We start from the raw sequence: 143,527 nt of genomic DNA on the forward strand, positions 1-143,527 counted from the left end.
GGGAAGGTTTGGCCTCATGGAGGGTGGGGTGGGTTTGCGCCTCCCAATTTATTTATTATATTTACATTTAAATATAATAAATAAATTTGCCTGGCCAAACAGCCAATCAGCAGTCTGGGCTCGCACTCCCCAGCCCATGGGAACGCTGTTAACCTCCCCCCCTGGGAAAAAGCACTCCCTGGCCCCTGGAAACACTTTTTCCTGGGGTGGGGTGGGTTGAAAGGCCTCACGCCTCCCGATTGGACCCTCTGCTTGTCAGTGCCAATGGGCACCCTTCCTCATCCCAGACAGGGCCTGCCTTCAGGGCCCTTACTCTTTTATTTAATCTGCTCTGCAGAAGCGGTTAAAGAAAAGATTATATCAGCATACCTGTAGCATGCAGAGGGCAAATCCTGGATTATTTTTATGTTTAGATGAAGAGTTGGGAAACTTATTCATCATCCAGAAAAGGAAACAAGAAGACAAGGTTATGTTCAGACACGAGAGATCATATATATTTTGGGCCATGACCTTATATTGAGTCTAGTTGAATATGATACTGCCGATGACTGGCATCTCAGTTTATTCTGTTTCCTACCTATCTTTTCAGAGATCATCCCATCTGAACATGGAACACAGTCATAGCAGCAAAATTTCATTCCCTCCTTCTTTTGTTGATTGTAGCCCGGAAAGCAGTGACCATTGCACTCAGAAAGTGGTAGAATCTGTCCATAAACAGGAAGTGAGACTGGCACCCACTTGTCCAATGAGGAACTCAGATGAACACAGTCTGAGGATAAGAGCTATTATTTTGTCCCCCTTTTAAGTTGGCCAAAGCCTCTAAAAGCAGCTACTTCTCCACACAACAGGCACCCAGTGAGGTAGGTGAGACTGAGAGACATCTAAGAACTGTGACTGGCCCAAGATCTCCCAGCTGGCTTTGTGGCAGAGTATGGAATCAAACAGCGTACTCCAGTTTAGAGGCCACCACTCTTAGCCACTATACCCAGCTGGCTCTCTAAGGAAAATAATGTATGAAACCATGGTTTAAATCATAGAGCTATGAAAACTCACAGGTTTTACTTTGGAATAGTCTTTCCCTAATCTTCCTTACATAGTTGTTATTTATGTTCTTGGGAGAATTAAATGGAGGAGATGATACATATATTTAAAGCTACTTTATCTAAATAAGGGGGGATACAATGCAGTCCCATTCTCCCATTCATTAGGTGGCTAGGCATGCTAACAACCAATGTACAACTTGCTCCCATGTAATTAGTATAACTCACCCAGATGAGCAATGGCTACCTGATAACCACACAAATCACCTAAACCCAGAAGCCACCCCTGCCCAATTTGTACAAATTACCATAATTCTTGGTGACCACCACACAGCTTCCCTTAATGATTTGCTACCTCACCAGTTTTGAAACTTAACCAGACTTTTCTCAGGGAGAATCAACTAGGGAGAAAGAAGGGAAACCTGAGACCGATTGGTAGATGCAGCTGAATGGGGTGACTTTGAATAAAAATCCCATGGATCCATCCCTTGGAGATAAAACTTGACTTTGACCTAATTCCATGGTTTAATTACAGACAAAATACAAACAAGGATTTATTTTCTCTACATGAAGATATCCCACCTGGTTAAATGTTCTGTGCCAAACAATTTGATCATTATGAAGGGTCAATTCTTCACCTGGAGAAGCCCAAGGATCAAGTCTTCCAACTTTCAGTCTAATGAAGGAGCCATTTGGGAAAGTGACCCAGTTGGTAACATCAAAACCACTTTTCAGTTCCCCATTTTCATTAAAATGTATTGTTTCACCAGCACTGTTGTTGAATGTGATGCTTCTTAAAAAAAGATTTATCTGATTGAAAAAAAAAAAACAATTGTAAGCAATTTATTGAATTACCATGGGCCATATTGTGTCTTAAACTTTAAGACTTAAAGGTACTGGGACAAATGGTATCCTGTGCTACCCTGAGATGATAGTGATGCTGTTGATTCATTGATAATAAAGCAAAGTTGGGTTTAATTAATTAAGGCCTTTTGGCTTGGGTTTGAATTCCCCTAAAGTATTAGAGTCACTATTTGGTATCTTGCCAGACTGAGACCCAGAACTCTCTAGTTCGTAGGTCCTTTAGCAAGTCTTGACTGGTGAATCACATATGAACTTTCCTTAAGAGGTTTCCTTTGGCTATGATGGTTGATCCCTGTATTGCATTTGAGTGGATATAATGCATTCCATGTGGATCTGCCTCTGAAGGGTGCTCAGATATTCATCTTGGTTTCCGAAAAACTTTTAGTACACTAACTGCAGTGGTTAGCATCCTACTATGATGGAATGAGCAGAATTAAATGGGCTGTTGTTTGTTATCATACAGTTCCTAGTGATTGAAAATCATGCCTAGAGGATTTTGCTGCAACATCTCATAAGTGCTGTATGAACATGTGAATGTCTATAGGTGTTAACACCACACAGAGCCAGAGAGCTTTGACTGACAGGCTGCTCAAAGGCATTTTAGGTTAGTATCAGTTGAACATAAAGACTTTGGAATTGATGCCTGAAGAGAACACAATTTAGTTCAGACATAGAACATGTACTGCTGAACTCTGTCTGCAGAGAGTTTAGCACTGACTAAGAGCATTTTATCAAAGACAGAGGACTGGGAAGGCTGGCAAGGAGGAGTGGGAAAATTGGGCTAGGTAAAGGGATTTAGAGAAGTAATAACCTGAGTAGTTGATATAAGAGAAATGAAAGGGAAAGCCAATTTTTGAGGGTGTGAAGGAGATGAGATCAACAAACTGTGTTACCTAAAGAAGTGCATGAACCCAGCTCTCAAGTAAACATGATCTCCAGCAAACCAGATCTGTGTGCTCTCACAAACAGACTGAAGATTATCTACAAACAATTGCTTGCTATGATTTTTTTTCTTCACTGATTCACTCTGCTTATTGGTGCTGCAACAATTTCAGTGTTCTTCATGATTAGGTGATCTGTCCTTGTATTGGGTATATGTCTGGAAAACTGTTTCAAAATCTGGACATGGATTTATGCGGTACAAATATTTAAAATGTCATAAAAATGTGAAAAAGTAGGATGTCTTTATGATGTTCAGTTTGAGAAGCAATTACCTGCCAGGGTAGCACATTAGAGAAGTCTAAATTTCTTCCTTTCTCTCTTGTTCTGCATTGTGATCTGAGTATGAAAAAGGCATGCAAAGTTTGTGCCACTGCATAAACAGCATTGTACACATCATAACTGTGGCCAGTCATGTTCATTTCAATATAAACAAGTGGAAGGGAATCCAGCTTCTCTTCTCCCGTGCACATTCTCTTGCTGTCCCCATGAACATCTGGATTCCTCAGTGAACAACTGAATGCCTGCTCCCAGAAGTTCTCATTAAAACCATCTCCTTTTTCCCAGAAGGGGCTTATGGACTGCAGAAATGTTTTGAATCCGGGTGGCTGATTGGAGTGAACTGCAAGAGATAAGGCACCATGGAAGGTTTCTACATCCCGAACTCTTTGAGCAGACACTGATTCAAAATCCCAGTGGCATGTGATGATCCACACCTTATGCAAGGGAGGAAATGAACAAAATGTTCCTAAAACCTACTGGATCATATTGAACAATTTTTAATGTAAGTATGAACTGCTATGAGGCACATGTCTTCATGCTGTTCATTTGGTGTAGGGGTCCCTTAATTAGTAATAAATTCTGTTATTTAAAGAGTTCCTGTAGGAGGAGATAGTGGCATCAACAATAGGATGTTGTGTATATGTGTCGGGGCAGTAAAAAGGCTATGCTACATGATATGACTCATCATGTGTTCCTTCCAAGCTAAACGCTTTGATCAGACACTCGTAGAGTTGCCTGCTCTGTGTTCAAAAAACCTGGAGACTTTAGGGGTGAAGCCTGCAGACTGCAGAGTTCTGCCAAGGGAGGGACCTAAGTGTTATATAATGCCATACTGCCCACCATCTAAGAAGCCATCTTCTCCAGGGGACCTGATTGATGTAGTCTGGACATGAGCTGTAATTCTGGGGCATTCCCAGGTCCTACTTGGATTCTGGCATCCGTAGTCAAACATCAGTCTCAATAATGTTATTTAAAGGCCATAGAAGGTTATTTTCCATAGGAGAGATGGCACATGGGAAGAAAAAGACTCTTGTTCTTCCCTGGCCCCCTTCCCTGTCCCAAGTAGGAAGTACTTTCACACATTTTGAGCTGTGTGTGGACTATTCTAAGCACTCAAGGCTCAGCATAGACTATTCCAGTAAAATTCTTTCTCTGGGGCCTTTTCCAGCAGTGATTGCATCTCCTGTTCTGAAAGGATCAGATTTGGGGAGATAAATTCCATTACCGGAGAAATCTAGATAATCAAGGAAAAACTAAATGGCTTTTGCAGTGGTGATACTAAGGATTAAAATGTGGGGAAATGCACGGTTTGGTGTGGAGACATGTTTGGTAATGCCTAAGAATTGTGGCTATGTGCTACCATTAAGGAAAAACATGGTAATGAACCAAAATACCAGTTTTTGTGTGTATCCTTGAGGATTTAATCATGCATAATTGTCCCGGGAACTTGTCCCAGTGAATACTTTATCAATATTTCTCCCTTACAAGAAACTTTCTGTTGTTGAGTTCAGGCCTCAGGACAATGATATAACATTTGGGAAGAAAAATGCAACCAAGTAAGCCAGCACTAGAGATTAAGATGGAGAAGATCTCCACAGCCACCATGGATTTCCCTTTGGTGCACAGGTAGCTTGGAATAAAAGACAGCCAAACACTGCAAAAGAGCAACATGCTGAAAGTAATCAACTTTGCCTCATTGAAACTGTCAGGTAACTTCCTTGCTAGAAAAGCCACCATGAAGCTGAATGCAGCTAGAAAGCCCATGTAGCCCAGGACACAGAAAAACATGGCTGCTGAGCCCTCGTTACATTCCAGTATGATTGTCTCCTTCAAAGAATGCAGGTCCCTATCTGGGAATGGAGAAGAAGTACTGATCCAAAGAACACAAATGCCTACTTGGACAAGGGAGCAAGCAAAAACCAGATAATATGCCTGTCTTTTCCCCACCAATGGCCTTAGCCTAGATCCTGGTTTGGTAGCCACAAAGGCTAGAACCACACTGAATGTTTTGGCCAGAACACTAGAAATAGCTATTGAGAATATGATGCCAAAACTTGTTTGTCGGAGAAGGCAGGTCATCTTTCCAGGCTGCCCAATGAAGAGTAAAGCAGAGAGGAAGCAATGAGCAAGGGAAATGAGAAGTAGATAAGTCAGGCTGCGGTTGTTGGCCTTGACTATGGGAGTATCCTGGTACTTCAAAAATATTCCAAGCACCACAGCTGTGACCAGGGAGAAAGAAATAGCTAACATTGCTAAGATGAAACCTATTGGTTCTTCATAAGACAGGAAGCTTACATCCTTGGGGACACATTGATTTTTGTTGTAATTCGAATAGTGATCTTGCGGACAAATGATACAGCTATCCATGTCTGAAGAGAGAGAGAAAGAGAGAGAGAGAATTTATCATTATCATTAATTCAATTTTTGCCCCCCACTTCTGAATGGCTCATGGTGGGTTACAAGGTCTTTATAAAATCTCCAATAACACTCAAAACCACAGACAAATATACAATCAAAATTGAGAAGATAAAATAGGATATGGCGTAAAAAACAATTTCTGTTTTGATTCAACACATCCCCCCTGATATAATCTCCTAGAGGGAGGAAGGAAGAGGGGCAGATGGACTCCATAGGCACCATATACATAGTTGTATTACGTTATACTATTTCCGGATTTGTCTGCTTTTACACCGCATTTTGTCCTGAACCAGCGTACAAGCAACTTTCCCATCATTTCCCTAGAACAGACACCTTGTGAGGTAGGTGGTGCTGCGAGAATTCTAAGAGAACAGCTCTGTAGGATTAACTCTAAGAGAACTGTTATCAGGCTAAGGTCATCCAGCTGGCTGGAACTGGAGAACTGTAGAATATCTCTTTTAAACATGCTGTAATGAATATTTTTTTTCTAGATTGCATTGAACTAGTATATACTCTTGAGCAATATTCAGTTCTGATGGCACTGTCACAGTTCCACAGGCCTGTAGAACAGAACGTTCTCCTATGTCTTTCCTTGAGGCCAGCGCGGATAAGATCAGGGGCCCCTCCAAAGCCTAAGTCGGGATATCAGGCTACTCCTCGTAACCCCTGAGGCGGGATGCTGTCTGGTTTTGATTGGAGTAAGATGGATCATTATTTTGTCCAGAAATACAAGACTATGTGTGCTGTATTTTTATATGTTGGATCCTATGGGGGGGGTTATGGGGAAATGTTGTTACCTGTCTTAAGCCACATGCGGGAGTGGCAGGCTGGAAAATAAATAATAAATAAATAAAAATAAATAAATAATAAGAGAACTGGGTTGTGTAGATTAGGAGGAAATCTCAGCAATGATTTTAGAAAGATTCACACTCCTCATTACATTATATAGATATAATGTTTGCCACAGCATAATGACTGAGCTGCAGAAAAAGTTTGTTTAAAATACTAATATTTTTGATAATCAGGTGCACATACTGAAAATGAAAACTACCGATATAATCTCTACTCTATCCTGTATATTACAATCAACAATTACAAATGGAATATATGAGGGAGTAAAAAACCCTAAGGGTCTTCCTCAATGGTCAAATAATTTTAAATGCACTTAAACAATAAAATGGCATAATATTGGGCTTGATAGATGGTAAAATAATTCTACAAAGTGAATAATATTTATGAGTTTGTGCTCCATATTAGACAACTTTTATCTATATACTAGACCTAAAGCCCATTACCTGGTTAGATGCAAAGGGTACTAGTGGGGTACGTGGGAGGGAGGGAGGGAGGGAGGGCAGGAACTCCTGGAGCCCTCTCCCCCTATGGTTAGGGAGAGGCCTGATGTGGTACAGCCATGTCTCCAGGAGCCCCGCTACTGCACCAAGCAGGCCTGACACCCCCCATGAGCTACTTGAGTGGTTCTGAGAGGCTTGGCCAAGCAGGGCCAGACAGCCCTGCCTGCCCCCCATCAGATAAAGGCCTGGTGCTGAACAGCTGCACAGCCAAGCTTCCCAGAGCTGCTGAGGCTTGGCTGCGCAGTGCCAGGCAGCCCTGTTCCCCCCACCCCCATTAGCAAAAAGCCACTTGAGCAGCTCCTGGAGGCTTGACCAGGTGGTGTAAGGCCTACCTCCACCCCCCGTGACATCCAGTAGCCAAATGGTAGCCACCAGCTTTGCCGGGTTTGTGGGGTGTTGGGCCTGAGGTGTGCCAGCCAATCAGGAGCTGTGCAGCTTCTGATTGGGATGGATTCAGAATCTGGACACTCTGGAGGCACAGACATTGTCTACCCAGGAGGCTATTTTAGAAATATTAAGAGGAGTAAAAAGTGTTAAAGATAAGTTGTCACCTTATAGATTTTTTTTACCAACCAAGCAAGCCCCAGTGATATGTTATGTTATAGTATAAGATCATTTGGCATTATTTGGTCTCTGAGAAAGACCCTTAGTGTCCAAACACTTTTGGTCTTACTTCCTTATTAATCAACCAAAGAAGCAAGCAACATGAAAAGTGTATGCCCAGACTCTAAAGATCAAGTATTTCATGGGCCATGAAATTATAAGTTGAATATAATACTGTGTATAATTGACATCTCTGTTTTAATAACAATTTTTTAATTTTCATTTTACACAAGATAGAAAAATACAAGTACACTAATAAGGCCCATCATATTGCATAAAATAGAAATATAAAGTACAGTAAGCCCTAATTGTGAATACTGATAATTATACAACTAACAATACCCCCCTGCAATATAATGTCCCTTTATGATTCATTGTGGACCCCATTGTTCTCGAAAAGCATCTTCTGTTTTGCCATTAACAATCAATGTCAATTTTGCCATTTTGGCAAGATCTACCGGTTTATCTAACCAGTTATCTATTGAAGGTAAATCTTTCGACTTCCATTTCCTGGCCAGTATCAATCTTGCTACCATAGCCATGCAGAAAAAGAAAGTTCTGGTTTGAGGTTGAACTGCGGTGTAATACTTAATAATGTACATTAAGGTTTTAAAGGAAATTTTTGAATCAAGATTTTCTCTAGAAAAGTGTGGACCTTGATTCAGAATTCATAAATTTTCTTACATTTCCATCACATATGAAAAAAGAGCCTACTTTGTCTATACATTTTCAACACTTGTTATCACAACTTTTCACAATCCTTGCAATCACTTTATCAGTCACATAACACCTATAAAATATTTTATAGCAATTTTCTTTAAGGATTTGACTATTTGTAAGCTTAGGAATTCTAAACCGGACATAGTTCCATTGTTCTAACATCACATTTGTCTCAATATTTTGCATCCATTTAATCAAGCCAGGCTTTACCCGTTCCATCTCAGTTTCATATTTTAATAAAGGTATCCCCTGTGCAAGCACCGAGTCATGTCTGACCCTTGGGGTGACGCCCTCTAGTGTTTTCTTGGCAGACTCAATACGGGGTGGTTTGCCAGTGCCTTCCCCAGTCATTACCGTTTACCCCCCAGCAAGCTGGGTACTCATTTTACCGACCTCGGAAGGATGGAAGGCTGAGTCAACCTTGAGCCGGCTGCTGGGATTGAACTCCCAGCCTCATGGGCAGAGCTTACAGACTGCATGTCTGCTGCCTTACCACTCTGCGCCACAAGAGGCTCTTCATATTTTAATAGCAACTTGTATATTTGACTCTATAAATGAGGTTTCTCTTGGATCAGCAAGTTCTCAAACTCTGGTATAGCAGCAGCTAGATTTAATGGTTCATGAAACTCAGCTTTAAATCTGGATAAAAGTTGATTGTATTCTAACCATTGAATTTTGACTTCTTTTTCTAGTATTTGCAATTCCTTAAGCTTGCCAGATTTGGATAAAAGCTCCTTATATTGAAGGCAGGTCAATCTCTTCTCTTGGGCTTTGTTAAAATATACTTCAATCCATGATTTCATTGCTGATGGTGCTGGTGAAAACCTTTCTTTATACTTTATCCAAACATTTAGTAATCCTATATGCCAAGAACTTGGGGTTGTCTTAGACTTTTGTTTTGACAATAGTCACAAAATTTAATGTAAACTATTAGCTAATATTTCTTTTTCAAGAATTAATTCCCTTGTCTGCGCGTCCAGTATCCAATCTGCTATAAACTTGAGTGCTGCCACCTGCAAGTTAAGGTTTAAGTTTGGGGCTAGGCTTGTGCGATTCGGCCACTTTGGCGGCCGTTCCCTCCGGGCGCAGCCAGCGCCGCGCCGCCCTGCACCGTGCCGCAGGGGGGGAGGGCGGTGCCGGTGGTGGCGTGACAGCGGGCGCAACCATGCAGGCGTGGAATTCCATGCCTACGTGGTTGCGCCCGCTGTCCGGGCACCGCCCTCCCCCCCCGCGGCGCGGTGCAGGGCAGCGCGGCGCTGGCTGTGCCCGGAGGGAATGGACACCAAAGCAGCCGAATCATACAACCCTATTTGGGACGCCTTGCCCTCCTCTCTTCTTGTCGTCTTGGAGTATGTTAAAATCTAACATTGGCCATTTGTCACTCCAAATAAATTTATTAATGACTGATTGCCATTTCTTCAGTGTCTTCTTGGTGATCGCAATTGGTAACATTTGGAATAAAAAGTTAAATTTGGGCAATATGTTCATTTTGACCACAGCCATTCATGCTGACCAAGACAGTTTTAATGCATCCCAACTTCTCTGTTAATTCTGTTTCCTACCTATCTGCTCAGAGATCATCCCATCTGGACATGGAACACAGTCATAGCAGCAAAATTTCTTTCCCTCCTTCTTTTGTCGGCTGTAGCCAGGAAGGCAGTGCTCATTGCACACAGAGACTGGTAGAACCTGTTCACAAACAGGAAGGGAGATTGGCACCCACAACATGTTCACTGAACACAATCTATTTTTTTTGTATCCCCCTTTTTATTTTCTGAAGCGGCTTACAATAGCCTACCCTTCATTTCCCCAGAACAGGTACCCTGTGAGGTAGGTGAGGTTGAGAGGGATCTGAGAGAACTGTGACTGGCCCAAGATCTTCCAGCTGGCTGCTAGTCAAGGAGAAAGGAATCAAACTGTGTTCTCCAGATAAGAGGCCCCTTTTCTTAGACTCTCAACCAGACTGGTGTTTTTAGGAAAATAACTTAGAAAACCTGGTTTAAATCACAGAGCTGGCTTTATCGTTTTAAAGCTTGCTGGCTTTATCCTAGCCTCGTTTTTTTCTCAATCATCCTTACGATTTGTTGATATTGTGAGAATTAAATGGTGGAGAAAAAAATCATGTTCTAATTTTGGGAGAAAAGTGAAGTATTAACTTCTACAGAAAAAACGATACAATATACCCCTGGTCTCTTACTCAGAATGAAGTCAGTCATACTAACAACCAATGGGCAACATGTTACCATGTGATTAGTATGAGTCACCAATGCCAAACAAAATGCCTGAGCCCAAGGCCATCTCTGTCCAGTTTCTTCACATTGCCAGAGCCCTGAGTGGCCATTCTAAAACTTCCCTGAACAATTTGCTACTGCACCAGTTTTTAATCTGGATCAGTCTTTTTTCAGGGAGAGACTAAGACCGTTTATGCACTGGGAACTTCACTGCCCCACCCCCCTGTCAGGAGCACAGATCGGGGGCTGATGAGGTCCAAATGCTCCCCCATGTGGGTGCAGGAAGAGGTGGGGCAACCTGCCATGACTAAAACTCCAGCCTGCAGCCCAGCATGAAACCTCCAGTGCATAAACGGTCTAAGAGAAGAAAGTAGGCAAAGCTTTAGGCAAGTGATAGACGAAGAATGAAATCTCAATTTTTCCATTGATGCCTCCTGGGGAACCTTGTACAAGTCAATTTCTCCCAGCCTATTCCACACACATTGGATAATGATCTTTCAATGCATCTTAGAAGTCAATTTTGAAATCTGGAAGAGGAAAATCCAGCTGCGAAAGCACATTGAAAGTGCATTATCCAACACACGTAGAATATTGTGGCTATAAAAGAGGAAAGGAGGAGGATGAAAGGTGCTTTGGGCCACACATTTGGAGAGAAAATGGAGGAATAAAGAAGCCAATAAATTGGTGATTTGGAAAGGCAGACAAAATAAAGGTTAACTGGTGAATGGAAGGGAAAGTCAGTGAACAGGGAGAGGACTTAGGAGATTTCAGGAGCAAAGAAAGAAGACATCTTGTGGGAAAGGGGATACAGGTAGAAATGAGGTAACCACCACAAGTCTTCAATGGTTTCCTTCTTATAGAGCACACCAATTGTAGATCTAGGTTAGAAAGCTAATAAGGGCAACACTATTACAACAAGAAGAATAAACATGTGGGTATTGATACAGCAGCTGAAACCTTAATCTTGTGAACATTGAGTAACATTCTGGCCCATGGTATTAAGAGGGGATTTCTTGATCAAACTGAGAAAAGACAACATTTACTCAAATATTTCATTTCTTGTAGTTCAATAGATTTTCTTAATATCATGAGTGAGCATTGTCATACATCCCACAAATGAAAACAGTGGGAGGATTTTTCAAGATTAATTATTTATTTAAAAAATTATCTATAACCACAATGGACAATTATTATTGTTGTTGTTGTGTTGTTGGATTTCTAACCAGCCGTGAGCCTCAGGCTCGTGGCGGGTAACAACATGTTCAAACCCCATAAACTCCCAAATACATAAAACACCCCAACCCCTCCAGCCCACCCCATCTGATGGTGGCGGAAAACCAAGGGTCACTGTTGATGTAGAGGGGGGGCAATTTAAAATGGGAGACGCCGGCCTCAACCATAAGCCTGGTGGAAGAGCACCATTTTGCAGGCCCTGTGGAAGGATGGCAAATCCCGTTGGGCCCGCAGCTCCTCCGGGAGCTCATTCCAGCAGGCGGGGGCCAGGACCGAAAAGGCCCTGGCCCTGGTCGAGGCCAGACATGCTTCCCGGGGGCCAGGAACCACCAATAAATTAGTCCCCTCCGAGCGTAACGCCCTGCGGGGGGCATAAGGCGCCAGGCGGTCCCTCAATACTGGGGTTTACAGGATGTTCCTGTAAATAAGGAAGGTGGTGAAAAATGCTAGGAGGGTCCATCTCCTGGACGACATTGATCTCATTCCATGGTTTAATTACACAGCAAATGAAAAAGATTTTTTTTTCTATGAATGCGGATATCCCACCTGATTAAATGTTCTGTGCCACACAATTTGATCATCATGAATGATCAATTGTTCGCCAGGAGGAGCCCAAGGATCAAGTCTTCCAACTTTCACTCTAATGAAGGAGCCATTTGGGAAAGTGACCCAGTTTGTAACATCAAAACCACTTTTTAGTTCCCCATTTTCATTAAAATGTATTGTGTCACCAGCGCTGTTGTTGAACGTGATGCTCCTTAAAAAAAGATGCAGCTGAGTGAGAAAGAAATGAAATAAAATGTAATCAATTTTTGCAATGATCAAGATTCAGACTATGTCCTAAAGATACTGGAACAAATGGTATCCTGTCCTACCCTGAGAAGACAGTGGTGTTATTTATATCCAGTAATAATAAAGCAAAACTGAGTTGAATGAATTAACCTCTTTTGGCCTGGTAAAGTATAAGGGTCATCATTTGGTATCAAGCCCAATTGAGACTCAGAGCTCTCCAGTTTACAGGTCTTTATCCAGTCGTGACTGGTGAACCATATATGAACCTTCCTTAAGAGGTTTCCTTTGGCCATGATGGTTGATGCCCGAGTTCCTTGCAGTTGGCTAGATGTAATGAACTCAATATGGATCTGCCTCAGAAAAACTGTTAGCCACTAACAGTAGTAGTTAACATCCTATTATGATGATTTGAGTGCAATTAAATGTGCTGCAGTTTGTTACCATAAAGCTCCCAATGATCTAAGATAATATTTAGGGGATATGTGCTGTATGATCATACAAGGGACTATGAGGGTTTAATGCCTAATGGAGCCAGAAGGCCTTGAAAGACAAGCTGCTCAACGGGATTCTGTAGGTTAGTATCAGTAAAGCCTCTTGTGGCGCAGAGTGGTAAGGCAGCCATCTGAAAGCTTTGCCCATGAAGCTGGGAGTTCAATCCCAGCAGCTGGCTCAAGGTTGACTCAGCCTTCCATCCTTCCGAGGTCAGTAAAATGAGTACCCAGCTTGCTGGGGGGTAAACGGTAATGACTGGGGAAGGCACTGGCAAACCACCCCGTATTGAGTCTGCCAAGGGTCAGACATGACTCGGTGCTTGCACAGGGGATACCTTTACCTTATCAGTAAAGCAGAAATACTTGGGAACTGATGGTTGAAGAGAACATAGTTTAGCTCAGACATAGAACAAGTACAGTTGAACTCTGTCTGTGGAGAGCGTTCTAACGCAGACAGAGGACTGGGAAGGCTGGCAAGGAGGATAGGAAGGAATGGGGAAGATCCACATTGGGACAGGAAAAGGGATAGATCCTAATGTTAGAGAAGGTTTATCCTGCATAGTTGATGACAAAAAAAATAAGGGAAACCCCAATTTTCTAAGTGGGTAGTAGGTGAGATGAACATACTGTGTTTCCTAAAGAATGAGCTTCCCAAGTTCATGAAGGCTGCTCTCCAGTGAATGTGATCTATATGCCCTCACTAAATGAGTGAAAATGATCTGCAAATCTTTGCTTGCTATGAATGACTTTTTCTTCACTGATATTTAAAATTTAATAAAATCTGAATAAAAAATGGTTTGCAACATAGCTCTGCACTGCAAATACTGAACTATTCAGAAATGCTGAGTGGAAATATTTGCGGCATTGCTTTCTTAACACACCAATTGAAGCGAGTGAAAACAGCAGGATGTCTTTGGGATGTACAGTAAGAGAAGCCATTACCTGCCAGGGTTCCACATTACAGAAGATTTGAATCTTCTCTTTTTCTCTTGTTCTGCATTTAGATCCAAGTCTGTAGAGGGCATGCAAAGCATGTGCCACTGCATAGACAGCATTGTAGACATTATAGCTGTGGCCTGTCATGCTCATTTCAAACAAAACAACAGGAACAGAATCCAGCTTCTCCTCTCCAGTACACATCCTCTTACTGTCACCATGAACATCTGGATTCCTCAGTGAACAACTGAATGCCTGCTCCCAAAAGTTCTCAATAAAACCATCCCCTTTTGCCCAGAAGGGGCTTATGGACTGCAAAAATGTTTTGAATCCGGGTGGCTGATTGGAGTGAACTGCAAGGGATAGGGCACCATGGAAGGTTTCTACATCCCAAGCCCTTTGGGCAGATGTTGATTCAAAATCCCAGTGGCACGTGACTATCCAGACCTTATGCAAGGGAGGAAATGAAATAAAGTTTCCTAAAAACAACATTATTCGCAAAACTAACATGGCTGAGTTTTCTCCATATACAAAATGCACATTAGCTTTGGTTTGAGAGTAAACAGTTAAATATTCAGCCTGTTTCATCAGCACATCCATCCCCTCTTGGAAATAAGTCTGCTTTGGTAATCTTATAATGTAGTCAAAACAGATGCCATTCTCAGAAAACATTGGCACCATGATCTGCATGAATCTGTCCCCACTGTCATCGTCTGCAGCAAGGAGTACAATCCATGTCCATCTGAAGTGGTGAAATAACCTGATAATTCCCATATACTGAGTGGCTTCATTTGGGACCATCTGATACATCGAAGAAATGAGCAATTGGTTATCCTTTCCTGGTGAAAATGATCCATAAGTGAGCTGGAAAAATAGTATACATGTGTGTGTGTCTGATTTTTTTTTACAAAATGGAATGAATTAAACCATTCAGTCTGTGTCGTTGTTGTGGTCATCGTCATCATCATCCTTACATTTATTACCCATTGCTGCCTGGCTAGCTGGCTTGTCACAGATTAAAAAATAAAAGTACCACATAAAATCATAAAACGCCATTCATCCCCGCCCAACCCACCCTGGTAGCAAATAACTTCACTCCTACCCCAACCCACCCATCTAGCCTGACAGATGTCTTACTGTGCCTTTGGGCGATGGTTCAGGGCATGCCCGATGTCTTGGCCATTGTTAGGAGGGGCCCCTGATCTTACTTGTCCCAGCCTCAACCAAATGCCTTGCGGAAAAGCTCCATCTTACAGGCCCTGCTGCCATGTGTTAAAAACATGAAATTTCCACAGACTCCTTTTGCTTGCCCCCCTTTATAGATGACCTACCTGTGGTAGCTTGTAAATGGTGACTATGGTGGCTATATTGGCAGAAATTTCTGAATTCACTCCTCCAATAACTGCAATCTGATTGCTCTGCTTATCACACTTGAAATTTGGAAGAAACTTCTGCTGTGAAGAAAGGAAGCTCAGGGTAGCTTTACAGGTCATCTTGGCTACATAGTAGCTGTTGAGAATGTGGAAGCCCAACGTGATGTTTGGCAAGATGTTGGGATTCCCATTGATCTCCTTGACAGCAAAAGCCAAGGCCAGGTTGTGCTGGTAATTCTTTAGAAATGATCTATAATGAGAGATATATAGATATATAGGTGAGCTTGAAAACTAAAGAGGAAAGATAGATCTTCCATTAGTTCTCCAGATTTATATCCCTCCTTTCTACAAGGAGCTATTTCATCACAGTAGGCCTCTGATCCTTTACAATTGTGCTTTTAGCAGAGGTTTGTTATTTGCAAATGCTAATGTTTATCTCGCTGAAAAGAAAACAAAATATACCATGATGGTTTGTGCATGTACAATTGAATTGTGGATATGGAGAAGAGGTTTGCAACCTAGCTCTGGACTGCAAATGCTAAACTATTCAGAAATCCTGAGTGACAATATTTGTGTCATTGTTTCTTAACACACAAGTGAAATAACACACAAGTGAAATACACAAGTGAAATAACACACAAGCAAGTGAAATAAGAAAGATGTCTTCACATGTTATATGCCAGTGCAACATGCTAATTTTCAAAATGCTTTGGGATGGTTACAAATGAACATAATCCGAACTTGATTTTCCCTACTTTTCCATTTTATATTGTATTTAATCCGAATGAATTAACTTTCGGGAGATTCCTCTCTTCCTCTTTGATACAATGAAATAATGACATTTATCATTTGGGAGATTTTTGATGAAAGCCTTTTATATTTTGGTGGCAATTGACTTTCCATGCAAAGCCCTGCATTGCTTGCTTAGTAGGCAGCTACTAAGGTTCAGTTCTACTTTCCCAATATCAGATTGAGATATTGACTTGGAGATGAAGTATTCCCTCTCCATGGCAGCACTGGTCAATTATCTCATTTCTAACTCTCATTTCCTTTTCCACAATCTTAGAAAATGTTGTTTCCCCTTTTTCCTGACTAAAAAATAAAAGTCTTTTTCATTAATCTTCCATTGTTGCACCTTGATCCCTCTCTCCTGGCAGTACTCTGCTGCAAAAACTACTCAATAAATCTTTTTTTGTGATGACATATATGAGCCATGTGTAGACAAGCTCATTCTTTCCCTTCCTCCTTCAGCCCACTGCACCTCTCTCTGCTCCTTTTGCTCTCTTCCATGCATCAAATGACAGATTTTGTCAAAACGATAAAAAGAGTACGAATGAACAGCTTACACAGGTTCCCCGATGAACAACCGGGTAGGCTGGTCTTTGAATGAGGGAATGTCGTATAGGTAGAAGACTTGAGAAACAATGGCACCCACAACCAGGTCACCAGGCTGATAAAACACATGAGGAGCAGGAAGAAGGTCAACAGGTGAGGTGCATTGAACGGGATACTTCTTGCATATGGCATCACACAGCAATAATAGCAGCAGCAGTAGTACCAGCATCTTCGTCATGAACCACTTTCTATCCATTCCCAGATGTCTGCTTGCACGTGCTGGGTTCTCAGCATTTGTTCTGTTCTGACTTTTCACAGGTCACCAACTAAATCTGCTGGTGTCCTTGAGGTAGTTGAACCTATAAGGAAATCTCAGCAGAAGGTTCAGTTAATGGACACTCCCCCCCCCCCCGTCTCATTTATCTCTCAGTACAATACAATTTCTTTGCCTTCTTACACTCTCCTCTCTTGGTTAATTGGGTGTATCTTTGCTTGGACTTGCTCTAAATGAGCTTGTCTACATCCCTATTCAACTGGGGTGCCCAAAACTGAACACAGATGAACAGACCCTTAAGACATGGCCACATAGTCTTGTTCCTCCAAAGGGGATGAACCTACTAAGAGTCAGTCATCAAGCAAGGGCAAAACTATCACCACATTGGAACAAAGGAAGACAATTGTAGATGACAATGGACACTTAGTAAAAACCATAGTCATAATTGCTAAACCAAATGAAAGAACTTTATAATGGAACACGTTAGAACTCTTTTGGAACCGAAGGAACATTCTAAGATCTGAATGGATGGCAACATGGAAGTATGTATCATTTAAGTGGTTTGGGGTTGCCAGCTTTCAGGGGATAATGTAATATGAGCAATATGCAGGTAATGTGCGAACATTTTATCACATGATATTGCAAACAACAGAGCTTTTCATGGGGTAAAATCTCAATTGTCCCCAATTTATCTATGCAACCATAAACTCTCAAGTGCAGTATACAGAGATTATGGTTGCATAGATGAACTGGAGCCATTTGTGCTTTTACACCATGAAGACCTCTGTTTTTGTATTTGGAAATAACCATTGCCGAAAAAGAGTATCACAAAATATAGCATTGATGGGTGTTATACTGACACTACTGTTGTTTGTAACATTGTGTGAGAAAATGTTTGCAGAATAACTGCATTTTGTGTGTATTCTATTCTGTTTTACTTCTCTGGCTTTATTGTTTTGATTGAACCTCCAGGGAGTGACTGAAGATCTCCTACTTTTCAAATTGATCACTAGTTCACCTGGCGGAAGTTAAAGGTAAAGGTAAAGTTATCCCCTGTGCAAGCACCGGGTCATGTCTGACCCTTGGGGTGACGCCCTCTAGCGTTTTCATGGCAGACTCAATACGGGTTGGTTTGCCAGTGCCTTCCCCAGTCATTACCATTTACTGGCAGAAGTTAAACAGATCCAATACCAATTCAAATGCCACAATTGTGAATACAGAACTTTTGAGAAAAGAGTATCACAAGCATTTTAAGGGCATGCAGACAATAACATATCTTAACAATAAAATATGAGTCCAACCTCACATTTAATACCAACATTTATTCAAAGTATGAACTTTTGAGTGCACGCACTCTTCCTCAGTACTAGAAAACTTCATTGGTCTTAAAAATGCTTTTGGACTTGTATTTTGTGCTGCTTCAGACAACCCCAGTTACCCACTTGACTATCCTTATCCATGGTTCCTCTATTTGCGAAACATCCTGGGGGGTGGAATGTGTCTGGCTGTCCAAGCTGGAATAGGCCCCTCCCCAGCCTAGCAGGCCAACAGGCCCTCATTAGCAGGCCCTCCAGCACAACCCTTAGCCCAGGGCCCTCTCCTTTTACCTGCTGGTGCTGAGGCGCATCTGAGAGCAAATAGGCTAGAGTCATGGGATGGAGGGTGGGACCTGCAGTGGCAGGACCAATCAGGGTGCAGCCAGCTTTTTAAAATTTATTAGGCATATAAAAACAGGTTGAGTTCACTGTTTTGGGTTTTTTTTTTACTTATTCTGGTTATCCATCCAGTTTTCCTATCTTATGCTGACCTTTCCATTATAAAGCTGATGCTTAGCGGAAAGCTAAAAGTCAAAGTAATTGACTACTACACATGTAGTAGGAAAATGTCCTAAGCTCAATTATTGGGATACAAATTGTCTACTACTTTCACTGTCTAGCTTTCTCAGGGTTCTCATTCCATTCTAGGTTCTTGCCCTGGTTTTCTCAATGGGTGCCTCTAGCCAGTACATGCTTTGTACAGGGTCAATCTGAATTCGGAAATCTTACATTCCCTTGTATATAAACTGTATTTTTCCTAGAAAGATACACGATCTCCCAAATCATAAGGAAACTCTGGTCTATTCATACTCACTAACCTCCTATACCTTGACAGCCAAATGTCTTTCTGCTCTCACATCTTCATAATCTGGACTGTTTTTCCACACAGAAAGACTAATGATCTTGGCCTAGACTTGAGAAGGCTTATATTCCTGAGGAATTCTCTGCTGATAGGTTGGTTTTCACTTGTCAAGGGCAGACAGACTAACAACTTGCTTCTGGATTAATAGGAAGCTTTATTGATAGCAGATCAGCATACCTCAACGATCATAGTCAATACAAGTCAAACAAGCACTTTTACACTCTCCCGTTCCTGCCCAAAGTTGCACAGTTCCCAGGGAGTGAAATCCCCCCTCCTACAGGTGCCAGTCTGGGTACCTCTCCAAGTGATAGCCAGGCCACTTTGCCTTGGGTGTTAAAAGCAGTTCCTCTCCTACAGATAACATGGTTACAGAAATATGCACACTACAGAGTCTAAATCATGGCAAGCAATGCAGGCAGTTCAGGGTTACACAAAAGTTCTCAAAACAGCACACAATAGAACAGGATGGAGTCACATAGGTAAAATACAAATCATGGCAGGAGTCAGGGCAACAGATCCTGACATCACTATGTAGAAGGGTAATATTGGCAATCATTTCCCATGCCTGAAATTTTGTTCATTCTTATCTCTACTCTTGGTAGATTAAGAGAAGGGATTACAGTGTTAGATTAAGTCCTGATAGACCAACTTTGAAATACCCACTCTGGTATATAAACTTCCTGGGTGGGGGGAACCATGGGTAAATACAGCTAAATATTCTGGCTGCTTCATAAGTGCATCCATCCCCTCTTGGAAATAAGTCTGTTTTGTTAATCCTATTGTGAAGTCAAAACAGATGCCATTCTCAGAAAACATTGGCTGTACAATCTGCAAGAACCTGTCCCCATTGTCATCATTTGGAGCAAAGAGCACAATCCATGTCCATCTGAAGTGGAGCAATAACCGGTAACCCTTATATACTGAGTGGATTAATTTGGTACCATCTGATACATAGAAGAAACAAGCAATTGGTTACCCATATACATTTTAAAGGGAATGAAACGTAACAGTGAATTTTGACAAAAGCATGTAATTTCCACCCATCCCTGTGCACCCCTGTATGGATTGCCTACCTGTGGTATCTTGTAAATGCCAACTATGGTGGCCATATTGGCAGATGTTTCTGAATTCGGTCCTCCAACAACTGCAATTTGGTTTCTCTGGGAATCACACTTGAAATTGGGGAGGAACTTGTGCTGTGAAGAAAGCAAGCTCAGGGTGGCTTTATAGGTCATCCTTGCCCCATAGTAGCTGTTGAGAATGTGGAAGCCCCAAGTGATGTTTGGTAAGATGTTGAGATTCCCATTGATCTCTTTGATGGCAAAAACCAAGGCCAGGTTATGCTGGTAGTTTTTTGGCAACGATCTATAATGAGAATCACAGGTGACCTTAAAACCAAAGAGGCCAAATATATCTTCCATTAATTCTCCATATTTATATTCCTCCTTCCTACGAGGAGCTATTTCATCACACTATGCCTCTGATCCTTTATAATAGTGCTTTTAACCAAGGCTTTATACATCCTAATGTTTATTTCACTGCCACGGGAAAACATATCATGGTTTGTGCATGTACAACTGAATTGTGAATATGAAGAAGAGGCTATTATTGACTTACCTCATAGCTCTACACTTTAAATACTAGACTATACAGAAATGCTAATACTGAGTGACATTATTTCAGGAATTGCTTCCTTAACAGATATATTGAAGCAACCGAAATAATAAAATTGCCTTCATATGGGTATGTGTCAGTGCAACATGCTAATTTTCAAAATGGTTTGGGATGGTTACAGATTAACCTAATCCAACCTTTCCGTATTTCTGCACCTTAAGTTGTAATTGATCTCAATGAATTATCTTTCAAGGGATGTCTTTCTTTCATTTTGGTATGATGAAATAATTAGTAAGTATTCCGTGTCAGCTGCAAGACTGGAAGATTATCTCCTTTTTAACTTTCATTTCCTTTCCCAATCTTGGTCCATGTTCTGGTCTTCCTTTTTCCTGGCTGCAAAAAAAAGCTATCTTCCATGCATCAAATTTTGTGTCCACAAGACAAAAGCCAGCCTTCCCTTCCATTTGACAAATATCATACACATTGACGATTTGGCTAAATGAATAAGCAATGCAAAGAGTAGAAATGAATGATTTACATTGGTTCAAAAATGAACAACTGTTTCAGTGGATCTTTGAATGAGGGAGTTTCATATATGTAGAAGACTTGAGAAACAATCTCACCCACAACCAGGTCACCAGGCTGATTAAACACATGAGGAATAGGAAGAAGGTCAACAGCTGTGGTGCATTTCATGGGATGCTTCTTGCATATGGCTGGACACAGCAATAAAATCAGCAGCAGAGAACCAGCATCTTCCTCATGAGCCACTTTCCTAGATGTTTGCTGCCATGCACTGTATTCTCAGCATTTGTTCTCTTATGACTTTTTATAGCTCACCAAATGAATCTGCCAGTGTCCTTGAGGTAGCTGAACCTATAAGGAAATCTCAGTAAAAGATTCAGTTAATGGATAGCACCCCCCCATCTCCCATTCATCACTTAACAGAATACATTTTCTGTCCTCTATGGGTGAACAGGCTGAGACTCCTTTGCCAAGACTCACTCTGAAATAGCTGCATCCATGCCTCAAACTGATTTTCTCTTTAAAACATCAATTGTAAAACAAGCATCTGATGGTCCAAGAAGCAGATCCATGACTTAGATCGAAACAAAGGAATAAGTTCTCACCACTACCCATCTCCAAAGTACCACAGTACTGTGTAAAATGTTATCCCCCCCCAAAAAAAGAGAACGAAGTGGGAAATATGAGGGATAAGAGAAGAGATTAATTGTGGGACTGAGGTTGTATTCATCTAGTCTTACCCAGTTCCTTCTATGCTACAGCCTCCATCTCACAGGGCTTTTGTTCATGCAGGACACACCATTCTCAACATAGCCTGATGATGCAGTGAAATATGATCAGTCTTTTACTCAGTTCATGTACTTTGTTATTTTTGGAGTAAATGGTGGTGTTAGGAAAGGCCTTCAAAGCATAGCCAATTTATGGAGACCACATAGTGGTTTCAAAAGAAAAGACAAACAGAAGATTGCCTGCTTCTGCAGAGAAAGCATTTCATTTCTTGGCAATCTGCAATCCAAGCCCACTAAGCTTCTCAGGTTTGATGAGATGGGGAGGGGGAGAATCTGAGCCATCCTACTCAAGATGAGTGGGAAACTCCATTACATGTGAATATACATTAGGAATGATAATAAAGAAGACTTACACAGCTCCTTATATGTATTCATCAAAACCCAACTAATTTCGGCAGACTTTATATGCAGTGGGGTTTTCTTAGTGACTTCTGGACATTTCTTGCCCAGCAAGAAAACAGCTGTAATGACAGGGCAGGCTTTCCTAATTATAGTGCTGCTGATGATTTTGGACTTGGTCTCAAATGGCAATTGAAACTGGCACAATTTAACTCAATATGTATATGTGCGGAAACATCCAAAAACACGCAACCCTGTCACTGTACTAGTGCAATGAACTTCCTGATTTTCCTGATTTTCCCAATTGACCTGAAAATAGAATTGGTCTGCAACGGATTCATTTAAACTTGCCATGGTATGGCTCTAAGCATCATTATCTGCTGATTCTAAACTGAATTTTAACATTGAATTTGATATTGATCTATTCCAGTGGCTAAATAATCAGTGATGGTGCCAAAGGAAAACCTATGAGGTTCCCAACCACCATCTGGAGGGCTGGTGTTCTCCCAGAATTACAATTAATCTTCAGTCTAAAGACATAATTTTCCTTTCTTGACCTCTGTCCCCAGATCTCCAAGATTTTTCTAATCCCTAAGGTCACCTGATTCCAATCAGGTATTCATAGAATCAAAGAATCATAGAATCATAGAGTTGGAAGTGGTCTTATAGGCCATCTAGTCCAACCCCCTGCTCAATGCAGGATCATCCCAAAGCATCCTAAAGCAAGGTATTCCAATAAGTTACTCCAGAAAAACTTAACACCTAAAGCCAGTTTGCTTCCGGATGAGGTTCAAGATACTGTTTTTGACCTTTAAGGCTTTACACAGCATGGCCCTGCTTACCTACGGGACTGCCTGCCTCCTTATTGTGCCCGCAGGTCACTTTGCTCTGTGGGTATGAATTTGCTGGAAGTCCTGAGCCCCCAGGAGGCATGCCTGGCCTTGACCAGGGCCAGGGCCTTTTCGGTCCTGGCCCCTAACTGGTAGAATGAGCTCCTGAGTGAGCTGCAGATCCTGTCAGGACTCCTAGAGTTTTGCAAGGCCTGCAATACAGAGCTCTTCTGGCTGGCATTCAGTTAGGGCTGGGTGGTAATCCTGGTCGTCCCCCCCCCCCCCTTCGGTCCCTGTGTGCAGTATTATGCGGCATTAGGGATCTTATGCCATCTATTATGTATTGCCAGTCAATATTACCATTAGCACCAGCCCAATGGTCCAATATATAAGTAGAGATTTTATTAGTATATAGAGTATACCAACTTTTTATGATGTTGAATATTGTTTTTAAGATTATTGGGGACTGTTTTAGATTATGTTTTAGATGTGACTTGTTGTACATTGTTTCTTTTTTGTGAACTTTGGCATACAAGTCCAATTAATTAATTAATTAAACCTTGGGATTAAATTTGTACTCTAAGACAAAATTACATTGTATTGTGTTAGAAAAGACCCCTTTTGATTGGTTGCGGCCAATCAAAACCATCAACATCCACTGGACTCCCAGAATTACTCTTCCCATACAGGTATTAATTACATCAAGGGGCAATCCTGCAGTGACCAATCTACAGGGTTACGGTTACAGTTGATATGTTAATGAATAAATTGTTGCTTTTCTGAGGCTGTTTTTTGGCTGCCTTACTTCCTTTAAGTTTGATATTTATTTATTCATTCATTCATTCATTCATTCATTCATTCATTCATTCATTCATTCATTCATTCATTCATTCATTCATTCATACTTCTATACCGCCCCTCATGACAGGTCATCTCGGCATGGTTTACACATAAAGTCAGTAAAAATACAGTATAACAGCCCATACAAACACTTAATTATACAAAAACTAAGAATAACACCAAGAGAAAGGTGGTGACATAATTTCTTCAGCCCAGTAACTGTTCGAGCCAGATCAGCATAGATGTTCCTAAAATCCTGTTCATCTGGAATGGGACCTGAATATGGGGAGGGATCCACCTATGTCATTTCCGGTTAGCATCCTGTTCTCAACCAAAGGCCTGGTGAAAGATCTCTGTCTTGCAGGTTCTGCAGAACTCAGCAAGCTCCGTCAAGTTTCTTAGCTCTTCCAGGAGCTAATTACACCAGGTTGTGACCACAACCAAAAAGGCCCTGGCCCTAGTTGAGGCCAGGCAAATGTCCCGGGGGGCCAGGACTACCAGCAAATTCATGCCCACAGAATGAAGAGCTCTCTGGGGGGCAGGGCATAAGCATATAAGTGGTCCCTCAGATAAGTAGGACCCAGGCCATGTATAGCCTTAAACGTCAAAACCAAAACCTTTAACTTGATCTGAAAGCAGACAGGTAACCAATGCAGCTGCCCAGATGATCCCCCCCCCCCAAAAAAAAAACCCTTGGCTTCTATGTTGCCACTTCTGAAAGGCTCATGACTGCTTACAATTAAAATATAATCCCATAAAACAATGATAAAAGTTTCCCAATTATAACGTCACTAATGGCAACAAACTCCCTCCCCCTCCTGGTGCAACAGACCATCTGAAAAACAAGCCTCAGGGAGATCTTCCTAGGGGAAGCCTTTACATTTCCCTTACTGATACAGAATTGGATCCAAAAGATTTCATTACCCAAACATTATACCCTTCCTCTTCTGGAATATATTCTGATAATGGATAGTTGCTCAGTCCAGAGGAGTATTCCTTACAGATGAAGAAGTCTCCATCCTCAGACAAACTGAACCTATGGATCTTAAAGGTAAAGGTATCCCCTGTGCTAGCACTGAGTCATGGCTGACCCTTGGAGTGACACCCCCCAACATTTTCATGGCAGGCTCAATACAGGGTGGCCTTGCCAGTGCCTTCCCCAGTCATTACTGTTTTACCCCCCAGCAAGCTGGGTACTCATTTTACCGACCTCGGGTGGATGGAAGGCTGAGTCAACCTCATGAACAGACAGCTTCAGACAGCATTTCTGCTGCTTACCACTCTGTGCCACAAGAGGCTCATAGCTATCTTAGGTTTAGAAAAAATGAACCTCCACTGAGTTGGATCCAGAGATAGAAAAAAATATTGTGATACTAAATTATTTCCTTTCTCTGACTTTCAGAAGCTGGCTTACAATTTGGAGTATGTTTTTTCTGAAGTGTATGACAATGCAAAGTCAGACTGAGAAATCTGGGGCTGCATTCCTGGTTTGTTGGATTCACCATTAGGAACTGAGATTCATGAAGTTCATAATGTAACTCATGACGTCCCTACGGCATGGTAGGCCAATGGTGAATACAAAAGTCTTGAACTAATTCCCTTCATAAATCAATGTGCAATGCCCATGAGGATTGACCCTCTGGTGACACTATTTTCTTTGTAGAAAATAAAACACCTGACATCAAGACATTACAAAATATATCTGCTTTCTTGAGGATTCAACCTGTCATGTTACTGAGACACATATTTGATTATCATCTCAATGAATGCAGTAAGTACATGGACAATAATACAATCACATTGTAGCCATTAAGACTCTATCACGCAAAATTTGTTGATAACCATGTTAACTGATTTCCTTAGCTAGTTAGATTTGCAGAATAGTTTAAATTGATAATCTGGATATGCTACATATTGTCCAGTGATTCTTCTTTAGCTTAAAAAGTAAAAGAAATGCATGTGTTTTTTTAAAGTTATGATCAGTATGATAGAGATGACAATGGTAGGACTGGACAATGAGACCAGGCTCAAATCCCTTTTCATGTATAAAGCTAAATAAATCAGTTGAGTTTGAAGGCTGTTACTGGACCATCCATTAAAATGTCATGTTATAATATATATATGTACCTACAGCCAGGTCAGCCCAGGTGATACTGTGCACTATAACCAGATAAAGCTTTCTTGCCTTGTGATAGCATTAAATACAGATTTATAGCAGGCTGGGTACAAACAATGAAAGTTCAACACCTTCCCAAGACAAATTGGTAGCCTAGAATTTCTTGAATTTTGACTTTATTTGTTGATTTTTGGTAAAACAATCTTCTTTGAATGACTATGTTTTGATAAATATTGCAAAAGGACATAGTGGCAGGGTGACATTTGGAAGCTTGACATTTTACTCTAGGTAACTGGCCATCAATCTTTGCCTAGGCATGATTGGAGCAAAAATAACCCCCTATTTGAGTGTAATATATTTAAAAACAAAGTTATGATGCTGCTGGAATTTTTGTAATGAACAAAATGGAAGGCATCCTATCTGGCAAATTTAGACTCAGTGGCTTTCATCCAACCGGCACTTCTGCTAGAAAAAAAAATGCTAAACTCCGGGTCAAGTCACTTGCATGGACAATAAACACGTGACACAGCTGTTTCAGAAAGGAAGAGAACATGGCAAGATACTGATTAAAAACGGGCATATTCCAACCCAGAGTAATTGTCTCGTAAAGTCATCAAGACTTTAATTTTTTTTAAAATTCAGATTTCAAAAGTGAAGCAAAAGTGAAACAATCATAGGATGCCATTGACCAGGGGAAATGTTCGAGGGGCTGGTGAGCAGAATGTTCTTTGAGGGGAACGTGGATCAGTGGTATAACATCTGCTTGGCATGCAGAAGGTTCCAGGGAAAATCCCAGAATCACTAGGGGAAGGAGCTGACAATAGGTCATGTAAAACAGGGGTAGTCAACCTGTGGTCCTCCAGATGTTCATGGGCTACAATTCCCATGAGCCCCTGCCAGCAAACACTGGCAGGGGCTCATGGGAATTGCAGTCCATGAACATTTGGAGGACCACAGGTTGATTACCCCTGATGTAAAAGACCGCTGTCTGGGACATGGAAGAGTTGCTGCAAGTACGAGCAGAGAGTATTGACTGATTGGCTATGGATCTGATTCAATATAAGACAGCTTTATGTTATCAAGACCTTTTCAAGGTCAAAATGGAGACAGGATTGCCTGAAACTATGCCCTCCCACCTAGCCACACTTTGATCTGCAGCTGCCACCATTCATGTAGTTCTGGTGGCAGTAACTATTGTATTCACCCCTGCAACAGGGAGTTATTTTGCTAAAGTGTGCTATAGGGCTTTTGTGTGTGTGTGTGTGTGTGTGTGCCATCAAGCCACATCTGACTTATGATGGCCCTGGAATGTTTTCAAGGCAAGAAAAAATCCAAGATGGTTTGCCATCACTTACCCCTGCATAGTTGACCCTGTAGGGAGCACAAATAATACCAGAAAGTAAAGAAGAGACAATGTAGGGACATTGACAGTCACTCAAACAATACCAATAGCAACAAAGTCGTTCCCAATAAAACTATTGTATTACTCACTGATATCACACTGCCCATGCACAGAAGGCATCAATTGAAGCACAGCCAACATACCTGCTGCCCTTCAAAAGGTGTGATCCTTCCACAACATTACCATTTGTCTACACCAAAAGGCATGCACCAAAGGCTTTGGGTAGCCACAGTCCCTTGCTTTCCTACCAATGGGCATTTTCATATCCAATCAACCCACATAGTAACAATTTGCCCTTTCACCGTGCAAATGGGTCAGAGCCAGAGAGTGAAGGAAGAAACGGCATTTATTTCAGTACCTTGTTTGACTCAAAACTGCTTATGTTCCTGGGAACATCCCAGTTAGATCCTCAAAAGTGCATTTCTTGCACAGCGGATCGGTCTTTGACTGCCAATTATAATTATGCTTTCATTGCTGTTTTTCCTCCAGGTAAACCCATTGATAAACCAAACGGTCATCACAGAATTCATCCTCCTGGGATTCGGGGATCATCCTGAACTGCAGATACTTTTCTTCCTGCTGTTTCTAATAATCTACATCATGACTGTCCTGGGGAATTTTCTTATTGTTGTGCTGGTTGTGACTGACAGGCATCTTCACATTCCCATGTACTTCTTCCTGGGAAACTTATCCTGTTTGGAGATTTGTTACACTTCAACTATCCTGCCCAGAATGCTCGTGAGTTTCCTGACAGGGAACAGAGCCATTTCCTTACCGGGTTGTTTTATACAATTGTATTTGTTTGGCTTTCTGGTGACTACAGAAACGTGTCTCTTATCTGTCATGTCTTATGATCGGTATTTAGCTATCTGCAAGCCATTCCAATACCAATTCCGCATGAATAACAAGGTATGTATCACTTTAGCAGCTGGCTCTTGGATAAGTGGTTGTTTTTCAGTCTCGGTAGTAGTTGTGTGGCTGTCACAGTTAACGTACTGTGGTGTCAATGGAATTGATCATTTCTTCTGCGATTTTGTGCCTCTGAGCAGACTGGCTTGCAGCGACATATCTCTGGTGATGGAGGTCGCCTTTATGTTGTGTTCTGTATTCACTTTGCCCCCATTTCTATTGACTATAACTTCCTACTTTTGCATCATAGCGGTCATTCTGAGAATCCCTTCAACCACTGGGAGACAAAAGACATTTTCTACCTGCTCCTCCCACCTTCTTGTAGTTAGTATTTTCTATGGCACCTTAATGATTGTGTATCTCTTTCCAGAAGGTCCCTTACTGAAGGGTTCATCCAAAGTGTTCTCCTTTTTCTATACTGTCATGACGCCAATGATCAATCCCCTAATATACAGTTTGAGGAATAAGGAGGTGAAGGAAGCCATGAAGAAGTGGACTCAGAAATTCTGGTCACCTCTAGGATTTTAGAAAATTTTTTATAGTGGCTCCAGATGTTTCATAAACTGACACATCTCTGTGTATTTTTGTTTCATGGAATGGAGACATTAAGTAGAAATAAAATGATACTTATTGTAATACTATTTAAGAAAATAACACTTCTCTTCATTTGTTGTTCTTTTTATCTTACCTCCCTGCCAAACCACTATGCCTAATCTACCTCCTATATTTTGGTTGTCCATACAAGGCACAGTGTCCCAGTAGGTGTCAGATACTCTCCGCCTGTTATAGTTTAGCAAATCTTAGATGCAAAATGAGATGGAAAGCTCAAAATGTTACATATTTTTATGCCGTCAGATTTGGCTTCATGGCTGAAATGTTTAGCCCTGAACCAGATAATCTTGACATCTGCTTCTGCAGGATATGACAATTCATATCATAGAATCATAGAGTTGGAAGGGGCCATACAGACCATCTTGTCCAACCCCCTGCTCAATTCAGGATCAGCCCAAATATTACATCTAGAAGATGTACAATTAATCCATGAATGCAGAAGAAGCTACAAAAACTTTCAGAAAAGCTTAGGTTAGTAAGCCTAGGTTAGTTTTTCCTTCCCTTGCTACTTCTCTGACCCAGAGGAAATGATATTTTGCAGAGCCTGCAAAACGGAGCTCTTCCGCCAGGAGTTTGGTTGAGGCTGGGGAAAGGGTGCCTGGAATGACAGACTAGTATAGACTATGGTATGGGAGATCTCACCACATAAGAACTTTGATAGGCAACGGGGGCTGGAGCAGCGGAGCTCTGGGGTTTCTTTTTGTTTTGTTCTGACATCGTGATGCTGTTGAATATTAGATTATTTTAATTGTGGTTGGAGATGTTTTATTGTTGATATATTGGATTGTGTTTTTATTGTTTTACTGTGAGCCGCCTCAGGCTTGCAGTTGCCGGGAGAGGCGGTATACAAATATAAAAATAAATAAATAAACAAATAAAGAAAATATCACTTTTGCCAAGTAGATAGACATGTCCATAATAAATTTCCCTCAGTCCAACCATGCTCTGTCCAACCCATGAAGTATGATCCCCTTCTTTGTGATGCTAGATATTATTAAAATGAATCAAAGCTGAATAAGACAATTTCTTTAAACCCTTGCTCAGTCTAAAAATGACATATCCTAGTTTACGTCTATGGAACTGTCCAACATTTGTCTTGAGTTTTGACCCATAACTACCAACAGTAATAGAAATATAATAAGCAAGAAGGGAAAGAAAGAGGACATGGTCAGTGGGGACTAGATTGAGCTGGGATTGGTGGTATAATTCTTTAAAAATATGAGAAAATAAGTGATGGGCATCAACTGGCTCATGAACTAAATTTCATGATGAATTTTGGTGGGATCATGGTAGGGCAACCAGCATCAACTTTCTCTGAACTTCCAAGTGATTCATGGAAGTTCATGATTCAATACAATTCCAGACAGTCTCCACTCAAAACATGTTTATCTAATTTCAGTTTGGTGTAGTGGTTAGGAATGTGAACTTCTAATCTGGCATGCCAGGTTTGATTCTGCGCTCTTCCACATGCAACCAGCTGGGTGACCTTGGGCTCACCACAGCTCTGATAAAACTGTTCTGATTGGGCAGTGATATCAGCGCTCTTTCAGCCTCACCCACCCCACAGGGTGTCTGTTGTGGGGAGAGGAATGGGAAGGCGACTATAAGTCGCTTTGAGCCTCCTTCGGTAGGGAAAGCGGCATATAAGAACCAACTCTTCTTCTTCTTCTTCTTCTTCTTCTTCTTCTTCTTCTTCTTCTTCTTCTTCTTCTTCTTCTTCTTCTTCTTCTTCTTCTTCTTCTTCTTCTTCTTCTTCTTCTTCAAAATAACAAGTTCCAAAAGCAACATCAAAACAAAGCCTGTATTTTTGCAAGTTCACCTATTTTCCTCAAAAGCACTTTCCTAGGGGCTTCTCCTTTGGTGGGTCATAATTAGGACCCCCAAGTTTAATATGTGTATAACTTGGAGGACATGAATAGGAGCATCAGGAGGAGATCCCCTACAAGTTTGGTGTCTATAGTTTGGATAAGGTTCTATATACTTAGGAACCTGCAAGTATCATTTCCCCAGAAACCACTTCCCTGGGACCACCTTCTTTGAGTGGCTGTAACTTGGACCCCATAAATTCAATCCACGCCAAACTTGAAGGACAGGTAAGGGAGAGTCAGCCAGAAAACTCTGGTGAGGTTGGTGATTTTAGCACCCCAAGGGGCCATTCTACCATATCACTAACCTCAGAATCTGAGCCAGTTCATTTAGCACCTAAAAGTTGGTGATGGTTCATGGTTCATGAACCAGGCATACCACAACCCATGGACCGAACCACATTTCCTTGGTTTGTGCCCGTCCATAGCAGAAATGAAGCGAGGGCAATTTGGTGCATTTAAGTTAATCCCTGCCTGTAAAATGTGGGGAAAAGAAAAGCTTCACAAATATTTTCACAATTTTTAATTAAATATTTTTTTCTGTTTAATAAAACGTATCTGTCAGAAAAGAATTTCACATTACAAATCTTTCTTGTAATTAAAAAAAAATTGGATTATTCAGTGGGACCTAAATGTAAATGTTACAGTTTTGTTAAAGGTAAAGGTAAAGGTGTCCCCTGTGCAAGCACCGAGTCATGTCTGACCCTTGGGGTGACGCCCTCCAGCGTTTTCATGGCAGACTCAATACGGGGTGGCTTGCCAGTGCCTTCCCCAGTTATTACCATAACAGTTTTGTTATAGAATGTCATATATCCATCACTAGAATGCATGCCTTTTCTTTACAGCCTCTCTTCCCTCAATCTTCATTCCTCCTGCTATTTTTGCTACTTTATATGAGCAACCTTCATGCCCGAGTGTTTGAAGTATAGTTTCACTTTGTAGTTGGATAAATTTACATAGCCCTGAGAACAGGGCTCTGGCAGTCAAACCTCTGGAAGGTGGGGGGGGGGACATGGGTATCTCTGTTCCTGGAAAATTCCATGAGGCGTCTTCAACAATGTATGCTCTGTGACAGCAACTTCCTGTAGATGCTCAAATAAGGTTTCCAATAAAACTACTTTTATTCTGTCTACAATAAGCTCTGAGTCTGCTTTTGTGTCCTCTGAGGTGTGTGTCCTCAGGGTCATGACACAAAAGTACAGAGTATTTTTTCAAAGGCAAAAATGGCACTTATGTTCTAACCCACATTCTCTCAGTGCCTCAAAGCCGCAACTCCCTGCTTTTTCTTCTCTTCATAATTATGCTGACTTTTTTTTCCCTTCCTCAATATGCTGACTTTTTTGTTTTACTTCTTCAAAGCTGCAGCCATAAAAGAGCCGCTAAATTCAGATTATTATATCATATTTTTATATAATATAATTTGTATTTAGAATGAAGCTTCCAGTGAAGTGGGGGGGGGGGTAGCATTTAAAGGGAGTGGATGATTGCCTAACAGCTGATAATGACATCTGCAGCACCAGCTCCCTTTAAATCCCTCCCCAGTTTGGGGAGCAGGTGGCATACCTGTCATTATCAGTGGTTCAGCATGCCATTCTCTCCTCCATCTCAGATACTGCCTGAGAAAGTGGGGGGAAGATCCATTAAAATGGCTGAATCATGGCCAAATCATGGGGCACAATTCAGCCACTCTGATTCAGACCTTTTGAATGCAGGGAATAAATGGTTCAGCTTTGATGGGCCAATAACATATCTGAACCAGCATTGCTGACTCTAAACTGCCACTGAGTCTAATGTGGAAACTGAATTTCAGTTAAAAGGCAAAGAGTAGAAACAAGGATGTAGGTGGGTGTTGAAATTCAATAAATGCCAATACTTTGTGAGAGACAATAGCATTGCCAGTAGCATAATGCCTCCCCCCCTACCAGCAAACCATGATTACAGTTCCAATATTTTTCACAAACACCTGCTTCCTGCTCATCATCTTCTTCAGAGCTTCCTTCACCTCATTGTTCCTTAGACTGTAAATTATTGGATTCAGGAGTGGGGTGACTACTGCATAAAAGACTGATGCCACTTTGTCCAACTCAGAAGCAGTAGGGGAGATGGGCCGTACATATATAAAAATGACTGTGGCATAGTAAATGACCACCACGGTGAGGTGTGATCCACAAGTCGAAAATGCCTTCTGCCTCCCACTGGTTGAAGGGATACGGAGAATGGTGGAGATTATGAATGTGTAGGATATCATGGTGAGCAAACAGGTGCTGAGGATGACCATGGAGGCCAACACTGTCACAAGCGTTGAGCTGAGAAAAACAGCACCACATGATCGCCTGAGCAAGGGCCCAGCATCACAGAAGAAATGGTGGATTTCCTTGGGCCCACAGAATGAAAGCTGAGAAATGAGGACAATAGGAATCAAGGGGGCAAGGAATCCAGCCACCCAGGCTGCTGTAACAATCCAGGTACTTATCTGCAGAGTCATATGGCTTGGATAATGCAGAGGGTGGCAGATAGCCAAGTAGCGGTCGTAGGCCATAGCAGCTAACAAGAAACATTCAGTGGAGCCCAAGGCAAAGAAAAGATAGAGCTGGGAGATGCAGCCTGCCACGGAGATAGTACTCCCACCAACTAGGAAACTTTCTAGCATCTTGGGCACAGTGGACGTTGTATACCAAATCTCCATGAAGGAGAAATTACCCAGGAAGTAATACATGGGGCGCTGCAGTTTATGATTTGTCTTAATGACTGAGATGATGATTACGTTGGCAGTTACTGTGAGAACGTAGGTGGCCAAGACTAACATGAAGGCCAGCATGCGGATCTGTGGAGAAGCAGAAAAGCCCATGATGATAAAACCCTTCACCACAGTCCTGTTGGCTAATTCCATATTAACATCTTCTCTGGCTGGTGAAATTATGGACAAGAAGGAAAAAATGGAAAGAAATGGAAAGGAAAACCAATTAATATTGTAAAGCAAGTGGTTGATTTACATGCTGTATGTCTTATATTTGTTATAAGACTACCTGACATTTGATGGTCAAGTGTTATTTTTGTCTGATAGTTCCAGATAATCATTGTAAATATTCCCATCTCCCTTCTGTGTTATCGTCATTATATCACACATAAAATATGTGCACCCATTGTCAGAGTGCTAAATTTGACTGAGTCCAAGTGGCAGACCCAAGGTTGTCCGTTCAGCTTCATGGCTGAATGGAAATTTGAATCCAGTTGACACAAGCCTTAGGTCAATACCCTAACACATGTACCATGCTGTTTAGTATTTGTCAGACATCCACTGGTATACAAAATTGGACATAATGATTGCCAATATTTACTAGAGTGACACTGGTCTTTTGCAAACATGAGTCTTGCAGCAACTTAAAGACAATAAAGGTACTGAACTGTGTGTGACAAACTTTTAAAAATGTTATCATACTTCATCAGAGGCAATTAATTCTACAAATTTCACGTGAATGACAGAAAGAAAAAGAATGAGAGAGAGAGAGAGGGAATGTGGAAAACATTTGAAAATGTGGAACTTAAAAAAATAGGAAAACACAACTTTACAAAACAGCAAAATAAGACGGGAAAGACAAGAAATATATCAGAAAGTTTAGAAACAGGGACTGGAGTCATGAAAGTAGACAACAAAGAACAAATGTATGCTTTATCTAAAAGTTAAATCATGCTTCATGCAGCAGTTGTGCCTGCATAGATATTAAATGTCACTCAAGGGTTCCCCATATAAAATAGTTAATGTGAACGGGAAGGATCCTCAAGACACTTGTGGATCCACCCCAAGGAACCAACTTATTTGATCATGACAAATCTAAAAGGATTTTCTCATACTTCAGCCTTTGTAGAACTCAAATCAGAAATAAAGCATCAGCTTGAAATAAAATATTTAAAATGGTTTCTAGATATAAATTAAATCTAGAACAGATTCCTGTCTGTCCTAAATAGTGCAGGGTATTAAGATTCTTTGTACCTTCATTCCACCTGTATTTCTTAATAGGGCGATGTGTTTTCACAGCCATTTTATAGGACAGTTTGGAGTAAAGGAAAAGTCCATTATGATAGCTTATGAAAACTATATCATGTGCACAACCCAAATAGTTGGCTTGCTTTGGGAAAAACGGCTTGAAACCATACAGTAAGCCCATGTAGAGCAACAAATTGACTCTATGCTTTTATGCCTTTTCATTATAACATTGGAGGAGAAGGCAAGCAGGCAGGCAGGCAGGCAGGAAGGAAGGAAGGAAGGAAGGAAGGAAGGAAGGAAGGAAGGAAGGAAGGAAGGAAGGAAGGAAGGAAGGAAAGAGAATAGGACTCAGGGGGAAGGAAGGAAGGAAGGAAGGAAGGAAGGAAAGAGAATAAGACTCAGGGGGAAGGAAGGAAGGAAGGAAGGAAGGAAGGAAGGAAGGAAGGAAGGAAGGAAGGAAGGAAGGAAGGAAGGAAGGAAGGAAGGAAGGAAGCTTGACTTTTTAAAATTTTACTTTGAATAATGTGTTATCACACACACAAACACATATACATATAGTTACCTCCAACAGAGAATTAACATCCAGGGGATACAAAAATGATGCTATCCAAACACATCACTAGAGTAGTATTAAGATTAACAAGAGTAAAATCTCTAAAGAAATGGTCCAATGTAGCTTGATGTCAAAGTTCTAATGTCCAAATACTTCATAAAATCAATACATTTTTGGTAAACAAGGCTAAAGTTGGTCTACCTGTCTGCCCCCTTAATCTCATATCTCTTTATGGCCTTCTTTTTTTAGGCCTAACAATTTCCCATCTGGATGCTGCTTTCTTACAATCGAAGCCATAGAAAATGTGGAGCATTGCATGCAGCTGCTATTTCAACCAAATCTTTCTGCTCACAAGAGACCTAATCTGTATTTCTGAGCAAAAACCTGTGGGATATGTTTAAAACAATCAATTATTTAAACACTCTTATGTGCATCTGTGGGAGTTTTTTACCCTCAAGTCATGTCTTCTTTATCTAGCTTAAGGAGATTAGACTCAAAAACTCCAAATAGCAGACAAGAACAATGCTGAAGTCATTCATTTCTTTTGGGACCTGTCCTCTTCCAGAGTCTATAGGGCCAGGAACTGATTTTCAGTATTCATTTTTTTTAAAGTTAATCTCTGTTGCTTTTATTTCTGAAATTCTAAGAAAAAGCATATGGACACTCTTCTATTCAATTGTTCACTAAGATCAGTCCAACATAATGTTGAAGACTTGATTTCCTGTTCTACAGATATGGAGATCTGTCTTTTATTTTGGTATTAGGGTTTAAACCCTCCAAGACAATGTCCCTTTTATTTAAGAAAATGGTGTGGAAGAAAAAAACCCTCCATGATGCAATTGTTGATGTGGGAACATCTGTAGCTGCAGACTAAGGGGGAAATGCAACAGAAGTCGATGAACGTGATGTCACATCCCCCCCCCCCAGCTGCTGTAACCAAGCAGCAGAGTGGAAGCCCATCATTTCACTTGTCAAGGTAACAGACAGACATGGCCACCATGATAGTAAAGGGCTGAAGCAGGCTATGCATGCCTGCCGCAGGGCCACCGTTGTAGCTGGTTTACCAGTTTTAGAAATGGCAGGAATTTCCTCCTGTTCCAATAAATGATTAACATCTCATCTCTTAAAGCTTTCTTTCTCAAAGCTTTTGAACACATAGAAATGCAACTGTTCCCATTTTTGAGGTGTGCACCGCAGCTTGGCCCTTATTTGCGCTGCTGCATTGCATTCCGCAGGGAGGAGGACAATTGGCAAGCTGCCAGTCCCACAACCCTGGCCAAGAGTGAAGAGGGAGGGTGCGAGACTATCATGGCCGCTCATTCCACCCAAGGCCAAAAATCCTCACCCACGGCCAAGCGCATGGACAGGAAGCCAGTGTGTCACTGGGTGGGAAGATCACCCCCAACCCCATAAGTGTGCAGCAGAGGGGGAGATTGGCCCCATGGACTACCCCAGACACCAGCCTGGCATGCTGCTCCTTGCTGGACTTCCTCCATGGCTCTTCATGGTGGCCTGAAAGCCACCATAGGTAGCAGAAAGGGGCAGGCCTCACTGGTCCCAGCCACCACAGAGACAAGCTCCTCCATGGCCTGCTGGGCAAAGAGGTTGGGACCCATGTGCATGGTACCTTTACAGGTGCCATGTGTTCCACCTGCATCCTTTCACACTGTGCACACTGCACTTTTGCAGTGCTGATCTCACATGGGCCACAGGGGTGGTCGCGTCCACCTCCAGCCCACCTTCCGCCGCACCAACCAGTGGCTCTGTTAATTCCTTGCCACACATTAGCTGCAATAAGGAGAACAAAAAACACCAACAAACTGATACAATGATAACAAAATGCCAGAGATTGGAGGAGACAAGCTTGAAATTCCCCACCTGTACCATTTTCCCAATGTGAAAAGGACCCACAGAGCCACACAAAATTGCTGCGGCCAAACATCTAGTATATTTGTGTGTTTGACCCACAAGGCAAATATAAATTATAGAGGGCCAATTCACATAATCAAAACAGTCCATGGAAAAGGCTGAGCTCCATTCTCCCTGTGTTCTGCCAATGATCCGAATTAAATAAACAAAAAATTTGATAAATACTTCGTATTTTAGAATTTATTATTATTATTGTGTTTGCACAACTGATTTGAAAAAAAAATGTGCATTTCAGACATAGAACTCCCAGGGTCACATGCAGTTAGGCTCTCACTGCTTTTCAAAGGCTTTACTTATCTAATACTTTCCACGTTCTATTGCCATGATACAAGTCTATGTGGTGAGATCACAAAATGGTCCTTTACATTAGGATATTAAGATTTTCAAATTTAATAACAAAATTGTAGGCTATTTACAGTGATTTCCAGAAACCTGAATATCGATGAAAGGGAGGGGAATATAATTTATGAAAGTAACATATCTATGGCTCAGTCCAAAATAACACCCGTTTAACTCTTTAAATACACGTAAGCTATATTGTACACAGAAAGGAATAGTATATCATGCAGAGGGCAAGTCAGCAACAGTTTTCAGAGAAATTTGGATATCCATAATACTGCTACACAAATTTTCTTTTTTAACATTTCACTACCAATTTGCAGTTGACCTATGATGAAACCAAAGAGTTTTCAAAGCAAGATATATTCAAGCATCATTTCCCATTGTGTGTTACTGCAAATTTTCACCAAATCCTGAAAACATAGCACCTTTTCTCCATTGCTGCTGAGATCCAATAAAACACTTACAGCAGGGGTAGTCAACCTGTGGTCCTCCAGATGTTCATGAACTACAATTCCCATGAGCCCCTGGCAGTGTTTTCTGGCAGGGGCTCGTGGGAATTGTAGTCCATGAACATCTGGAGGACCACAGGTTGACCACCCCTGACTTACAGAATTAGTTTACTTGTCGTGAAAAAGCCCCATTAAGTGTCTTTCTGAAGGCATCCTTGAACTCCTGATTCCTCATGCAATATATGACTGGGTTAAGAAGAGGTGTTAGAACTGTATAGACAACAGACACGAGCTTGTTGGCATTGACATTGGTGAGAGCCCTTGGTCGGACATAGATGAAAATGGTGGCAGCAAAGTAAATGGTGACTACCAAAAGATGTGAGGCACAGGTGGAAAATGCCTTTTGTTTCCCTTTGGCTGAAGGAATGCGTAAGACAGTTGAGATGATGCAGGTATAAGAAGTGATTGTCACAATGAGCGGGCCAACAATAATGAACAAGGCCAACAGGAAGTCAATAAGTTCAGCCAAGGACAGGTCAGTGCAAGCTAGGTTGAGTAATGGGGAGACATCACAGAAGAAATGGTTGACGATGTTGGGTCCACAGTAGCTCAATCGTGAGATGAAGAAAGTCTTCCCTGTTGCTACGAAAAACCCACTTAGCCATGAACTGGCTGCTAAACGGATACAGAAATCTGGACTCATTATGGTGGGATAACGCAATGGGCTACAGATGGCAACATAGCGGTCATAGGCCATAACTGTGAGGAGGGCACACTCTGTGCAGGCCAGGCCCAGAAAGAAGTAGAGCTGGGCCATGCAGCCTGTGAAGGAAATATCCATCTTCTGTGTAACGAAGCCTGAAAGCATCTTGGGGACAGTGATTGAGACATACCAGATCTCCAGGAAAGAAAGATTTCCCAGGAATATATACATAGGTTTATGAAGCTTGGTGTTTACCTTGATTAGTACAATGATGATCAAATTCTCCATTACTGTTAGGGTGTAGGCAACCAGGAAAACTGTGAATAGAGAGTGCTGCAGTTTTAGACTTCCTGGGAAACCCACCAACATGAATTTTGTCACATGTGTCCAGTTTGTTAGTTGCATCTTGGGTAAATTTCTGATGTTGCAGAACTGAAAAGAATATTCAAAATGAAGTTACTATGAATTCTATTCCTATTGAAAACCAAGCAACATTCAAAGTCAAATGCTATTAGAATTATGGCCGATTGTATTTTCATGAAGAAACCCATGAGATGTCATGTTCATAACATCTCATCTTTTTTTAAGGAGAAGAATCATGTGGGCCTACACTAAAAGGTGATTGAAGATCTCTTCAAGTATATGAGCTAGCACAAAATAAATAGGTTTCAGAATTGTCTTCAGATTTTGGGGCTCCAAATTGCTCAACATGTTTTTTTAGTGGAATGATTTAGGAATCCCAATTGTTCTGCTTTTGTACAGAAACTTTTGCAGTTCACTAAAGCTTCCATGTTTCACATATTTTCCCCATCCATCCATCCATCCATCCATCCATCCATCCATCCATCCATCCATCCATCCATCTCATTGTCTGACTTTCTACAATAGAATAATTGGTATTTCTGTGAAATTTAATAAATGCACATATACACATGGGTGATCTAATAAAATGATGCCAAAGCCATGTTCATGCTGTTGTATCAACAATTATTAATAATATACCATCTTTGCACGAGAGTCCATTGCAAAATTACCCTCCATCATCATATGCCTTCTTCACATCCTTTACAAGAATAATCTATGAATAGAGGGGGGGGGCTGCAAAAGTCATAGTGGGGTAGCCCATATACCTCCAATTGATTAGCTTGATGAAGCTTCAGCCACCACCAGCTATCACTAAACCTCACTGCCAGCATCCTTCTCTGCCATATGTGGGTTCACAGGGCTCCCAGTGTCCTCCTCTGCTGTTCCCAGGCTTAGAGTACCTGGACCCAGAATGATGGCTGTGATTGGACTCATCCCTTTCTGGCATCTCCCTTGGCTGCTGAACTGAAGCAGATTCCTAAGTGTGTTGTTTGTTCAGGTAGCAGAAACAGATAATACATTTAGGGGGGTATTTAGGGGGGTATTTAACCCCCCTATGTATTTTATTTTTTTATTTAAGATAAGATTTTCTGCAAATTGAAGGGAAGTTCAATATATTATATTATAAAATATTATGATTCAAAATTATTGATACTTCAACCTCTTTCCCCATGTCCCTTAGGTATTATTATTTTGGAAATAGCAAGAGGCAGTAGGTCCTCTTAGTCTGAAATGTTTCCAAACATATAATTCTCTCATATTGCATGTTCTTTTTGGATGTTCTGTGGAAAGTGAATTTGGCAAGGTGGCAGACTCTTTGACCATCTTGTCACCCTTGCCCACACCCATCTTTGTGAAGATCTTCTAGACAGAGTTACAGTCTGATCTGAAGTCCAAGAACTGAGACCGAGAGGAAAATATAACCACAACCAAATATAAAATAGCTACAGGTAAATGTGGAAGAATAAGAAAAGAGGGGGGAAAGAACAAGAGCCAAACAGTGAAAAGGATTACAGAGGAGGATATTATGCATCGAGAGAAAACAAGAACAGGAATAACTCAAGGAACAACTAGAAACCACATGGAAGATGTCCAAGATTGGAAAAAAAGCAATTGTTTAAGGTTAAAAAAAAACAAGTTACAAGAACTAAAGGAGAATGAATGATACCAACTCAATCTGGTGTCATGGTTAGTGGAAATCTCACTTCAGCCATGAAGTTCATTGGAAGATCTTGGACCAGTCATTATCTCTCAAATTAATTACCCTCCATGGTTTGCTGTAGGAATAAAACAGAGGAGAGAAATTTGATTTTTTAGAGAGGGGGGGGGGAGATGGATAGATGGATGGATGTAAGTGTAGAAATAGAATATTGGTGTGTTTGCTAACAATCATGAACATGAAATAAAATAACAATGATTATATAAAATGAAGCATATTCACATACTGCCCTCAAAAGGTAACAACTTATAATGCCACCCCACTGACTGAAACACAAACAAAACAACCCAGCATTCACTTCAAATTCAGTGAGATGGCATTACTATTGAATCAATCAAGACCTGACCTGAAAGCAAAAATAAACTTGAGGGTGGGAGTGGGAGAGCTTACTGACCTTTGTGAAACTGCTTAATAAGGTAGAAAATCTATGATGATTTAAGATACAGAGAAGAAGCACAATATGTTGAAAATGTGAAACAGAAGACAACATGCTGTTTTCAAAACAGGTTGATGGGAAAACGAGACAGCAGTTCCTAAAAAAAGCAGAGAAAGGTAGCTAACATTATTTGAGATAGTTAATTGTAAACACAGTCTTTTTTTTTTTAGTGGGAGTTTGTCAAAAATCCATATAACACACTGAAGTGGAATAAAATATTGAAAGCATTATTAAATGGGACTAGATGGGTATAGAAAATAGAATTTCAAACCATGAATGCATGTTTGTGGATCCAAAATACGAAACGTATCAGGTAGCAAAGCATCATGTGACAGCTCATTGAGAGTGTTGCTAGAGCACACAATTTATCCCTACAGAGTGTCAAATATATAGTCCATGTAGATGTCAGGGATATAAACGTGTTGATCATAATGAAAACACCATGCTCAAAGATTTTCAAAACCTCTCTTAACTGGGGGGTTACTTCTTTCACCGAGTTCCCTGCAGAATGTTCCAGCACACTTTCTTTAGCACGAGAGAATTTAAAAATTCTAATTCAGAGAGCCAGTTTGGTGTAGTGGTTAGGAGTGCGGACTTCTAATCTGGCATGCCGGGTTCGATTCTGCACTCCCCCACATGCAACCAGCTGGGTGACCTTGGGCTCGTCACGGCACTGATAAAACTGTTCTGACCGAGAAGCGATATCAGGGCTCTCTCAGCCTCACCCACCCCACAGGGTGTCTGTTGTGGGGAGAGGAATGGGAAGGCGACTGTAAGCCGCTTTGAGCCTCCTTCGGGTAGGGAAAAGCGGCATATAAGAACCAACTCTTCTTCTTCTTCTTCTACCTAAATACACAATATATTATTTTCAAATTCTAGAAATAGGATATCATAATAAACATATATTGTGAAAAACAGTGGATGCAATAATAATTAATACAGAATTCCATTTAATGAATATAGCAAAATGGGGATGATATAACAGAAATAGTAAGATGTAAATAACTTAGCCATCAGGTATGTTTTTTGTAAAAACTGATAAACATTTTCGGCATTTGGTGTAATCAGATCATTCATGTATTCTTCCCCAAATATGCAGACTATTCTGACTTTCTAAACTGAGGTCCCTGACCCACACACACAGAATCCTTATGTGGACTGAATATATTCTAAATTGACCAAAAGAAGATGGGAGCCCTACATCAAATGCACCAAATTCCTTGAAAGGATTGGTTATATTCTAGGAGACATGGAATGTTGAGATGTTTTTCTTTAAGTTAAAGGGGAAAGGAGGAGGGAAAAGAGTTCTAAAGAGTATATTTATTCAACCCATCCGCATTATTTTAAATATTTTTAATATGAATAAATGCATTGCAAGGAATTGCAAGGAATAAAACAGGCATGGTTGCAAAGCAGAGGTTGTTTATCAAGCTACAAAGCCTAATAGTACCAAGCAAGAATGTATGGGAAAAGGGATAGGAAGAAGACAAAACAACAACCATAGAAATGTAAAATGAGCATGCTGAGAAAGGGTATTGAGGAAATCATCCACGTTCATTGACATAACAAATCTTGGGTGATACGAAAGTTAACATTTACTTACTTGGGAGATGAAACAAGTTGCAGGTTGCTCACTTCCAAAAGATTGACCCAGAAAGGGATAGGTGACAAAGTATGGACAGAAAAACAAAGACAAAAAGGAGGAATGCTATATGCCACAGATGGAGAATAATAACCTTACATCGGGTAAAGAGCATTCTTGAAGGTGGATAGTTGTGTATAAGAACATGAGCGATTGGTATATATGGCTGTGAATCACACCCTTGCTTTTGGAGGTGGGCCAATTACGCAAGGACAAGAAACTTTAAAAATGAATTTGTCTTTGCCTCCTCAACAGTATTGTTGAAAGTAGATGGGTGTCTATTGAAATATATGGCTGTGAATCACACCCCTCCTTTTGGAGATGGACCAATCACACAAGGACAAAGATCGTTAAAAATGAACTTTTCTTAGCCTCAACTTGTTTTCTCCTTCCTTTTTTTTTGTTTGTTTTACACGCTAAGAATATCCTGCCAAAATTAGATGTGTATAGTACTTTCATTATACATATATTGAAACAAATGGGAGTTATAGTCCTATTGCAAATGTGCAGAATTGCAATGTACAGAGAGAAAGGGCAACAAATGTCACCGACACACACACCAAAGCAAAATGGAAAGCAAACAAGAACAAAGGGTCTCAAACTGGGAATTCCAGCCATAATGAGATCCATAATATAATTCTGTTCAGTATTAGTCCAGTGTAAAATGAATAAAACTGGTTGTCTTGGGCTTGAATAATTCTGAATATGATTACACAGTTAGTGTTTTCAGTCTCTAGGTCCTCGTGATGGCTCACTCAAAGAAAACTGGTATCTTCCACATTTCATTCCATATAATAAAATGATCAGAGACGAGTGTTCTAGTGTTTTATTCCACAGTTATCTAATGAGGCTTCACTTAGTCACCAGATTCACAGTAGAGTCCTGTGCAGAATTGCTGCAGTCTAAACCAATTAAAATCAATTTGTGTGAAGGATCTCTGAATAGGATTGCATCAGGAGTCATTTAGCTCTCTAAGCTCCTGTGATGGCTCACCCAAAGAGATGTGTTGTCTCCCAAGCAGGGAACCTGCCCTGCTCAGTGGTGGTAGTGGGTCATACTTCTGTTGTTTGCCACAGAAAATCTGCCCTGGTTGCCTCAGTGTGCCTTTACCCAGCACTACTGCCAAGCAGGGCAGGCTCCCAATGCCCACTTGGCCATAGCACATATAAGCCCAGTCAATCCAGGTCCTGAGAAATGGGATTCTGTAACCTGGGACTGGGTTTTGAGGGAGCATTGCCAGTGTGAATGGTGTGGCAGGGCACCCTGTTCTCCTTGGGTACAAGTGTCATCCCCAGCATAGCAGCAGCAGCCTCCTCCTTCCAGGGCTCCATCATTGGCCTCTCTTTCCAGCAGTCCTAGAATCATAGAATCATAGCATAATAGAGTAGGAAGGGACCTCCTGGGTCATGTAGTCCAACCCCCTGCACTATTCAGGACACTCACATCCCAATCGCTCATCCACTGTAACCTGCCACCCCTTTGTCTTCACAGAATCAGCCTCTCCGTCAGATGGCTATCTAGCCTCCCTTTAAACATTTCCAAAGATGCCCCCAGAGTGATCCTAGGCCACCATTCCCATCTCTCTGTTGTGGATCTAAGTGCAAGGCTAACCACTCTGTAGCATGGCACTCATACTGATGCCAAGAGCAGCTCTTGTAGGAGGGCTGGGGTTGGCATGTGGGCTCCTCCCCTGGCCTGTCATTGTTGCAGTAGGTGCTGCCTCACAAGAGACATTAGGAATGGGGGTTGAGGAAGGGGCATGCGGGAGCTACCAGCTCCTAAGTTGGGCCTTGACTGGAGATATACCCAGATGGGCTGTTCTTCTCAGAACATAGGGAAAGCCTGTTGAGATCTTTCTGCACATATCAGCTGCCTCTGGCTCCCATCTGCACTATTTTTTTGGTGGTGGTGGATATATTAACAGAGCTATGTTAGATCAATAGACTTCACCCAAGCTTGAATTTTAAAAGGAAGCTTTAAATGCCTAGCCAGACTGAAGTTGAGAGACGCAGTAGATGTTCAGCAACATGGTTACCCAACAGCAAATGCCATTGGAGGTATCTCTCCTTACAATTTCAAAACACACACTCAGCACAAAAGTGACCAATAAGGAAAAACCAACTACCCCCCCCCATCGAATTAGTGCAGAGACATCCACATTTTCAAGATGGCTAACAGTAATAATTTAATTTTTTTAAAGTAGGCCATTTCCCATGTTTTCCAGTGACCTGAATAATAGGAGAAGAGGGGGGGGAGTATTTAGTTCAGGATAGCACAGTGGCTATAGTAGTATAACTACAGCTTCAATCCCGTGATATAAAACCATTACAATACAAAATACCCATGTAACTCTTTAAATATCAGCAAACTATGTTGTATGCAGTCATGGAATATTAATGTATATGGAGCACAAGTAAGCAGGGTTGGATATAACAAGAAGAAGAAGAAGAAGAAGAAGAAGAAGAAGAAGAAGAAGAAGAAGAAGAAGAAGAAGAAGAAGAAGAAGAAGAAGAAGAAGAAGAAGAAGAAGAGTTGGTTCTTATATGCCGGTTACAATCAATCTTTTGCAATACTTTATTTTTTTTTTAAATCTGCCTGACATATCTGCATATGTATAATACTGGCTAACATATTTCTATATTATCCTGAAAAATACAGCACCTTTTCTGCATTGCTGCCTAGATCCATTAAAACTTTTCAAAAATTAGTCTATATGTCTTAAAGAGAACCCTCTAAGAGTCTTTCTGAGGGCATCCTTGAATTCCTGATTCCTCATGCAATATATGACTGGGTTAAGAAGGGGTGTTAGAATAGTATAGACAACAGACACGACTTTGTGGCCATTAACCGAGGTGAGAGCTCTTGGTCGGGCATAGATGAAAATGGTGGCAGAAAAGAAAACAGTGACTACCAAAAGATGTGAGGCACAGGTGGAAAATGCCTTTTGCTTTCCTTTGACTGAAGGAATGCGCAGGATAGTCAGGATAATACAGATATAAGAGGCAACTGTCACAGTGAGTGGGCCCACGAGAATGAGCAAGGCCAACAGGAAGTCAATGAGTTCGACCAATGACAAATCAGTGCAGGCTAGATTGAGTAGTGGGGAGACATCACAGAAGAAGTGGTTGACGATATTGGATCCACAGTAGCTCAGACGTCCAATGAAGAAGGTCTTCCCTGAGGCTATGATAAAACCACTTAGCCATGAACCGGCTGCTGAACGGATACAGAAATCTGGACTCATTATGGTGGGATAACGCAAAGGGCTACAGATGGCAACATAGCGGTCATAGGCCATAACTGTGAGGAGGGCACACTCTGTGCATGCCAGGCCCAGAAAGAAGTAGAGCTGGGCCATGCAGCCTGTGAAGGAAATATCCATCTTCTGTGTAGCGAAGCCTGAAAGCATTTTGGGGAGAGTGACCGAGACGTACCAGATCTCCAGGAAAGAAAGATTTCCCAGGAATATATACATAGGTTTATGAAGCTTGGTGTTTACCCTGATTAGTACAATGATGATCAAATTCTCCATTACTGTTAGGGTGTAGGCAACCAGGAAAACTGTGAATAGAGAGTGCTGCAGTTTTAGACTTCCTGGGAAACCCACCAAAATGAATTCTGTCACATGTGTCCAGTTTGCTAGTCCCATCTCAAGTAACTTTCTGATGTTGCCGAACTGAAAAGAATATATAAAGAAAAGATGACGTGAATTCCATCCACATTGAATGTTGACAGTTAACCAGTATTCAGAGCCCACTGCAATATATAATTGTGGCCAATTAAATGAACATATCTTTTTTTTTGACGGGGAAAATTCATGTAAATTGGTCCTACATTGAAAGGAAAACGAAGAGCTGGATAAACATGTAAAGCAGTGTACAATCAATAGGTTTAAATTTACCCCAAATTCATCATCTGTCAGTCAATTATCTGTCTACAAAAGTAATCTTGATATTTTCAGAGGCATTTCTGAGTGCACATATACAGAAGGGCGAATTAATAATACCCTGCAAAAGCAATGTCAATGCTCTTGTATCAACAGTTGTTGAAATAACTATTTTTGCCTGAAGTTTTATATATACTCAGGAATACATGTATATATCAGTATAATGAAAAGCACCTCCCATCATATGGATTTATTTAAAACATTTCTGCCATCTTTCTTTCGGCTTACAACATTCACTTACAAGTTCACTGGATGACCTTGACTCAGTCACTGTCTTTCAGCCTAAGCTTCCCGAATATAACAGAGAACGAAAACTGAATTGTAAACAAAATGATAGATGAACGTGAATGCAGAAATAGAAATGCAGAAATAGAAATCAGAATAGAAATCAAAGAAGGAGGAAAACAGCTATACTTGTGCTGAAGAAAAGGAACACAAGTATTTAGAAATTATTTCTACTGTTCTGTGTTGTTTGTTGTTATCACTTTATTATTGTTAAACTAAGTTATCTGTATTGTTTCTGTTTTATGTGAACTGCCCTGAGCCTTTGGGGGAGGATGGTAAATAAATAAATAAATGTTAATTCTGTAAAAAAAGATAAGTGGGAAATATAAAATGGAAGTACTGGAGTTCTCTTGAAAACTGACTGACAAAATGACATTTACTAGAGAAGTGAAGAAAGGTGAAGCTGTTAATTTTTTTTTTTTAAGGGGGAAAGAACCAAAGGTAAATACCCAGGCATTGTGTAACACTCGGAGGAATGGAAGCTTTGTAAAAGAAATTAGATTGGTGTGAAAAAATTGAATTTAAAAACTTGTGTAAGTGGATGTTTATTGAGCCGAAATAAATAACAAAAATATAGAAAAGAGCCATATGACGGTTTATTGAGTACTGCAGGAACAAAAGAATAGCTTCAAATGGGTAGCCGTGTTGGTCTGTCTGAAGCAGCACAACAGAATCAGAGTCCAGTGGCACGTTTAAGACTCTGATTTTGTTGTGCTGCTGGAATACAAATTGACCAAAACATGTTACAACACCCATTTTCCTTCAAAATGTCTAATTTATAACCAAGTTTTATGTCAATTTTAAAATTCTGCCTAACGATGCAATATATTATTTTCATAATCCAGAATGAGGACAACACAATTGATGCAATATTTTTTTAAAAAATAACATAGATTTATCTTTAATGTACGTAGCAGAAAGGAGAGGAAATAGTAGAAATTATAAGATAAAAATAACCTATCCATAAATGGTTTATAAAATCACATCTGCTGCATCTAGCTATAGAACTAGTTAACTGGCTGATAAAAGCATCCTAATAAGGTCATTCACATATTCTTCCCCAGGTATGCAGATTATTCTCACTTTCTAAACTGTCCAAAAGAAAATGAGACCCCTGAATCCAGTATGCTACATTCCTTGCAAGGACTGAATATATTCTAGGAGGTATGGAAATTGAGATATTTTGCATTCCAGGGGAAAAGGGGGGGGGGATATTCAAAAGAATACATTGATCCAACCCATAATATATATATTTTTAGAAATATGCATAAAAGGAATAGGATTGCAAGGGATAAAAAAGCATTGCTTCAAAGCAGAGGTTCTTTATCAAGGGCTAAAACCCAGTAGTTACAAAGGAGGTAGGAGGAAGAGAAAAAAAACATACAAACAGGGATGCAGTAGGCACACTGAGAGAAGGGGGTTAAGTAAATCATTCACAATCATCTATACAAATCTTTGGTGATACAAAGGGTAAAATTTACTTACATGGGCGATGAAACAAGTTGAAGGTCACTCACTTCCCAGAGATTGACCAAGAAAGAGATAGGTGACAAAGTATGGACATAAAAACAAAGACAAAAAGAAAGAATGGTATATGCCACAGATGAAGAATAATAGCATTACCCCAGGTGAAGAGCATTGTTGAAGATGGATGGTTGTGTATAAGGACAGGAGAGATTGGTATATATGGCTGTGAATCACACCCTTGCTTTTGGAGATATGCCAGTTACTCAAGGACAAGAAACTTTTTAATGAACTTTTCATGGTCTCCTTTTATTTTCTCCCTCCTTCTTTTGTCCTACATTCACTGGAGCAAATGTCTACCACCCCCGCTATTGTCTGTCTTGTCAAAATGGGCCAAATATATCTAAGGCTTCAGTATAGAGAAAAAGAAATGGGAATTATTAATCTCAGTATGCATGTGCACAGCAAATGTTCAAAGGGCAGTACAGAAATAAAAAGGGACAAATATCACAAAGACACACACGCCCTAGAACAAAATGAAAAGCAGTCAAGACCAAGGGGTCTCAAAGTGGAAATCCTAGCCACCAGGTCTTTAATATAACCTTATAAAGTATTAGTCCATTGTGAAAAAATTTAAATCAGTTGGTTTTTGCCAGAGTAATTCTGAATAGGATTTGCAGTGTCTTTTCACTCTCTAGGCCCTTGTGAAAAGAAGATTGATATCTGCCATATTTAATGGCTTTCTCAAGCAGACTGGTGTTTCTTCATGACTCTGGAAGGGTATCCCGAATGGGTGGGAATTAATTAATTTGTTATATATTTAAAAAAATGGTTAAACATTTATGGGATGATATGACCATATATTGTCATGTTGATCCACCAACCCCCCAATCCAAAATGGCCAGTGATGGACCTGGAGGGGGTTTAAAAGGGGAGGGGCCTTGGGTAGGCATGTTCACAGCTCTGCTTCTCAACCATATTCTACACAGTTGTGCCACTTCTGGAACTTCTCCAAGCCTGAAGAATATTTCAAGTGTTTCTCAATGGTAAAAAAGTGCCTAATAGCTGATCTCCTTTCTTCAGGGTCATGAACAGATGGTTGCACTGGGAGAGAATTACTTGTGCCCTTATTGACTCTCTTGTGGAGTATTGCAATGTGCATTTGTCTCTCCCACTGTATTCAATATCTTCATGTACCAGCTTGGTGTAGTTGTTAGGAGTGCAGACTTCTAATCTGGCGATCAGAAGCTGGGTTTGATTCCCCACTCTCCCACATCCAACCAGCTGGGTGACCTTGGGCTCACCACAGCACTGATAAATTCTGAATCCGCTTCAATGTACTAGTATTAACCTTTAAAGTCATACATGGTCAGGGCCTGGCATTACTGAGGGATCACTTGGTTGACTGTACCCCCCTCAAAGGACCCTAAGATCTTCCAATAAAAATAAATTGGTGATCCCTGTCCTAATAGAAGTACATCTGGCCTCAAGCAGGGCCAGGGCCTTTTCAGGTCTGGTCCCAACCTGGTGGAATGAGCTCCCAGAAGAGCTGAGGGCTCTGATGGAACTAAACTAGTTCTACAGGGCCTGTAAAATGGAGGTCTTCTTCCAGGTATTTGATTGGGGCCAATTCTGAATCCACTTCAAGGTATTAGTATTAACCGACATCTAGATGACCAGACTAAACACCATATGGGCCCCTCATATATGCTGCCTCCCTGGAAAAACCAAGATGATTTGACTTCTGGTTTGCCCGCACAGCTGTATATTTGTTTTAAAATAATTTAAATAATTTGTATTTATTGTAAAGTTTTATGTTCTTTTGGAAACTGCCCTGAGCCAGCTATGCAGGGATGGCTGGGATATAAATCAAAGAATAACAAAATAGATAGATAGATAGATAGATAGATAGATAGATAGATAGATAGATAGATAGATAGATAGATAGATAGATAGATAGATGTAGTAGTAGTAGTAGTAGTAGTAGTAGTAGTAGTAGTAGTAGTAGTAGTAGTAGTAGTAGAAGAAGAAGAAGAAGAAGAAGAAGAAGAAGAAGAAGAAGAAGAAGAAGAAGAAGAAGAAGAAGAAGAAGAAATAAAATGGCTCGGTCTGCAAACTACAGCCACTGAGAGCAGGTCACAGAATGCCAGTAAGGAAACAAAAATTAGACTAAAGAATAAAATTAAGAAACCACAGACAAAGAGCAACACCTCCCAGACAGCAAAACAGCTAGGTTTGGCATTTCAGAATATGGGATGGGAAGAACTCCTCAAGCTAACCAAAGTCAGCTACTTTCAAGCTAAAACTAAAAAGTTACCAAGAAATGATGGGGGGGGGGGTTGGTTAACAAAAACAGATGAGACTAAGGTAAAACATTATCCAGTCCAACTGGAAGTCATACACTGGTACAAACTGTATATGTATAGCCTGCCCTGTGTTATTTGTTCTTTATTTTTGCAAGATGCAGTTTATAGAGAGGCTACATTTATAGAATGTATGCAGAAGGCCAATGAATATCTGGAGATTGGGAGAGAGGCAGATGGGTACAGTTTACCCTGCCCTATCCTCAGATTACTTATTATTCCCCATTTGCACTGGGTTTAATTAGCCCTACATTTATTTGAAAGAGTGTTGGTCTCACCTTTGAAGCATTTCATCATATTTATTTCTTAGGCAGTTTCTTACACACAGGCATTGGATTGGCAGATGGGCATATTGGCAAGCAAGACACAACTCTAGTTGGCATTAACAAGTCCAAAGCTTTATTTTAACAACCTCCAGCTAGAGGGTTGGCATGGCATGAGAGCAAGAGTCCCAGTCAGCCATCCGGCTACTCCTGTTTGGCCCTGAGGATGCCCTGGAGCCTGTTTTCTCCCAGCTGGGAGGACAGGTCCTTGCCCACAGGGTCCATATCCCCGGGAGGCAACTTGGTGGGTTACTGATGGGCACCTAATTCATTCGGTCACCCAGCTGCCTGGCTCAGAGCCCCTGACCTATCCAGCTGGGTAGGCTAAGCACACACGAGCTGGTCTCTTATGGAGACCCCCTCCTTCAGGGCCTCAGTACGCAAATGGAAGCTCTGACAAACCCCGGGCTCTACCTTGTGCCCCCTTTAAACCACTGAGATAGAAAAAGTAACAATAATGTAATCAGATAACAAGGGTGAGAGGGTGGGAAGCTGTTCTGGTGGCAACTGATGGTGGAAAGGCTGGGCCCACATACATGGCGCCTTAAACAGGCACCAAGAGGCTCGCCCCCTACTGCCGCCAACATGTATGCCCAGATGGGCGCACTTGCATGCTGATAGGCATCATCATGCCTTGCCAGCCAGCCAGCTCCTGCGTCATCAATTGGTGGCCATGGTTATTTGTGGTCGTCCTTTTATTTTCTTTTACTGTACTACCACTGCATTCTGAATAAGCCTCTTACAGTACTACCCTTAGTGCCCGGAAGAAAGTCTTTTTGTTGCTTTTTTGAGAGCTTCCTTGAACTCCTGGTTCCTTAAGCAGTAGATGATTGGATTTATCAGTGGTGTTAAGACAGTGTAGACAACAGACACTAGTTTGTTGGAATCAAATGACGTGAGGGCTTTTGGCCGAGCATAAATGAATAGGGAGGCAGCATAGAAAATGGTGACTACTAGAAGGTGTGAGGTACAGGTGGAAAATGCTTTTTTCCTCCCTTTGGCTGAAGGGATGCGGAGAACTGTGGATATGATGCAGAAGTAGGAGGCAATGGTCGCAGAGAGTGGGCCAAGGAGGATGAGCAAGGCCAGCAGGAAGTCCATGAGTTCAGCCAGTGACATGTCTGTGCAGGCCAGATTGAGAAGTGGGGAGACATCACAGAAGAAGTGGTTGACAGTGTTAGGTCCACAGTAGCTCAGACGTGAGATGAAGAAGACTTTCCCCATAGCGATGACAAAGCCGCTCAGCCAAGAGCCAGCTGCTAAACGGATACAGAGCTCTGGACTCATTATAGCTGGATAACGCAGTGGGTTGCATATAGCCACATAGCGGTCATAGGCCATAACAGCTAGAAGGACACACTCCGTACATGCGAGGCCCAAGAAGAAGTAGAGTTGGGCCATGCAACCAGGGAAAGAAATATCCTTCTTCTCTGACACAAACCCTATAAGCATCTTGGGAACAGTGACAGAGACATACCAGATCTCCAGGAAAGAAAGATTGCTCAGGAAGAGGTACATGGGTTTATGAAGGTTGACATTCATCCGGATTAGTGTTATTATTATCACATTCTCTATTATTGTCAATGCATATACAATCAGGAAAATGGTAAATAGTGTTAGCTGTACTCGAAGGTTTCCAGGAAAACCTATCAGGATAAATACAGTTACTTGTGTCTTGTTTGTCCATTGCATCCTGGATTATGTTGTTGTAGATCTGGAAAAAAATATTCAGAAAGAAACTCAGTATCATGCTTTCTCGCACACGAATAGAATCATATTACATCAAGGACAGAATAATATTTCAAGCAGGTATATTGATAACTTTTCACACTGATTTTCTTGATCAGAACTAAAATCCCTTTAAAGCTTTTCCAACTTGGTCCACAATCATTTAAAAATTTATTATGCAGTCCAGCCATGACCCATACAGTGGCTGAACCACCAATTGTATTAATGTATTTTGTGGCAGAGAAGACATTTTATTCTATGGGATTTTCATGAGCATACTTCTGAAGGACTCTGTCAACTGTAGGATGTTTATTAACAATCCCATCTATGCAACGAGTATGAAAGATTAGTTGAGCTGGACAACTTCAACAGAAGTCAGAGTGACAAGTAGGCAAAGGGGGACTGGATGACAATCAACATTGCCAGTGATCATTTGTCCTGATAAATGAGTCTGGTTTTACAGTCTGGGGACTAGGGACAGTGGGTTGCAAAACAAGACCTGAAGATTTCAATGGCATTAGGTAAATAGCATCACCTGACAGACTACTTGGCCTGATGGGGGTTGCCCAGGCTAGCCTAATCTCTTCCAATCTCAGAAGCTAAGCAAGGTAAGCTTTGAGATGGGAGAGCATCAAGAAACACCAGGGTCATTATGAAAAGGCTGGCAATGGCAAACCATCTCTGAACTTCTGTTGCCTTGAAAATCTTGTGGGGTTGCCATAAACTGGCTGTGACTTGATGGCAGAGAGAGAGAGAGAGAGAGAGAGAGAGAGAGAGAGAGAGAGAGAGAGAGAGAGAGAGAGAGAGAGAGAGAGAGAGAGAGAGAGAGAGAGAGAGCATCCCATTAAAATTCAATTAAAGGGGCAGGACATTTATTTCTGTAGGCAGTTGGTGACCCTCGTGGGGCGGATTTAAAATTTCCTGCTTAGGATATGAAAGATGATTGCAGCTGGAATCTTAACATATACTTTGAGCTCTCAATTCTGAGATGGAAAGATGGAAATAAAACTAGAAATATTCTTGACATGCAATTTTAAGACAACATCCTTGGGAGTGAGCCCCACTAAATGGACCTGAGTAGGATCCTGAGTAGGCTTACTTAGGATAGCATTTTGTTTTCTACAAGCAAAACTGCCAAGAACCCGGCGCTACAGGGAAGGAGGGCTGCAAACTTCTGCAAACCTAGCTAATTTAGCAAGAATGTTCTTAGTGACTGCCATCCAAGAAAAATAAATGTTGCAGTCAAGAAAAGTTGTAGAGTGTCTCACATAGTTATAGTAGAATTTGCAGCATGTCTGAATATTAAGTTAAACTTTTTGACACTGAAACATTGAACACTTTAAGAATGCATTGTTGTTGCATCTATTATACCAGATTAAGAAGAAGAAGAAGAGTTGGTTCTTATATGCCGCTTTTCTCTCCCCGAAGGAGGCTCAAAGCGGCTTACAGTCGCCTTCCCATTCCTCTCCCCACAACAGACACCCTGTGGGGTGGGTGAGGCTGAGAGAGCCCTGATATTCCTGCTCGGTCAGAACAGCTTTATCAGTGCTGTGGCGAGCCCAAGGTCACCCAGCTGGCTGCATGTGCGGGAGTGCAGAATCAAACCTGGCATGCCAGATTAGAAGTCTGCACTCCTAACCACTACACCAAACTGGTGTATTGACAGTGGTTAGAGCCATAGTTCTACTGATGAAAAATGAATAGCTAAATAATAACTATAAAAAGACCTCAGAAAAAAAGTCACCACCCCAAAATGTCAGTTAAAAAATCTGGACCATTATATCTACATTTCCTAGGGAGCAATTCTACATAAAACTATGTCTGAGGTCCATATTTTGCTACACTTTGGGACAGTGAAGAGACACAAATCAGTAATTTGGTAATAAACAGGTATATATAGTGGAGTGTAGAAATCCAACATTCTTCTGCATACTGAGGTATTGTTTTCCAACCCTATCCCAAATGTTTGTGGCAGAAAGCAACCTGATCTATATAAAGTTATACTTAGTTAATTTAGCTTTTCCTCCCTCATGTCTTTGTTCATGTACTTGTTGCACTGTCTGATTCAATTTGAACGTTCTGTTGTCATCTGACAAACTTCTACCCTTAGAAGTACTTGATTTCAAGAAGGCAAGACTTACTTTAAAGACATGTCACTGCAATGTACTTAGAGCAGCTGGAATGTTCGGAGAAGGAATCACTATTTAGAATGGTTACTTTTAGGTTCGTAGATTGAAATGATGGGAAATATAACTCTAATGGGTTGTAAAACTGTGCCCAGGTTTAGAGAGCATTAAAAGCAGATTTGACAAATTCATGGAGGATGGTATTGACCAACAACAACTAGCTGCAACCCTTAATGGAACCACTATGTTCAGAAGCAATGGACCATTATTCCTATCTTTAGAAAAAGCACAGGGCATCAAAGAAATGGATGAATAAACAAATACAATTAAATATCATACCAGCTATTATGCATCAAATACAAAGTCTTCCACAACCACTGATATATACCTGTTGATATGGAATTATAAAAGCAAACACTGCCTAAGACAGAAACCAAAGTATAACCTTAGAAAAGGAGACCAGCATATAACCCCACATCTTGCTTTCCAAAAACATGAAACATTCACAAAGGTTTACTTACATAGCCCAAAGAATAATATACAGACTTTGCTAAGAATCATTTCACAAAGAAGATGGAGTGAGAGAGTGAAGCAACATCTTGACAAAGAATGCTCCTGCTGTTCCAAAAGGTAGAGAACTAAAAGTCCCTCTGGGTGAAGAACATTGCCAAGACTGGTTTGTTGCATGCGGAGGAAACTTGTAGCTTTCTGAAGATTCATATATGCTGGGTGACTGGAGATTAATGTTACTTCCAAGACAAGCCAGTCATAAGGTTACAGAACTTTGTCCTCCTTCCTTCGGGACCAAACAATTGTCAAAAATTAATGACTCCATTACTAAAGTGTTTCCTGAGCATTGACTTGTAGGAGGGCACCTTGGGCTCAAGGAAGACACACACACATTTCCATTGGCTTAAACAAGACCACAGCTTTAGTATTACTCTGCAGGAGTGTTGGTGCAGCATGGAAGAGGGAGCCTGACTTACAGTTGACTGACCACAAGAACCTGGACCCCAACAGCGCCCTGGGGCCTACCCAGTTTTCCCCCTGGGAATACGGGCCCCCTTGCCACTGGGATTCCACCCAAGGGATGTGTCTAGTGACACCCTGGGGCCCATCTAGTCCCCCTGCTGGGAATGCAGGACCCCTTGCCATTTTATCCCCACTGTAGGGAAGTATCCACCCGGGGTGCCAAGAGGAAGCACACATTTCCCTTGGTCCCACCCCAGGGTATGTGGCATTGTGAGCCACATGCTTTCCCTGATGGGTTGGCCCTGTGCATAGACCTGCCATCTCATAAGGAGGCCTCTAACCTGGGGGATCTGATGTGCAGACTGAATTCCCCCCAAACAGGGTCCATCCCATGCCAAAACCACAAGCTGTGACAAAATGCAACTCAAATGCAATTTATTTTGCAATGGCCACTCAGACATAAACAATATTAGCCAACATAAAAGGGTGGGTGGGAGGGAAGCTGTTATGGCAGCAGGTTGGGTGCAAGAGGCTCACACATAGCACCTTTTAAGGCCAATGCCTCCTTGCCAACCTTGTGGGTGTATCATGTCATCATTGTGCCCACCCTGTACACCACCAGCACGCCTTCCTGCAGCCTGCTCCTCTGTGGTGTCAAAGGTGGCTGCAGGTAATTCTTCGCTGCTTTTAATTTATCTCATTTTTTAAATCACATTTATAGTATGAGACCAAAGCTATTACAATGAAGCATACAAAAATAGTGATAAACAAACACTATGCTTTGAGAAAACCCTGTCTGTCCGTGGTTGTTCATCTAAGTACCTTACCTTATATCTACGCAGTTGTGATGGTTGTTCATTAGTCTGAGGAAGAGTGCATGCACCCGAAAGCTCACATCTTGAATAAATCTTTGTTGGTCTTAAAGGTGCTATTTTTGTTGTGTTACTTCAGACCGACACAGCTACCCACTTGAATCTAAGTAGCCCCTTGTTATGTTAATGAGGTGAGCTATGTGAATTGGTAGGGTCATAGAATCATAGAGTTGGAAGAGAACTCCAGGGTCATCTAGTTCAAGCCTTTGCAGAACGCAGGAAATTCACAACTTCCTGCCCACCCACAGTGACTCCAATTCCCTGCCCAGATGATGCCCCCCCCCCCAAAAAAGCAGAATCTCTGGCCACTCTGGCCTGAAGGCAATTCGCCTCCTGTTCCAAAGTGGTGTCTAGTATATCTAGTATAAAAGCACACACAGAAAACTGGACTGTGTACACACATGCAAACAGTTTAACATTGGTATAATTTCACAAAGAACCATGGAAGCTTTATTTCCCCCATAATAGCGTCAGAATGTTATGTGTCTGGGCAATTGAAGGAATCTCAGTGCAGTTCAGTTTCTTACGACATATTGCCCCTTTCCCTTTTGAGAGCTTTACTTTGGTACAGTGTGGATTTTGAAAATTGTTTGGTTGTTTTTAACACCCATATGGTTGGGGGGTGGGTGGGAATGTGGTGATTTACTGTCTTCCCTGTAGCATGCCAGTCCTCACACAAATAGCAAAAGAGGGCCACTTTGCCTGGCAGGGTGCCATGATCCTGGCCATACAGAGGACACAGACAACATCTAGTTATAGCATAAAATTCTGGCCCCAGCTTTACTGCTATGCAAAGTGAATGCCGGCACCAACCAGGGGCAGATCCAACTCCTAAGCAGCCTGCCGACTGCAAAGAAGCTCACACACCAGCAGGTCACCCTGCAAAGACCAAGTGACATGCAGGTCAAGCTTCCCATAACCACCATGCCTGCTGGGCCCACAGGGAGGTAATTTTGGTAGGAGCCCTAAGGGCATCAGCCTCTATTAGAATTCCCACCATCAACCTGCAACGCAAGACAGCCACCTGGAGAGGTGCTGCAGCTCAGCATGCACCCAACCTCTTATGAAGGCCCCCAATACTAGCAGAGCACGATATGTAGCTGTGGATACCACATTAAGATCTGCCCCCCCCCTTCCTGCATAACTGCCACAGAGACATCCATTTGATGCCAGCCACTTTTCTTCATACCATTCAGGTTTTCTTCATACCATTCAGGTCCCCAATAGGTCTTCAAAGAGATGTCCTGTACCCTAAATCCATGGAAAGGAAAAGATCAAAATCCATGGGAAAGGAGAGATAGGTGGCGGCAGCAAATGCAGAAACGGTAGTATGGGACTCCTTGTCTCCATAATTTAAGTTCCCACTTGCCCTTTTAGAAGACACACTCATAAATTTATCAATGACATAACATCCTGAAGTTCATGTTGTGTTTTCCTTTTATTCAAAGAATGACAATGCAAACAAATTCTAATCTTATGGACTGAATTAAATATATTGCTTTCTTGAGCGCAATAGAGATACACAGGACACATGAATGGAATTTTGCTTTCAGTATGAAAGTTAACATGAAAATGCTTCACAGGTGGCTTGGTTGGAAGTGCATTCGACCAGTGCTGAGCACAATTCTGAGGATGGCAAATGGAAAATAGGAAGATTATCTTATCCATTGTCTAATAAAGAATTTGTGTCAACTTGGATGTAAACTTGCTCGTGTTTAGAATATCCTATTAACTTCTTTTTATGGCTTTAATACTAAATTGCTATATTTTCTAAAATTTTAGACTAAATCTTTGATGCTGAATTTTATGACTTGCTGATCTTTGACTTTATAATATTTTTTAAATATCATAGAATCATAGAATCATAGAATCATAGAGTTGGAAGGGGCATACAGGCCATCTAGTCCAACCCCCTGCTCAACACAGGATCAGCCCAAAGCATCCTAAAGTTAATATCCTATTAACTTCAATTGGATTTAGCCACCAAACTCTGTGGACTGAATCTAATTTTCACTGAACTAGCCCAAAACATGATTCAGAACTAACTAGACAGTTAAAAGCATGGGTTTCAATGGGAAAAGATTCTCTTTCTGAATTGTCTGATGACAGCCTGTTTCACCTCCACATTCCTGAGGCTGTAGATGATGGGATTCAACATGGGGATGACAACTGTGTAAAAGACAGACACGACTTTCCCCTGATTGGGAGAGGAAATGGCTCCAGGCTGGGCATACATAAAGAATACTGTGCCAAAGAACAAGCTGACAGCCATCAGATGGGACGTACACGTTGAGAATGCTTTGTGTCTTCCACTGCCGGAAGGTATGCGTAAGATGGTAGCAACAATGTAGCCATATGATACAAGGACAATGATGCCTGTGGTCACAATGATTAACCCACATACCACTAGCAGGACAATTTCATTCACAAAAGTATCCGAACAGGAGGCCTTCATGACAGCCGGGACATCACAAAAGAAGTGATTTATTGCCTTCGGTGCACAAAATGACAAGGTGAACGTAAAGCCAGTCTGGGTGCAGCAATTGACACAACCAAAAAAGTATGATACAGCCACCAGGAGACAACGGGTCTCCTTGGACATAATGGCCTGGTAAAGCAATGGGTTGCAGACAGCAATGAACCTATCATAGGCCATCACAGCCAGAAAGAAAGCCTCAGTGGTCCCAAAAAGAGAGAAGAAGAACATCTGGGTTGCACATCCATTGTAGGAAATGGTCTTGTCCCCTGTTGCAAAGCTCAGCATAGCCTTGGGAGTGATGACTGAGGAGTAGCAAATGTCCAAGAAAGCTAAGTTCCACAGGAAAAAATACATAGGGGTATGAAGCCTCGTGTCTGCATTAACGATAAGAATCATGCCAATGTTACCTATCACTGTGACAATGTACATTATCAAGAAGAGAGCAAACAGAATTGATTGTGTTTCTGGCTTTCCCATAAATCCTACCAAGATGAATTCGGTGACCTCAGTGTTGTTTTCCATAGCTGTGAACAAAGGGGGGAAGTCATGCTTTTAAGATTCTCTTGGAAGCAAACATATTTCACAAGTTATTTCATGAGTACTTAAGTAGGCCAGCCGGAAAACATCATGTGCCAAAGGCAAAGGAGATAACCCTGATAAGCAATCCGAGGTTGTCCTGGATGCCAAGTACGGTTGCTAGTAAAATTCTATTGTCAGAGACATGATGTAACTGAAAAAGTGAAAAAGGCAATATTAAAAAAACATGACTTGAAAGTACCATCATGCTAATATTATACAAAGTCTGAGATATAAAAGACACTTTAGATTAGTGGTACTTTATGGCTCACAGAACCATATTTGAATTTACCATCAACCAAAACAGCCACCTGTACATCCAGAACTGAAATGGACTCCGGGGAATGGTAGAGGACAGGAAGGCCTGGAGGATCATTGTCCATGGGGTCGCGATGGGTCGGACACGACTTCGCACATAACAACAACACATCCAGAACTGAACTACAAGGAGGCTTGCGACTTACCTCTTCTTCTGGCCACAGTTGTTTCAAGATGGGAACTAGTTGTCATGACAACCACAAGCCCCACGGGCTCATGGGCCAAGTGCTACATTGGGGCACAGTTCTGACCTGAACCACTATAATTTTAGATCATCACCCTTTGTATAATTCCTCCATACAGTTGTAATAGACAGTATAAAAGGTAAAAGTAAAGGTATCCCCTGTGCAAGCACCGAGTCATGTCTGACCCTCCAGCATTTTCTTGGCAGACTTAATACGGGGTGGTTTGCCAGTGCCTTCCCCAGTCGTTACCGTTTACCCCCCAGCAAGCTGGGTACTCATTTTACCGACCTCAGAAGGATGGAAGGCTGAGTCAACCTTGAGCCGGCTGCTGGGATTGAACTCCCAGCCTCATGGGCAGAGCTTTCAGACTGCATGTCTGCTGCCTTATCACTCTGCGCCGCAAGAGGCTCATGTAATAGACAGTATAAGAACATCAAAAACATTATTTGCCATTCAGTGTGCCTGGAGCATATAAACATCTTTAGATATATTTTTAAAAGCTGTCTTAAAAATAAACCAACTAGGTTTTTATACAGTTCTATATTTGCCATTGTTTAAAAGAGGAACCCTAAATTATACTCAGAATCCCAATTTGGTCTACTGCAGTGGACTTTATTCTCCAGAAACTATTGTTAGGGTTGCAACCTATGTAAACGTATTAAATTCTAAATACACCAGCATGCAAGTTATACTCCAGAAATAGGAGAGGCTCTATATGAGAGCTAGCATGGTGTAGTGGTTAAGAGTGGTAGCCTCTAATCTGGAGAACCACATGCTGCCAGATGGATGATCTTGGACTAGACACAGTTTTCTCAGAGGTATCTCAGCCCCACCTACCTCACAGGGTGTTTGTTGTGGGGAGAAGAAGGGAAGACCATTGTAAATCACTTGAGACTCCTTCAGGGAGTGAAAAGCAAGGGGAGGGGGAACCAATTCTTTTTCTTCTATCTTTTAATGAAACCATCACTTACACACATACACACAAAGAGATAGCGGGCATAAAATGACCAAATTTGAAACAAGAATCCAATATTAAATCCATCCTACATTAACCAAACTCATTCGGAATGCTTTCTCATGTTTTACAAACAAAACCCATAAAAGCTATTGTCCCCCGAGAGACCGTTAGTAGCAGGAATATTATCATTCGGGAACATTTTCCCTATTTGAATTAATATCTGCTTCAGTCCAGTCATGTCCTAATATACATGCAGTAGAAGCAGAATATAGAAGATTGTTAGTTTTATGGAGAGAAAAGAAGGGAAAGTCCTCTTGGAGAATCACAGGATCTACATGAACAGAAGGGACAGGGACCACTGTGAGAAAGAAAACTGATGAGCTTAACAGTACAATTGGTGGGATCCTACCATTCCACAGCTGTAGAATCTTCTTTTGATAAGCAGATTCTTCCTCTGGAAGAAGGATCCTTGTGCTGGAGCAAGACTTTAAACTTCTTGAGAAGAAGGTAGGATACCTCCCTGTGACTTTGTAATGGGGATGCCGTAATAATTTGATCTCAGACCAATCCTGTGGACTACAGGGTGGTCACCTACTAGCATTTTTATTGCAATAACTTATCACAATTACTTTTAACTGAAGATGTGACAATGATCCCAGGTGACATGTATGTACAAAGACTCCACAATTGTAGATCTCAGTCACTATGGTCTTGTTCCAGTGGGGAAAACCACAGAGGCAAAGACATTATTTCAGATTTCCCCAGCAGTCTGCATTTTCTTCTCTGTTGTGATTCTCCCCCCCCTATAATTGGTCCCAGTTTTGCAGGAGGGAAATCCTTATGACAAATTGGTGTCTCTTATTTGGACTGCCTTGTTTGATTTAATCCTTTCATAAAAGTAGCCAAGCTTGCTATGGAGATGAGATTCACGTGATTTACTGGCTCTTATAGCAATGCAACCCCTTAGACCTTTCATGCAGCAGGTCTTGTGACTTCACTTATGTTAACTGTATACTAAGTTTTGTTCTCCCAGCCAAATTAAATTGGAGATCTAGACACCAACAGTCCCTTCTGCAGTAAAATGTTGTTCCAGGATCCTCACCTCTTCCATATCAATGTACAGTCCACTATCTGGTTGGGAGGACTTTGATCAACAAAAGTAAAATCTAGAAGAAGAGTTAAAACTGTAGGATTGTGCGGTCCCCATCTCCCACCGTAAAGTTAATCTGCACTTACCGTGGATACAAATGGGTTGTGGCAATTTTTTTCTTGGTTTATGCATTTGTAAAAGCTACCCATTACCAAAGGAGAACATACAGTCTCCAGAGAAACATGATGCAATAGTTTCTGAAGAGTACGATTTCCTGCTAGTTTATTTTTCTCTCCTTCAAGATTAAAAATGAAACAGACCTTTCTGTCATCATAATCTACTATACCCCTCTTATGCAACCAAACTTTATAATTTGTGTTAAATTTGGAACGTTCTTTTGCCCAGCCAAGGAATCAGTAGAAGTAGGTGGGATGGTACTGGTGGTACAGGATTAGACCCACCACCTTTTTCACTGATAACTGAAAACTAGGAGAGTATTCTTTGGCCACCAAAAAAAAGAAAAAAGAAAAAGAAAAGAAGTTATGATGGGGTTTGAGTGACCTGCACAGACAAAAACCATATATTTTAAAAATTGTTAAGCATTTGTTGCATGATATGACCATTTATGGGTATGTTGACCTACTTCCTGCCCCTCCCAAAATGGCCAGTGATAGGCCGGGATGGGATGGGATGGAAAGGGGAGAGGCCCTGGATGAGCATGTACACAACTATGCTTCACCACCATATTCTGCACAATCACACCACTTCTGGGATTTCTTGAAGCCCCAAAAAATGTTTCAGGGGTTTATCAATGGTAAATATGCTGAGAAAGGCTGCCCTGAGGCCAGATTATATCTTACATTTTTTTCCAGAGTCATCCATAAAATTAGGCAGCTTTTGAAGTACTTATCACATTGTATATTATCTTTAACCGCTCCTAGCGGAGCGGAAGAAATAAAACAGTAAGGGCCCCGAGGGCGGGCCCTGTCCGGGATGAGGAAGGGTGCCAATAGGCCCCTTCCCCTGGACTGACAAGCGGAGGGCCCAATCGGAAGGCGCGAAGCGCCTCCCGATTGGGCCCTCCGCTTGTCAGTCCAGCCCCAAACTGTCAATCAGCAGCCGCGCACAACGCGGCTGCTGATTGGCTGTTTGCCTGGACTACAGCCAATAGGGAGGCGCGAAGCGCCTCCCAACCCGCCCCATCCCCGACGAGGGCTACCCTTCCCTGCACGGCGGCCATTACTCTGCTGGCCGCCGAAAGGGAAGGTAGGCCTGCGGCTCCCTGTGCCTTCCCCCAACTGGGGGAGTACAAAGGATTCTGCGGGCCCGGGGACGGCGCAGGGCGGCTTGCTGAGCCGCCCTGCGCCGTTCCCGGGCGCTCAGAAACCTTTGCCGCTGGGGGGGTGGGAGGGGAGAATGGCTTCTGCGCGCCCGGGGAGGGCGCAAGGCGGCCGAGCCGCCCTGCGCCCCTCCCGGGCGCTCAGAAGCCTTTGCAGTTGGGGGGGGTGGGAGGGGAGAATGGCTTCTGCGCGCCCGGGGAGGACGCAGGGCGGCCGAGCCGCCCTGCGCCCTTCCCGGGTGCGCAGAAGCCTTTGCAGTTGGGGGGCTGGGAGGGGAGAATGGCTTCTTCGCGCCCGGGGAGGACGCAGGGCGGCCGAGCCGCCCTGCGTCCTTCCCGGGCACGCAGAAGCTTTTGCAGTTGGGGGGCTGGGAGGGGAGAATGGCTTCTGCGCGCCCGGGGAGGACGCAGGGCGGCCGAGCCGCCCTGCGCCCTTCCCGGCCGCGCAGAAGCCTTTGCAGTTGGGGGGCTGGGAGGGGAGAATGGCTTCTGCGCGCCCGGGGAGGACGCAGGGCGGCCGAGCCGCCCTGCGCCCTTCCCGGGCGCGCAGAAGCCTTTGCAGTTGGGGGGCTGGGAGGGGAGAATGGCTTCTGCGCGCCCGGGGAGGACGCAGGGCGGCCGAGCCGCCCTGCGCCCTTCCCGGGCGCGCAGAAGCCTTTGCAGTTGGGGGGCTGGGAGGGGAGAATGGCTTCTGCGCGCCCGGGGAGGACGCAGGGCGGCCGAGCCGCCCTGCGCCCTTCCCGGGCGCGCAGAAGCCTTTGCAGTTGGGGGGCTGGGAGGGGAGAATGGCTTCTGCGCGCCCGGGGAGGACGCAGGGCGGCCGAGCCGCCCTGCGCCCTTCCCGGGCGCGCAGAAGCCTTTGCAGTTGGGGGGCTGGGAGGGGAGAATGGCTTCTGCGCGCCCGGGGAGGACGCAGGGCGGCCGAGCCGCCCTGCGCCCTTCCCGGGCACGCAGAAGCTTTTGCAGTTGGGGGGCTGGGAGGGGAGAATGGCTTCTGCGCGCCCGGGGCGGGCGCAGGGCGGCCGAGCCGCCCTGCGCCCTTCCCGGGCGCTCAGAAGCCTTTGCAGTTGGGGGGCTGGGAGGGGAGAATGGCTTCTGCGCGCCCGGGGCGGGCGCAGGGCGGCCGAGCCGCCCTGCGCCCTTCCCGGGCGCTCAGAAGCCTTTGCAGTTGGGGGGCTGGGAGGGGAGAATGGCTTCTGCGCGCCCGGGGCGGGCGCAGGGCGGCCGAGCCGCCCTGCGCCCTTCCCGGCCGCTCAGAAGCCTTTGCAGTTGGGGGGCTGGGAGGGGAGAATGGCTTCTGCGCGCCCGGGGCGGGCGCAGGGCGGCCGAGCCGCCCTGCGCCCTTCCCGGGCGCTCAGAAGCCTTTGCAGTTGGGGGGCTGGGAGGGGAGAATGGCTTCTGCGCGCCCGGGGAGGGCGCAGGGCGGCCGAGCCGCCCTGCGCCCTTCCCGGGCGCGCAGAAGCCTTTGCAGTTGGGGGGCTGGGAGGGGAGAATGGCTTCTGCGCGCCCGGGGAGGACGCGGGGGCGGCCGAGCCGCCCTGCGCCCTTCCCGGGCGCTCAGAAGCCTTTGCAGTTGGGGGGCTGGGAGGGGAGAATGGCTTCTGCGCGCCCGGGGAGGGCGCAGGGCGGCCGAGCAGCCCTGCGCTGTTCCCGGGCGCGCAGGAGCCTTTGCCATCTTTTCCCACCCTTGCCAGCCACCAAGCGCTGTCCCCAGGGACAGTAGCTAGCGCCCATTTTATTCTAATATAAAATGGGCTTAAAATCTAGTTAACTAGAATTCTGAAAAAAAGTTCTACAGAGTGAGTTAGATCCCCCTGGCGATTTTTCATGGGCAGAAGATTTTGCACTGATGGAATACAGTTTTCTCACCTTCTGTTCCTTGCTGCAGCCTGAAATGTCCTCTTTCAATGCTGTCACTGGCATTTCTTATCCCTCAGGAACAAGATTTGTAGGTGTTGGTTGGATTTATTGAATATGTTTCCCACTTTCACTTTACCTCCCTTTGTACTTGGTTGCTCCCCTTGCCAGTGTAATAGTTATTGAGAGGGCTAGACTAGGATCTGGGACATCCATGGTTCAAATCCCCCACTCATGCCATGGCAATTCACTGGGTCACGCTGGACCAGTCATAGTCTCTCTGATTAACTTATCTCAAAGTGTTGTGAGGATGAAATGGACAATAGGAGAATGGCATATGCCACCTTGGGTTGCTATTGGGATATGAATGAATCAATCAATCAAATATGATGACTAAAAGCATTGAGGGGACACTGAGGCTGGGAAAAGCCTAAACAAACAAAACAGGCTTGATTTCACAGCACCTCTAGGCCAAGCTGGTTTTTAGCCTCCAAATCCTAAGGTACACGTTAGTCATTTTCATGTGAGATGAAACCAGAAAAGAAGCTGCCCCTTCTATATGACTCAGATGCAGAAACCTTTATTGGCATACATCCCTTCTAGATGTGTGTATGAGAGAGACAGAGAGACCAGTTTGGTGTAGTGGTTAGGAGTGCGGACTTCTAATCTTGCATGCCAGGTTTGATTCTGCACTCCCCCACATGCAACCAGCTGGGTGACCTTGGGCTCGCCAGGGCACTGAGAAAACTGTTCTGACTGAGTAGTGATATCAGGGCTCTCTCAGCCTCACCCACCCCACAGGTTGTCTGTTGTGGGGAGAGGAATGGGAAGGCGACTGTAAGCCGCTTTGAGCCTCCTTTGGGTAGGGAAAAGTGGCATATAAGAACCAACTCTTCTTCTTCTTCTTCTACCAATTCTGCATGAGGAATTTGTCCCCAGGACAGCCTCTCATCGCTCTTGGGTTTTAGTGCTGCTTTCACATGACATCAGCAGCAAACCGGAGTTCTCAAGTGGCTGGCGTGAGTTTTAGTAAGATTTCCTCCGTGATGAGGGAAATAGCTAAAAAATGATTTCCCTCTTCTTGCTGTGCAACGATCCGGGGAGAAAACAGGGGCAAACCTGTGTGTAGCGAGAAATGCACAACAGGCTTTACAGCATTTTGCCTGCCCTTGCACCTGCCCATCCCTCTCAATTTCCTCATCGTGATTTTAAAAAATAATGGCGCAGTCCACGTTGCTGCAAGACAGCAAAGCTAAATTCCCGATGCAAAAATAAAATGTTCCCCTCACTGTGCATGGTCGTTTTGGGATCAAGCATCATTCCCATTTGCTTTTTTTGGGGGTGGGGTATGAACAGGAAAAGGGGGGGGCATGCAATGAAGCAGCCCTCTCCCAATCAGCTAGGCATCCATGCTATTTGTTTTTAAACCTTACTGTGAACACACAATCACTCATTGGGGTCCAGTTACCATGGCCAGCCTATCACAAATCTACCCCAAACATAAATAGAGACCATTGCATGAAGAATCCCACAAAGAGGAGGAATGTTTCATTGTTGTGGAATTTCTCCATAGCAATGCGGAAGTGCACGTTAAAAAAATTAATTCAGGGCTTGGGGGTGGGGAAGGAAGTTTGAGTCCCCAATACAACCACTGTTCAGGGATTGGTGGCTTGTGGTGACTGAAGTTTGTGTTGTTTTCCCTGGCTGCCTCATCGGGAGGCAATAAGCTGTAAGGCAGTAAGAAAGGAGGCAGTAAGAAAACGTGGGAGGGGTCTCCCGTCAGGAAGTTTGCAAACACGCGGCTTCCAATGGTGCGTTTGCAAACAGAAGGTGGAGAAAGTTTTATGCCTCCGTGCAGAATTGGTTGGAGAGGGAGAGAGAGAGAGAGAGAAAGAGAGAAAGCATAGAACTGTGTGAAGCTATGTAGAAGGAGCACATGCACTCTATATGTAATCTGTATGTAGTCTCCCAGAGAGGACATTGGGCAGATGGTCTTGGCTTAGCAACCTTTCTACAGCTTCTCGCCTTCTCTTAATCTGTATTCTTGTCCTGGAACTGCATTTATTCCAGAGCTGTGCCCTGTAGTTACAATGTTGTTTTAGTTAAGATTTATTTCCTTGATCCCTAAACAAAGCTTTGACAACATGCTCACAGTATGAAAACATAATCCTTAGTTACTTTAACACTTGGCAGCAACCAAGGGGGTCAGAGAAAAGCAAGAGGTAGTGACACATCACCTAAGCAAGGTTCTAACATCCTGCCTTATGAGGGAGTTGAGGAGTAAAGGAGTAATTTCTATCTCAGCTGCCAAACTGGGCTGCATTTCACTTACATACTGTTGGCCAGAGTGCAAAGAATATTCCACCAGTGTCTAATGAAAGGAGCTTTGATTCTTGAACTCTTATACCGCCTCCCCCCCTGCCATCTTGATTATCTCTAAGGTGCTAATGGACTCCATTCTAGCTCTAGATGCATCAAAAAGACCACTGTAAAAATAAGCTATAGGAGTTTTAAGGGTTGCTTTAGAGAAGATATCCATTTTAATTATCATCTGTATAAGCAATTATACAGAAACAAGCAGGAAATAATCAGAATCTGAACTATAAGCCAAACATATTCTTTCTTGACATATGTTAACTGCTAAAAATAACCTTGCAATTTGCATCCATATTACAGTTGGTTCAAGAAAATATGACTTATTAGAGTAGTCTGGTTTCTTTTTTGCTTCTAAAGTATAAGATACAGCAGTTGGAAAGCTTAGCACTGGTACACAGAAATGCCATATAGATACAGAAACTCATTAAACAATACGTGAATAATATGATTAGGCAAATCTAATTGAAATTAAAAGGAAACATGAAGGGGTGGCAAGTTAAATTGGATGAGCGATAGGGTTGTGAGTGTTCTGCATAGAGCAGGGGGTTGGACTAGATGGCCTATGAGGTCCCAACTCTATTATTCTATGATTCTATGAAGGACTGTACCCAACAGAAGATTGTAATAACATCACATGTTATGAAGTCACAGAATGTAATGAAAAAGAGAGAAGAAAATAGGTGATAGACATTCAACAGAACCATGCTTCTTCTCAAACTGTGACAAAGAACTATCAGATTTTGTCTGAAATAGCATGAGCTAGCTCCAGCCACCTTTTCTGCTGGAACAGAAGGGAGGAGCAGTCCTCTTTGGCCACTAATGCAGGTGATGTTGGGGATCATGGAGCCTGCATATACAAAAGACAGATGGATGATGGTTGCAGTAAGGAGGACAATTGGTCAACATTGAGTGAAAAACTAGCTGGATCCAACCCGATGGATGAAATAAAGCTGATAAACATGTTAATTCCTTCTGTATGCTGAACAGTACTGCTGAGTGTTTACTGGGGAGAAGACATTCTTTTGAATTGTCTCCCCAAAGCATCCTTGACTTCTTTGTTCCTTAGGCTGTATATTAGTGGGTTCAACATTGGTATAACAATGGTGTAAAAGACAGAGACTATTTTGCCTTGGTTAGGAGAAGCCATGGCCCCAGGTTGGCCGTACATAAAGAAAGCGGTCCCATAGAACAAAGTTACAGCCATGATGTGAGAAGTACATGTTGAGAAAGCTTTGTGTCTCCCTTGAATAGAAGGTATGCGCAAAATTGTAGCAACAATGTAGCCATAGGAGATTAGGACAATTGTGGCTGTCACAACTATGATAAACCCACACATTACTAGGAGGACAATTTCATTGACAAAAGTAACCGCATGAGAAGCATGCATAACAGCTGGGACATCACAAAAGAACTGGTTGACCTCACTTGACTCACAATAAGGCAAGCTGAAAGTAAAGCCCGTCTGTGTGCAACAATTTAGAAAGCCAAAGAAATATGATACAGCCACCAGAAGGGCACAGATTTTTTTGGACATGGTAGTATGATAAAGCAAAGGGCTGCAGATGGCACTGAACCTGTCATATGCCATTACAGCCAAGAAAAAACACTCAGTAGTCCCAAAGAGAGAGAAGAAGAACATTTGACTGGCACATCCATTGTAGGAAATGCCCTTGTTCCTGGTTGCAAAGTTCATCATGGCCTTGGGAGTGATGACTGAAGAATAGCAGAGATCTAAGAAGGACAAGTTCTTCAGGAAGAAGTACATAGGACTATGGAGTTGTGCATCAACAGTGATGAGAGTGATCATACCAATATTCCCCACCAAGGTCACAATATAAAGCAGCAAGAAGAGAAACCAGAGACCAATCTGCAGTCCGGGCTCACCTTGGAATCCCACTAATATGAACTGGGTGATCATGGTGCAGTTTTCCATGTTTTGCTGGGATGAAAAGCTACATATTTATTGGGATTCAACTTGAGAAAGTAGATTTTTCGGTTAGCAGTCTGGCAGTTTTATCCCTGTGAAATCATAGTAAATTTGGGATTTCAGCAATTCATATCAGAAGTCCTCCAGACAGAATATCCTACTGGTAGCTTTTTGAAAAACAGCTTCTTGGTGTGATAGTTATCTTACTTGAAATAATTTTAGCCCTGAAAGAGAAAAGGAGATGTGATCAAAATTGTTCAGAGAAATTAGATTTCGGAACTCTTAAAACTATCAGGAAGTAAAAGACAATTAGAAGAAGAAGAAGAGTTGGTTCTTATATGCCACTTTTCTTTACCCGAAGGTGGCTCAAAGCGGCTTACAGTCGCATTCCCTTTCCTCTCCCCACAACAGACACCCTGTGAGGTGGGTGAGGCTGAGAGAGCCTTGATATCACTGCTGTCAGAACAGTTTTCAGTGCAGTGGCAAGCCCAAGGTCACCCAGCTGGCTGCATGTGGTGGAGTGCAGAATCGAACCTGGCATGCCAGATTAGAAGTCCGCACTCCTAACCACTACACCAAACTGGCTCTCTTAGTACTAAAATACACTCTTGAGGACGGAAGGCCAGTCAGCCTTGTGATGCTTCTCTGGTGAGTATACCTTATCAGACATATTCTAAATATACACTGTTACACATTTATACATCATAGGTTGGATCCTTTCTGCTGAATCTAACCCAATTTTCCTCCTTCCAACAGCCCCCGTCCCACAGGGCTTATGTCTATACGAATCCCATAATCTCCAACATAATATTTTGGGTAGATCAAAAAGGAATCTGCAGAAGACCTGATTCGTTCCAACCCAGAATGTTAGTGCACACAATTCCATGTTTAAGGGTTAGTACACCATGCATGTTTTGTATACCATGAGCACAGAAGCACTATGATAGAGAGGATACAGCCCAAACATCAGTGCTACTTTTAATGGTTTGTGGCTTCCCACACATAGAAGTTCAAGACAGGCTGATGCTCAATAATTTACATACACACAACCACATAATGCTAGATGTAGAGAGCAAAGCTCACTGTGGTGTTTTAAGTAATACTGCAATAGGGCAATCACATTAGAGAGCTGCTTGTATAGAACCATAGAATCATAGTATCATAGAATCATAGAATCATAGAGTTGGAAGGGGCCATACAGGCCCATCTAGTCCAACCCCCTGCTCAATGCAGGATCAGCCCAAAGCATCCTAAAGCATCCTAAATCTTGACATCAAGGAAACACCCACAATTTGGAAGAAGAAAAAGGGAAGAAGAGCTTTTTAAATATATATATGCTTTTTACTACCTAACTGAGTCTCAAAGTGGTTTAAATTAGCCTATCCTTCCTCTCCCTGTAACCTGTGTGGTAGGTAAGGCTGAGAGAACTGTCACTGGCCTAAGGTCACCCAACTGGCTGCATGTGGAGGAGGAGTGGGGAAATCAAATCCAGCTCTCCAGATTAGAGGCCACCACTCTAACCACTACACCACACTGGCTCTCCACTCCAAGCGGTTGTGTAGTACCAATGGCAAAGTAACAGTATTCCTTCTTGTTTTCTGGGGATGTGGTAAGGCAGCAGACATGCAGTCTGAAAGCTCTGCCCATGAGGCTGGAAGTTCAATCCCAGCAGCCGGCTCAAGGTTGACTCAGCCTTCCATCCTTCCGAGGTCGGTAAAATGAGTACCCAGCTTGCTGGGGGGTAAACGGTAATGACTGGGGAAAGCACTGGCAAACCACCCCGTATTGAGTCTGCCATGAAAACACTGGAGGGCGTCACCCCAAGGGTCAGGCATGACTCCGTGCTTGCACAGGGGATACTTTTACTTTTTAAGGCTTCTGACTCAGAATGGAATCATGTGTGTCATGGAATAACACTCAAGCTGTGGTGTGCTACGCCACGTCTATGCACCAAATATTATGCTGTGGCTTCTATTCTGCAGAGTAACCATGAGACATTTATCTTTCTTTTTGGAATATGCAAAAAAAGTTGAAGTTTCCCCAACTCCAATAATGATTAATATTATATTTTGAAAACAGGGGTGGGTGGGGATGCTGATGTAATGTTAGGTAACTCCTAACTGCTTATGTCAAAGTGGGAGAATAAGAATAAATATTCTATTTGGCATTTTACTAATGATCGCAGCAAATTTCTGTGAGCTTTGCTTGTGTGGATGCAGATTTTATGCATTTTGTATGTATAGATGCTGTGATTCATAATTCCACAGCACATGTACAATATTAAATCAGTCCCATATCTTAAATGAATCCAAACCTTGCTCTCACCCTTTAAAAAATCAAAATGGGCAAGACACAAGACAGAATTCTGTGTGATTGCTGATTCTCACATGCACGAAACTGAACCACATTGCCCCCCTTGGTTACACATCTATATATTCCCAGAACCCTTAATATGATAAGTAATTATAATATGCTAAGACACACACATCAAGCCTAGAACATGCAACATCTACCTTGATGATAATAACTCCTGATGGGTAACTAAGTTAGTCTGTAGTAGCAGAAGAAGAAAACAGTAGTCCTATAACACCATAAAAATTCATTTCATATTTATGCTGGGATAACTTCTGAGGTACCACCAGACTATTTTTTCCTTTGATACTATTTAATTTTCCCCAATCTCTGCATTAACCATTGAACAAAGGTTCTAAGAAGTTGAAAGTACTAATCAGTATGGTCTCCTTCCTGTATTCTGACAAAGACCGTTTATGCACTGGGAACTTCACTGTACCACCCCCCTGTCAGGAGCATAGATCAGGGATGGATGAGATGCACCAGGCCAAATGCTCCCCCATGTGGATGCAGAAAGAGGTGGGGCAACCTGCCACAACTAAAACTCCAGCGTGCAGCCTGGCATGAAACCTCCAGTGCATAAATGGTCAAAGACAGACAACCCTAGCCTTTTCATTCTACAACATCAAAAACTTCAGACCCAAAGAACACTGTGAGGATCTCTTCTTTCAGAACACAGGAAGCATAAATGTGGCAGAAATAATAGCTTAACAGTTTTCACCTTTCCATTCTAAGAGCATGAAAGTGAAGGGGAATACACAGAAGAGAAAATTGACCAGTTAGCCCAATCTGACAGACCTGTAGTTGTTTTAGTAAATATGTCTAAATATCAGCATCAACAATATTACTATTCTTTGACATGGGCTAGTCATGGTAGTACAATCTCTCACTTGGTTCTCAAAGTCCAGGATAGGATCCTAGTTTCCTCCTGACGTGTCTCAGGTGTATCATTCTTTTGAAGCATCAAAGATCTCACAACTGTTTTGAGTGTTCTCAGAGCTGTAATGACCTTCCACTTTCTGCACAGAGCTAAGTTTGAGATGTTCTTGTCACTTGCAAATATTCTCTTTTAAAATAAGACTTCCTCACTTCAGACTCAGTCCCAAGGGTGCTAGCATTTTCCAGTCCACAGAACAGATGCGGTATTTCCCAAATGTGAAAGGAGCATACACAGAAGAGAGGTTTTTATTTCCCCTTATGCATAGCCAAGTTAAGAGGACATTGCTTAGGATGTATACTTGCCATTAAAGTAGAATGAATCACAGAAATAATTGTCAAAGGCTTTCTTGGCTGAAGTCAACTGGCTGCTGTGGGTATTCTGGATTGCGTGACTGTGGTCTGGTAGCTTTAGTTCCTGTAGTTGCAGAGAAACCATTACAATTCACAAACACCAATATAGAATCATAGAATTGGAAGGAGCCATACAGGCCATCTAGTCCAACCCCCTGCTCAATGCAGGATCAGCCCTAAGCATCCTAAAGCATCCAAGAAAAGTGTGTATCCAACCTTTGCTTGAAGACTGCCAGTGAGGGGGAGCTCACCACCTCCTTAGCAGCCTATTCCACTGCTGAACTACTCTGACTGTGAACATTTTTTCCCTGATATCTAGCCTATATCGTTGTACTTGTAGTTTAAACCCATTACTGCGTGTCCTTTCCTCTGCAGCCAATGGGAACAGCATCCTGCCCTCCTCCAAATGACAATATAGCTTCAACAACACCTTACAAGGGACAAAAAGAGCCACCATGCTATAGCCAGCTCCTCTGCCTAGGAGGAGGCAAATATTGTACCAGGCAAATATTGTACCAAAGCTGCCCTGTTTCTGAGCTTCATCTGGCTGCCTCCTCCTGCCCCTGGTCTCAGCCCTCCACCCAGCTGCATTTGTCCACTGTGCCCTGTGGTGTTTTCTGTGCTGCCCAGCAAGTAGCCAAGCACTGTCACAGACTGATATTGAAGAAAGCAGAAGACTTCTCTCTCCTTTCTATACCGTTTATTTCTAGGTCAAATTGCTAGGTAATGTAAGATCTGCCAATGTAAAATTTCAGAACTGCTCCAATGTTGTTGTTGTGGTTGTTGTTATTTATTAGACTTGTTACTCACCTCTCCCCAGAGGCTCGAGGCGTGTTACAATTCATGTCCATGTCACTTAAAAGTTGGCCAAGCTGAGGAGAACCTTAGTTCCAGTGTTTAGTCTTAAAATCTGCCCTCTTTAAAAATGTAATTGAAAAAAATGATGTATTTGTTTCGTGGCCAGTATCTAATTTCTATAGATTTCATTGTTGCCCCTTTCCAACGTCAGTATTTGGGGTTAGGATGGAGCCCTGGATTCCGGAGCAGTGTTTTCTTCATAGCGTCTTTCACCTCCTGATTTCTGAGGCAATAAATAATTGGGTTGCAAAGAGGGACTACGACAGCATAAAGAACTGAGACCAGTTTGCTAGAATTGGAGGAAGAGATGGCTTTGGGGCGTGCATAGATAAAAATGCTGGCAGCATAGAAGATAACGACAACCGTGAGGTGAGAAGCACAGGTGGAGAAGGCTTTCTGGCGGCCTTGGGCAGAAGGGATCCGCAAGATGGTGGCGATGATGTAAATGTAGGACAGAATAGTGACACACAGCGGGGTCAGGAGGATAAACAGGGCTAAGATGAAATCGGTTAGCTCAGACATGGACAGGTCAGTGCAGGACAACTTCAAAAGTGGGGACACATCACAAAAAAAGTGGTTAATGACATTGGGGCCACAGTAAGTCAGCTGTGATATCAGGAGGACCTTCCACATGGAGATGAAGAAGCCACTGATCCATGACATAGCTGCCAGTTGGACACAGAGAGTGCATGTCATGATCACTGGGTAGCGCAGAGGGAAGCATATGGCAACATAGCGGTCATAGGCCATGACAGCAAGGAGCACACACTCAGTACAGCCTAATGCCAGGAAGAAATAGAGTTGCATCATGCAGCCCACAAAGGTGATGTGCTTATTCTCTATCAGGAAGTTTCCCATAGTCTTAGGCAGGGTGACAGAGATATACCAGATCTCTAGGAAGGACAAGTTGCACAGGAAGAAGTACATGGGCTTATGGAGGGTAAGGTTCATCCAGACAGTCACCATTATTATGAAGTTCTCAGTCAGTACCAGTATATAGACTATGAGGAACACCACAAAGAGCAAGATTTGGAATTCCACAGATGTGGGAAAGCCCAGAAGAATGAATTCTCTAATTCTGGACTGATTTTGTCTGTCCATGGTAGAAGGTGTGTTCTGCATAGAAACAACAGTAACAATGGTTAGTTACAGGCTTTATTTGTGAAAAAGGTGCCAGTATGCATATATCAGGTTGTTCCGATTTCCAAAAGTTCCTTCTGTCCTCTGGAAATCCTACCTAGGCTATTTCTGAGGGCCCACTGTCTGCTTTCCTAGCTGGGGGGTGGGGCAGTAGGCCAACACATAGGATCAGGACTTAGAGTTGGGCATGGGCTGAAAAGTACCCCAAACCATGCTGATTTGGATACTTTTCAGACCTATCTGAGCTTAATTGTCCATCTATTCCATTTAAATGAGCTCAATCAGAGTTGGCTAAATTGTGATTTGCCCAAAATTCAGCCCAGTTAAATGAACTCACTCACTTTCTCAGGCAGCTCCTCAGTAGTGATGACGGGTGCACCATTTCCTTAAAGTGAGTGGGTGGTGCGCCAGTTGTTATCAGTTGTTCAGTGGCCATGTGCTACTGTTAAATCCCTCCGCTTACCTTTACAGGCAAAGCTTTAAATGCCAAGCTAGCTGTGGAGGTGGGGAAGGAGAATTTAAAGGGAGCAAGGACTGTCCACTCCCTTTAAATGATTCCCCAAGCTTGGGGAGGGATTTAAAGAGAGGGGTGCATCTGTCATTATCAACTGTTTAGTGGGTTCTCTCCCCCCTTCTCAGGTAGTGAAGATGCTCTCCATTGTCTAGAAAGTGGGGGGAAACATGTGAACAACCCCACCCCCTGAAACGTCTCAAATTCAGCCATATCAATTAGGCCAAATCCCAGAAATTAAAGGGGTATTCATGTAATTTGGATTTGTCCTGAATAGTTTCTGGCTGAACCTGAAATGAGATTTTTTTTAATATTATTATTTTTTTTGTACACATGCCTTCTTGGGAGAGTCTTGTGAAAAAATCCTTGTACAAATTATGATACCATCACACACATACATAAATTCCTGGTTAGGTTCAAGTCAACAACAATCCTAACACAAATATCTATAAGGAAAAATATAAAAGAGGCTGTATGGAGGCCAGTCTGTAAGTGATTCAGTAGAGAGAATACAAAACAAAGACGATTCATTTCCCACCTACAGCTTGCAAGGTAGCCATAGACATTTCATAGATCACCTCAGTTCTCCATTTGTATTCTTGGTGTGGTACTAGAGGAGGGCTGCACAGAGTGGCTTCATTGTATAACTCTGGAAATAAATAATGAAATTCTATTTACATTTTCAGTAAAGTAGTACTTTTAAAAAATACAACAAATTCTCAGTCAGTCAAGTTTATTGTATCTAGCCATTGGCCATCACAAGTAGAACAGTAAAACAATAATAAGTATACAAATAAATACAGGTATAAACAAATTGTAAACATTATATTAAAAGTAGTATTAGACCCATAAATTAACAATTACTTCAGTTCAATCTTGGACCTGATTTTTTTTTAAGTATATGCAAACCAGGAAACTCTATGTAACACGTAGGCAACATCTGAAAGCAAAAATACTATTTTCTAAGCATCTGGGTATAAGTTTAAACCAGGGAGGATTCCTGTCAAAAATTTAGCCTGAAGGTTTGCATAAAGGTAAAGGTATCCCCTGTGCAAACACCAGGTCATGTCTGACCCTTGGGGTGACGCCCTCTAGCGTTTTCATGGCAGACTCAATACGGGGTGGTTTGCCAGTGCCTTCCCCAGTCATTACTGTTTACCCCCCAGCAGCAAGCTGGGTACTCATTTTACCGACCTCGGAAGGATGGAAGGCTGAGTCAACCTTGAGTCTGCTGCTGGGATTGAACTCCCAGATTCATGGGCAGACAGCTTCAGACAGCATTTCTGCTGCCTTACCACTCTGCACCAGAAGAGGCTCTAAAGGTTTGCATATAAAGGACAAAACAAAATCCTCCAGAGAAGAGTATAACAATGTAATATAATTTGTTTTAAAAAAAACATGATTTAAAAAAAACATGAATTTAAATTTTTTAAAAAAAAAAACCAAAACTTGCAGTCTACTAGTAATGTTTACCTAGGATTCAGTCTATCATCGCTCTGTCTGTCTGCCTAAATTTATAATCTAAATTTCTTTGTGAAAGTGACGTGATATTACCAGATTTTAAACCAATCTAACCCATTGGCTTCATCTAACCAATCTTCACCATCAGCTGCTAAGGGATGTCTGTGCCTCCTGCGGTACCCCAGAGCAAGATCCTGTGGCGAGGGAACCTGTGGGCTTGGTAGGATACCATGACGGGATCTCCAGGGCGCCGCTGGAGTCTAGGGGTATTAAGGGTCTAATGACCTGGTTACAGGCTCCCTCTCCCCTTGCTGGCCAACACATCTTTGCCTATATACATTTTAATAAAACCGTAGCCTATTTGCCTAAAAGTTATATACGTGTGTCTTCTTCAGCCCAAATACCCGCCTGCAGGTCAATTACTAGGTAATTATGAACTAAAGTCATCCGACCCATCGAATTTAATGACAGTTGCTCACAAGTTAATTATTAATTACTTAACCACTTTTGTCTTGCAGTCCCACCTCTATGGTTTGAGGACTCAGATTTCTCTTCCGTAACACAGAGGCTTTTAGTGCACAGATGTGAACCAGTCCATAGGGTGATGGTGTGACTCAAGCCACAATGCAACCTTTCCCCACAAACTTTTCCCCACTTCTGCAATTTGAGAGGAACTTCACTGCAGAAGCCACACAAAAATTGCCAGATTGTATGACTTGGACTGATCTAGTGCCCCAATACACGTGCAGAAAGTCTGTGTGACTCAGTCCTAACCGGAAGCCACCAAAAAAACTCCACAAGTATAGAAATATCATACCAAATAGTTTAATGATGTTCTGCTATCAGAAATCATCTGTGTGATTTCAAACATATAAGCATGAGAGTTTGGGGGAAAGAATATACTAGGTGGCCCACTGGTCTTTCAGGTTACCTCTTACAGTCTTGTGAATAATTTTAAACACACACACACACTTCTGGCCAAAAGGAACACCCCACAAGTAGTTCAAGGTGACCAGATTGTCCCACTTTTGGAGGGACATCTGGGGGTACCTGGCAAATTGTACTTATGTTGAAATTTAAAAATATGTATTACAATACTATTTTTGCGTTCTATGCGTTCTATTACACTTTTTGTTGCTCCATATTGACCAAATTTTTAATCACCCCCCCCCCTCTGGTCAATGGTGTCCCGCTTTACCAATGTTAAAATCTGGTCACCTTATATGACAGAAGCCATCAACTATCTCTTAAAATAGTTTATTGTCACTGTAGGCTCAGTCAAAATTGATGTAATATAAATGGGTGGATTTCCACCAGGATTTCAACTTAACACACACACATACACACACTTCTGGCAAAAACCAGGCATTTAAATTAAGGTGACCAGATTGTCCCACTTTAGGAGGGATATCTGGGAGTACGTGGCAAATTGTACTTATGTTGAAATTAAATATATATATATATATATTACAATACTATTTTTGCATTCTATGAAAATATTTGTTGCTCCATATAGACCAAAATTTTAATCAATGGTGTCCCACTTTACCAATGCAAAATCTGGTCACTTTAATTTAGATGTATGACAGAATACACCAGCTATCTCTTAAAGCTTCTTGCCACCAGGTTTTTTGGTCATGAAAGAAAGGAGGGTCCTCTTTGATCACTCTCAGTCCTATGCTTGGATCTTATTTATTTTATTATTTATTATTTGCATTTCTTATTCGCCTCTCCCCAGAATCTGCCTGAACAAAGCCATGTTATTCTAGTAAGTAGGAGAAAGTTGTGAGTTTAAATGAAAAAGCAGGATGGATCCAATCCCATTTCAGACCTTTAAGATCAATGATTTCTTTCAGTGAGGAACATATTTTATTAGTCATACCTTAAATGTGTTGATTTGGATCCAAATTTTTCCTTCCTCTGAGTCAGAAATTTTGTCCAATGCATTCATCAAAGAACACATTTCACTTAGCAGAAGGATCTTTCTGGAATTAACACATAGTTTCCCCCACTGAAAACACCCCCTCCACACACATACAACAAGCTATGGATGTAGACTTCATTATTTTTATCACTTTAGTTCAGTATTGTTTGAAGCTTGTCCTAATGTATATACTATTTATAATCAAATAGATATTAGAAATTGCAATCCTATGTATATATAAAAAGTTGGGATTGATTCCCAGGCTGAATGTGTCTTTCTCCAGCATCCTTCTGCTGTAATCCTGATGCATATCTGTAAAGGAGCACTTACCATTGTTTAAAATCTGTGTTGATGTATTCCATCAGAGAACTTGCATAGCCGTGGATGGTGATACAGAAAAAAAGTGTTTTTCTTCCTTGGAGGAAAAGCTGGGCACACTGTAAAATAATTTTTTTTTCCTATTGTATCTGGATTGAATAGTTCTGAGTATGCAAAAAAGGGGAGACTACTTATCCAGACCTAGTAGAAAGCTCATGGTATAAAATGCTTTCATCGTGCATTGATCCAATAGATCAATGTGTACTTCACATTCCACAGATTAGGTCAGCTGGGACAAGATGAAATGACACTTTTCAGAATTAGACAGTAACATTGTTCTCCTTCCTAGGGAATTAACTGGAAAGTTGCCCCCCAAACTTTAGACTTGTAAAGGATCAGAATTAGTATTTGTTGCATCGAGACAGTAAAACATACCCCCCCCCCAAAAAACGGTCTTTGACAAAGCTGTGCTACACTTCAGATGTCATAGCTACATTAAAGGTAAAGGTATCCCCTGTGCAAGCACCGGGTCATGTCTGACCCTTGGGGTGACGCCCTCTAGCGTTTTCATGGCAGACTCAATACAGGATGGCCTTGCCAGTGCCTTCAGCCTCATTAGCCAAACCATAATTACTGTGTCTCGGGAAAAGTAGGCTGCATTCAGCCAAAGCTAAACCAAGAATCAAATGTGTAGCTGTGTTGGTCTGGAGCAGCAGAACAAAGTTTGAGTCTACTGACACCTTTAAGACCAACAAAGCTTTATTAAAGGTAAAAGCTTTCATGTGCATGCACACTTAGTTGTCGTGTGGCAGGGGACATGTTCCTGTGCCTAAATGAGTGGTGCCAAACAATGGCAGTTTCCTCTGGAGGAGTCCAGAGCCTGCTGCCAGTAACGGCTGCCCTGCATGGGTCTTGCGGCTAATAATGAGGGTGGAGCTGGGTTAAGACAAATGCCAAGGCACCAGGGGCCAGCCCCATGGCTTGAGGTGGAGGTGGAGGTGGAATGGGCATGGGTGAGGGTGAGATGTCTACAGCTCAGCACATGACCCCATGTATCCCATTAAGCTTCCATTTATGAAGGGGACCCTGCTGCTCCCTGCTATCTGAGTCAGGGCCCTTCTGCCTCGCACTCTTCCTCGCCATGGTTCTCCCCACGTGGCGCAAGCAGGCTTGACCTTGGGGACTCCCCCCCTTTGCCCCCATCCTCCTGCTTTTTCCTGGAGTCATGCTTCCATATGTTTCCACCCCCAATCCTAGGCCCACAACCCCCTAGGTCCCCACCTCCAATCCCAGCCTGCCCCAAAACCAAACAGCCATTCTGAGGGCAAATGTGTGCCCAGCCAGGAGTTGATCCTGTATGTGTGTGTGTGTGTGTGGGGGGGGGAAGATTCACTTCTGTATTTAGTAGGGCCCAAGGTAGCTGCTGGGAAAACACACCACCAGAAAGTCCTCAAGCCCAGCGCAAGCTAGCCACCTGGTTTCCCAATGACCCTCTCCCCAAGACCCAATAACTCTAGCTCCGGGAACAACCAGCTACCTGCTGGGGATCGCTGTTGAGTGTTCTGTAGAAGGTTGATCTCCACCTGGCCACTGGATGCCTGCTGCCACTCTTTTCCCCATGCCTCCAGCCAGCTGGCTCTTCCAGACCTTCATGCCTTGGTGCTGCACAAAAGTCATCCTTTGAAGGAAGATAAGTCGATGCTTGGGCCACATGCTACTGCCAAGAAGCTGTGTGAATGAGCCTGTTTGTGAGGAGCAAAAGAAAAGAGGCCTCAAGATGAGGCATACGCCCCTATAAAGGGATGCCTGGCTTGGCCTCTCTCCCCCACCCCTCCTGCCATGTGCCCACAGTGGTAAGTGCACAAGGCATGCCAGGGGGTGGAGGCCTACCAACCTCCTCTCTTCCTGTGTCCTGATGCAGTGAGAGGTTCCTCCTTTGCCGCCTAGGTAAATTGCTGGCCAGATTTATCTGATGTTCAAGCACATTGAAGGAGTCACTGGACCCAAATTTAAGTTTTGTTCTAGAATCCAACATTATTACTCTTTAAGTTATCAAAGCCCTCATGTTAGTGGCCCAGGCTGTCCCCTGATGGGGTCCTCTGCACTCAGCTGTGCTGACCTTGGCAGTGTTCCCACCAGTAGTTATCAGACTTGGTGGGAAGACAGCAGCACAGTAAGAAGTCATGGGTAGCTCGCTGGGAGCATAAGCAACACAAGCAGTCGGTTATTGGAGCCCAAGAAGCCAGTCTGAAGTGAGTCAGTACGTGGTCCAGAAGTCCAAAGGCAGGCAGCAATGCAGAATAATCAGAAATGGTCCCAGAGGTTGAGGCAGTCAGCAAGGAGTCACGGTCAATTAGTTATAATGTTTCACTATTTGCATTAGCCGCAAGGAAAATTCGAGCCAAATTTACACCACCAGAGAGCTAGAAACCTGAATTCTTATTGTCTTTTATTATTTATGGATTACTGCATGTATTGTTCTAATTCTTTTACTGTTTTTATATCAACTGATATGATATTGATCGCATTGTAATGGCCTATGGCTGGAAACAATAAAGTCTTATGTATGTACTCTATTTTTGTTGTGCCACTTCAGACCAACACGGCGACCCACTTGAATCTGTGAATAGTGGTAGCATATTGGATTCAAGCAGCACTCCTTGCTTATTAATTTATTTTATTTATTTGAAATGTATTAGTTGCATTTCTTCCTTATGGAGCTCAAGGTGGCTTACAATGTCAATAAAATGCATTAAAAAAGAGTACAGAAATACATAAAACACAAATCTAAGACCACAATTTAGGACTGCTTCAATTAAATGCAGTCTTAAATAAAAACATCTTCAGTTGCCTCCCAAAGATTCAAAGAGAGGGGGCCATGTTGTTCCATAATTGTGGAGCTTCCATTTGAAAGGTCTCTTCTTATGTATCCGCCAAACAAGCTGCTAGGATTGTAAGACAATCAGGAATGCTTCTCCCTGGCCTATTATGCACGACTGCTGAAACGGCAGCATGGACAACGAGGAGGCAGAAGAAGTGAAGCAAACTGCTTATGTATGGGACAGGACGCAACGGCGGCAAAACCCAGAGTATCAGATTATGCACATGGCCAAACCGGAGCCATTTCTGGTTGCGCCCTGGGTGCCCGGGAAGCTCCACTTTCTTCCGCATCTCACTAATGCAGCTTTTTCAGTGGCATACGTCAACTCTGCGCCCGGCTGCCGCCTGCGGCGTGCATAATCAGTGATTTTAGCCTCCGCCATTCCACCTCGAATGTGGACCTTCCGCTCTGTGCATAATGGGCCCCTGTGATCATAATTCCTCAGAAGGAGCGTATGAAGGAAGAATGTCCTTCAGATATCCTGGTTTGAAGCCGTAATGGTTATTGTGTTTTTAAAAATAAACTTTAATTTACAATTGACATTTTCTATTAATATTACTTGGGGTATGTGTATAATGAGAAAACTTTGGTTCAGTTGAATGAATACAAAGAGCACATGAATGAATCAAATGTTCTGCAACCTAGAATTTCATGGTTTAGTCAGACAGTTTGTCTTCTCAAGTAAGAGCCCTTTGCAATACCTGAACAATTCCAAATGCCTTAGGTTCTGCTATTTACAATGGAGTATCCGTACTACCTGAAGAGTATTTCTATGATTCTAAAAGCTTTGAAACTTCTATAGTATAGGGGGAAGATCTTCATTCAAAAGAACCCTGGCTTGCCCAAGAGGAGGATCATAAACTCCTGAACTCAAACAAGATGAGTTGGAAGAGTTCAACAAATTACTATCAAGATAGAATCATACTTAGATGCATGGTTGGCAAGAGTCACCATTATCCCACCCACCCACAAATAATTCTATTTATTTTCTATAACACCCTAATAGGGACTGGATTGATAGAGATTCATTGTCAAAATCTTGCTTATATTTTTACTCACGCTCGACAATGGATAAAACATTCTAATTTTTTGTTTGAGCAACAAGAAGCATAATATTAATGATAATTATAAGAATAATAGCCAGTCTGGAACAGAGAAGATTATGCCATGATTGTCAAAATGTCACCAGAAGAATCCAATTTGCTTCACTCAAATTTGATGGAAAAAAGTAGGAGACTGAATTCCAAATTCACTTGTGCTCCTGTTCATGTTTGATAATGTAAATCCAAATCCTTCAGTATCAGTTTGTTAAGCAGACAGTGTCTTCCTCAAGGCATCTTTGACTTCCTTGTTTCTGAGGCAGTATATGAGAGGGTTTAGAAGGGGGACTACAACGGTGTAGAGCACAGATACCCATTTGTTGGAGTTGTAGGCATACATGGCTTTGGGCCGTGCATAGGTAAAGAGTGTAGTAGAGTAGAACAGCACCACTACTGTAAGGTGAGAGCTGCAGGTGGAGAAGGCTTTTTTCCTGCCCTGGGCTGAAGAGATCTTCAGTACAGTAGAAATAATGTAGATGTATGACATCACAACAATGCAAAGTGGGACCATGATGACCATAAGGGCCAAGAGGAAATCCACCAGCTCGGCCAAGGAGGAGTCCGTACAGGAGACATTCAAGAGGGGTGAAATGTCACAGAAGTAGTGGTTGATCTTGTTGGTACCACAATACTTCAGCTGGCCAATGAAAGTCAACTTGATGGCAGAGGTAATCAAACCACACGTCCAGCAACCTGCTGACAGCTGGGCACAGAAGGTGTTGCTCATGATAACTGGGTAACGTAGTGGGTTACATATGGCCAAATACCGGTCATAGGCCATGACAGCCAGTAGGATATACTCGCTGCATACAAAGGTGACAAAGAAATACAACTGTGCCAGGCAACCCTGGAACGAGATTCGCTTATCTTGTGTGAGGAAATCTGCCAGCATTTTAGGGACTATGATGGTGATGTACCAGATTTCCAGGAAGGACAGGTTGCACAAGAAAAAGTACATGGGCTTGTGAAGGTTACTGTTGAGCCGGATGACTAAAATGATGACAAGATTTTCTATGAGTGTCAGGAGATATGCCAAGAGGAACAGGACAAAAAGCAATTCCTGAAGCTCAGCAGAGGAAGAGAATCCCAGAAGGATGAAATAGCTGACATTGGTCTTGTTTCTTTCATCCATTTCTTGAAAGCTAAATCAGTTCTGTGGTGGGCATAGGCCAAAAGATACAATGCAACTTGAGTTGATGGTTTTGCATTTTCCAAAAGACAAGACATTTCAGTATTGACATTTTAAAATTATTTCATTACAACAAAAGGCAGACAAGTACTTTAACCCCTGTAAATGTCATGACACATTCATTGTGAATTACATGCAACTGTTTCACTTGAGAGCAAGCAAAATAAATCCGCATACCTGCACCTCGTCATTCAGGGTTAGAATCTTCAAGAAATCTGTGAACCAACTTATCTCTGAATCAAAAACTCGATTATTTTAATGGGCTTAAGCAACCTAGAATAATAGAATCAGTTGGAAGGGACCTTACAGGCCATCTAGTCCAACCCCCTGATCTACGCAGGATCAGGCTAACCATGCTTTGACTGTATCTTTTTAAAATATATAAATGTGTCTCTGTGTGAGAGAGGCTGCCTACAGATTGCAATCTAACGCTGTCACATTCAATATAATTTCTTCCATGTACACTCATTAGAAATCAGGGATTTCTTTCCAAGCGAATCTGGCACCAGCAGTGTTCATGATGCTATTGCTGTGAGAAGATTACAAGCCCCATCCACAGAACCAGTGAGGTGGGGTACCAGACCAGAAGTCTGCCCTCATTTTTGCCTTTGGGCAGTAGCTGAAAGTCAGTCATTCGAAGTCATTTGGTCCAAAGTACTGAATGCTCCTTGATACATTAGATCTTTGCTTGAGGGCTTGCAAGTTGGACTCCTTCCTCCACTGCTACAGCATGTTACTAGCAATGCCATCCTGAACAGACTTACTCCAAGCTAAGCCCAGTGAATGCAATGAATTTAAACTGGAGTAACTTTGAATGTTGTTCTGCTCTTCCCAATCTACTGGGGCAATTGGCTGTGAAATATAATTTCTCTCTATACCAAAGAGCTGATATACTAAAGAGCCTTTGGAACTAGCATGCAAATCACGTGTTCTTCATCCATTCCCACTTGCAGGAATAACTACTAGAAGGAATATTAAGTATTCCCAAAAGGCAGAGTGGTTTACCAGATTAGCAGCAAAATGGGTCCCTTCCAGTGCAAGAGATAGTAGAGATGAGCTGGTTGAAATATGTGTATCCATCATTTAATGACTGAAGTATCAAATGATTATGTATGTGCCACCAAAGATCTGTCAATATCCCACCACCTCAATGATAATGCTGTCAGGTGAAGTCTATTCCCTTATTCAGCTGACTATGAGATTCTTGCATAAATGAACTGGCCCTATAAATTTCAGGGGGATTGGATTTGCGGGTTATACATGGTAGAAATGTGATGTTGGACCAGGCCTTCTTGGAACACATCCACTTATCTAATCATTATTAACCCTACAGTTTTATCATGGCATTCATATGGGTACAAATGTATATTTATTAGGAAAACATCTGCATAGATTTAAACATTTCACTAGTGTACATGCTGCAGCAACTGAGTATATGTTCCCTTTGTGGACATGCAAAGATCTTCCACTATGAGAAATGTTGCAAAAGAAGAAATTAGATATTTTACCTGTTATATAAATGAGTGGGAGTTTCCTTCTCCGGCTTTGATCTTGCTGTGCATCTGCATATAGCATACGTTGTAAGTGTGGGTTTGTGTTGTTGCATGTATGATTACCTCCTTATGTTCTCATCTCTTCACCTTGGGACCAGGAATGAAAATTAGCAATTGAATCCTAGGGGTCATAGCCTCAAAAGATGTCCGCACCTCAATAATTGGCTATATTACCTAGAGCTGAAATGAGAGAAGTTAGAAGCTATTGCAAGAAAAACCCAGTTAATACCTAATCACAAAAGAGGACTCTTAACCCACATGGGAAAAGGAGGATCTTAAAAAAAAAAAGAATGCATTGTCATAACATTGTAACATTGACTTTCCCCCATAAGATAACTATTTTTTTTTCCTTCAGGTTTTCTTTCTCGTTTTGCATCAGTCTATGGGAAAATGTATGACCAATTCCGCACAGGAGTGTTAAACTTGCACCGCTTCCTGATTGCAAATGCACATTGTAAGCTACACAATTTCAAGCTTCCTGACGGAAGACCCCTCCCATTTTTTCCCTAAACCTTGTCATGGTTTTTTGCCTCCCAACAAGGCAGCAAGGGAAAACAATGCAAACTTCTCCCCCCGCTTATTGGCTTTTCAATCACCGCAAGTCACCAATCCTAGCACAGCAGTTGTTTTGGGGACTCAAACTTCCTTCTACCCTGAGCCCTGAGATTATTTTTTTTGTAAACTAACACTTTCATGTTGCTATGGAGAAACACCACAACAATGAAACATTCCTTTCTCTTTTCAGATTTTTCATCGAATCGTCTCCATTAATGTTCGGGTAGATTTGTGATAGGATGGCCATGGTAACTGGATCCTGATGAGTGATTGTTTGTTCCAGTAGGGATTTAAAACAAAGAGCATGTACACCTAGCTGATTGGGAGAGGGCTGCTTCATCACACACACACACCACCAGAAAGCACAAACGGGAATGTATTTTAGCTTCCTGATCTCAAAATTACTGGGCACACTGAAGAGAACATTTTATTTCAACTTGGGGAATGTAGTTTTGCAATTCTGAAGCAACACAGTTGTTGTTTTGTGTCATGCCAGCCCCTGCACAGCCATGAGTTGCTGCCGATGTCATATGGAGGCAGCACTAAAACCTGCCAGCAACCAGAGTCCAGGGGCAGATTCCTCATGCAGAATAAGTCTATGTTCTTCTCTATCATGTAAAGGTTTTGGTTCTTAGTTTCAAGGCCATACGTGATCTGGGCCCAGTGTACCTGAGAGACCGTCTTTCTGCCTCTGCCATTGCCAACTGGCTGGTGATCCCTGGCCTCAAAAAAAGCACGTCAGTCCTCAACAAGGGTCAGAGCTTTTTCTGTCCTGGCCTCCACCTGGTGGACCAAGCTCCCTGAAGAGATCATAACCCTGCCTGATTTCCCACAATTTCACAGGCCCTGCAAAAAAGAGCTCCTCCACCAGGCATTTGGTTGAGATTGGCCCAACCCAAATAATCCACAGGTTCCACACAGACATCCCCTCCATGGCCTGATCCAGTCAGACCTCTCTGGGGGCCTTAGCTAAGTTATCATGTCTGTTATATTGTTTAAGACCATTGAAACTGTGTTATTCAGAACCACTGTTGGCTTATTGTTGATGTATTGACTATGTTATGTGTTAGGTTGTTCCATGTAATCCCCTGTGGTGTTATATGTAAACCACCCTGAGCAATTTGGAAGGGTGGTATAAAAATCTAATAAATAAATAAATGAAATAGAGCTAAGTAATTCATAAGAATAAGGAAGCCCTAAGAAGCAATTTATTGACAATCTCTTGTGAAAATATAACACGAGGTTAATTTCTCTTTCTCATCCTTAGCTTTCCCTGAATAAATGGTTGGTGATTCCAGGCATTTTATTCACAATGCTCATAGTAACCCATGTCCACATTCACATAATTAGCTTTGATGTATGTTTTTTTTTAATGGCTCTTTATTGGTGAAACAAACTCACCATTAGCATATACCTAGAAGTGATGTCACCACCACCATCACGTCAAGGAGATTTTGGCCAAAGTCTACGGTTTTACCTATGGCTTTAACATAGAGTTTCGCACAAATTCTGAAGTGCTGACTCAGTATCAGGCTGGTTATGTAATGATGCAACTTCACCTTCAGTATTCCCTAGTAGTGGTATTGTGCCACCAGCACAGCACCATTTCCCCAGTTACTGTGTCCACCACTCTTACTAGTAGCCAACAATGGGTTCTAAACCGTAGTTCAAAGAAGACTCTTAGTGGTCTGAACAAATTTGGGCCAATTTGTTAGTTCTACAAGTTATAGGGATAATACTTAACTCCACTTCTGCATTAGGGGGAGGGGAATTGGTAAGATGACATAATGTAGCTCCTACTGCCCTCCCCCCAAATCATTAATGTCCTAAGGCAGGGGTAGTCAACCTGTGGTCCTCCAGATGTCCATGGACTACAGTGTTTGCTGGCAGGGACTGATGGTAATTGTAGTCCATGAACATCTGGAGGACCACAGGTTGACTACCCCTGTCCTAAAGGAAAGAGATGACTGATTGTGTTGTAGGAGGGAAGGAAATCCTACCATGTTTAAGTTACTTTTATGTTCCATTGTCATCCAGTCTCACCCTGCCCAAGTGAATGAGAGAGTAAACAGAAATGTTGTCTAGGAGTACAATCTTCATAGTTTATGCTTTATGATTGGCAATATGGTGGGAGAGAAGCTAAAAAGAAATAAAATCCATAATAACAATAATAAGAAAAGTATAATGTTATAATGTAATGCAAGTCATGTATGATGACTTCTCTATTCATCAGTTATTTTTCCCTTTTCTTTTATCTGTGATAAAATAAAAAAATCCATCTTCTGGATAAGGAGCCAGACATGACAGAAGGTTTTCCTGCTTCAAGTCTGATATTTATTTATTATTTTAATTTATTTATTAATTATATTTCTATACAACCCTCCTGTAAGGCTGACGGTAGTTTTCAAAAAAACGTAGGGGTATACATAGTAACCATAGCAATAACCATAGCATAACAGTAACAATAACAATAAGAACCAATATTGAACAATAATATGACAACAATAAAATAGAACTTTTAAAAACAGAATCCATAGGGGGTCAGTTGTGTTCAGGATGTGGAAAGATGTCTGTGATATCTGGGGGTCAGCTGAATCAAAAGATGTTTATTCATTGAGTAAGCTATATATCGATTAGGTTTTGTGATATTGTTTATTGATCCATTGGAATGTGTTAATCGGAAGACTTTTGAATAAAAAAAAGTCTTTTTATGGGGGGGATGAAATGTTTGTGATCCATTTTTAGTATTAATTCACAATTTTACAATTTTTCTTGTTGTAGTTATATTTACAACGTAACTTTCAAGTTTTAGGGTGAGATTTTATGAAAAATAACTACTTATTTATTCTGTGTCTCAGCCTCGTACTCACTCTGCTGAATATTTGGGTTTATTTTTCTCCCCCTGTTTTTGTGTTCTTCCAAATCATGAATTACATTCAGAAAAGATACAGGATTTTAAAATCAAAATACAGAACATTGTTAGACATGACCAGTGTTTTCACTGGAGAAAAATGGAGGAGGGTTCTTTTGGATTGCCCAGAAAGGTTATGTTGAGGATCAGGGTACCTGCACCGAAAAAATCATGGGATATGGGGGTGAATTCGGTGACATCAATGAAAACAATGGCTGTTTTTATTTTATTAAGATACTTATACCTCACTTTTCTCCCTAATGGGAACTCAAAGTGGCTTCCAACCTTATTCTCCTTTCCTCTATTGTATCCCTTCAATAACTGTGATAGGTAGGGTTAGGCTAAAAGAGTGTGACTGGCACAAGGTTACCCAATGGCTTCCATAGCAGAATAGGAATATGGAAATGGATTTTTCAGATCTTAGGCCAACCACTACATAAGGGTGCCAGCCTCCAAGTGGGACCTGGCAATTCCTCCAAAATTACAGCTCATCTCCAGACAACACAGATAAGTTCTTCTGCATAAAATGAATGCTTTGGAGGACTGACTGTATGGCATTGTTCCTCACTATGGTCCCTTTCCTCCCCAAACTCCATCCCCAAATCTCCAAGAGTTTCCCAACCTGAATCTGGCAACCCTATGCTCTCATCCCCTACCACTGCACCTTTCTGCCCTTCATATTTTTCTTAGTCTGTCCCTTTCAAATGCCCTTAATGAGTAAGTGTAACAAAAATGAAGAAATTTCAAGAACATTAAATACTGTCTCACTCAATATTAGTCACTGGGATTAAAACTTTGGGGAGAGACCTAGTGCTCTTGAAAGCTTTCTTGAGAGCTCCCTTGACTTCTTGGTTCCTCAAACAATAAATGAAAGGATTCAGCACTGGAGTGACAATGGTGTATAAAACAGACACCAGTTTGTTGAGATCAAAAGGGTGGATCCTCTTTGGCCGTGCATACATGAAGAGAGTGGCTGAGAAGAAGATGATGACCACAGTTAGGTGAGCAGCACATGTGGAGAAGGCCTTCTTCCGACCTTGAACAGTGGGAATGCGGAAAATGGTGCCGATAATGCAGATATAAGAAACAATGGTGACGGAAAGTGGGACCAATAGAATGAGCAAGGCCAAGACAAAATCCACAATTTCAGCCACTGTCATACTTTCACATGCCATATTTAGTAAGGGTGAAATGTCACAGAAAAAGTGGTTAATAATATTAGGGCCACAAAATGGCAGGCGAGATATGAACAGAACCTTTAGCATGGAGGCCAAGAAGCCAGTTGACCATGAACCCACTGCTAACTTCAGGCAGAGGCGCTGGGTCATGACTGTTTGATAACGTAATGGATTGCAAATAGCCACAAAACGATCATATGCCATGACTGCCAGAAGGACACACTCTGTACATATAAGGGAGCTGAAAAAGTAGAGCTGAATCATGCACCCTTCAAAAGAGATGCTCTTGTCTTTCACTAGGAAATTGATCAAGAGTTTGGGGACAATCACACAGACATACCACGTCTCAAGGAAAGAGAGATTGCTGAGGAAGAAGTACATTGGTTTGTTAAGCTGAGGGTTGGTCTTGATCACAGCAATGATAGTGATGTTCTCCAGGAGTGTCAGGACATAGATCACCAGGAATATCACAAATAGAAACACTTGGAGATCCATGCTGGTTGGAAACCCTACTAAAATGAATTCCCGGACTATAGTCTTGTTTTTGTGATCCATAGGTCTGCAGAATTAAGGGTACAAAAGTGAAAAAAATTAGGTTGGTACATGGTTGCAATTCAGGGGGAGGGGGAAGCCATCAATTCAAAAAAGTCAACATGAGAAATAAGAAAGCTTAGGGATGAAAAAGGAAACTTGAATCATACAAAGGTCACAATAAATATTTATTTCCTATGCTAGATGGCATACATTTTGTTTATTTTCAGATTTACAAAGCTTAGTGACAACTATTATTTATGGTACAGCATTTGGCGTGTAACCAGGTGATCCAAGGATTGTCTGCCAGCTATGCAAGGAACATTCAGAGGTGGTTTGCCATTGCCTGCCTCCACATCATGACCCCTAGTATTCCTTGGAGGTGCTACACCCAAATACTTGGAGGTCTTCCATCCAAATACTAGACAGAACCATCCCTGCTTCAGATGGGATCAGGCTTTTCTGGGCTATCCAGATCAGGGCTCAGTGGCAATGTTTGGACTGCATTCTATTTTCATCCAGTTAGCTTTGAATTTTTGTAATCTTCATATCCTACCTGAAATGTGTCTGCCAAGTTTCTGTGAGTGTCTAGCCAATAAGCAGACTTTGTTGAAGAAAATCTCTTTATTGAAGATACAATGATGCTTACATCTCAGAACTTTGGCTAAAACTAACTGCCCAGAATCCACAATAAAATCAGAATCCAGTAGCACCTTTAAGACCAACAAAGATTTATTCAAGGCATGAGCTTTTGAGTGCAAGCACGTCAGACTATGAACTGACCATCATAACAGCAGGAATATATAAGCAAAAGTTAATCCTGTTACACTAATAAACTGTAATACTGTCATGGAAGCTCCATGAATGACCTTGAACACCAGTCACAAACTTACTTCAGAAGATGGTTATTGCAAGGATAAAATGGAAGAAGGGGACAAAGATATGTAAGCCTCTGTTGGTCCCCATTGGAGAGGAATGTGAGATATCAATAACTAAATAAATCATTCTGTGACATCTATTTAAATAATGAAGCTGTAAATTCCCCAACTTGTGAGACTTCTGATAATGGTTTATTAGAAAGAAAGAAAGAAAGAAAGAAAGAAAGAAAGAAAGAAAGAAAGAAAGAAAGAAAGAAAGAAAGAAAGAAAGAAAGAAAGAAAGAAAGAAAGAAAGAAAGAAAGAAAGAAAGAAAGAAAGAAAGAAAGAAAGAAAGAAAGAAAGAAAGAAAGAAAGAAAGACCCTGCATTGGAGAAAACGTGACAAAAGTGCAGAAAACCTAAAGTGTTTTCCCCGTAATGAGATTCTTTGAATTTTAAACCTGGCTTTGTCATTGCCTAGATCAGGGGTGGCCAAAATTTGTATGTTGATGGCAAGATCCCGTGGTAATTGTAATCCATGGGCAACTGGAGAGCCACAGTTTGACCACCACTGGCCTAGATTAATACAACAAACTAGTCCTTAAAATGTAGAGGAAAAGCTCAAATTGGGAAAGATCTCCTGCCACCTTCCCAGTTACCAAAATGGAAACCTACATAAAAAGAAATGTAATGAAATTAAGGTTTTTTTTGGGGGGGGGGGGGACAAAACTTCCATTCCCCTGAAATGTGTGTGACTTCTTCACCCCATGATGATTCCCTATTAGTAATTCAGAGTTTGCTTGCTTATTTGTTTATTTGCATTTATTTAAAACATTTATTAGCTGCCTTTCTTCCTTGCAGAACTCAAGGCAACTTGCAGTGATTGAAGCTGAACTAACCATGCCACATTTCAGTCATTTTCACCATGCAGTGCTACGGGGAAGTAGAGTTTATTATAACTCTGTCCCAAGATTTATCCAAGGAGCTCGATACAGCATGAACACTTCCCTCAACCTTTGTTTTATTGTGTGGAGTAGCATAAGCAGTTTTATTGACTCAAGGTCACGTATATGATATTTCTCTCCTCCACAAGGTCACTTATATTACCATCCTCCACAAACTTTAATTGGTTTAGATTGAAGTAAATTTAAACGTTGTGGCTATTTAGGAACCTGAATGGAGATGTCTCCAGTCCTAACCCCATGTTCTATACAGCAGTCCCAAGCCAGCATAGTCTGATCCTAGTTAAGTTTATTCAATGGTCTTAGAATCATAGAGTTGGAAGGGGCCATACAGGCCATCTAGTCCAACCCCCTGCTCAACGCAGCATCAGCCCAAAGAAACTGTTCTTATGATCACAGTGCTAGTTACCAAATTGCAATCACTGATTAGTGTAGGGTGAGAAGATATTCTATAAGTAGAAAATAGGAGGACTGCATGTTTTGCAGTTCTGTAGTTCTGTAGAAGGTAGGAATGTGCACAGGAACGGATGCAATTTTTCAAGCACATGCATACTGAGCCCCATTCAGAGAAGTGCAATGGAAAGATCACCATATAGTTTCCCCGCACTTCATCCCCTTCAACCACATTCGCAGCTGTTTAAACTCTATTGCATATTAAAAGGAGAAAGAAACCTAAGTGTTCAATGTACATGGGAAGAAGGAGGGGGAAAATGGGCACATGTTTATGACATTTCAACAAATTAGGGCTAATCGGTTTCTCATTGAATTGCTGCATCAGCATTCCTTTCTTTCCTGCCACCTCTTCCGTTGCTTCTAGAGCAGGATGTTCAGTGCCAGAAGAAATGAAGGCTCACAGTGCACCTTTTCAAAAACTGAAACAACTAAAAATAATAATAATAATCGCAAGTCATTGAACTTTTACCTGAGATGGCGGTGAACCTCAAGAGACTTTTCCATGTAATCTGCTGGCCAGTAGTTTATCTTTCCAGTTTGGGTCGGAGACTTTGCAGTAACATTTATAGCTGCTTGAAAGGCAGCTTGACTTTCCCCCTTGCCACCTTTGCTCCGGACAGAAAATGAGTGCTTTGGGAAGAAACGATAAGGATAAATTGCTACAGCCACCCGTACAGATATGGCCAAGTCATTAGGAGGTGAAATGTGCCTCCCACAACTGTTTAGCGGCTGTATAAGAATTCAGCAGATATTCTCTCAACCTTAAAAATTATCAGGGGAATGATAAGTTTTTTTTTCTGGGCTGAGGGGCTGGCAAACTTAGCTGCCTAGGTCTTTCTTTCTTTCTTTCTTTCTTTCTTTCTTTCTTTCTTTCTTTCTTTCTTTCTTTCTTTCTTTCTTTCTTTCTTTCTTTCTTTGCCTTTTAACTTTTCATACAGTGTTTGCCATTATGGTCTTAATTTATGACCTCCTAAATCTTAAAGGCAAGTAACCATTCACAGTGCATATTTAACATGGTTGCAAAGCAGAGAAGAGCCTCCACACCAAGACCCTTAATGTCCTCTGGATATTAAAAGGATGTTTGTAATACTTAGTTGGATAGCAGATGCTCAGAGAAAGAAATTAAGTGTTCAGTCTACATGAGAGGAAGGAAGGGGGAAATAGAATCAAGTTATTTAAGCTTGTGACAGCTAATGTAGTAGAGATCTTCATGTGGATACTTAAATCCACAGACTCTGGCCACAATGATAGATAACTTATAGTTTGGCATACTTTGGAGTCCCCTCAGGTTTATAGAAAAATCTGTATATATACTTAAAAATGTAATGGCAGATGTGAATTTCCCCCAATAAGCTTTGTCTTCTGTCTCTTTCAACTTATTATTATTATTATTATATTTATTCCCTACCACTCCCAATGCCGGCTCGTGGTGGGTTTCACAAGTCCATAAAATCAGATGAAAACCCCCCAATTAAAAGGATTTTAAAAATTCCATTACAATCACAACAAATTAATGAGATAAAAACATGGCAGAAAATATAGTCCCATCCCTACCTTACCACTCGAGGGGGACTGTAGGAAGGAGGGCTAGATAACTTAAGATGTTAACTAGATGACTAAGCACTACACAATGGACAATAGACGGACAATAGACAATAGAAGGGAGACACTTCAATTTTACACACCAACCATGAGCTCAACCATAGCCCTGATAGAAGAGGTCCGAGAGATCCTGAAGGGCCCGCAACTCTCCCGGGAGCTCATTCCATCAGGACGGTGCCAGGACCAAAAAGGCCCTGGCCCTGGTTGAGGCCAGGCATGCTTCCCTGGGGCCAGGAATGATCAATAGATTATCACCCACAGAGTATAAAGTCCTGCGGGGGGCATAGGGCGACAGGCAGTCCTGCAGATAAGTGGGTCTCAACCCATGTAAGGCCTTAAAGGTTAAAACCAAAACACTGATCCAGATCCAGACAGCAACTGGCAACCAGTGCAGCTGCCTCAGCACTGGTTGGATGTGGGCCCTCCATAGTGTTACTGTGAGGAACCTAGCGGCTGCATTTTGTACCAGCTGGCATCTCTGGATCAAGGACAAGGGTAGGCCCATGTAGAACAAGTTACAGATATCAATTCTGGAGATGACTGTTGCATGGATCACTGCCAGATGTTCAGGGGACAGATAGGGCACCAGTAGCCGAGCTTGGCAAAGATGGAAAAATGCCTGGTTAGCTACCTTCGTGACCTGTCCCCTCCATGGTAAGTAAGGCATCCATGGTCACACCCAAATTCCTGGCCTGGAATGCGATCGTAAGTTGCATCTCTGCCAAGGCAGGTAATCAAGCTTCATGGCCTGTCCCCTACCTCCCAGCCATAGGACCTCCATCTTGGAGGGGTTAAGTTTCAGACGACTCTGCTCAAGCCATTCAGTCACTGCTTCCAAACATCTGGCAAATGGTTTCAGCGGGGGATTAAGGGCAGCTGTCCAAGAGGAGATAGAGCTGGGTGTCATCCGCATATTGATCTTTTGCCTTGAGCTAAGAGCCCTTTGGCCTTCAGTTCATGCCTCTGTTAATATCCAAACTTTAAATGCCTGTGAGCAGATGAGAGCAATCTCAGTAAGATCTCATTCAGTTGCTGCTAGCTAGCAGCCACCTACTCAAGTCTCTTCCACTGTCTCCACTAGAATTGCTTGCTTCTGATCAAAAAAGTATTTTTTTTTCTTTTTATGATATACTGCACTTTGAGATCCAGTGTGGTGTACTGGTCACAGTGTCAGACCAGTGTCTGGAAGAACCTGGTTAAAATCCCCACTCTGCTGGATGATCTTGGGCAAGGCACACATAGGCACCCTAATCTCCAACACGGTTCTTGTGTTGTCCTGCCAGGCTGCACCTACTCAGCCAGAGTCCAGTCCAGGAGGTCAGGAACCAAGGGAGAAAGAGTACACAGAAAGTGGGATGGGAAGTGGAATAAAGCTAGGCTGGGGTCAAAAGCCAGCAAGAGAGTCAAAAGCCAAACCGGATCCAGAAGCGGAGTCAGTAGCTAAGCCAAGGGTCAGGAACTGGGACGTGTCACAGCCAAGCCAAGGGTCTGGAACCAGGAACATAGTCAAAGCCGAGCTGAGGATCGGGAACCAGGAGTTCAAGGAGCAGAGCTTCACCATGGTGAAGCAGAACAGGAGTCGTTTGGGAAGACAGGCAGGGTAACTCATTACCCCCATGAAGGACTTTATCTCAAGGTCCTTCTGAAATAGCCAGAATCAGGTGAAGCTGCCTTCGGTCAGAGGGCCTGCAGCTGGTGCTAATCATTATCAGAGGAAGGGGTTGCAGCTGTGTCCCATCTGCCTTGACAATGCATTGCCAAGCATGCTGATCTTCTGACAGCTCTCAAGGTAGATCGCCTCTGCTGTTGCTGCCATCCTGGTGAATGCCTAAGTATTGATGGGGTCTGATGCTGGTGGGGCTGCTCCTCTGGCTTGTCCTCCAGGCCAGGAGGGATTTTGTCCCAGGACCGGCAGATAAATCTCCCTGGGAAAGGAGCACCAAAGTTTTGGCACCCATTCTTGGGTTTCCATCAGTCTAGCCTCAGATGGCAGAGGCACTCAAAACAGGATTTCTAAAGATGCCTGGAATAGACATGTGGGTTCAAAAAGAGAAATATGGTACTTGTATATCCTGGCACCTAGCCATATAAGGCTTTAAATGTCATTACCAGCACCTTAAATTGGGCCTAGAAGTAAACTGTGGAATCAGTGCACTCTATTGTCCACACTGAGGCTGTTCCTCCCACTCTGCCTCTTCCATCACCTTCCCCCCATAACTGGTGCTGTGTGTTTGTTTTGTTATTACAAGCATGATGAATCTAGTGAAATGAGCCCATTGGTAAACTCTGAGCACTGGTCAAAATTATGGACAAGGAAAGCTTTAAGAGGTAGCATTGCCCTCTTTTGGGTGCAGGGAGGAGTTCAGTGGTGGAGTCCTCATTCAGTGGGTGGAAAGGATCCAGCTGGTGCCTGCAGGTGTTAGCAACAATTGGCAGTTTTCTTCCTTCACTGGGTTGCCCTGAAAGGAGACACAATAGCTGAGGGAGGTCAGGGGATGGGGAATGTGGGAAAAGGGATTTCTCTGTGAGCAGCCCTGGAGAGCCTTGGTAATCCTAAATGGGCTGGCTCCTGCAGTCCCCCTTCAAAGCAGGGCCACACATTCAACTCTAGCCCAGTCTGACTGGGAGCACACTAATACAGGCCTGTTGGCCTCCGATGCTGCAGTAACCAGTTTCAGATATGATTTCAGATCACATTTTAGCTTAGTATGAATTTTTAGCATAGCAATTTTATTTAGCACTTTTATTTTTTCTTTTCACATTTCCCCCATGTTGATAACATTTGAATCACACTACATTGGCATCAGACAATAGAGAATCTTGTTTGAGTGTAAGTAGTTATTTACAAGAGACAAAAGCGTATACAATTTAACCCAAAATGGTTTGTAGGCTCTAGGTTGTTTCTAAGACTGTTTTCACATATTGGACGATGCACTGTAATAATCATTTGCGGCTGGATTTTCCAATATAAAGCAGGAAAATTCAGTTTCCAGCTTTTACCAGAATGTATTGACAGTGCATTATTCAGTATATGACCGTTTATGCACTGGAGGTTTCATGCTGGGCTGCGGGCTGGAGTTTTAGTTGTGGAAGGTTATCCCACCTCTTCCTGCACCCACACAGGGGAGCATTTGGCCCACTGCACCTCATCTGCCCCCGATGTGTGTTCCTGCGTGGAAGCTGGGACAGTGAAGTTCCCAGTGCATAAACGGTCTATGCGAAAACAGCCTTCTGAATGAACAGTTAAATCCAAGGACCATGGGTTGGCTCTAGCCTGCAGTTCTATTCAACCATGTCCAGTCCTTCTCCTTACTACTGCCCCTCTCCAGCATGTTTTTGTACATGCCAGTGCCTTGATTGCTAGCAAAGGGAGATTTCTTCTCATTTTACCAGCAGAAATAACTTGTTGGATCCATACTTAACCTGTGCTGTGATTACTGCATGTAGTGGCTCAAGGTAATCTTGAAATCCACATACCAAGTTTCCCCAGGAAAAAGAAGAGCTTCTAAATATTCAGGATAGACAGGAAAAATACAGTTTTGCAAATGAACCATAGTAAGCAGGATCTAAGAAACATGGTGCAATGGAAGTCATTAAAGGTAATAAAGGGGCAATTGGCCTGGGTAAGCTGCTGAGAGTTAAGTCAAAGGAAGGAAAATTTAAGTGTCTCAATCATAATTCTACACAACAGTGCACAATTCAGCATTTGCCTCTCTTAAGCCCAGTTTGTATGATCCTAGAGGTTGCCACCCACGGAGTTTGCACACAAATTAAGAACAACCTTTTTCAGGGCTTCCTTTACTTCCTGATTCCGTAGGCAGTAAATGAAGGGGTTCAGTATAGGGGTCAGAATAGTGTATACAACTGACACCAGCTTGTTCTGATTAAATGAATGGATTCTCCTTGGTCTGGCATAGATGAAGAGGGTAGCTGAGTAGAAGATGACAACCACAGTGAGGTGTGAAGCACAGGTAGAGAAAGCTTTTCTCTTTCCCTGGGCAGTGGGGATACGTAAAATGGTATTTATTATGCACACATAGGTGACAATTGTGACTGACAGTGGAATTAAAAGGATGATGAGAGCAAATACAAAATCCACCATCTCAGCTACTGTCCGGTCTGTGCAAGAGAGGTTGAGCAAGGGTGAAATGTCACAGAAGAAGTGGTTGATGATGTTGGGGCCACAGAAGCTCAAGCGGGAAATGAAGAAGACCTTGAGCATAGAGATCAGGAAGCCAGCCAGCCAGGAACCCACAGCCAGCTGCTGACAGAGCCTAATAGTCATGATGATTGGGTAGTGCAATGGGTTACAAATGGCAACATAGCGATCATAGGCCATGACAGCCAGGAGGACACACTCTGTGCAGACCAAAGCTATGAAGAAGTAGAGCTGGGCCATACAGCCTTCAAAGGAGATACTTCTGTTCTTGGACAGGAAATTAGCTAGAAGCTTTGGGACAGTTACAGAGATGTACCAGGTTTCCAGGAAAGATAGTTGACTAAGGAAATAGTACATAGGTTTGTGGAGATTGCTGTTTGTCTTGATCAAGATGATAATGACAATGTTCTCCAGGAGCGTCAGGGAGTAGATCACAAGGAATATGACAAACAGCAATACCTGAAGTTCTATGATGGTGGGGAATCCCAGGAGGATAAACTCCTGGATTCTGGTCTGGTTTGCTAGTTCCATATTTAGCACAAAAACCTGCATGGAAGAGAAAATCAAATAATTTGACATGATCTTGGGAGTATTGGCAAAACGAGGCAACATTGGGCATACTGAAAGAGTTACAGGATGAAGAAGAGTTGGTTCTTATATGCTGCTTTTCTCTACCCGAAGGAGACTCAAAGCAGCTTACATTTGCCTTCCTGTTCCTCTCTCCACAACAGATGCCCTGTGAGGGAGGTGAGGCTGAGAGAACTCTGATATTACTGCTTGGTCAGAACAGCTTTATCAGCGCTGTCGCGAGCTCAAGGTCGCCCAGCTGGCTGCATGTGGGGGAGCACGGAATCAAACCCAGCTAGCCAGATTAGAAGTCCGCACTCCTAATGACTACACCAAGCACTTCAAACCACTACACTCCTAACCACTATACTACATGAGAGCAGGCATACCAGGCAAAATGTATCTAAAGAAATATAGTAAAGAATAGGCATTTGTAATGGCTCGTTTTTAATATTGATAATTTTATGGAATTGTTTTTACTGGTGAATTGCCTCAAGTAGGCCTCAGAAAAGCAGCATATATAATTTCTAAATGTAAAATACATGAAAAATCTACTCATGCAGGAAGGAACATTCAATCCCATATTTGTCCCATGCCTTGTCAGGGTATGGGAAGTTGAGAACTGCAGAAGAATTTGCAGAGAATGTTCAACCTTCCCTTCTCTGCAAATTGGAAATGTATTCTGCACATGCAGGGAGATCTTTGCATCCAAACCAAAATAATGAATAGTAAATCAGATTCCCAACACACATACAGTACATATATTTCAGGCAATTTTGGATGCAGGAAGGATGGGATAATTAGAAACTTAAACACATGAAGCTGCTGCATTCTGAATTATACCACTGATCCATCAAGATCACTGCTATCTATTCAGACTGGCCGCTGCTATCCAGGTTCTCAGTAGTTGTCTTTCACATCTTCTACTACCAGATCCTTTTTAGCTGGAGATGCCAGGAGCTGAACAAGGGATCTTTCTCATGCCAATCAAATGTTCTACCACTGAGTCATTCCTCCCTATACATGCTCAAATGCAGAAATATGTGCTTCGAACACCAACTCAGCTTTGAACACTCACTTTCTTTGAAGATCACTCACTTTCCTCCATGGAACTCAGAGCAGTGTACAAGTCTTCATGAGCGGGTCTAAGGTGAAGCAGTGTAAACATTTCCTAAATCCATAAAGATGTTAATGGTTCTCCCCTCTGCCATTTAATCCTGAGAGGCCCATTTACATGACAGCACTCTACAGGCATCCTGTACAAATTATTCATTCATTCATTCATTCATTCATTCATTCATTCTAATTGTGGCCAACTTGTTGCTCCTACAGGCTAAGGCAAAGTTGCTTTCCAGATGATATACAGAGTTGGGATTTGGGAGTGGACTGGAAAGTGTCCCACTGTAGCTGGATGCTTGCATCAGTGGAACACTTTTCATGGAATGGTGACTTTTGACTCAACCCAGTAAGTCACAAAAGTGCTTATTATTTTCTGGGTTATATAAAATATCCTTTACCCCCAACACTTGATCTTCTTATTTGTTTTGTCACTCAATGGCGCGAACCCTTCCTTACTAAAGATCGGTCAATGTTCTCTTTCTTTTTCCCCAGTAGAAAAACAGATTGAACCTAATCCAATTAATTTTCTCTAAACTACTTAAAATACATTTAATTAACCAGAAAATAAAGACAGGTTAGCAATGCAACCTTAGAATTGTTAAATATATATATTTTAAAATGTTCAGAATAATTATAGATCAAGCTTGATCCCTTGAATTATGCCTTTTCATCCCAAAGCAGATGGCATTGAGTAGAAATTTTCGTATTTCGTTTTCTGTCATGACTGTAAGCCTCATGATTGTTTCTACATAATAAAGAGGGATTCTATCACATGAACGGTAACATTCAATTGAACTTAATGAATGAAATGCCTCATATTAATGAAAGAAAAGTTGATACTCACAATGTGCAGGAGAACTGGCATCAGAGCCACTGATGTTTCATGCTGTCTTAAAAAGAAAAAGGCCCCGATATCATATTTGCTTGAGCGTGACAACTAGGACACAATGCTAAATAGAAAAGTTCAGTTACTGTCAAGTGCTTGCAACCATTTAAAATCTAAGAATATTAGTACCAGGTTCCTTCTGTTCTTCCTGAACTGGAGATGTCTTTGAAATAAATTCAAAAAGTGCTAAGGTAGAAGATGAAATTATAACAAGGATGTCAATATCTTCAGCTTTCCAGAGGATTAGAGCTTGTGATCTATTCTCTGTCCTTTATGTTCTCAATGAATCACAGAAATTAACTCTCCTCATTCCAGTGCACGTGTGTCATTCCTTCAGCCTGGAATTGACCAATCTCAGTGTAGCTCATTAGATTTAATTAGGCAACCTTTGTAATTGCATCAGACACATGACCTTCAAAGCTTCCTTTACTGAACACCTGTGATTAAACACTTTAATGAGCAGTTATAACTTGATTGAGCACCTATAACTTTTGCAAAACCTTTGCGAAACTTCCAGCTGTGATGAAATGCAATTCAAAGACATGTGATAATGGCACATTCAAAACCATAAACAGTATTAGCCAACATAACAGGGTGGGTGGGAGGGTAAGCTGTCCCAGCGGCAGCTCAGGTGAAAGAAGCCAGGCCCCTCACACATGGCACTTTTTAAGGTTCCTAGGCCTGCATTTCCCTAACATGTCCTGGGTGCGATGCAACATCACTATGCCCACTGCATGCGCCACCAGGCTCAACCACCAGCATGGCCTCCTTCTCCCACTTGGCTCCTCCAATGTGTCAATGATAGCTCAAGGTACAGTCTCATCCACACTTATAATTTCAAACACAACATAAAGTTAATAATTATCCAGTTTCTTCATATCTGTAACCAGTAGCTATATAAATTTCTTCATATCTGTAACCAGTAGCTATATAAAAGTGCTGAGCCCTCCTGGGTGGATCGTGTGTCTTGACTCCAGGCCAATCAGGAAGTGCACAGTGAAGCTCTGTACTTCCTGATTGGTCTGGCCCCCAACAGCCCCAGCCAGGAGCGTTCTGGCGAGCTCGCCACCATTGCACTCCTGCCCACACCGCAGAGAGCCCGCTGGAGGGCTGGTGAGTGCAGGGGGAGGACTGGCTGGGCCGAAAAGCCACTTGGGCCAGAAAGCTTTGCAGCAAACCAAAGATTGTGGGAGGGAGGGCTCGTTGCACTCCTCCCTGGGCCAGAAAGCCCTCCTGCAGCCTCTGCAAGGCTGCAGGAGGGTTTTCCGACCCTGGAGAGTGTGCCCAGGCATGAAAAGCCCTGGCCAGCCTGGGAGATGCCACAGCAACCCTTCTCCATTCTCTCTCTCTCTCTCTCTCTCTCTCTCTCTCTCTCTCTATCCCTCTCACCTTTTCTTTATCTCTCTCTATCACTCTTTTCTTTCTCTCTCTCTCTGTCTTTTTCTCTCTCTTCTTGTTCCCTTCTCTCCCTCTTAATTTCTCTTCCATTCTCTCTCTTTCTCTGTAGTCCTCTCTCTGTCTTTCCCTCCTCTTTCTCTCTCTATTTGTCTTTCTGTTCATCTTTCTATCCCTCTCTTTCTTACTTTCTTTCCTTCTATCTATATTTCTTGCTATTACACTCTTTTGCCTCTCTCTTTTCTTATCTCTCTTTATCTTTTTCTATCCTCTTTCTCTTTCTCTCTCTTTCTCTTTCTCTTTCTTAATTACTCTCTTTGTTTCTACCCCTCTCTCTGCTATTTTCCCCCTCCCCCTTTGCTAGTGTCCATTGTATTGGCTACAACGCACTTTAATTCTAGTAACGTATATAAACAACTGTTCTTCTGTAGTCTGACTATAACAAAATGTTTATATCCTGCATTATCTCTGTAAGTTCAAGGTGGCAAACAAATAGGGTTGCCAACAAATGGCATCATATCTGAGCGGAAGAATCATAGAGGGTAGCATGAAACCATTTTTGGAGTTTCCACTAAAGCCTAGGATGCAATGATGTTACTTCTGGATTTATCTCATAAATGATGCCACACCACTGACACAATGGCAATTTTTGCCCTATTTTTCTACCTTCAACTTAGGGAGTGGCAGGAGGTGTAATGGGATTGCCAGCTTCCACTAATGCAGGAGACTTGACAACCTTCTAAGAGAACAACATCATAAGTTGCAAATGCATTTTTTTGAAAAGGAATATAATGCAACTAACTTTTAGCCTAGTGAAAAAGTGAGGAAGCATCCCCTTTGACTATCCAAAAAGGCCCGGTTGGTGTGTCATAGCTTAAAAAACATGAAGGATGGGGGAAGCTGTGGTGAGGAGGAGAGCTGTACAAAATTAATAATTGCTTGCTTGCTTCCATCCAAAATAACTTCCAGCATGATCACATTTGAAGAAGCTGTTATTAATTTTTTATCCCTCACTTCCTCCAAGGTAGTTAGAGTTCCACAAATATATCCCCTCAAAAGCCAAAAGTATTCTTTGACTCTGATTAATCTGAGCCCCAGGAGCGAATGCTGGCAGGGGCTCCTGGGAATTGTAGTCCATGGACATCTGGAGGGCCGCAGTTTGACTACCCCTGGACTAGCCCATGGACAAACTGTAAGCTTAATGACATGGTGTGAGGGGGTTTCACTGAGGTCTCTCCAAGCTTAGTCAGGCATCCTGATTAAGATATCACTCATTGACTGTCTGCAATCTTGGTTATGGTAGTCCTCTGCAGCTGCATGTAACAATTCTTTATTTTCCCTGTGGAATTTTTAAAATGTGGAATGAGAGAAACTCAGTTGGTTCTGTTGTCCTGATCCTTTGTTTAAGCATTTCAAATCAGTCACATGGAGGTAATATACCTATGTTGATGGACTTGGACAGGCAAGGGCCTGTTTTTAGTGAAAGAAGCAAGTACCTCACAAGAGACTGAAATAGAAATGGTTTAATGCTTCCAGTGGGTAAATGTACCTTGATAGATAGTTGTTTAGGGAACATGGCATATCCTTAAGGAATATTATTCTCCAGATCAGAAGTCAGCTTTCAAATAAGTATGCAAAAGCACCAGAATCGTTGTTTGGAGGGTACACTGCTGTGGTTTTGCCAGTTCAGCTGAAATTCTTATTGTGAGCTGAAACTTACTGGATGAAGAAAACTCTGAAGTTTCACAAACCTTTCAAGCAAGGCAAAGTTGGTAAGTAGATTCATTTCTTAGGGTCTATTTGGGATACATCGGTTTTAGTGTTCATTGATGAGTTTCTTTTCAGTTTCTCAGTCATCATCTTTGGTTCTAAAACAGTTGGATTACACACAAGTAATACTATAAATTACTTTGAACACTTTATGGCTATTTGGAATCCAGTTTTTAAGAATAATTTTAAAAGACTCCTACAATTTTGGTAGAATGTTTGGGTACACAGAATTTGAGGGTTATGAAGGGGTCCCCACTGTGCAAGTGGTGAACAATTTTGTCTTTACAACAATTATGTATGAACATGAAAGTCATTTTCTAGTGTCTTTTTGGGTCATTGGAACTGAAATGTCCACACAGAACTTCTGCTCCATGTAAGTTCTCTTTCAGTGTCCTAGACACCTTCCTTAATTGGAGAAATGTGGATTGAGATCAGCACAGATCTTCACACTTCCTTGTGTTGGGGATCTGTGGAATGATGGATTGAGCTTTCTGACAGGAGAAATCACTGTGGCCATCTTAGACAAGGATGGCAACAGCAACAACAAAAAACAAAACCGTATTCCAGTTCAGTTGCTTGTACAGTGCATCTCCATCCCACTAATCTGAAACCTTGTTAAATACATTAGCCACCAGTAACTTCATTAAAAAATTAGGAGAGGCACTTCCTTCATGTTACAGAACACAACGATTAAATATACTTCAAACTTCAGGGGGAGGAAATCCTCTTCATATAACTATGTGTATCTAGAGCCTACAGCATCCTACTGATTAAGTCAGGCTGCTTAATAAAGTTCTGTTCAGGTTTCTGTTAGTGCCAGGTTTGGAGTTTCTTAAACCAGGGATGCTAGTGGCTCAGATAACACCGTGTTTATGATTCAACCACACTGGCTCTCAGTGGTATGCAAACATGGAGGGCAGCTAATTTATAGCTAAGGGCCTTTGCTCAGAATTTACGACCAACTGTATAAGTACAAAACCTGTTGTCATAAAACTAAAATGCTTCCCATTTGTTGTCTGCTGAGAAAATAAAGAACAGCATCTTTTCCCTAGTTTGTTTAAAAAGAAACACCTCACTTTAAAAAAAAATTAGGAATAGGGAGGACATGCTTCCTTCCAGCCTCAGTTTGATCTTTGCTACAACCACACTATCGTTGATTAGATTTTGTTGGTGTGCCCATGGAGGGGTAATCTGTGCTCTACCATACAGTATGCCCTCTGAAGCTGTCATTTCCTCCAAAAGAACTGACCTCTGCTGTCTGGCAATCAGTTATATTTATGAGAGAATTCCAGGCACCACCTGGAGTGGGTGCCACTTCTATTTTTTTTTTTTTTTGTTTCAGATATGCTCTTGGACTGTGGGATCGCTACATGCCAGGCAAAGATTAGGTACCTGGCAGTTTCAGAGCCCCACCCCAGTTTCAACATTATACTAGCTATGCAGTACAGAATGGTAAGAAGCTGTACAATGATATGGGAGGAAGGTTGCAATTCTGGGCCCAATTACTTGAGAGTAAATCCCACTGAATTTACTATGCCTTACTTCTGAGATTACAGACATGAGATCGGGCTGTTGGTCTTACTGAACTCAATAGAGGAAGAAGAAGAGTTGGTTATTATATGCAGCTTTTCTCTACCCAAAGGAGTCTCAAAGCAGCCTACAGTCCCCTTTCCTTTCCTCTCCCCACAACAGATACCATCAGATACCCCACAACTGATCACAGTAGGGGAGACTGATAGAGCAATGATATTCCTGCTCGGTCAGAACAGCTTGATCAGTGCTGTGGCGAGCCCAAGTTCACCCAGCTGGTTGGAGTGCAGAATGAAACGTGGCTCAACAAATTAGAAGCCGCCGCTCCTAACCACTACGCCAAGCTAGATTTACTTCTAGGCACACCTGGTCAAATAATGCCATATATTGGATACATGTCTTTAAAATTTAGTGCTTCAGGGATATTCAGAGAACCCACCATTCATTTCAAATGCATCACAATAATGACTTCACATTTATGGACTCAACAAAGGCTGTCATCATCTAATTCAGGGTAGTCAACCTGTGGTCCTCCAGATGTCCATGGACTACAATTCCCGTGAGCCCCCCCCCCCCCTTTTACAGTTTCAGAATCTCTAGGGTTATCATTCTCCAAATGGAGCCTGACGTTTTCTTGGAATTACAGTTTATTTCCATACTGCAAAAGTCACTTCTTCTGGAGCCAATGGCAGCTTTACTTCACTGCTGACCTTCCCAAATCTCTTCATTTAGTGATTGTCTGAAATCTCCAGGAATTTCTCAGAATTGTGAAACCTAATAATCTCTCATGTAGATCAGATTAATGTCAAAAGTATGTGGCACAACTTCTTTCCTTTCATGAACCACCTTGAATCTCCTTTTTCTCCCATAGAGCTTCTTATCTAGTCCTCTTCCCACACTGAGGGAACGGAATATGTGGCTCATGCTCATTCCTGCTCACCCTTTCCTCTACCCTTCCTTCCTTGCCTTTCTTATCTCTTGCCATGGTTTTAGTTTTGATTGAAAGTTCCTTGGGCTGGTAGCCTTTTTAATTGTTTGTTTGCATCTGTTAGACCAGGAGCTTCAATAGAAATTCACAGGTGTGTCCCAAATTCTGCAATCATTCTGCTTAGTAGTTGTCCTATTAGAAATGCTAAGGTCCCTCATTTTTAGCTGGCATAACGAGCTGTTGTCTTCCATTTCCCCCTCATAACAGATTAAGAAATGAGAAGAAATCAAAGCATGGTGAATAACTTCCTGTTGCTGGGATTCACCAACCTATCAGACCTCGAGGGTTTGTTCTTCGTTGTTTTCCTCACCATCTATCTGTTGACTCTGACTGGAAACAGCCTAATAATCATGGTCACTTTGACCGATCAGGCACTCCACAATCCCATGTATTTCTTTCTTAGGAATCTGAGCTTTCTTGAGATATGTTACACCTCAGTTACTATCCCCAAAATGCTTGAAAATCTCCTGTCCAAGGACAAAACCATTTCATTCCTTGGCTGTGCCTTTCAAATGAGCATCTTCCTCATCACAGGGGCAGCTGAGTGCTACATTTTGGCTGCCATGGCATATGACCGATATGTGGCTATTTGTCAACCCTTGCATTACACTCTTATTATGAGTAGCTGCATAAGCTATGAGCTAGTTGTAGCCTCCTGGTTGGCTGGTGTTCCAGTGCAGCTTGGCCAGACTATCTTGGTTTTCACCTCTAATTTTTGTGGCTCCAATGAAATAAACCATTTTTTCTGTGATATCCCTGCAATGGTCAACCTTATATGTGGAGATGTCTCTATAAATGAGCTCATAGCCCAAGTGGAAGTTGCATTACTTGCTGTAATCCCTTTTGCTTTGGTCCTCATATCGTATATATCCATTGTCTCCACTATTCTGAAGATACCATCTGTAGAGGGGAGGCACAAGGCCTTTTCAACATGCTCCTCACATCTTATAGTTGTGGTGGTTTTCTATGGCTCTGGAATGGCAGTGTATTTGAAACCAAAGTCAAGCCATTCTCTAGATACAGACAAATTCTTGTCACTCTTCTATACTGTCCTCCCACCGTTTATAAATCCTCTTATTTATGGTCTAAGGAACAAGGAAGTGAAAGAGGCACTTGGCAAAGTACTTCTCATTCTTCACCCACGAGAAACAAATAGGCACAGATAGAATGGAAATAATAAAAGACTTGGTAATATTCCTTCTCAGTAAGTCCTGATATAATGATTGACATGTCTGCTATCTCAATGACAGCAATTTTACATCTGTAGGTATTTCTCCCTTCTCAAACATGAATTCTTGGAAATGTGTGTATAATATATGTATTTACTATGATTAGGAGAAATGTGATTTTTGATGTCACTGTGTCTTGTTCTAGTATGTTGTTCCAATGAGTGGATAGTTAAATCCATGCACCAGGACTAGCCGTAGCTACTGTATTGGATTCTTTAAAGCACGGGGATTTCCCAGGGTCCAATGAGCAATCTATTTTTTTAAGGAATTGTTTAGGAACTGTGCAGATGACAAAAGTTAAACCAATTCTGATTTCAGTCCTCATTTTGTGTTCCTATGGCCACCATAATGGATGCTGAAATCCCCAACTTTAGATGTGGCATCCAGGATGACAAGGAGAGTGGATGCAGTAGTGGCAGTGATGAGTGGGGAGGACAAGGATACTAATGGGAGGGGCCAACAATAGCAAACAGAAGGAAAGAGAAACAGCACTCTTAGCAATACGTTTAGCAACATGATAGCTGGCCCACACAGTAGACAGGTTCTCTTCCACATGCTTTCTAAAACTATTTTTTCTGCAAAAACATTAATCTTTCAAGAGAGTTTATCTTGTTCACTCACACCTCTCCTTGATATATTGAGTAGCTCTTGTGACAGGGTTCAAAGTGCCTTTTAGTATTGTACTCCTTTAATACTGAGACAGTTTCAAGTCATCAGGCAAACTGCTTTATCCTCATTTAAAACAAAGAAGTACTCAGCAGTCCATTTGTCATTAAAGACAGGGTGCTCATCTGCAATTTTTCGTTTCTTTGAAACAGAACTTCCTTTTGCAGACATCTTACAGGGCTTTTAGCAGAGCAACAGTTGCAGAGTTTCAATGTTATCTTTGAATAAATAAAAATATTAGTATTATTTTGGGGGCCTAACTCCTCCCTTTCCCATAAAATCCACTCAACTCTATCTGCTATTAATTGGGGATTTTCAATTTGACCATGGCAAAGAAGAGACAAGACCCCTGCTCCCCCTATTCACTGCAGCTCTCAGAAGCATTGGGCTATATACACAGGCTAGGAACAATTTTTTTCAAAATTGGATTGTGAATCTTGCCTACCAGATGGTAGAGTTGCAATCCTAAGTATACTAAGAGTACTATGAGATTTATTTCTGAATAAACACAGTCCCTTGAAGTTTAAATATACACCTGCTAATACATTTTAATTTTAATACATTAAAAATTGGTGCCCCTCCAAAACAAGGCAAGTAGAAAGAAAGAGTGAATGTAGGCAGCCTTCCACCTGGAACAAAGGTTATGCCATTATTATGCAGGGTGCTTCAAATTATATGCAGGGTGCACATACACATCACTGCTTGCCAGATAAGCCTCAATCATAAGAAGTAAAATGGCAGCCAGGGAGAGGGAAACTTGACTGGAGGAAGATGTGAGAAGGGGAATGCCATAAGCTTCCCTGCTAAGAGAGTACTCAAAGGGTCTCGCCTGAAATCCCAGAGGTATAAGAAGACTCCTAGCTGAGAACAACCAGCATTGCAGCTCCTTATTGTAACGAGTTAGAGGCCATGCACCTCTCTTTTCCATGACATACTGAGAGGTCTTCACACCTACCCAGGAAGGGGTGCTCAGGACTTGTTCACAGTAGCATGCTTGTCCTTCTTCTTGTGTTCTTTCCCGGAACCCTTGGAGGAGGCTCCCACCTCACACTCCATGACGGCCTTGGCAGTGGTCATTTCTGAGGCTTTATCCTCCATCTGCATGGTGAGAATGGGGAAGCACTCTCCGTGAGAACTTTGATTTCTAAATAAATAACCTCATAGAAATGAAAGTTGCTTTACTGAGGAAAATGAAATCATCCACAACAAAGGCATAGTCAGGGCTGAGACCCAAAGCATAATACAAGCAATAGAGGTGATCATTTCCCGCTCCCCTGGGAACCCAGACCAGGCACAGTTCAAAGGAATTAAAATGTTGGAGATAACCATTTGGCCATCTGGGATAGAAGGTCTGGGAAACTATGGGGCAATAAAAGGAGGGAGGGGGAGGAATGTGGAAGGAGGATAGGGAGTTAAAAATCATAGTGGCAGGAAACGACCTTGGGGTGTCAAACCAAAGCATCTGTGTCACATCAGGGCAATACAGGTCAAAGCAACACCTTAGCAGGCAATGGCAGCAAATCATGGAACCAGAATAAAATCATGGCAGAAAACCTCAGAATTCTAACAGGCTGCCGAGAAGCCAGAAGAGAGAACAACCCGAACTTATATCCCTACTCCTTGGCTTGTCAATCAAGGAAAGCCACCAATCCCTTCACAGTTGGTGTTTTGGAGAGTCAAACTTCCTTCCCCCACAAGCCCCAAAATTAATTTTAAAAATGCTTCTATGTCAACTTCTCCAGAGCTCCCCTGGAGATTTATAGTCAATTATGCGTTGCTCTGCAATTCATCTGCTTTTCTATAAGGAAGTTCTGTTCCTGTATGTTTCCATGGCTCACTTTAGCTGCTATCTGTCCCTGGGGGTTTGCTTGTTGTAAAAACCATCTGTTGGAATGCAGCCTTTGAATAAAGCCTGTGTGATGTGTAGATTGACCTCTTGAAAGGAAACTGCCTACTAGTTGTGAATCACACCCCAAGGCAATATTGCCTGTTTGTTTATTTGCCTTTGCTTGAAGACCACATCCCCAATGCTCATATGAGTTAATTCTCTGAATCTCCAGCTTTCCCCTGGAGATCTCCTGGGCTAACATCTGAAATGTAGCTAACATCTGAAGCTAACACCTGAAATGTCTGTTATTCCTTATGGCCTTTTGGTCAAGGGCCTATTGAATATATTCCTCTTATTATTCTTAGATTGTTAACCTGTTTATTATGTTTGGAAACCCATTGCCATAGACCTGTACTAATCCCAGGAATGCCAGCTGCTTGCTTGCTTTGAAAATAAGATAGTCTTTGTTGTTAATTATGTCTATGCCATGGTTCTCAAGACTTGTTATGTCTCAAGGACACTGTTTTACAAAAGTGTGAGAATGCTTTCAAACTTTCATGCCAGATGGCTCTGGCTGTATTCATTTGCCTAAAGGCTATTTTGCTCCACCTTAACGCTGATGTAACCCTGACGTGTAACTTTGTAAATTGACCTGTTCTTTAGGTGGCGTCTGCTATAGTATAAAAACTCCTGTAATTGCCTATACCCTTTGTCTCTAACAAAACTGCCCTGCTTGTGTATTCTCGTCTAGCTCCTTTGTGGATTTATAATAAAGCTTAAGTTTGATTTTTTAAATCTCCTTAGATTCACTGATTTTAGGTGTCCTGCACGCTGGTCATGGAACATGGAATCCATTTACCAGATTTAATATAACCTGGAAAGGAAATAAAATAACCATAGATACCTGAAATAAAATTCAATTCCAATGCAATGTAAAATGAATATATCCTGGTTGATGTTAAGTGTTATTGTATCAAACAACAAAGGTCTCTAAGGCTGTCAAATGATAATAAAATTACTTATGCAGGGATTATTTTTTTGTTTACTTTTCTTGTACAAAATTTGCACTCTACCTTTGTACTCTTACAAGGGCCACTAAAGTAGCTAACAATGTAAAACATACATGATAAAATGCATTATAATACCCTTAAAATAAACCACACTCACCAAAATTGCCTCATTCAAGCAAGGGTTTTAAACTTTTTAAAAAGAGTTAAAATAAAAATAAAATAGTTTAAATGTATGCAAAACAGAAAACATAGATTAGGAAGGAGGGATCATTGAGGAAATGCCAAGTGAAACAAAAAAATTCCTCACCTGCTGACCATAGATCAGTGGTCCCCAACCCCCGGTCCGGGGACCGGTACTGGTCTGTAGATCAGTCAGTACCGGGCTGTGGCTCCTCCTCATATTCCTCCCCGGCTGCTACCTCGGGGTCTGCCCTGCCACTCTACCACCGGCTCACCTTTGGTGTTCTCCGGCAGCTGCCATGGCTGGGACTTCCCTTCAGTGTGGCACTGTGCAGCTGCTGCTGGCAGCGCCCCCAGTGGGCGGTGGGAAGTCAGGGGAGCCAGGGCTCAGGCGGCACTGACCCCCCCCCCCAGGCCTCAGTAAAATTGTCAAGCATTGACCGGTCCCCAGTGATAAAAAGGTTGGGGACCACTGCCGTAGATAACAATAGATAGGGACAGATGAATTGCTTTGAGGAGAGAGTGCCAGAACTTTAGTATCATGACCAAGAAGTGTCTCTTTTGGGTAGCCAGTCACCTAATTTCAGAAGGTGGGAACAACCACAGATTGAATCATAGAATCAAAGAGTTGGAAGAGGCCACACAGGCCATCTAGTCCAACCCCCCTGATCAACGCAGGATCAGCCCAGACCATCGTAAATGGTCACCTCCAGAATAGATTTCTGTAACTCGCTCTACACGGGCCTACCCTTGTCCTTGATCCGGAAACTTCAGCTGGTGCAAAATGCAGCTGCTAGGGTCTTCACTGGCACACCTTGGAGGGCCCATCTCCAGCATGTACTGAGGCAGCTGCATTGGTTACCAATTGCTGCCCAGATCTGGTTCAAGGTTCTGGTCTTAACCTTTAAGGCTTTATGCGGGCTGGGACCCACATACCTCAGGGACTGTCTATCTCCCTATGCCGCCCACAGGGTTCTGCGCTCTGCAGGTGAGAACCTCCTGGTCATTCCCGGCCCCAGGGAAGCGCACCTAGCCTCGACCAGGGCCAGGGCCTTTTCGGTCCTGGCCCCCACCTGGTGGAATGAGCTCTCAGGAGAGCTCCGGGCCCTGCAGGATCTTTCAGCATTCCGCAGGGCCTGCAAAATGGAGTTCTTCCACCAGGTCTATGGTTGAGGCTGGGGTCAGCGTGGTACATCAACTGCTCCACCCCCTGGGCTTAACATCATTGACCTCTTTCTCCTCCACCCCCCCTTTTATCAATGGGGGTAGGAAAAGGGTTTTAAGACACTGTAACCCACCACGAGCCATTTGGGAGTGGCAGGAAATAAATTGAAATAATAATAATAATAATAATAATAATAATAATAATGATGATGATGATGATGATGATGATGATGATGATGATGATGATGATGATGATGATGATGATGATTGATTGATTGATTGATTGATTGATTGATTTTTATTCACATTTATATACCGCCCTCCCCAAAGGCTCAGGGCGGTTTATATAGAACTGAAAAACTATACAGGAAACATTATAACATTAATATAACATTAATATTTTAACTGATAGTAACAGAGTAACCATATAACGTTAAACAATGATAATGTATTATGTCCAGGAGTCTTGGTGGATTTCTGTGAGGGAGGGGGAGAGGCAAGGGGGGGGGCAGGGACCCTGTTGATGTTGTTGACTGATTGTGCCTGGACTCAGCCAAAGGCCTGGTGGAGGAGCTCCCTTTTGCAGGCCTGGTGGAACTGCTTTAGTTCTGTCAGGGCCCTGATCTCTTCCAGGTGGGGGCCATGACAGAGAAGGCTCTGACCCTGGTCAAGGCCAGGCAGACTTCTTTAGGGCCAGGGACCATTAGCCGGTTGGTGGCGGTGGAGTGCAGAGTTCTTTTGGGGGCATAGGCAGGAAGGTGGTCCCTCAGGTACACTGGGCCCTGACTGCGTATGGCCTTGAAGGTAATTACCAGAACCTTTAGCCTAGCAACCATTGCAGTTGATGGAGGATGGGCTGGATGTGGGATCTCCACGGTGTTGCTGTGAGGATCCTGGCTGCCCCATTTCGGACCAGCTGTTGTTTCCAGGTCAAGACTAAGGGCAGGCCTGCATATAGCAAGTTACAGAAATCCCGTCTGGAGGTGACCGTTGCATGGATCGCTCTGCCTAGGTGTTCCGGGGCTTGGTAGGGCGCTAGTAGCTTGGCTTGGCAGAGATGATAAAATGCCAGCTGAGCTACCTCCATGACCTGGGCTTCCATTGTGAGGGAAGGATTCAGGATCATGCCCATGTTCCTAGCGGAGTAAGGCGTAGAGAGCTCTACACCATCCAGGGTGGGCCCTTCTTACCCAGCCACAGGACATTCGTCTTGAAGGACTGAGCTTCAGACAACTCTGCTTGAGCCATCTCATAACTGCTTCCAGGCAACTGGCTAATACTTCTGGGGAGAATCAGGGCGGCCATCCATCAGAAGGAAGAGCTGGATGTCATCTGCATATTGATGACAGCCCAGCCCAAATTTCCGTACCAGTTGTGCAAGAGGGTACATGCAAATGTTAAATAGGATAGGAGAGAGGATTGCCCATTGTGGGACTCCACAAGTAAGTAGTCGGTGGTTTGATGTTATCTCTCCTATTGCAACCCTCTGTCCATAACCCCGGAGGAAGGAGATCAGCCAGTGAAGGACTATCCCTTGTGTTCTGGTGTCAATGAGGCGGCGGGCTAGTAGCTCATGGTTGACTGTGTCAAACGGTGCTGAGAGGTATAGCAGTATCAGCAGCGCCGACCCACCTCGGTCTAACTGGCGATGGAGGTCGTCCATCAGGGCAACTAGTTCTGTCTCTACCCCATGGCCAGGCCGGAAGCCAGACTGGGATGGGTCTAGGACCAAAGTTTCTTCCAGGAATGCTGTTAGTTGGTTTGCGACAGCCCATTCTAACATCTTTGGACTGCCAAGTGATTAGGCAGTTTTCCAGGTATGTTGGCCCCAAACTATATAAGGTCAAAGTCAAGACCCGAACTTTGAATGGTGCCTGGAAAAAAAATGGGAAGCTAGTGTAGTTGGGCCAAACCTGGGCAAACAGGTTTGAGCCAGTCCACCTGATCAGCAATACAATGGAGTGTGTGTGTATGGATGGGGGGTTAGAAGGAGAGCAACATTTGAGTCAGCGGGCACCTGGGTCAGGCACAGGCTGTCATTCTGAACCTCTGGCAGAGAGCAAGCTCTCTAAGATGGAGTCTGGCCTGGCTTGGCAGACTTTAACAGTGTCTTGGCTTGGGCTTAAGCCTAGACTATTGAGGGGTGCTGCTGGTTGTAGAAGATAGTGTGCCAGTATGTGAGGCAGGGGTCCTGCCATACTTAACAATAGGCTCCAAGTGGAGGATCATGCCCCAACTGGGGATTGGCAACCCTACAGCATGATGCCAGTATGCCTGCTGGTGCCCTCAAAATGCTCATGTGGGTTTGATGCTGTGGTCTGGCAATTTTACCAACCACCCCTGGATAAATGGGAAGACTTACAAGAAGCACTAGATGTGCAGTGGGATGAAAGACATGGAATCATGGGTGTGCAAGCCTATCAAGATGCACATACTAAATATTTGACTCCTAGAGCTATAGAGCATCATATGTATGCACACTGTTATTTTTTTATGTTTTAGTAAGGCATCCCTGACATTCGGACAAAATAGGTGCAATGATTTTTTTCTAGTGACAGGTAGCAGAGAAGAAAAGCTGATACATAGTAGCTGAAGTGAATGTATTGTAATTCAAGGTTAACTAACTGTACCAGGCCCAGTTTCATAATAAGAATGTGTGTATTGGAGTTAACAGACTATTTTTTGCTGAAGTGTCAACCTATTTTCAAACAATACATAATCATTAGTGCTTTTTTCTAAATCAGAACATGACAGAGCCTGTTTCTAATTAGCAACATCCTTTTATTTTTTAACTTGTTTTGGTTTGTCTGACCGCCATATGCAATTAACACGGATCCCAATTTAACAAGGTATCTCGTGTATAGCAGTTAGCAGAGATGATCATTTAAAAGGTTATCTTAATTAATTGTAGGGAAGAACACCTCTTAACCATTTCCCCCAGGGCAGGAGAGTTATGACAGCTTCTCTAAGGGCCCCGAGGAAACACAAAAGACTTAATTATAACTTGATCGAACTGTGAGGCCTTGTTGACAAGTGAACAGAGTCATTTGGCGACAAACTTTAGCACTGAACTGTGCATGGGCGTCCCTGAAGTGTCGTGTGACAAGCAAGCAAGCAGGAAGCATAGAGAGACAAAGTTTATACGAATGGATTCTTAACATTCCAGAGAGCAGCTAAGGCCTAGTCCTGTTCTACACAGTGTAACTGAGCTAGAATGCATTTCCAGTTTTCAGCAACTGCCAAACTACTGAACAAACTGATTGTAACTGATTGGTTGGCTATACTTTTGACACACCATCAAACACACTCAGCTGTTTTGTTTTTTTTTTTAAAGTGAGCAATCTTTGATCAAGTGTAGGGCACATTGATTAGCAGGGCAGCATTTGGGCTACAGAAGACACAATACCTGATTCTGGCATTAACAAGGCCACAGCTTTTAATGTAAAATCAACATACCTCCAGCCAGAGGGTTGGCCTGAATGGGCACGAGAAGACCAAAACCCCTCAGCCGTCCGGCTGCTCAAGCCTTGGCTCTGGGGCCCACTGGACCTGTCACCTCCCCGCTGGGAGGGCACCTCCTTGCCCCAGAGTCCTCATTGGGAAGCAAGCCAAGATGGTTGACAGATGCCCATCTCATTTGGCCTTCTCTCCTGCCTGCCTCCGGGCCCCTGACCTGCCCAGCTGAGCAGGCCACGCCCATTGTTGAGCCGGTGCCTTATTGGGACCCCCCCCCCACCCTCAGGGCTGCAGTACGCAGACTGGGGCCCTGAACCAATGGCTTCTCTCATGCCCTTTCCCACAGCTGTGACAAATTAAATCAAAGTAACAATTAACTGTAACCGCAACATAGGAGGGAGGGAAACTGTCCCCAGGCAGCACTTGTGGTGGAATGGCAGGCCCCGGCCACAAGGCGCCTTATAAGGTGCCTGGTCCCGCCTCCATGCTGTGCGTCTCTGATGCACTGCAGCGCCTTCTGGGGCGAGCAGGCTGACGCCAGTAAGTCGCGGATGCTCTTTCAAGTTATCACATGGGAGTTCAGGCATAACTGAGGCATTACGTACAGAAAAAACTCAGGGGCAGATGTCACATTAAAGCATGGTGCTGGCAGGACTCATGGGGATTGTAGTCCATGGACATCTGGAGAGACACACTGTTTGGCCACCCTCACATTAAAGCCTTTGTTCTCTCCCTCACATGTGGAAAGTGTTTTGGTTTGTTTGTTTTGGCTTAGGAAATAAAATGGAAACAAAATGTGATCATTAAGCCCCAATATGAGCCTCTTGTGGCACCGAGTGGTAAGGCAGCAGAAATGTTGTCTGAAAGCTCTGCCCATGAGGCTGGGAGTTCAATCCCAGCAGCCGGCTCAAGGTTGACTCACCCTTCCATCCTTCCGAGGTCGGTAAAATGAGTACCCAGCTTGCTGGGGGGTAAACGGTAATGACTGGGGAAAGCACTGGCAAACTACCCCATACTGAGTCTGCCATGAAAACGCTAGAGGGCGTCACCCCAAGAGTCAGACATGACCCGGTGCTTGCACAGGGGATACCTTTACCTTTACCTTAAGCCCCAATAAGAATTTGGAAGAGCCATCATGGCCACAACAGAATTGCTCTGAGGCTACTGTTGAGCATCCCAGCAGGGTAGGGCATTTTATGACAGTGGTAAGGATATTTTTGAAGAGCCTCTTGTGGCGCAGAGTGGTAAGGCAGCGACATGCAGTCTAAAGCTCTGCCCATAAGGCTGAGAGTTCAATCCCAGCAGCCCGCTCAAGGTTGACTCAGCCTTCCATCCTTCCGAGGTCGGTAAAATGAGTACCCAGTAATGACTGGGGAAGGCACTGGCAAACCACCCCGTATTGAGTCTGCCATGAAAACGCTAGAGGGTGTCACCCCAAGGGTCAGACATGACTCGGTGCTTGCACAGGGATACCTTTACCTTTACCTTTTATGGATCTTTTATCACAGTCATTACATGCTTTTCCTAAAAGGCATTTGGGGTGGTTTATATTATTCTCTTTCTTCCAGTTGATTTCACAGCTTCACCCCAGTAATGTAAATTAGACTGAAACTGAGAAACAATAAAAAATGGTTCAAGGTCACCTTTTTGGCTGAGTGGGGGATTTAAATGTGGATCTCCCCAATGATAATTTTAGCCATTGTACAACTGGCTTTCTTGCTCTATCACATGCCCATAAGCCAAGTATACTAAGCACATGGGGAGGGGGGAGCAGGAACATGCTTGGAGTATGCACGAGACCACTGCATGAAGATCCTGTGCGTGCAATCTGGTGAGATGAACAATTGCACAAAGAGAACATTGGCACCCACGACTTATATATGAAGAAAACTTATATATGTATAGTTTTTGTGCATACAGAAGATGCAAATACAAATGCTCTGAAATGAGAGGCAGAGGCAATGGACATAATCCTGTTCTCCAGTTGTGTACAATATGTACTGCAGAATGTACTGAATTTGAGCTGTCAGAATTATATTTGGGTATATATATATTTTTATATGGAAGGCATATTAAACATCTTTTTATTGAACCCTGATTACTGTTGTGCCCAAAGAAGGTAGTGATTCTTCACTAAGTGAGTTATCAAATTGTGCAATTAATTGCATGTATTGATGGCCACTAGCATAGATGGCTTTAAAAGAAGTTTGGATAATTTCATGGAGAATAGTCCATCAATGGCAACTGGCATTGGTGACTCAAGGGGATTTCTATGTTGGAAAGCTATAAACTCATCAATACCAGAATTATGAGGCAACAACAGGAAGATATCTTGGGTTCCTTTTCTTAGCACTCTGGGACAGCTGGTTGGCCACTGTGTTTTTGTTGTTTTGATTTGTTCTGCCTGCAAGGGAAGCACTGTCATCTCTAAATACAGTAGAAGAAGAAGAGTTGGTTCTTATATGCCTTTTTTCTCTACCCAAAGGAGTCTCAAAGCAGCTTACAGTTGCCTTCCCTTTCCTCTCCCCACTACAGACACCCAGTGAGGTGGGTGAGGCTGAGAAAGCCCTGACATCACTGCTTGGTCAGAACAGCTTTATCAGCGCCATGGCAAGCCCAAGGTCACCCAGCTGGCTGCATGTGGGGGAGTGCAGAATCGAACCCAGCACACCAGGTTAGAAGTCCGCACTCCTAACCACTACCCCAAACTGGCTCTAGTCAATCTAGTGACTGTGGAACTGTCAGTATCAAACAGCAAAGGCTGGAATGAGAGGTTCTTAAAATATGTACCTGGATATTTGGCTTCCCCCCTTCATATTTGTTAAATCTTTCTGCATATCTCTGTAACTGCATTTGCTGCTAAAATCTGAAAACAAAAGCATTGCACTTGATATATCACTTCTTTCTTTGCTCCAAAAAATTGCTATCGTTATTGCTACTTTTTATTATAAGAAAATTATATTTTAAAATAGTGATTACAAATTTCTCATACATCTGAGTATCTCTTGCCCCTCTGTCCATCATTGAATTGTATCACTACTTCAGTGAGCTTGAAAATTCTTGCTATTGGCAAAATACAGATGGTTCTTAAACACTGACATGGGCAGAACCTTTTGAGCACCTCAGAAACAGAGCTTTGTGATGGTCAAGCCATTTAAGAGAATGGATTACAGAAAGAAAAGTTCATTATTTACCAGATAGAGGCTGTAAAAACAAAGCAAAAGAAAATCTCTGTCTCTGTCTCTGTCTCTGTCTCTGTCTCTGTCTCTGTCTCTGTCTCTGTCTCTGTCTCTGTCTCTCTTTTTTACCATTTTGCCCCAAGAGGCAAAGATAAAAGAGAATTTTGTTATGAATTTGTCTTCCAGGTCTCTATCAGAAAAAAGAAAAAACTTTAAACCTAGGTCTAGGATATGTACCAAAGCCTTTATATGATGCTTTTCATACCAGACATATGTAAACTGATTAAGATAATTAAACAAAACTTTGTTTGCTGCAGGCACGTCTGATGAACTTGCAGGGCAGGGGTTATATAGACTGGGTGTATAGAAAACACAGACACAATAACTAATTTTTTAGCAGAATAGGGCCGTAGATTTTATTGAGCATAGGCAAACCTTGAATACATCAAAACCTAGCCACTTCCCCCAGGATGGTGGAGGAAGGGTAACTGAGGGCAGGCCCACCCACAGAATCTGAGCAACACACCAGTCAAGCTCTGCCTACCCATCAGGCCTGCTGTAAACCTGGGGAGGCAGAACCTAGGAGAAGACCCCATGGGTGCCAACCTCTATTGGAGCCTCTCCTGGCTATCTGCCATTCAAGGCAGCCATCCCCCACTCATGGTGAGATGCTTCTGCAAAGCATGTGACAAGTCTCTTAAGGAGACCCCCAATGCTGGCAGACCCCCCAATGCTGGCAGAATTACCTGTCAGGAAATTCTAGTGAAGGAGAGTATATCTACAGTGGAAAGCATCTGGGTGAAAATAAGCGAGGGGAAAACAAACAGTGTGGTGGTTGGTGTCTGCTACCGACCGCCTGACCAACGAGAGGATGTGGATGCTGCACTTTGTGAGCAGCTTGAGAAAATATCCAAACGGCAGGACCTTGTCATCATGGGTGACTTCAATTTCCCAGATGTGTGCTGGGAAACAAACTCTGCGAAGCGTCCTCAGTCATGCAAGTTTCTGACCTGCCTGGCTGACAATTTCATTTATCAAATGGTAGATGAACCCACAAGAGGTTCAGCCATACTGGACTTAATACTGACCAACAGGCAAGAGTTGGTGGATGAGGTGAAGGAGGTGGGGACCCTAGGGGGAAGTGACCATGTCCTCATAGAATTCCTTTTGAGATTGGGAGCCAAGGAAGCTTGTAGCCAGACGCGGATGTTGGATTTTCGTAGGGCAAACTTTAATAAACTCAGAGACATGATGACTGTCATACCATGGACGAGAATGCTGGAAGGGAAGGGAGCATGTGAAGGGTGGGCGCTACTCAAACAAGAGCTATTGCATGCTCAATCAATGACTATTCCAGAAATACGAAAACACTGCAGGAGCTCTAAGAAGCCTATTTGGATGAACAGAGAACTTCAAGAGGAACTAAGAAAGAAAAGGAAAATGTTCAGGAAATGGAGGGAAGGACAGAGCTCTAAAGAAGAGTACCTACAGGTTACTAGGCACTGTAGATCAATCATCAGAAAGGCCAAAGCTGAGAGTGAGCTAAGATTGGCCAGGGAAGCCCATTGTAACAAGAAAAGATTTTTCAGTTACGTGAGGAGCAAACGTAAAGTAAAGGAGGCAATAGGCCCGCTGTTGGGTGCGGATGGACAAACTCTAACGAAAGATGCAGAGAAAGCAGAAAGGCTTAGTGCCTATTTTACATCTGTTTTTTCCCACAGGTCAAAGTGTTTAGGCACATCTAGAGATGGCTGTAGCCAAAGGATAGTGTCTGGGTGGCAGGTTAACATGGATAGAGAGGTGGTCGAGAGGCATTTAGCTGCACTGGATGAGTTCAAATCCCCTGGTCCAGATGAAATGCACCCGAGAGTACTCAAAGAACTTTCCAGAGAACTTGCACAGCCCTTGTCCATCATCTTCGGAACCTCTTTAAGGACTGGAGATGTCCCGGAGGACTGGAAAAGAGCAAACGTTATTCCGATCTTCAAAAAAGGGAGGAAGGATGACCCGGGAAACTACAGACCAGTGAGTCTGACCTCTGTTGTGGGGAAGATAATGGAGCAGATATTAAAGGGAGCGATCTGCAAACATCTGGAGGACAATTTGGTGATCCAAGGAAGTCAGCATGGATTTGTCTCCAACAGGTCCTGCCAGACCAACCTAGTTTCCTTTTTTGACCAAGTAACAGGTTTGCTGGATCGGGGAAATTTGGTTGATGTCATTTACTTGGATTTTAGTAAAGCTTTTGACAAGGTTCCCCATGATGTTCTGATGGATAAGTTGAAGGACTGCAATCTGGATTTTCAGATCGTTAGGTGGATAGGGAATTGGTTAGAGAACCGCACTCAAAGAGTTGTTGTCAATGGTGTTTCATCAGACTGGAGAGAGGTGAGTAGCGGGGTACCTCAGGGTTCGGTGCTCGGCCCGGTACTTTTTAACATATTTATTAATGATCTAGATGAGGGGGTGGAGGGACTACTCATCAAGTTTGCAGATGACACCAAATTGGGAGGACTGGCAAATACTCTGGAAGATAGAGACAGAGTTCAACGAGATCTGAACACAATGGAAAAATGGGCAAATGAGAACAAGATGCAATTTAATAAAGATAAGTGTAAAGTTCTGCATCTGGGTCAGAAAAATGAAAAGCATGCCTACTGGATGGGGGATACGCTTCTAGGTAGCACTGTGTGTGAACGAGACCTTGGGGTACTTGTGGATTGTAAACTAAACATGAGCAGGCAGTGTGATGCAGCGGTAAAAAAGGCAAATGCCATTTTGGGCTGTATCAACAGAGCCATCACATCAAAATCACAAGATGTCATAGTCCCATTGTATACGGCACTGGTCAGACCACACCTGGAGTACTGTGTGCAGTTCTGGAGGCCTCACTTCAAGAAGGACATCGATAAAATTGAAAGGGTACAGAGGAGAGCGACGAAGATGATCTGGGGCCAAGGGACCAAGCCCTATGAAGATAGGTTGAGGGACTTGGGAATGTTCAGCCTGGAGAAAAGGAGGTTGAGAGGGGACATGATAGCCCTCTTTAAGTATTTGAAAGGTTGTCACTTGGAGGAGGGCAGGATGCTGTTTCTGCTGGCTGCAGAGGAAAGGACACGCAGTAATGGGTTTAAACTTCAAGTACAACGATATAGGCTAGATATCAGGAAAAAGTTTTTCTCAGTCAGAGTAGTTCAGCAGTGGAATAGGCTGCCTAAGGAGGTGGTGAGCTCCCCCTCACTGGCAGTCTTCAAGCAAAGGTTGGATACACACTTTTCTTGGATGCTTTAGGATGCTTAGGGCTAACCTGCGTTGAGCAGGGGGTTGGACTAGATGGCCTGTATGGCCCCTTCCAACTCTATGATTCTATGATTCTATGATTCTACCACCCCCAGCACCTCTCCTGACTCTATCACCTGATTTGACTCAGCATGCCTGCTGTGTAGCCAAGCAGCTACATGTATTCTCCAGCTAGTAATGCCCTTTCTTGTCGGCATCCTCGCTATAATTTCCTGAGAATGACTCACCCAAGGAATGTGTACACTGCCCTCTGCACCGACGCTTATGACCAACTCTCTTCTGCCATCTCTTAAGCCAGTTGTCTTTCTGGGTCCCTGCCTTTGTGGCAACCTCCCAGCCAGAACTCTCATCCTTGGATATGTCCTCTGTTGTGCTCTGGCTGCTGACCATGCTGTGGGACTTTCCAGAATCTGACAGCTGTGCCATGGCCAGGGCAGACCCCTGCCAAAAGGTGATCAGATCAACTGCTGGTGTCACCTGTCCTGTCGTCAAGCTACTAGCCTCTGAGCTTAGTGATAATGAGCTGTCCTCCCCTCCTGGGCCTGCCCTTGGGAACAGTCCCTTTTTCCAGGGCCTGCTGGTGTATTCCACCCTGCCCCACACCTGCTTATCCGGGGCTCTCTCTCTTGTTCCCCTTCCCCCAGGGACCGCTGATGCTCACTGGCTCGAATCACATTGGCCCATTGCCAATCAGGTCTGTGGGCCTCTCCTCATGAATCTTCCTCCTCACCTCTGGTAGTTCCTTCAGGGGCTCATCCCTCCTTTTGCGGAGCTGGCCACTTCGTCCCACTCTCCAACATCATCCCACTTTCCGACCTTGGCCAAATAATTTATCTAGGGGAGGGGAGAGCCTCTCCCCACTTGCCACTGCACGTGTTCTCATGGCCCTTGGAAGCCGCCTAGGACTGCCTCAGCCTCACCCACCTGTTCTTCACAATGCAGCAGCCAGGCTCCTTGCTCAGCTGCCAGGGAGAAGAGAGTGGGCTTTTCACAAGTGGTGCCTTTTAGGTACCATGTGCACATGTCTCCTCCCCTCCTGCGAGGTGCATCTGTACCATGCAAGTTTCGCCTGCCCCTGATGCACCACCGAGGAGCACCCTCCTTTCCTACCCACCCATCGCCTTGCTGATGGCAGCTGCAGTTAGTCATGGCCACTCTTCTTTTTCCTCAATGGAGAGTCCAGTCTGTCAATAGAAATGCTACACAACACTGGCTCTTATATTATAAATCTAGGGCTCAATCTGTGCAAATATGAGTCCAGAAGTTCCCCAAAGTGCTCAGCAGTTTTTCTTATCTCTCTTATTCCTGAACACACCCCCTCCAGGTTTTCTGAGCCTCAGTTATATTTGACTTGCATTTATATCACACAGGCAGACCCCAGTTAGCTTCCCACTGGCTTGGACAGCTAAGTTTTAAGAGTGAGGGAAAAACATTGACAGCAAGGAACTGCTAATGAAGCTGTGTGAAAACAAGAACAGTACAGAGGGAAAATGAAGCTGGAACTTGAAGACTGTCTAGTAAATGCCTATAAGAAGGAGCTATAAGTAAAAGTTATCTATACTGTTTTTATTCCAGTTCCATGTAAATCGCCCTGAGCCTCAGGGGAGGGTGATATATAAATAAGTAAATAAGTAAATAAATAATATGTCATCGTATTACTGAACTTGCTTTTGCAGATAACTTTAATTAATTAGAGGTACCTCCCTTCTTAATGAGTGCTTGTTTAACTATGATGTTTAAAAAACAACAACAGGAAAAGTGGCAGAAGAGAAAAGCACAGCACATTAAATATCTTTGAGAGGTGGGTTGAATCCAGAGAGCAGACCTGCCCAATCCTGCCCAGCCACCCTCTGAATTGTAGCCGCTATTCCATGGGCCATTCAGGACTCATGATCTCAAGCATAACCTTTTTTCATGGTCAAAAGGGCCTTCTTCTATTTTTACAAGGAGAATAACTGGGTTCACTTTACCCTATATCTGTTTGTTTTTAATCTTCCCGAGATCAGTTGGCAATACCATGTTATGTTATGTTATATATAGATCACATCATTTAATTTCACAGGCTTATCATTTTATGGCACAATCTTCTGAATCATATTTCTTAAAGCCTCTTTGACTTCTTTGTTTCTCAGGCTATATATGAATGGGTTGGCCAGAGGAGGCAACAATACATACAGGAGAGAGGAAAATTTCTGCATACCTCTCTTTTCTTCGGTCTCCGGCATCATATATACCACCATTAAAGAGCCATAGAAAATAGAAACGACTATCAAATGAGACGAGCAGGTGAGAAATGCCTTTCGCCTCCCACACACAGAAGGAATTTTCAACACCACCGCTATAATGTATATGTAGGATATCAAGGTCAGAAGAAAAGGAGAAAGTGTAAAAAGGACAGCCACAAGGTAGCCCATGGTTTCCATCAAGGTGGTGTCACTGCAAGAGAGTTTAAGGAGTGGGTAATAGTCACAAAAATAGTGGTCTATTTCATTGGGACCACAAAAAGGTGACTGCAAAAGCATAAGGAGTAATATCAAAAAAGCTCCAAATCCATTGATCCATGATGCCAATGTTAACTGGACACAGGTATGAGTCTTCATAGCTGTTTCATAATGTAACGGTTTGCAGATGGACAGATATCTGTCGTAAGACATCATGCAGAGTAAACAACATTCTGTTGCTAGCAAAGAATCACAGAGATACCATTGAGTGAGGCAGCTGTTGAAAGAAATCTTCCTGTTCCCAGTCAGGAGAGCTGAAAGCATCCTTGGAAATATAGTGGTGCTATAACAGGCATCCAGGAAGGAGAGGTTCCCCAAGAAGAAGTACATGGGAGTATGAAGGTGCCGATCAAAGAGAACTAGCAGAAATATGATAATATTTCCAGTTAAAGTTGCAACATAAATCACTAGAAAAATCAAGAACAGAGGTAGCTGCATATCATAAAGTTCTCCAAATCCCAGCAGGATGAATTGATCTATCCTTGTCTCGTTTCCTGACATTGTGGTATGTAAATAATCCTGTCAAAAAAGTGATATGCAAGAAAGTAAAGATATTGTGACCAAGGAATAACAAAGCATTCAATACCTTCTGTCTTCAAAGTGAGAAGTGGCTAGAGAAAAGAATTGTCTTCCAGTTGATATCTTAAATTAATTGAGGTAGCATCATGCATTGGATTGAAATGAATGGGGGAAGCATCATCCACTGGAACAAGTGTACAGTGGAAGAAAGTGATCGTTCCTTTCATAAGCCTATATTTGTTGTTGCAAATCTCACCAATTTATGATGTTAGTACGAGAGCCCATTTAGCGTGCATATATGCAACCAGCTCTCTAATGTGATTGTCCTATTGTAGTATTACTTAAAACACCACAGTGAGCTTTGCTCTCTACATCTAGCATTCTGTGGTTGTGTGTATGTAAATTATTGAGCATCAGCCTATCTTGAACTTCAAAAGAGAGTGCTAGGTATGATGACCTGGTTGTCACTTGTGGTCCTATGATTGCATCAAAGTAGGGCCAAGACAAGAAAGCACAAGATTCCCTTTTCCAATGAATCCTCAAATAAAACATGTGTTTTAAAACTCATCTATATAACTGACAAGCCAGCCAGCACAGATGAGCTTTACTCAAATGCTTACAATGCAATTTCAAGCATGTATAGGAGTAAGTTGCACTGAGGTAATTCATGGGACTTTCATATCAGTAAGTCTTCATGTATCACCAGTAAATCCATTTCTATAATCCAGGGGTAAGTCTCTAGAACATTTCAAAACATATGTAATATTATGAGGGGGGGAAGGGCTCTAAGAAATGTGTTCCAAGAAAATAAACATATTGGATTTGGCCAATGGCCCATCCAATCCATTTCACACAGTGGGCAAAACCCAGGTGCCATCAGGACCAACCAGCCCCAACTGAAGAACTGGGTCAAAAATGAGAAATTATCCTTCATAAATCTAAGAATTACTGTTTGGAAAATAAGAAAAATCTGCATATATACACACCACATGTATAAGTTAAATTTGCTTATTAAAGACTGTACACTTTTTTCTTTTTTCCTTTTTCCCATTGAAGATCCATGAAATAATGGTCTTGAGCAGCAGAAATAGTTATAACTTAAAAGATGGAAGGACTGAAACATTTGACTACAGATAGAAACGTCTGAGGATTCTGCAGCACAAAGTCAAAAACAAATCTAAAGCCACTGAAATTAAACATTCCAAATGCCACTAAATAGGGGTTACAGAGTGGCACTCAAGAAGAATATGACAAGACATATCAGATAAATGAAGAGTTCTCTAAATCCAATCAGTTTACTTCACAACTGATCAAAAACTTCACCCCATACGTCTCAAGAACCAGGTCCATACCCTATTCATAATACCGCACTACTTTTCCGCTATGCATGTCCATCTATGTTTATAGTTTTCTAGGAAGATTCAGGATCTTTTATTGTTTTCTGTTGAGAGAATCCATCCACATATTTCATTTTTCTGCTAGCTGACCTTTTCACTTGCTCTTTTTATCTTTTTTCCTAAACCCACTCTGCCCCTACTGAACACTCAGCATGATTAATACTCCAAATGAGACTTCTTTCATGGCTTGGGCAAGCACAAACCACTTACCTCACTGATATCTTTCACCCGACCACCAAATCCTTATAGAGAAAATAATTTCAGCAGACACATATCCTCCTATTTGAAGAGCCACTTGTTTTATTTTTAAACTCCAAGTCTACCATGACTTCAAAATCATCTGGGAAACAGTGCCAGTCAAAAATGAGCTGTACTGTTTTGAAAGAAATGCTTGTATTGGCTAGCAGGTTGTTAATTCTTCCTTTGTGATCCCTTTCCTACTGTGTATAGCAGAAACTGCCATCAATCACCATTTTGTGGCCAGGAGGCAAATTTCTTTCAGGCCAGCATGGTCATGGATTCTGGATTGGGGAGAGGCAGCATCCGAGCATGGAATTGGGATCCCTGTGGGTGGGCAGGTAGTTGTGACTTTCTTACATTTTACAGGGGGTTGGACTAGATGACCCTGGAAGTACAAACTCTTTGATTCTATGATTCTAAGAGATGAACAGGGGTAGTTTTGCCTTGGGTAGTCTCCCGTCTAGGTATTAGCCAGAGCAGACCCTTCTTATCTTGCAAGATACACTGGTCTACCCTGGGCAATCCACATCAGGATCCTATTATATATACACAAATGGGGAAAAAACCAAACCTTGTCACTAAAATGTTACCCTAACATTAAGCTGGGAGTGCTCCACAGGCCAAACACCCATGAAGTTCCGTGGCAAACTAGAATTCTTTAAAATATTGGAGTAAGGGCCAAAGGAGAAGAGAGAGAGTGACCTCCATGAAATGAGTAGCAGCGTAGCAATTCTGCCAATGAAGACCCGACTCGCTTTTTGGCGTAAATATGGCCACAACCAATTTTATTATACCACCTTCCACAGGGTTGGTGTTGCACAATAAGTAGCCTGCCCACCAGGTGTCCACCTCACTTAGTGTCGTGGTTCGGTCCTTGGTGGCTTGGGAACGGGACCGAACCCCGCCATCAGAGGCGCCCGCGATCACGGAGGTAGGGCATGGTGATCATAGGCAAGCCGGCAGCTGGGCGCCCCACCCGATCGTTGAGGTGGCAATGGCCGCTAAAGAACCTCAATGTCCCCCTCCACCTTTTGACAAGGGCCCGGAGATGGCCCTTTGTTCCAGGAAAATGGGCCATCAGGAACCCCGGAAAACCTCGCATATGTGCATGAGTCACGATTGTATCAGCATGTTCCCTCCGCAAGTACTGGGTGGGGCAATACAGCCTAAGGAGGTGGGTTTTGTATAAAAGGGAGCTTCCACCTGGAGTTCGGTGGAAGCTCTTACTCCATACCAGCGGACTCCACGTTGCTGAAATAAAGCTTGTTCCTGTTGTATCGTTCACCAGGCCTGGCGTGACGTTTTCTTCAAAGGGGCACCCTGTTTTTTCAGTTAGCAAGCGGGTTCCCGACATCGTAAGAGCTTCCCACCGAACTCCAGGGTCGGCATCGCATCCGAGCGCTTATCGGGACGGATCCAGAGATGGCGTTTTCAAGCAACGGGGCGGTCTCGACCCCCACGAACCCCGGGAACATGAGTTTAATGTCCCCGGGAGATTTCCTCCGAAAATCGGGGGGCCAGGAGCAGCTGTCCGGGACCCCGAGACCCTCGGCAGCGGCGGCCAAGGGAAGGCGCCGGGCCATGGGTTTCCCAAGCACGGCGGGGAGCGCGCCGAGGTCTGGGGGGTTGGCCCCAACCTGGGACACCCAGCTGAGGCAGGCGCTTCGCCCGGTAGGACCTGAGGAATCCCTAGAGGACCTGCGGCGGGCCATGGCGGACTTGGCCAGGCGCTTGCAGGCAGCTGAAGCCCGTGAGCAAGCTCGGGCCGGGCCCGGGGGTACTGGTAATACAACGGCGGAGGGGATCGCGTCGAGTGAGGACGTCTCCAGCGACGAGGACGAGCCCGGTACTGGTGAGCGGGCCCCGGACCCCGACCCGGAGCAGTTTTCAGTCCCGAGTAGGCGAGACGGCCAGCGGAGAGGCGAGATAGCAGAGGATCTCGGGGGAGCGGGTGAGCCGACGGGGCGGCGAGAGCCGGACCAACGCAGGAGCGACGTGCAAGGCAGGGAGCGGCACGGCGTCGTTGGGCAAGTTGGTAGCCGGTGGAGCGGAGCAGGACGAGACGGCGGACGCCGAGAATCCCGGATCCGGAGGGGGTCGGACTACTCTCCAAAACGTTCCCCCCCAGAGCTTAAGGCGCGTTTCGACGGGACGCCGGACGACCTCCCGCAGTTCCTCCTCCACGCGCTGACGCATGCCCGGAGGTATGGAGACCGGTATGAGGACTCCGAGGACTTGGTCTGGGGGGTGGCCTCGTGTCTCCAGGGCAAGGCGGGTCAGTGGTACCTAGGGTTGGCCGAGCGCGGCGACCCGGCAACTCGGGAACTGCAGGACTTCGTGGTCGCGCTCCGCCGACGATTCCAGGACCCCCAGGCTGAGGACAAGGCAAAGAGTCGGATCAAGGGACTTCGACAGGGTACTAGGGGGGTTATGGATTATATAGACATTTTCCGGAGGGAAGCAGGCAAGGTGTTCTCCTGGAACGAGGAGACCCAAATCGAGTACTTCCGGGAGGGCCTTAACCCGAAGCTCAGGGAATGGGCCGTGATCAAGGGGACGGAAGAAGATCTGTCTACACTGGAGGGGTGGTGTTTTGTGGTCGCCAAGCTGGAAGCCAGCCTGGGTTGGGCCGCCGCACCCCCCCGGGAGGCCAAAGGCGGGTCAGCCGAGGCGCCGAGACCGGGCCCCGACAACTCTCGCCCCAAACGACCCCCGAACCCCGAGCGGGAAAGGAGACGCCGGGAAGGTCTGTGCCTGAAATGCGGGGGGTCAGGACATTTCGCAGCAGCGTGCCAACGGCAAGGGGGGGAGGACCGCGGGCTCTCCCAGGGGGGAGGTGCGACACGCCCCCAGCAGGCACGCCGGGCGGAGGACCTCCGCAACGAACCGGGAAGCGCCCAGGCGACGGGAAACGGCCAGGACCTGCTGTAGACGGCGCCGGGCAGCAGGTCCCGCGGTGCGAGGGAAAACCCCTGCAGCATGAGGCGCGACCTCCGAACGTGGTAATTTTAGAGCTCCGGAACCCGGAGAACGGACTAAGTTGGGTGGGGGAGGCTCTTTTGGACTCTGGATGCGACCACAGCATGGTCCACCCCCAGATAGCCCGGGCTTTGGGGCTACCGAAGCGCATTCGGAAGGTTCCCCTGGTTTTCGTCCAGATGGACGGCAGCCCGATTCAGGGGGGACCTTTCGGGGAGGAGGTGGGTCCTATCGCCATCCACATAGGGGACCACCAAGAGCTGCGGTGGCTGATCCAGGTCCCCGTAGCGGGATATCGGGCGGTGTTGGGCCTGGATTGGCTGAAGGAACACAACCCCGTGGTGGACTGGCGGGCGGGGACCCTGAAGTTCGACTTGACGGTGGGTGCACGGCATCGGGTCCCCCACGAGAATTCCAGCCACAAGAGGACGGCGGCGCGTCCCAGGGGAGCGGCGGCAGCGCAGCAGGAGAAACCAGAGCCCGAGGTCCCGCCAGAGTACCGAGACCTCGCAGCCGTTTTCAGCGAGCGGGAAGCGGACGAGCTACCCCCACACCGCCGCACGGACTGCGCTATCAACATCCCAGAGGGGGTGGTACTACCCAAAGGGCGCATCTACAAGATGAGTGAGGGTGAGCTCAAGGACCTCCGGGAGTTTTTGGATAAAAATCTGGCCCGAGGTTTCATCCGGCCCGCTTCCAGTCCCATGGGAGCTCCAGTCTTGTTCGTCCGGAAAAAGGATGGGTCCCGACGGCTGTGCCAGGACTACCGGGGCCTCAACGCCATCGCAGCGGGGAACGCTTACCCCCTCCCGCTGATCCCGGATTTGCTGGCCCGGCTGGGCAAAGGGACTCTGTTCACTAAGCTGGACCTAAGGGAGGCGTACTACCGGGTACGCATCCGGGAGGGGGATGAGTGGAAAACAGCGTTTAACTGTCAATTGGGACAATTCGAATTTAAAGTGATGCCGTTCGGCTTAAGCGGGGCACCTGGGGTTTTCATGAGTCTAATTAATGAGGTGTTGCAGGACCTTCTGTTTCAGGGGGTGGTGGTTTATTTGGATGACGTCCTGATCTACAGCCAAGATCCCCAAGAGCACGTGACCCTGGTGAGGGAGGTGTTAAAGCGCCTGCTGGCAAACCACCTATACGTGAAGCTGGCTAAGTGCGAATTCCACCGTCCCTCCCTGGACTATTTGGGCTACCGCATCTCAGCCCAGGGCATAGCTATGGACCCCGAGAAGGTGCAGGCGGTGCTGGCCTGGGAAAGGCCCCGCACCCGGAAACAGCTACAAAGCTTCCTGGGGTTTGCTAACTTTTTTAGAGGCTTCATCCCCAGATACTCCTCCGTAGTGGCTCCCCTCACGGACTTGCTAGGTACCAAGGGGAGAGGTCCTCGCGCCACGCGGCCCAGCGCAGCGCTCGGCTGGAATGAGAAATCGGAGGCAGCGTTCCTGGCCCTCAAGCAAGCTTTCGCGTCTGAGCCCACGCTACTGCACGTCGACCCAACCCAGCCGATGGTGGTACAAGTCGACGCCAGCGACGCAGCAGCCGGGGCGGTTCTCCTGCAGCGAGACAAGGCGGGACAGCTGAGGCCGGCGGCCTACCTCTCACGAAAATTCGCCGAAATGGAGCGGAACTGGTCTACCTGGGAGAAGGAGGCGTTTGCGATTAAGTTCGCCCTCACCGAATGGCGGCATTGGCTGGAGGAAACAGAGGAGCCGTTCGAGGTCTGGACAGATCACAAGAATCTGGAGGCGCTCCGGCAACCGCGATCCCTGAACGCCAAGCAGATGAGGTGGGCGGAGTTCTTTTCGCGGTACAATTTCAAGCTTGGTCACATCCCCGGCAAAGAGAATTTCCTCGCGGACGCCCTCTCCCGTCTGCCGCATTATGGGGAGGGGTACGCTCCCTGCACCAGGTCCGTGTTTGGTGAGGAGCAGCTGGGACGGGGGGTCGTCACTAGGCGTCGGGCCAGGGAGGAATGGGAGCCCGACCCGGCGACCGCCCCGCTCCGAGACCGCCTAGTGGCAGCCTACGGGACAGACGAGGAGCTGGCTGAGCTCCGGGACTCTTTGATTTTGGACTCCGGTCTCTGGCGGAGGGGGGAGGCTGTCTACGTCCCGGAAGGGCTACGACGGGAAGCCCTCAGCCTCTGCCACGATGCTAAGACCGCCGGGCACTTCGGTTTCGTAAAATCCTGGAAGTTGGCCCGGCGGCGGTTTTGGTGGCCCAGTCTGCGGCGGGACACAAAAGCTTACGTCAGTGGTTGTCCTGTCTGCCTGACCTGCAAGCCGGGGGTTGGCAAGCCGAAAGGTCTGCTGCACCCGCTCGAGGTCCCGACCCGGCCGTGGTCAGTGATCTCCATGGACTTTATAACAGACTTGCCTCCCAGCAAGGGGAAAACGGTGATCTGGGTGGTGGTAGATCTATTTTCCAAACAGGCCCATTTCATTCCTTGCGCCAGTGTCCCCAGTGCTTCACAGTTGGCTCGGATGTTCCTGGATCACGTGTTCCGACTGCACGGGCTGCCGGACAAGGTGATTTCCGATCGGGGCTCACAATTCGTGTCCCGGTTTTGGCAAGCTTTCCTGCGCCTGTTAGACATCGAGCAAGGGCTGAGCTCCGCTTACCACCCCCAGACGGACGGGCAGACCGAGCGGGTTAATCAAGTACTGGAGCAGTACTTGCGGTGTTTCGGTTCCTATCATCAAGACACCTGGGTGCCCCTGCTCCCCCTGGCCGAGTTCGCGTACAACAACGCAGACCACAGCAGCACGGAGATGTCGCCTTTTGCCGTCGTCTACGGGACAGACCTGAGACATTTCCCGGAGCTTGGAGAGGTCCCCGCCCGGGAATCGGCCGACCTTCGCGAGTGGGGGAAGCGTGCCGGGAGCTGCTGGAAGTCGCTGCAGGAGCAGCTCCACAAAGTCAAGGCAGCGCAGAAAGAGGACGCCGACCGGAAGAGACGACCAGCTGAGGAGATCCGACCGGGGGATCGAGTTTACCTTTCCACCCGGAACCTACGGTTGAATTTGCCCAGCAAGAAGCTAGGCCCTCGGTTTTTGGGGCCTTTCGAGGTCTTGGCCCCGATCAACGAAGTTTCGGTCAAGCTCAAGCTCCCCAAGAACCTCCGGCACATCCATCCCGTCTTTCACGTGAGCCTTCTAAAAAAAACTCCGGACGGTGACGTTTGGCACCCCGTGTTTTCCCCGCCAGCGCCCGAGGTCCTGCCGGGGGGGGAGCACCACGAGGTGGCGGATATCCTGGACTCTAGACTCCACAGGGGGAAGTTGCAGTACCTCGTGGAATGGAAGGACTTCGCTTTGGGGGACCGGGAATGGGTCTGGGCAGCGGACGTCCTTGCGCCCCGACTCACTGAACGTTTCCACAAGCGGTATCCTGGCCGTCCCGGGGGGTTGGAGAATGGACCTTTGGGGGGGCAGAATGTCGTGGTTCGGTCCTTGGTGGCTTGGGAACGGGACCGAACCCCGCCATCAGAGGCGCCCGCGATCACGGAGGTAGGGCATGGTGATCATAGGCAAGCCGGCAGCTGGGCGCCCCACCCGATCGTTGAGGTGGCAATGGCCGCTAAAGAACCTCAATGTCCCCCTCCACCTTTTGACAAGGGCCCGGAGATGGCCCTTTGTTCCAGGAAAATGGGCCATCAGGAACCCCGGAAAACCTCGCATATGTGCATGAGTCACGATTGTATCAGCATGTTCCCTCCGCAAGTACTGGGTGGGGCAATACAGCCTAAGGAGGTGGGTTTTGTATAAAAGGGAGCTTCCACCTGGAGTTCGGTGGAAGCTCTTACTCCATACCAGCGGACTCCACGTTGCTGAAATAAAGCTTGTTCCTGTTGTATCGTTCACCAGGCCTGGCGTGACGTTTTCTTCAAAGGGGCACCCTGTTTTTTCAGTTAGCAAGCGGGTTCCCGACACTTAGATGCCCTGTGGGTCTCTTAGCTGTGAGCCCCTGGCCATTCAGCTCGGTAGGCTATGCTCCATCCAGGGAGTCTAATATGCAGACTGGGCTCCCTGCCAACAGGCTCTTACCGTGCCTAAACCGACTGCGACAGAGAAACACACGACAGGGACAAGTAGCCAAACCGTTAACAAAGGGGAGGGACAGAGGGAAGCTCTTTGGCTGCCAGAGTGGAAGAGGGCAAGGGCAGGCACACATGGTGCCTTTAAAGGCACGTGTACACCCCCACCTCCTGTGCATGCCACAAGCGTCATGCTCTTGTGTGGCTCATCTTCAGGCTGCCCCCCACGTCATCAATGGCGGCCGCGGTCAGTCCACGGCTGCTAATTAATCTTTTTCTTGTATATACCTGGTGTGTAAGTTTCAGATAGGGACCATAGCATAGGAGGACGGCAAGTTAATCATTGTTTACAGCTTACAGTGAACATATCTACAATGTGTTTACAGAGTACTTCTGATTTTGCTTTAAATGTGTGGTGATTGCCCTGGCCATCCTCCCAACCCACAAAGACAAAAAACCTACACAATTGAGTTTAGCTAGTTTATTCAATTAATTATGCATCCATATCATTAAATAACATATTTGTGGGTAGGTTATGATAGGCAGTCTGGCAATAGTGGCCTTTGTTGGGCAGACACCCTGACTCCAAACTGGGCCTTCCACTGGCCTCATTTATCATTGCCCATATTCAATGTGCCAAGAGGTGTCCAGCACCATGCCCTTGGGAGCCCCACGGCCTCTATGGCGTTCACAAAGAGGTTGCTTAGCATTGAGGGTATTCCTTCCCAGCCACACCTCACCACATGGCCAATGATGTAATGTTCTGAACCTGCCCTCCATCACTGCTGGTGCCTTAGAGATTTTGCTGATCATGATTAGCATTCCCTATGCTTGTCAAACAAGTTATGACCCAAACAGTCCACAGACTGTTTAAACCTCCTTACTCCACATGCAGCCAGTTGGGTGACCTTGGGCTTGTCACAGCCCTTATAGTGCTGTTCTCACAAAGCAGTAACGTCAAGGCTATCTCAGCCTCACATACTTCACAGGGTGCCAGTTGTGGGGAGAGGAAGGGAAGGTGATTGTAAATTACTTTTAGACTCCTTCTGGTAGAGAATTGTGGGATATAAAAAACAACTTCCTTAATTGGAGGTGATTTTGAGTGAAGAAGTAATGAGATTGGTGGTGGGAGGGGTACGTTTTGGCCACAAATTTGTTTAGGTCCATTCCTCTCCTCAGCTGGCTGTCCTTGTACATGGTACCTGCCAGATATTTATGAATGAACATTCAAATATGAAATTCCGTGTGCTGGATTCTGGTGAAAAAGGAAGAATGGGTCCCTTTGGCTGCCCAAAAGGCAGTTTTGGTACAATCATGCCTGTTATTGGATGATAGTCAGATTTTTTTTAAACTGAATTTATGGGGAATGACCAGTGTGTCATTTTCCTTTCACAAACAAAATACAAAACCAAGAAGACAGTCCACATAAAACCTCTTTATTAAAAGCAAACAATGTGACACAGAACACTGTGCAAGCTTTCAAGATCATAGATCTGTTCTTGAGGCCAGATGTTGCAGGAATAAATCCAATTAGATCAAAAGCTGTGAGGAGCTTGTTAATGCCAACATCCTGTCTACAATGCTAAGTAAGCAAAGATTTTATACAGGAAAATAGCTTAGCTGTGAGAACCAAATGAAGGAGGAGTCTGGCATCTATCTGGGTGAAGCAGTCTTGTCTGTTTATGCTACTCCTTATCTATGCTCATCTATGCACCATAATCGTAAACACAGCTAGCTGGGAATTGGCCTTGGCAAGACTCCGCCTTACTAACAGAATGAAAAAGGGCACCAATGGTGGAGATTAGTATTTATGACTGGCTTTTTTCTCTACATTGACTTCCATATATCCTCTATAGCAGGGGTAGTGAACCTGTGGTCCTCCATATGTCCATGGACTACAATTCCCATGAGCCCCTGCCAGCATTTGCTGGCAGGGGCTCATGGGAATTGTAGTCCATGAATATCTGGAGGACCACAGGTTCACTACCCCTGCTCTATAGGGCAAAATCCCCTCATGGGTGTTCATTTTTGTGGAAGCCAAACTCTGGAATGTCCCATAAGAACTCCCTCCCCTATGATCATCCATTGCATCAGACCTCTGCATTTCCCCCTAACATTGACTTTTTATGAATCTGTTATGGCATCCAGAAAGATTTCTGCTGATATAAAGGGGGGGTTCTCTCTTTACCCACCAAATAAGGCTGTGATCGGGACCATGCAGTTGGGAGGAGCAAGCTGGACTAACAAAGGAAAGTGAAATATCAAGAAAAAAGTTGGCTCTAGCAAATTCTGTGAATCCACACAGTAAAACTGAATAATTATACAGGAATAATGATTATTTATTCCATAGAGAAAACACTTGGTTTAAGGTTTTTGTCCCTTTCTCTTCCATTCAGTCTTTGGCAGCGCATATACAATAAAAGAGACACATAGAAAATAGAATGGCAATCAACTGAAAGGAACAGGTAGAAAAGGCCTTTTGTCTCCAAGTGTTAGGGGGAATTTTGAAGATGACAGTGATAACATCTACATAGGATGCCACAGTGAGAATGAATGACGAAAGCCAAAGCATGGCTGCCACAATATAATGCTACTGTTTCTGAACTTTGATATCACTGCAGTAGAGCTGTAGGATTGGGAAATAGTCACAAAAGTAAGGTTCCGTTTCATCGGAGCCACAAACATTTGATTGCAACATCAGAATGAGTTTGGTAAAAAGAAGCCTATAAATCTATGGATCCAAGATATAGCTGCTAACTGGACTCAAGATTGGGTCTTCATCATGGTTCCATAGTAAAGTGGTTAGCAGTCTCCTCCAAATCTATTATAAGGCATTGCACAGAACAAGCAGCATTTTGAAACGACCACTGTTGGATGCAGCTGCTGAAAGAAATCCCTTTGTTCCCAGCCAAGAGATCTGAGATTATGTTTAGAAATATACCAGAGGTATCACAAGCCTCCATGAAGGAGATGTTCCCCAAGAAGAAATATATGGGTATGTGTAGGTGCTGATCAAAGAATGAGCACAAATAAAGGATTGTTTTCAGTTATGGCCACAATGTAAATCATTTTCAGGAAGAGGAATCTGAAAGTCAGTCATGTCTTGAAATCCCAGAAGAATGAATTGTCCCATTTCCTAACATTTTCTGGGGAAAAAATTGTATTTTTATCCACTGAGGACCTCTGAGGCCAAAATTCATGTGTTCTTGTGTTGCTCATTTGACATGTTAATCAAGTTTGTATGTGAAATTATTACAGCCTGTATAAGCTTGTAGTCTGAAATTCAGACCCTATGTATTCTTAACTTTGCTATGGTGTACACCATATCATCAATGTTTACTTTGGTATTATTTTTCTGATGAAGCTTGATCCTTGATGGTAGCTTCAACTTATTTGGGTTGAGTTTGTTTCCCCCTTTTCCTTCATTTGCTTAGGTTTATTCATTATAACATCTGAACGGGGCCCATATTGACTTGTTTCATCTAACTTGCTTTGTACGGCAGAATGTACCAAAAATATTTCTGAGTGCATCCTTTACCTCTTTGTTTCTCAGGCTGTATATGAAAGGGTTAAGCAAAGGGGGCAGCACTGTGTACAGGAGAGATGAATACTTCCCCATGTTTCTCTGTATTTCTTTTTTTGGTACCATATATGCAGTCATTAGAGAGCCATAGAAAATGGAAACCACAACCAAGTGAGAAGAGCAAGTGGAAAAGGCCTTTTTCCTCCCTGTGGAGGAAGGGATTTTCAAAATGGCCGCTATGATATAGACATAGGATGTCAAGGTCAGAAGAAAGGGAGGGAGTGTAAGAACGGCTGCCACAATAATGCTCAACATTTTCATCAAACTGGTATCACTGCAGGAGACTTTTAGTAGTGGGAAATAGTCACAAAAATAATGATCCACTTCATTGGGGCCACAGAAAGTTAACTGCAACATCAGAACGAGTAAGATAAAGAAAACAAAAAAGCCGTTGACCCAAGATGCAGCCGCTAATTGGATACAAGTCTGAATCTTCATGGCTCTTGCATAATGGAGTGGTCTACAGATTGCCAGATACCTGTCATAGGACATCACACACAGCAAGCAGCATTCTGTAGCTTCCAAGGAACCAAAGATATACCACTGGGTGAGGCAGCTACTGAACGAAATCATTCTGTTCCCAGTCAAGAGAGCCAAAAGCAACCTTGGAAACAGAGTAGAAGACTGGCAAGCCTCTAAGAAGGAGAGGTTCCCCAGGAAGAAGTACATGGGAGTATCAAGGTGTTGATCAAAGATAACAAGCCCAAAGATGAGAATGTTTCCCATTACAGTCACCATATAAATGACTAGAAATGCCAGGAAGAGAAGAACCTGAAACTGATAAATGTTCCCAAATCCCAAAAGGATGAATTCTGTAATCATTGTCTGGTTTTCAAACATTATATAAATGAAACAATACCAAGGCTGATTGAAAAGATAAATATCATAACTAAAATTATTGCAAAGGTGATATCTGATTCCTTGTGGTGGCTTGGTCAATGTAAGAGGTTGATTCTAGACAGAATTTGGCAGTCATAGGCATTAGTTACATGCCACTTCTGTAATCTATCTCCTCATCCACATTCTCCAACTCTTATGCTTATAGACACAGAACTGTACTGGCATCGAAGGGAGCAGGCATAATTTCTGAGTCAGGCATAATCTAATGATTTTTGTGTAGTTTAATCCTCAAGTTGCATGATGTTACCTAGGAGAGAGAGAGGAGCACAGGACATTATCGATTTAATACATTTCTTTTTAGCCCAGTTTCCCTCTGCAGAATTCAGGGCAATGCACATTGATCTCTTAAACTCATTTCAATCATGATAGAAGGTTACCTTGACCTTGAAGTGGCTGCTTCAAGGACATTGAGCCCCATGGCAGTGTTGGTATTTGAAAATAGGTCTTTATGAAGGCTGCCAACTCTGGGCTGAGACACAAAAGTGGACCCTAAACATACTATTGGGACAAACATGTGTTTAGGGCAGCAATTATCCCCTCCCACTTTTTACCAGGGCCTTTTTAGGAACTCTTCTCAATTTCTCTCCCCCCCCCACCATCAAACAAGGATACAGCACAAAATGAAAAGATTGACAGAACATCATTTATTATTGAACACCAAGAAAATGTGAAGATTCTGACATATTGGAGAAAGCCTGTATGAAATTAAACATCAATCAGGCCTAATGTAATCCTTGAGCTTGGTGTCTGCACAAAGAACTTGGGTAAAAAAAGTTAAGGGTGAACTAACTATACCTAACATATCTTGCCTTATATTTAAATGTGAGACAGATTTCTAAAACCAAGAGAACCATGTATATTCATTAATTTTCTTGACTGCACTGATTCAAACACACACAATAAGGATCTACTAGTTGGTATTATGAAGTCCATGAAAAGAACAGCAGGAGTCTCCATAATAATAAAAAAGCCTCCATAATAATAATTAAAAAAGCCTAGGAAGGTAATCTTGCCCGGGAGGAAGGGAGAAATGCAGCTTGCTATATTAGGGACAGGGCAGGCAACCTAAGTCTGCAGTAAATATGCAAGAGGTGAACCTACAGCTAAAGACAGAGTGCCTGCTTCATGGAGCATACCTAGAGGTTATGCTTGACTCATAGGGTTGGCAATTTTGGCTTGGGCTATTCCTGGAGTATTGGGGGCTGTTTGTGGGGAGGGCAAACTTTTGAGAGGGGAGGGAGCTCAGCAGGGATGTGATGCTGACCTTCTCAAGCTGCAATTTCCTCCTAGGAAACTGATCTCTGTAGTCTGAAGATCAGCTGCAAATCAAGGAAGACCTGGGCTGAATCTGCATGGAGCTTTTATTGCAATCCCAGGTCGATTCAGTCCCTGCTGTCTACACAGAATACGATTTGCATTTTGATTTTGGGCAGTTTAAATTTTTCATCTGCAACAAGCATGATTGATCCAGAGTGACCCTACATTTCCCCCGCAATATCCTTGAGTGGTTTTAACCCTCAATATTTGAAAAATCAGCATTAGTAAAGGTGCAGCTGTCTGCTTTCCCTGAAATAGCTTGTTGCTGCCTCGTGGCTCCAATGGTGTAACAAGGAAGTCTGTCCCTGATTGGCTGGGTGCCAGTTAAAAGAATTCCTAATTCCTGGTTGCAAGACTTTTTTTAACTTTAATGTGACTGTGCTCCACAATCCATAGTTCACGCAGCAGAGATTTCCTGCTGCTGTCTCATCTCTGCTCATCTCGGCTCCCCCACCCACCCAAAGATTCAGTCCCTGTGAGGTAGAAGAGGCTGAGAGATCAGGGAGGCAATTCTCTTAATTCTGGGTCCTCGTGTCCGCTCATCTCACCCTCCCCCCACTCTTTGCATGCAGCCTCGTGCAGATGGGGTTTTGTTTCAAGTTGGTGTGTGGGGGGGAGAACAAAGACTCGGGTTCAAATCGATCTGAATTCAGCAGGATCGAAAGCAGAAAAAAGTAAAGCTCCATGCAGATTCTGCCCTGAATGTTGGTAATTCTAGGCTTGAGAAAAGCAATGAAGAGTATTGTTTGGCAAGTTTTTTTTTCTGCTTAGGGTACTCATTAAGCCCAGAAATGTCCATGAAGGGTCATTCATAATGTCATAAGAGGAATTATCTACTCTCCTGATTTCTGGGTGTTGGGATGCTTCATTGTTAAGGATGCCCAGACTCAGGTAGCATCACATATGGATTCAGGCATATCTGTACAATAATGTTCAAAAGATGTTTAAACTGAAAGAATGAGATTGCCAAGGCAACCAATTCTGGATGGAGCAGGATCTAGTACTGCCAGCTCCAGGTTGGGAAATTCCTTGATGGTTCTTGGGGAGAGGTTGTTTTGGGGCAGGGTGGGACCTCAGCAGAGATGTAAATCCACCAGGTATACCCTCTAAACCTATCACTTTCACCAGGGAAACTGATTTCTGTAGTTTGGAGATAGGTGTCATTATGATCTTTCCTGCCATTCTTATTTGGTCTCATCATTCTCATCTTTTAAAGGAGTCAACATTCAGTTCTCAATAAAATTAGTAATCACAATGAGAAGACCTTTGAGTGTTTGATCAAATACATCTGCTTCTCTTGGCATGGGCAAAAATCTTAGCTGAAATTCAGTACAACATTTCACACAGAAATTTCAATTCATAGCATTAAAAGAACACAAAGAATTAATCTGACAAAGGAGAAACATATTAAAGAAAAAAAGATGGTGAAATAGTAAATAGTTACCTTTCAGAGAACCATATTCAATGCTGGAAGGTTGCATGGATCCATTCCCTTTTTTACTGAAGGTGCACAGGGGTAGAAGAAAACATTTAATGATCCATTTCTTTAAGTCCATAATTATCATTTCTCTCAATATCAGGAAATGCTAGTTTTAATCATGTAAGAGATCAAGGTTTCTTTGGGTGAATGTAAATAAAATAAACCCATTTTTTTCCTAATATGTAGTTCTCACAGCAGTGCTGTGCTAAAGTCATATACTAGGAATAAAACTCCAGGGGGAAAGGCTATAAATGTGAAAATGTACGTCTCCCAAGATATTTGTTCACCCGTTCACCCAAGTTCTTCT

General features: G+C 43.3%; 13 protein-coding genes across 13 annotated transcripts; 2 read left to right on the plus strand and 11 right to left on the minus strand.

Annotated features, from left to right (window-relative positions):
• Positions 1–4,592: 4,592 nt before the first annotated feature.
• Positions 4,593–23,260, minus strand: LOC143825444 (vomeronasal type-2 receptor 26-like). The gene is made up of 9 exons (XM_077313474.1): positions 23,170–23,260; positions 21,516–21,551; positions 20,135–20,520; positions 16,621–16,724; positions 15,233–15,524; positions 13,908–14,005; positions 12,229–12,439; positions 9,781–9,907; positions 4,593–5,494 (listed from the first exon to the last, which is right to left on the minus strand). Exons 1-9 carry the CDS (start codon positions 23,258–23,260, stop codon positions 4,593–4,595), a joined length of 2,247 nt encoding a protein of 748 aa, XP_077169589.1.
• A 3,358-nt stretch (positions 23,261–26,618) lies between these two features.
• Positions 26,619–28,952, plus strand: LOC143825445 (olfactory receptor 10A7-like). The gene is made up of 2 exons (XM_077313475.1): positions 26,619–26,717; positions 28,005–28,952. The coding sequence occupies exons 1-2, from the start codon at positions 26,619–26,621 to the stop codon at positions 28,950–28,952; spliced, it is 1,047 nt and encodes a 348-aa protein (XP_077169590.1).
• A 3,867-nt stretch (positions 28,953–32,819) lies between these two features.
• Positions 32,820–33,791, minus strand: LOC143825446 (olfactory receptor 6F1-like). The gene has a single exon (XM_077313476.1). The coding sequence runs from the start codon at positions 33,789–33,791 to the stop codon at positions 32,820–32,822; it is 972 nt and encodes a 323-aa protein (XP_077169591.1).
• Positions 33,792–38,322: 4,531 nt separating this feature from the next.
• Positions 38,323–39,267, minus strand: LOC143825448 (olfactory receptor 6B1-like). The gene has a single exon (XM_077313477.1). The coding sequence runs from the start codon at positions 39,265–39,267 to the stop codon at positions 38,323–38,325; it is 945 nt and encodes a 314-aa protein (XP_077169592.1).
• Positions 39,268–45,727: 6,460 nt separating this feature from the next.
• LOC143825449 (olfactory receptor 6B1-like) lies at positions 45,728–46,672 on the minus strand. Its single transcript, XM_077313478.1, has one exon. The coding sequence runs from the start codon at positions 46,670–46,672 to the stop codon at positions 45,728–45,730; it is 945 nt and encodes a 314-aa protein (XP_077169593.1).
• Positions 46,673–51,712: 5,040 nt separating this feature from the next.
• Positions 51,713–55,927, minus strand: LOC143825784 (olfactory receptor 6A2-like). Its single transcript, XM_077314099.1, has 2 exons — positions 55,780–55,927; positions 51,713–53,118 (listed from the first exon to the last, which is right to left on the minus strand). Exon 2 carries the CDS (start codon positions 53,094–53,096, stop codon positions 52,158–52,160), a length of 939 nt encoding a protein of 312 aa, XP_077170214.1. The 5' UTR covers positions 53,097–53,118; positions 55,780–55,927; the 3' UTR covers positions 51,713–52,157.
• Positions 55,928–59,170: 3,243 nt separating this feature from the next.
• On the minus strand, positions 59,171–60,103 carry LOC143826244 (olfactory receptor OR9H1-like). Its single transcript, XM_077314946.1, has one exon. The coding sequence runs from the start codon at positions 60,101–60,103 to the stop codon at positions 59,171–59,173; it is 933 nt and encodes a 310-aa protein (XP_077171061.1).
• Positions 60,104–69,280: 9,177 nt separating this feature from the next.
• Positions 69,281–70,213, minus strand: LOC143825450 (olfactory receptor OR9H1-like). The gene has a single exon (XM_077313479.1). It carries the CDS (start codon positions 70,211–70,213, stop codon positions 69,281–69,283), a length of 933 nt encoding a protein of 310 aa, XP_077169594.1.
• A 4,641-nt stretch (positions 70,214–74,854) lies between these two features.
• LOC143825451 (olfactory receptor 226-like) lies at positions 74,855–75,808 on the minus strand. Its single transcript, XM_077313481.1, has one exon. It carries the CDS (start codon positions 75,806–75,808, stop codon positions 74,855–74,857), a length of 954 nt encoding a protein of 317 aa, XP_077169596.1.
• An 8,442-nt stretch (positions 75,809–84,250) lies between these two features.
• LOC143826167 (olfactory receptor 6Y1-like) lies at positions 84,251–85,586 on the minus strand. The gene is made up of 2 exons (XM_077314816.1): positions 85,568–85,586; positions 84,251–85,176 (listed from the first exon to the last, which is right to left on the minus strand). Exons 1-2 carry the CDS (start codon positions 85,584–85,586, stop codon positions 84,251–84,253), a joined length of 945 nt encoding a protein of 314 aa, XP_077170931.1.
• A 4,967-nt stretch (positions 85,587–90,553) lies between these two features.
• On the minus strand, positions 90,554–91,983 carry LOC143825865 (olfactory receptor 6B1-like). Its single transcript, XM_077314245.1, has one exon. It carries the CDS (start codon positions 91,981–91,983, stop codon positions 91,015–91,017), a length of 969 nt encoding a protein of 322 aa, XP_077170360.1. The 3' UTR covers positions 90,554–91,014.
• A 7,586-nt stretch (positions 91,984–99,569) lies between these two features.
• Positions 99,570–100,532, minus strand: LOC143825452 (olfactory receptor 6B1-like). The gene has a single exon (XM_077313482.1). The coding sequence runs from the start codon at positions 100,521–100,523 to the stop codon at positions 99,570–99,572; it is 954 nt and encodes a 317-aa protein (XP_077169597.1). The 5' UTR covers positions 100,524–100,532.
• Positions 100,533–108,462: 7,930 nt separating this feature from the next.
• Positions 108,463–109,413, plus strand: LOC143825453 (olfactory receptor 10C1-like). The gene has a single exon (XM_077313483.1). It carries the CDS (start codon positions 108,463–108,465, stop codon positions 109,411–109,413), a length of 951 nt encoding a protein of 316 aa, XP_077169598.1.
• Positions 109,414–143,527: the final 34,114 nt, after the last annotated feature.

Source organism: Paroedura picta, chromosome 16, assembly GCF_049243985.1.
Source record: "Paroedura picta isolate Pp20150507F chromosome 16, Ppicta_v3.0, whole genome shotgun sequence".
NCBI classification, from domain to species: domain Eukaryota; kingdom Metazoa; phylum Chordata; class Lepidosauria; order Squamata; family Gekkonidae; genus Paroedura; species Paroedura picta.

Bases quoted from the DNA above. Each gene is read 5' to 3' on its own strand.
- LOC143825444 (XM_077313474.1), bottom strand. From the start codon at position 23,260: ATGCCTCCTGGGGGCTCAGGACTTCCAGCAAATTCATACCCACAGAGC. The intron at 14,006-15,232 runs GTAGGTCATCTA...CTGTCTATGCAG, and splicing joins CCATTTACAAGCTACCACAG to TGGCACATGCTTTGCATGCC. The intron at 9,908-12,228 runs GTGGGATATCCG...GTTTGTGAACAG, and splicing joins GGCACAGAACATTTAATCAG to GTTCTACCAGTCTCTGTGTG.
- LOC143825445 (XM_077313475.1), top strand. From the start codon at position 26,619: ATGGACAATAAACACGTGACACAGCTGTTTCAGAAAGGAAGAGAACAT. The intron at 26,718-28,004 runs GTAAAGTCATCA...TTTTTCCTCCAG, and splicing joins CAACCCAGAGTAATTGTCTC to GTAAACCCATTGATAAACCA.
- LOC143825446 (XM_077313476.1), bottom strand. From the start codon at position 33,791: ATGGAATTAGCCAACAGGACTGTGGTGAAGGGTTTTATCATCATGGGC.
- LOC143825448 (XM_077313477.1), bottom strand. From the start codon at position 39,267: ATGCAACTAACAAACTGGACACATGTGACAAAATTCATGTTGGTGGGT.
- LOC143825449 (XM_077313478.1), bottom strand. From the start codon at position 46,672: ATGGGACTAGCAAACTGGACACATGTGACAGAATTCATTTTGGTGGGT.
- LOC143825784 (XM_077314099.1), bottom strand. From the start codon at position 53,096: ATGCAATGGACAAACAAGACACAAGTAACTGTATTTATCCTGATAGGT.
- LOC143826244 (XM_077314946.1), bottom strand. From the start codon at position 60,103: ATGGAAAACAACACTGAGGTCACCGAATTCATCTTGGTAGGATTTATG.
- LOC143825450 (XM_077313479.1), bottom strand. From the start codon at position 70,213: ATGGAAAACTGCACCATGATCACCCAGTTCATATTAGTGGGATTCCAA.
- LOC143825451 (XM_077313481.1), bottom strand. From the start codon at position 75,808: ATGGACAGACAAAATCAGTCCAGAATTAGAGAATTCATTCTTCTGGGC.
- LOC143825865 (XM_077314245.1), bottom strand. From the start codon at position 91,983: ATGGATCACAAAAACAAGACTATAGTCCGGGAATTCATTTTAGTAGGG.
- LOC143825452 (XM_077313482.1), bottom strand. From the start codon at position 100,523: ATGGAACTAGCAAACCAGACCAGAATCCAGGAGTTTATCCTCCTGGGA.
- LOC143825453 (XM_077313483.1), top strand. From the start codon at position 108,463: ATGAGAAGAAATCAAAGCATGGTGAATAACTTCCTGTTGCTGGGATTC.